Source organism: Scyliorhinus canicula, chromosome 6, assembly GCF_902713615.1.
Source record: "Scyliorhinus canicula chromosome 6, sScyCan1.1, whole genome shotgun sequence".
NCBI classification, from domain to species: domain Eukaryota; kingdom Metazoa; phylum Chordata; class Chondrichthyes; order Carcharhiniformes; family Scyliorhinidae; genus Scyliorhinus; species Scyliorhinus canicula.
The window spans coordinates 208,845,759-208,961,541 of NC_052151.1; the positions used below are offsets into that span (position 1 = coordinate 208,845,759).

At 47.0% G+C, this 115,783-nt stretch overlaps 1 protein-coding gene across 2 annotated transcripts; it reads left to right on the plus strand.

Annotated features, from left to right (window-relative positions):
- The first annotated feature begins 235 nt into the window (after window positions 1–235).
- Window positions 236–89,616, plus strand: LOC119967846 (NACHT, LRR and PYD domains-containing protein 3-like). 2 transcript variants are annotated; one of them, XM_038800889.1, is made up of 13 exons: window positions 236–313; window positions 15,655–15,729; window positions 16,433–16,599; window positions 37,934–38,105; window positions 38,202–38,267; window positions 51,556–53,329; window positions 65,904–65,990; window positions 74,685–74,855; window positions 75,038–75,208; window positions 82,325–82,495; window positions 83,685–83,855; window positions 88,131–88,298; window positions 88,468–89,616. In XM_038800889.1, exons 2-13 carry the CDS (start codon window positions 15,687–15,689, stop codon window positions 88,562–88,564), a joined length of 3,258 nt encoding a protein of 1,085 aa, XP_038656817.1. In that variant the 5' UTR covers window positions 236–313; window positions 15,655–15,686; the 3' UTR covers window positions 88,565–89,616. The 2 variants fall into 2 exon arrangements, with proteins under 2 accessions (XP_038656817.1, XP_038656818.1); XM_038800890.1 differs by lacking the exon at window positions 83,685–83,855.
- The last annotated feature ends 26,167 nt before the right edge of the window (window positions 89,617–115,783 follow it).

Below are 115,783 nucleotides of genomic sequence, written 5' to 3' on the forward strand. Positions count from 1 at the left end.
GTGGTGGGGGTTTGACAACAACATGGGGTCCGGGGCCGGCACGAGGACAGCGGGGTTGGCGGTTGGAGCCTCGCCCCCAGCGCTGACGGTCTGAATGAACCAATAAACACAGAGGCGCGCGATCCTAACCGCCCTCCCGCATTTCAGTTTCAAACAACGGTAACGGCTCCCGCGCGCGGCCGCGGGCTAGTGAGCATGCGCAAACTGCTTTGGCCGGCCATCTTGTGCCGGCAGCGGTTACTGCGCCGGCGCAGTGTTGCAGCCGGCCGCCAATCCGGGGATTGTGGATGGAGCGAGTTGCTGTGTAAAAGCGGTAAGGAAGCAATGACAGCTGCAGCCTAATAGAGTATTCACACAGATTGGGACAGTATATTCTGCAGCATTTTATACAATTGATACACTGCATTTCAATAGTTTCATGGCGATAATAATCGGGTTCTGTAGATGAGGGAAAATGGCGAATGTTTGTTCAAATGCGGAAATCAAACACAAAAGTGGGATCGGGTCCAGGAAATTCAAGGCGCGCTTTCCAAATAAAAACACTGAGCAGAGAGGGAGAGAAGTTAATCTTTCCCAGAGCAGTGGAGGCTCAATCATTTTTAAGACGAGTGAGATTCTTGACTGAAAACAAGGTTCAGTAAGAAGTCTGACAACATCAGGTTAAAGTCCAACAGGTTTGTTTGGATTCGCTCTCCTTCAGAGCGCAGCTCCTTCCTCAGGTGAATGAAGAGGTCACCACTCCCACCGCAACCGAGGAAGGAGCAGTGCTCCGAAAGCTACTGATTCCAAACAAACCTGTTGGACTTTAACCTGGTGTTGTCAGACTTCTTACAGTGTCCACCCCAGTCCAACGCCGGAATGTCCACATCATGAAAACAAGGTTGAAAGTTTCTGGGAGGGATGGGAGTACAAAGTAAAATAAAGTTTGGGCTAATCAGCCTTGGTCTTGTCAATAAAGCAGCAGGCTGCAGGGGTCAGGTGGCTCACTTCCATCACTACTTTGTATGTTTGTATTTCGCACATGGGTGGGGGTAAAGTAGAAATCAGACAACCAAAATCATGATGGAGCCAGTGAGATCAGACAGTGTGTAACCCGGGGAGGATGGAGCCAGTGAGATCAGACAGTGTGTAACCCGGGGAGGATGGAGCCAGTGAGATCAGACAGTGTGTAACCCGGGGAGGATGGAGCCAGTGAGATCAGACAGTGTGTAACCCGGGGAGGATGGAGCCAGTGAGATCAGACAGTGTGTAACCCGGGGAGGATGGAGCCAGTGAGATCAGACAGTGTGTAACCTGGGGAGGATGGAGCCAGTGAGATCAGACAGTGTGTAACCCGGGGAGGATGGAGCCAGTGAGATCAGACAGTGTGTAACCCGGGGAGGATGTAGCCAGTGAGATCAGACAGTGTGTAACCCGGGGAGGATGGAGTCAGTGAGATCAGACAGTGTGTAACCCGGAGAGGAGGGAGCCAGTGAGATCAGACAGTGTGTAACCCGGGAAGGATGGAGTCAGTGAGATCAGACAGTGTGTAACCCGGGAAGGATTGAGTCAGTGAGATCAGACAGTGTGTAACCCGGGGAGGATGGAGTCAGTGAGATCAGACAGTGTGTAACCCGGGGAGGATGGAGCCAGTGAGATCAGACGGTGTATAACCCGGGGAGGATGGAGCCAGTGAGACCAGACAGTGTGTAACCCGGGGAGGATGGAGTCAGTGAGATCAAACAGTGTGTAACCCGGGGAGGATGGAGTCAGTGAGATCAGACAGTGTGTAACCCGGGGAGGATGGAGTCAGTGAGATCAGACAGTGTGTAACCCGGGGAGGATGGAAACATTGAGATCACTGAGGTAGAGATTGATTGTTAGGATTACTCAATAAGTCAATTTTGGTATTCTGTAACCAAAGTGTAGAAGCTAAATTAGATTATTGATTGCTGCGTTTAAATTTATCCATGTTTCCTGGAGTGGGATCTGGCACTTTTATTGTTCACTTTTATTGGTTGTCCCGTGAGCATAATGAGTCGACTTGAGCCGCTATACTTCTGCTGATGATGATGATGTTACCAAGATGGTGTAATGGAGATAACTGAAAGGGACACCCCAGATTCCTAATCTTGTTGATGAGAATGTTCACCTCATATTTCTGCTGTGTTCTTGCCAGTGGCGTCATTGTGGAGTATGGTGTTGGAGGTCGTTTATCTGCTGCTCTCGTGTAATTTTTACACCTATCTATACATCCTACATTCTGGTTAACCTTTCTCACAACCACACTCGATCTACTTTATGTTTCTGTAGTGAAAGGAGCACTGGGCAACCCAGGCATCCTTCCCACCCACTCCTCTAACCACCGTCTGTCCGACCTGTGACGGAGGTCATGCATTGACCCCCTCAGACACCTGTGAACACATTTATTTTTGTGTGAAGTTAAGTCATTCTCAACTCTGATCCATGGAGTAAAAAGATGTTAATTAGTTTTGACAGACTTCAATATTGCCAATTCAGAGTGTTCTTTTAGCTTGTCTCTTCCTAGTGCTTCCAGAGCCTGTGCTGCTCTTTCATGTTCCCAGATCCAAATATTCTTCTTTCCTTTGGTGATTGAACAGCCGTGTCAACCTTTAGTCTCTGCGCCACGATGAGCAACACCCAAAGTACTGAAAGCTCCAGGATCAGCACTGCTCTTTTCTGAAAGAAATACTCTGTCCTGCAGTTTGACACTCTTCCTGCCATCAGCTCCTCATCCCTGGCAGTGGACAGGTCAACCCCCATTGGTTCGGGCCTCACCACTCAAGCTGCTGATGCTGTTAATCACAGTGATTCCACATACCCTCATGATATGTTCTGAAATTAGCGTCAGTCCTCTGGTTTTGAGGCCTGTTGTTTAAATGGCTGTACAGATCTTGAAGGGCTCGGTAATTGCAGCAGAGCTTTGTCAGTATCAGAAACCTGGAATAGGATTAGAGTGGTTTCAACCAGTGCTCTGAGGGTACAGTATACTCCGACCATCCCTTCATGCACTGGTACCTGCAGTGTGAATGGACGCAGAACGAAACATTGCTGTATCTCCCAAAATACTTCCCTTCGTCCTCAGTGGGCGTTGGAACTCCGGCAGGGATGGTGGGGAGTGAGGAATTGGGTGTTGTTTGATTGATCAGAGCCCACTAATGGGAATAGAATCCTCCTGCAAATTTTTACTCCTGTCATCTCAATTGGTGACAATACCATTCCTGATCGCTCTTTTGTATTCCATCCTATTCATGTTCCCTTTCTGTAAAGGCCCACCTGCTTTTTTTGTCTCCCCGGCCAATATTTCCCCCCCCCCCCCCCCCCCCCCCCCCCCAGCCACATAACAAACTTTCAAATTCCCAATTAGCCTTCTATACTCCATTTGTTACAATGCTTCTGCACCTATCGATCTGTTCTATCATCTCCACCCTTGTCTCCAGTGAAATCCTTACTGTCTTACACTTTGAAATGACCCGGTCTCTAATCATGCACATTGGAAAGTTTTTGACAGACAAATGGTTCAGCCTGAATCACCAGATTTGATGTAATCATGCTAACCACTGCCAAGTCCTGCTTTTATGTCTCAAACCTGCTCCAGGAGCATTCCAGAATTCTAAAATAACTCCGTTTTTTCTTATCAGCCACAAGCTCTCTTTTGAACACTTCTTCATTTAATTTTCCAGCCTCAACAGCTCAAACAAGATGAGCAGTGAGCTTTTTGGTCATGGAGATTGTTTAGCTGCCTTTGCCTTTCCTTCTTGCTCACCAAGCCAAACCTTTCAACATCCTTCCCTTCCCCCACCCATCTCTTCCCAACCACATTATCCTCAAATAAGGATCTTGTTTATTTACATCTTCCCGCAAGTCTACTTTGAGTTACCTTGTTGATTACACCAACTCCAGCTCTTTGGGCCCTAGTCCCACTAAATACCTTTGCACCAAACCTCCCTTCTTAGGTTCCATGTTATCTAATATCATTAACTCTGTCATCTCAAGCACTGGATTATTCCCTGAAAATATTCCATCATAAACCCCTCATTAATAAACTCACAATTGAACCTTCCATAACTACAAACTGCTGTTAAATCTCCAATCTACCCTCCTCGCCTGTCTTTTTCATCATGGAATCACAGAATTGATACGGTGTAGAAGGAAACCATTCGGGCCATCGTGTCAGCGCCGACTCTCCGAATGAGCATTATGACGCCGCACCTCTGCATGTTATTTCTGTTCAAATAATCATCTGATGTCCTCTTCAGTGTCTCACTGGAACCTGCCTCCACCATCCTTTCAGACAATGTATTCCAGATCTTTTCACATCACATTTGCTTCTTTTGAAAATCACTTCAAATTTGTTCCATCTCGTTCTTGTTCCTTTTTCGAGCAGGAACAGTTGCTCCCTATTTACTCTGTCCAGCATCCTCTTGATTTTGAATATCCCTACCAAATTTCCGCTTAACCTTCTTCTCTCCAAGAAAATCGTCCCAACCTACCTCTTAGCTGAAGTTTCTCATTGCTGAAACCATCCATCTATACCTCTTCTGCGCTCTGTCCAATGCGTTCACATCCTTCCTGTAGGGTGGAGCCCAGACCTGTACAAAATACTCTAGCTGGGGTCCAACTAGTGTCTTGTATAAATTCAGCATCATCTCCTTGCTCTTGTACTCTGCTCTATAATAAACCCAGGATACAATATGCTTTATTAGCTGCTCTTTCCACCTGTTCTGACACCTTCAATGATCTATGGATATATACGGGCAGGTCCCTCTGCTCCTGCAGCCCCTTCAGAATTGTACCCCAACTTTATATTGTCTCCATGTTCTTCCTACCTCACACTTATTTTTTAAAAAAGTATTTTTATTCACGTTTTTAACATTTAAAAAAACATCACATCACAAAATAAACCCAGCACAAAACCCCCCTCGCTCCCCCCCCTTTCCGGCCAATCAATCCCCCCCAGTTGACGGTAACTAACTCCCCGAAATGCAGAATAAACTAACGGCATCTCTTGTGGATGCCCTTTTAGGGCAAACTTCACATCCTCAAATGCAAGAATTCCATTAGATCCCCCCACCACGCTGAGGCTCAAAGTGTAGAAGCTGAACTCCACCCCACTAGAACCCACCTGCGAGCTAAACCATCTGCCCCTGCTCCCGTCTGTAACTCCGGCAGGCCTGACACCCCAAATATGGCCCCGATCACCACCAACCCCCAAACCATCCTTTCCCAACTGCAACATCAAGCATAAGTAAAAACAAAAACTCAAGAAAAAGAGAAGAGAGATACACACAAAAGAAGAGAAAGATCAACACCATAAAAGTCAAAACTCATCTCAGTCCCTGTCCTTCAGCTTTCACAAACGCCTTTGTCTCTTCCATCGTCTCAAAGTAGAAGTCCTCAGAGATCAGGCAGCACGGAGTCATAGTGGTTAGCACCGTTGCCTCATGGCGCTGAGGTCCCAGGTCCGATCCCGACTCTGGGTCACTGTCCGTGTGGAGTTTGCACATTATCCCCGTGTTTGCGTGGGTTTCGCCCCCACAACCCAAAGATGTGCAGGGCAGGTGGAGCGACCACGCTAAATTGCCCCTTAATTAGAAAAAATGAATCAGGTGCTCTAAATTTTAAAAAAAAAGTCCTTAGAGTTGTGAGTCACCCTCAGCTTCGCCGGGTAGATCAACCGAAACCTCATGTTACTCTTGTATGATACTGCCTTCGCCCGGCCAAAGGCCGCCCCCCCTCCTCGCCAACTCCGCTGTAAGATCCTAGTATGTCCAAATACCAACGCCTTCTCAGCTCAGCTTCACCCATCTCAGCACCTTCACCTGATAGCTGTGGAAGCATACTATCACAGCCCTCTGTGGCTCATTTGTCTTCGATTTCTGCTGAAGCGACCAGTTGGCCCTGAGGGGTGTCCTCCTCTTCCCCCAGAAACATAGCGAACATCTCTCAAAGTATTCCGCCGGCCTCCATTCATCCATCCCCCTCAGGCAATCTAATGACCCTTAAATTCTGCCTTCGTGACCTGTTCTCCAGGTCCTCCACTTTTGGTTCAGCCCTAGATTGCTCTCCACCACCCTCCGCAGTGCCTCGCCCATCGAGGTGAACTGATCGCTATGCCTTCTACACCTCCTTCAACATCTTTCCTTGCTCCCGCACCTCCATCGATGTCTTTGCCAAAGCCTCCTTCATCGGGGCAAGAGTCTCCTCCACCCACTCCTTGAGCGAGATCATCATCTCTTTTCGATGCATATCAAAATGCTGGAGAACAGACGCTCAAAGCCCCCGCCATGACTCCGGCCAGCTTATCTACTGTAAAGGGCATGTGGCCCCACCCGACGGGCATGCACCCACCATCTTTCCTCCTCCTGGACTCAGTTGAAGTCACTGCTCACCCCCTTCTTTCCCTGATTCTTCTTCTGGAACTTTGACATCCTTCAGACTTTCCAACACCTACGATCCAAGATTGTTCCTGCAAACTGGGTACAAAGGGTCAACAACCAGACGCTCTAGCAGGAGCCACCCACTGTGCGACCTTCACCTACATGTCGCCACCAGAAGCCTCTCATAGTTCATGAGGGTAATGTTGCTGATGTGGTGTACACATCAAAAAGCATTCAATACAGTGCCATACAACAGACTTGTAAGAGTTACAGCTCATGGAATAAAAGGGAGAGTAGTAACATGGATTCAAAACTGGTTGAGTAACAGGAAGCAGAGAGTGATGTTCAATGGATATTTTTTGGACTGGACGGAAGTTTGCAGGGGTGTTCCCCAGGGGTCTGCACACTTCAACAACTATGTCCTTTTGACGTTCTACACTGGCCTCCATTTACAATACAGCCAAGTTTTGTATTATCTGTAAACTTTGAAATTGCCCCCTGCACGTCAAAATCTAGATCATTAATGTACATCAGGAAAAGCAAGGGTCTATATTGACCCCTGATTGGAATCCCTACAGATGCTGCCAGACTTTTTTTTAAATACAATTTTAGAGTACCCAATTCATTTTTTCCAATTAAGGGGCAATTTAGCGTGGCCAATCCACCTACCCTGCACATCTTTGGGTTGTGGGGGCGAAACCCACGCAGACACGGGGAGAATGTGTAAACTCCACATGGACAGTGACCCAGAGCCAGGATTGAACCTGGGACCTCAGCGTCGTGAGGCTGCAGCCAGATGCTGCCAGACTTGCTGAAATTTTCCAGCATTTTCCCTTTCGTTTCAGATTCCAGCATCCGCAGTAATTTGCTTTTATCCAGTGTAGATGATACACATGGCTGCAACTGTGTGTCAGTGATGGAGGGAGTGAATGTTTGTGAAAGGGGTACCAATCAAGCTTTGTCCTGGATGCTGTTACTGTTAAACGTCTTGGGTGTTGTTGGAGCTGCACTCATTCAGTTAAGTGGCGAGTATTCCATCACACTCCTGATTTATGCCTTGTAGATGGTGGACAGGCATTTGGGGAGTCAGGAGGAGAGTTATTTGCCACACAATTGCTAGCCTTTCAACTGTTCTGGTAACCATCTACACGAAGCACTGCAGGAACAAGGCTTCAGCAGCACCTTCCAAACCCACAACCGCTATCATCTAGAAGGACAAAGGCAGCAGGTTCCTGGGACACACAACCACCTGGATGTTTCCCTCAGAGTCACTCACCATTCTGACTTGGAAATATATCACGGTTCCTTCACTGTCGTTGGATCAAAATTCTGCAACTCTCTCCCGAACAGCACAGTGTGTTACACCTCAGGGACAACAGCAGTTCAAGAAGGCAGCTCACCACCACCTGAAGGGCAAATAGGGATGGCCAATAAATGCTGGCTAAGCCGGCGACCCCACCCCCCGCAGTCTCTAAATGAACAACAAAAAAAGGCCAGTTAGCCTAACAACCATCATTGGGAAGATGCTAGAATCCATTGCTGAAGAGGTAGTAGCAGGACACTTCAAAACTTATACTACATTCAAACAGTTAACATGGTTTTGTGAAAGGGAAATTTGTGTTTTCTGCGAGCTGATGGGATAGTGATAATGTCACTGTGGTGGCACAGTGGTCAGCACTGCTGCCTCACAAAACCAGGTGGGGTTGTGGGGATAGGGCAGGGGAGTGTGCTCTTTTAGAGAGTCGGTACAGAATTGCCTCCTATTCTCCTATGGATTCTCTTAACCCAGAAACCCAGGATGAAGCCCTTGAGATCCACATTGGTATCCCACCATGACATATATTAAAAATTGATTAAAAATCCCCGGCCAGCGACGCTCAGCAGGGCGGTTAAAAGGAACCAGTAGTTTTATATCTAGCTTTTCAAATCTCTTTTGATGTGGTACCACATAAAAGATTACTGCACAAGATAGAATGATTTACGCGTGCTAATAGAGAATTGGCTAACAGGAAACTGAGTTGGGATGAGTGGATCATTTTCAGTCTGACCATCTGTAACACATGGGTGTCGCAGTGATCAGTGCTGGGACCTCAATTATTTATAATCTATATCAATGACTTGGATGAAGGGACTGACTGTATTGCAGCCATATTTGCAGATGGCACAAAGAGAGGTTGGAAAGAAAGTTGAGAGGAGGATGGAAAGGGCCAGATTTACGTTGAAAGGACTCTGAAACTATTTTTAAATTGCAGGAGGGTTCCAATTCCAATATTCCTGCCCCCAGCACCCCCACTTTTCAGTGTTGTAGGCGAGGGTGCATATGGTAGCTTGAATCTTTATTTCAGATTTGGCAGGCTCCATAGTTGGGGTACGGTAAGCATCTCTTCAGCCCAATTTTCTGTGGACCTGGGCCAGCTTCTCCATTGCTTGTGCTTCACAGCCCCTCCAAGAAGTCATGATTCAGGAATATTTTGAAAAATAAGTTCAAAAGGCCTTACCCATGCTAACTTGTATCTTTCCACCCACCCCTCATACCCTCCATGGTATTTCAGGCCCCCAACCCACCACATTGGCTTCTCACTCCATGCTACCTCGTGGTACCTTCAAGCCCATTCACCGAGTGTACACTCTGTACAGAACCAGTGAACCATACTGTAACAATAACATGCTTAGAACACTCATTCATACCTTTGTTTCTAAAACACTGCTGTTACAACCTTATGACTTTCTGTGTTGACATGAACCTACCTATGCACCAATTAGCATATGCCCACTTGAAACTTATCATCATTCTCCTCACAATACGTTTTGTGTCATCTGCAGACTTTGAAAGTGTGCCCTGTACACTCGAGCCAAAACCTTTAATATACTTTCAAGCGCAGTGGTCTCAGTAGTGACCCTGGGAAAACCCACTGGATATCCTTTTGTCCAGAAAGCAACAGTTAATTACTTCCCTCTTTCCTGTGATTCAGTCAATTTTCTATTTATCACTGTCCTTTTTTACCCCAAGGAATTCAATTTGCTGACAAGCCTGCTATGTGGCACTTTGTTAAAAACATCTTCTGATTAGATATCACATCACTACAAGAGCAAATATAAATTGATCAGAGGGAGCCAGTATAGCTTTATTAAGGTATGTCATGTGTGCCTAATCCAATAGATATCTTTGAGGAAATCACGAAAAAGTTTGACAAATGAGTAATTTACTTGGATTTCAGGAAGACTTTTGAGAATGTTCCTCATAAAACATAATGGCTAAAATGACAGTTTAAGAAATTGGAGGCAGCCTTTTGACTTGGGCGAGGATTCTGAAGCATGGTCGGGGGAGGTTTTCCCACAGCTGATGCAGTGAGCCATTGGCTGCTGGGAGGGTCTTTGATTCCACTGACGTCTATAGTCTTTCAAGTGGTTTAGGTCAGGTGGATTGGCCGTGCTAAAATTACCCCTTAGTGCAGGTTAGGTGGGGTCGTAGGGTGGTGTGGGGCAGGAGAGTGGGCCCAGGTAGGGGGCTCTTTCAGAGGGTTGATGCAGAATCGATGGGCCAAATGGCCGCCTTCCGCACTATCGGGATTCTATGCTTTTTGCCTGGCTTGCCAGCCCTTTGCGAAGGAAGCCACAACAAAGGGTCAACAGACTGGATGACCCTCCGGGCAGGAAGAGCTGGAAAATCCTGTCCTTGGATTTGAAATAGTAATGGAATTAAGAGACAGAATAGGGGAGGAGAGAGATATTCACGGCATGCTCCCAAATTGCAGAATTCTATCTTGTGTTACACTGATTCAGATGATCGGGGAATGATCTGATGAATGCATTTGAAATGCTGGAATGATAGTGATAACTATTCCTTTTGATGGAAAACTAAGAGCATGGTGACATTACCCTGAAGTAGTGCCTGGCCATTTAGGAGGGAAATTGGAAAATCACAATTCTTTTTACATAAAGGATTGAAGACATCTTGAAATGCCTGTTCCCAAAAACCTGAGGAATTTCCAGTATTTTGTTTTTATTTCACATTTCAAGAGTGTTTTTCAAGAGAATGAAATACTTTGAATTGTAGCCATTGTCAAGATGTAATAATTGTAGCAGTTTGTTTGCAGACAGCAGGTTTCCGCAGTGTAATACTTGTACGGTCATCTGTTTTTGTGATGTTGGTAAGATACAGGTTGGCCAGGAACACCAGGGATAACTCCCCTGTTGTTCTTTGAAATAGTGACGTGCGATTCTTTATGTCCTCATGAGAGGGTAGACATCATGGGAGATTTAATGTCTCTCTTAAAAGACGTTAAACTATTGACTCTGTTTTAAAATTTTATGCCAGCAGATGCATAAACCCACCATTTATCCTCCAAATCCACTCACCAGTAAAGATGAACTTGTCCTTTTTTAAGTTATGATACAAAACAGCAGTAGATTGAAACAAGGGAAAAGGCGGAAGGAAGAGTTCAGCTGAAGATAAATATTTGGGGGATGATTGGGCTGTCGCTCAAGGTTGTGCCTCTGGCCAAGGGAATCCTGGTGACGCACAGTGAGGAAACAAAAGAGTAAAAAATAATGGGTGGGATTCTCCATTGCAGGTCTCCCTGCTATGGCTGCTAGCGAGGACAGAGAATTTAGCCATACCGCCCTAATGGTGGGATTCTGTACTCTTGCCACTTGTCAATACGATTTCCCATTGAAGCCACACCACATCGCCGGGAAACCGGGACCACAGAATCTCGCTACCAGGGCACGGTTGGAGAATCTCTCCTCGTATCACAATCCATGCCTTGTATCTCAGATCAGATTATGGTTTGATGTTTATTGCAGTTTAATACTCACTCTGAAAACAAGGAATATCCATCCTTTTTATATATACTACACAATAGTGTAGGGCGGCACAGTAGCACAGTGGTTAGCACAATTGCTTCACAGCTCCAGGGTCCCAGGTTTGATTCCTGGCTTGGGTCGCTGTCTGCGGAGTTTGCACATTCTCCCAGTGTGTGCGTGGGTTTCCTCCGGTTTCATCCCACAGTCCAAAGATGTGCAGGTTAGGTGGATTGGCCATGCTAAATTGCCCTTGGGTTAGGTGAGGTTATTGTTTTACAGGGATAAGGTAGAGGTGTGGACTTAAGTGGGGTGCTCTTTCCAAGAACTGGTGCAGACTCGATGGACCGAATGGCCTCATTCTGCACTGTAAATTCTATGATTCTATGACTACTGCACAGGAGTAACCTTTACTTAATAATGTGAAGTACCTGCAGCAAATTTAAAATGGTGCATCTAACTGTGGCCAGTCAGTTGGTAAGCGCAGCAATTGATATTTAGGTGTAGTTTATTTGAGCACCGAATGGTTAATATGCTTATGAGATAGCCTTTCCCTCAACTCACTGACGAGACACTGTCTGTTGGCTCTGAGCTCAAAGTGCAAATATTAGGAAACTGACAGGAATTTTAGTACAAAATGTCCGGAGGGAAAGGCAACAATTAATCTGCAACAGGGTGTCAGTTTCACTGAACTTCCCCTGAACAAAATGAGACAAAATTCAAGTTATACCTAACTTTGTTCACAATTAATTAGTTGTGAGTTGTTAGACTAGTTAGATTTGATTTGACCAGAAAGGACACTCCCTGTTCTGAAGCAAGTCAGGAATGCTGGTTTTAGCACAGTGGGCTAAACAGCTGGCTTGTAATGCAGATCAAGGCCAACCGCACAAGTTCAATTCCTGTACCGGCCTCCCGAACAGGTGCCGGAATGTGGCGACTTGGGGCTTTTCATAGTAACTGCATTGACGCCTACTTGTGACAATAAGCGATTATTATTATTATGTTTTACTTGAAATCCACCCTGAGGGCTGGCAGCTTTCACAGAGGGCGGAGCTCAGAATATTACAGAACAACAAACATAAAATTCACAATATGACTTGTCAAACGAGGAACTGAAGTTGATTGGTTATTTCAGTACAAAAAGGATATAACTTCTGAAATCTACACTGATATCAAGGGACAGAAGATCCCAGCTTTGATTTAAGGAAAGGTTAGTGTAGTTGCAAAACCCTTTCCTCTACTTTTTAAAAATAGAGTACCCAATTTTTTTTTTCCAATTAAGGGACAATTTGGTGTGGCCAATCCACCTACCCTGCATATCATAGAATTTACAGTGCAGAAGGAGGCCATTCGGCCCATCGAGTCAGCACTGGCTCTTGGAAAGAGCACCCTACCCAAGCCCACACCTCCACCCTATCCCCATAACCCAGTAACCCCACCCAAAGGGCAATTTTGGTCACTAAGGGCAATTTATCATGGCCAATCCGCCTAACCTGCACATCTTTGGACTGTGGGAGGAAACCAGAGCACCCGGAGGAAACCCACGCAGACACGGGGAGAATGTGCAAACTCCGCACAGACAGCGACCCAAGCCAGGAATCGAACCTGGGACCCTGGAGCCGTGAAGCAATTGTGCTAACCACTATGCTACTGTGCTGCCCTTTGGGTTGTGGGGGTATCTTTGGGTTGTGGGGGTGAAACCCATGCTGACACGGGGAGAATGAAAACTCCACACGGACAGTGACCCGGGGCAAGGATTGAATTGTCCCTCAGTGTACCCGAACAGGCCCCGGAAATTGCCGACTTGGGGATTTTCACAGTAACCTCATTGCAGTGTTAATGTAAGCCTACTTGTGACAATAATAAAGATAATTATTATGTCATGTAACAAGCACCTATCCTTCTGTTGAACTCTGTTCGTGGTTTCTTTCCTCCTCTCCCTAAACTCATCTGTCATGCAAGTCCCTAGTCATAATTCCCCATGTAACGAGTGTATCTACGTCCCTTCATTCAGGTTTCATCTTTTGTCTGTTTTGAGTTATGTCCTTTTTCAATGTTTGAAATGCTGTGGATTTTGTGTTTAAAACATTAGATAACTGACTTTTACAAGAGTTGGATTCCCCAGCCGTTGGGCTTCCCTGTTCCTGTCACCAGTACATCCCTGCCCACAGGGTTCCTGGTGGGATGGGGTGGCTGCAATGGTAAATTCCATTGGCAAGTGGCAGGAAGTTAGAATTCTGAGCAGCGGGCCATCAAGAAACACACGGCTGGGACACCAGAGAATCCAGCCCAAGTTCTCAGACTTGATTATGAATTAATGCCATTGAGAAATGACTGAGCTTAGAATGAACCACTTTCCCATGGCGGGGGGATGAAAGAATACAAGTATGAGCACACAGTGAGACACATGCACAAGTGGAGAATTTTGATGCTAAATCAATTGTCAAATCTACCCAATTATACTTTTTATGCCATTTTAAAATTTTATGAAGAGATTCTATAAATCAGTACTGTCCAGTACCTTATTGTTTAAAATTGCAAGATTTATAATAGTTACATAATTTATGACATTCTATATTTGTGTTAATAATAGCTGTCATGTGAGAGTATCTTTAAGAAATGGGTGTTTATCGAATAGCTGTAGCGGGTATACCTTTAAGAAATGGGTGTTTATTAGATAGCTGCAGTGATGTCAGAGAGTGGGTGAAGCTAGGCTGTCTGTCTGTTTTTACTTTTGCTTTGGGCTTGCAGCCACAGGGTGTGTTTTAGTTTTGTTTTGAGAGCTGGATAGCTAGTCCTAGCAAGAAGGTGTATTGGTCTCTCTGAAATCTAAAGACTATCTCCAGATTCTTTCGTGATTTAAAAATAATACCTGTTTCTGTAGCGAAGTTAAACCTGATGTCTTTCTGTAAAAAGGTTTTTTTTTGTCTTTTGGATGTTGCAACGAAAGATTAAGAGTTACTTATAGAGTACTGTATGCTTTGGGGGATTTATTGGTGTTGATAGTTGTTAAGATGTTTGCTGTGGGTTTATAAAGTGTTAACTGGTTTCATAAATAAACATTGTTTTAATTTAAAAGTACTGTCAATTTCTGTTGCATCACGCCTATAAAGTAGGCCCGTGTGTTCACCGTAACTACAATCTATTAAAAGTTGTGGGTCAGGTGAACTCCATGATACACTTTGGGGTTCTCTAAATCCTGGCCAATAACAAAGCTGAACAGTGGTAAATGTCCTGAGCTCCTGTAATGTTCTTTGGCCAGGAGCTGATGTGAATTGCGCTTTCACATAGCCGTTCGTCAGTCCAGAAGTAAAACACTCGAACATGTCAGTAACGAATATTTGTTTATTCACGGCCGGGACAAATCTCTAAGTAGTCGGGGAACCACCTTCGAGAAGTGCCAAAGTCCCAGAGTACGGACTGTCCCTTTATACAATCACAGCTTAGAGGTGGTCCCCTTAAATTCCTAGATACACCAATGATTTGGCAAGGATCCAGAACATGTACTTATATAGAGTTGTTTTTCCTGAGGTAGGGTGGTGACTATGACATCACTAATACTGCTGCTGCTAACGGTTTTCTTATCCTATCCGTCCATCAGGTCCAACTTCCTTATCTCCTTCCCTCTCGTGCTCCTGAGTCAGCTCTTTCACATTCCAATGCCCATTGTCTCAGTTAACAAGGTTGTACACACTCATCTTTGCTGTCTCTGCACTAACAAGTACAGAGAGCTGTTCTCATTTCATTCCCTCAACCCTTTAACATCCTTTTCACAGATATATTTCAGAACTGTAATATTTCGTACAGACAGCAAGGTTAAAACAAGACAATAAATGTAATCCACTTCCACACTGACACCTTGAGAAATATGGCAACCTATTCAAATGGAACTAAGCAGGATACTTCACCATGGACACAAGGACAGTGTCATTGCCTATAGATTCACCTGGGATGACACCCAGCCATATATTGTGTCTGTAAATCAATATTACAGTCATCATATAATGACATCAGAGCTAATTTCAAAATAAATCAACAAATTAAAAATATTAAACACAATCTGTGAATGAAAATAAGAACACGTCATCAGATTGTTTTAATTTCTCAATGATCATCCAATTCACATTTCACCGCAGAATATTCTCCTCCTCGAAAATATGTCTGGTTTTGGCCCGGGTTGCATGAGTAAATCTTACCCCACACTTTCCTGGTACAGAGTTTCTGCCAATTGGAGCATATCTGAAACCAGGTTGTGGAGATCAGCAGGACTCACTGAATTTTACTGGGCAGCTGTTTCTGTCACAGCGATTGTGGAGGGTTGATGGTAACATTCAGAAAATGCTCAATCCCACAGCTAACAGTTGTTGTACTGATCCAGGGGGAGGGACTAACATCATGTTTATCGAGGAAATTATCCTCCTCAAACTGATATTTCGGACTAATCTTCCTGTTAATATTATATTTTTTACAGGGCATCCTAATCTCGGAACAACTGTCACTACCATGGCTGAAGATGCAAACGTAGGAGGGGATCCAACATCGACAGGTAGTTTAATAAAATTCTTTAAAATATGATTTATTTCCTGATTTTGTAATATTATGAGCAAGGGAAGAGATTTTGAAATCATAAAAAATGAAATCAATTGGCAAATAAAACAAATGCCACCCACTGAGGATTAATTGTAATGCTTTACTCTCGGAGTACACAATGTCAAGGTTTCGCCCATAACTCTATTTATCCAAGGTGAAAGCATTGTATGCTTTCAGGGAGGAGTTAAATTTAGCTGTTGGGGCTAAATGGGGTCAAAGGATATGGGGAAAAGTGGGAACAGGTTACTGAGTTGGATGGTCAGCCATGATCACGTGAATGGCAAAGCAGGCTTGAAGGGCCGAATGGCCTACACCTGCTCCTATTTTCTATGGGCTGAATTCTGCGCTATCAGAATGCTCCATTTTGCCAGCAGCCCTGGGGTTTCCCAGCAGCGTGGGGATGCCCCACAATGGGAAACCCCATCGACCAGCCACTGAAACGGAGAATCCCGACGCCGAGCTGAACCAGCCAAACTACCAGCCCATAAAATGAAGCCTTGTTAAGATGAAATCAGAAAGATTGGTGGAACGTTGCAGGTTTGTCTATGGATTATCAGAGAGTGTTCGATAATGTGACTCCCTGATGTTATTTGGGGAAGAGTATTGGAGCAGACTGGATAGAAAATAAATCATGTTTCATTTTCTTTATTTTATCACAGATCAAAACTTTCCAAATAATGAATTCTTGACAAAGTGCAATGAGTACCAGCTGTTCCAGTCGACAAAATTGTACCGGGACAGACTAGAACAGGCAATTGAACAGGTGGTGGATGAAATCAGCTTGTTGTTAACAAAGGAGAAGCATTTAAGTAAACATGAGCATCAGGTAAGTTGGTGGGGCAGAGAATGGGTTTTAATTATTTACCTTGTGGTTGGTTTTCCTGGAAACCCACTGATGGGAAACTCTTCCCTGCTCCAGCAAAATGTCCCGCAGTTATTTGATGCTCAAAGGAACATTAATTTGTTTGAGCCAAGTTTGCTGTTCCCATTTGGAGGGAGATTCCTGCCTCTGAATACTCCTGACCAATCAGTTAGTTGACTATGACAGTTCCTCTGGTTCCAGGAGCAGGAGAAGAGGCAATCAGAAATGTGGTATCATTCCTTCCCCCCCCCCCCCGAGGTCCTTGCAGGCTAAACTGTTGAGCGTCCCCCATTTCTCAGTTGGAGGCAGTGACGTCGTGATATTGTCATTAGACCAGTAATCCAGAGACCCAGGTTAATGCTGTTGGGCGAGGGGTCAATTCCACCGTAGCAGATGGTGAAATTTGAATTCGATAAAAATGTGGAATTGAAAGTTTCATGACCATGAAGCCATTGCCGATTGTTGCATAAACCCATCTGGTTCACTATGTCCTCCAGGGAAGGAAATCTGCCGTCCTTGCTTGGTCTGGCCTACCAACCAGGCCCACCCAGCGATGTGGTTGACTCATGACTAAACCCCTCTGAAATGGCCTAGAAGGCCACTCAGTTCAAGGGCAATTGGGGATGGGCAACAAATGCTGGCCCAGGCAGCGATGCCCACATCCCAAGAACGAATTAAAAAAATTCACGTCTCTCCCTCCCCCATCCAGTGTACTTCCTCACACAAAATCAAAAAATTGAAGCCAGGGTGAGAAGTGGCAAATATTTGGCTATTTAACTGCCTCAATTGGCATGAGGGAGGGTGGGCTTCCTGCCTCATGTTAAATCTCCAGGCGCTGGTCGGCAGGAAAGTCACCAACATTATTTTGAAGTTCCCCCTCCCAGCTGCCAGCAAACCTGTTAATAGGCGACTGTAAAATTCTGTCTTTTGAAATGAAGCACCCTTAGGGAGCAGTGGCCACAATATGATAGAATTTATCCTGCAGTTTGAGAGGGAGAAGCTGGAATCAGATGTAACGATATTACAATTAAAGAAGGGTAACTACAAAGACATGAGGGAGGAGCTGGCCAGAGTTGATTGGAAAAGGAGTCTAGCAGGGAGGACAGTGGAACAGAAGTGGCAGGAGTTTTTGGGGGTTATTCGGGATGCACAGCAGAAATTCATCCCAAGGAGGAGGAAACATGCGAAGGGGAGGACGAGGCATCCATGGTTGACGACCGAAGTCATGGACAGCATAAAAGCAAAAGAAAAAGCATACAAAGTGGCGAGGATTAGTGAGAAGCCAGAGGATTGGGAAGCCTTTAAAAGCGAGCAGAGGACAACTAAAAAAGCAATAAATGGAGAGAAGATGAAATATGAGTGCAAGTTAGTTAGTAATATAAAAGAAGAGAGGAGGAGTTTTTTGTTTCAATATATAAAAGGTAAGAGAGAGGGGAAACTAGACATTGGACCACTGGAAAATGTAGTTGGAGAAGTAATAATAGGAAACAAAGAAATGGCAGAGGAACCGAATAGTTACTTTGCATCAGTCTTCACGGTGGATGACACCAGTGGGATGTCAGAACTCCAGGAGAATCAGGAGGCAAAGGTGAATGCAATGGCCATCACTAAGGAGAAGGTTCTGGGGAAACTGAAAGGTCTGAAGGTGATTAAGTCACTTGGACTGGATGGACTACACCCAAGGGTTCTAAAGAGATAGCTGAGGAGATTGTGGACGCATTAGTGGTGATCTTTCAGGAATCATTGGAGGCAGGAAGGGTCCCAGAGGACTAGAAAGTGGCTAACAAAACTGTTTAAGAAGGGAGGGAGGCAGAAGACGGGAAATTATAGACTGGCTAGCCTGACCTAGGCCATTGGTAAGATTTACGAGTCCATTATTAAAGTTGATATTGCGAAGCACGTGGAAGTGCATGGTAAAATAGGACTGAGTCAGCACGGCTTTGTCAAAGGGAGGTTGTGTCTGACAAATCTGTTAGAGTTCTTTGAGGAGATAAGAAGGAAGTTAGACAAAGGAGAACCAGTGGATGTGATTTATTTAAATTTCCAGAAGGCCTTGACAAAGAACCACATAGGAGATTGTTTAATAAGTTAAGAGCCCATGGTGTTATGGGTAAGATCCTGGCATGGATAGAGGATTGGCTGACGAGCAGAGAGTGGGAATAAAGGGGTATTTTTAGGATGGCAGCTGGTGACTAGTGGTGTGCCTCGGGGGTCTGTGCTGGGACCACAACTTTTCACAATATACATTAATGATCTGGAAGAAGGCACTGTTGATATATTTGCAGATGATATAAAGATCTGTAGAGGAACAGGTAGTATTGAGGAAGCAAGGGGGCTGCAGAAGGATTTGGACAAGCTAGGAGAGTGGGCAATGAAGTGGCAGATGAAATACAACATTGAAAAGTGTGAGGTTATGCACTTTGGAAGGAGGAATTTAAGCATAGACTATTTTCTAAATGGGGAAATGCTTAGGAAATCAGAAGCACAAAGGGTCTTGGGAGTCCTTGTTCGCGATTCTCTTGAGGTTAACGTGCAGGTTCAGTCGGCGGTTAGGAAGGCAAATGCAATGTTAGCATTCATGTCAAGAGGGCTAAAATACAAGACCAAGGATGTACTTCTGAGGCTGTACAAGGCTCTGGTCAGACCCCATTTGGAGTATTGTGAGCAGTTTTGGGCCCCGTATCTAAGGAAAGATGTGCTGACCTTGGCAAGAGGAGGTTCACAAGAATGATCCCTGGAATGAACAGCTTGTCATATGAGGAATAGTTGAGGACTCTGGGTCTGTACTCATTGGAGTTTAGAAGGATGAGAGGGGATCTTATTGAAACTTGCAGGATACTGCGAGGCCAAGATAGAGTGGACATGGTGAAGCTGTTTCCACTTGTAGGAAAAACTAGAAGCAGAGGACACAATTTCAGACTAAAGAGCCGATCCTTTAAAACAGACGAGGAGGAATTTCTTCAGCCAGAGGGTGGTGAATCTGTGGAACTCTTTTCCACAGAAGGCTGTGGAGGCCAATTGACGGAGTGTCTTTAAGACAGAGATAGATAGGCTCTTGATTAATAAGGGGATCAGGGGTTATGAGGGGAAGGCAGGAGAATGGGGATGAGAAATATATCAGCCATGATTGAATGGCGGAGCAGACTCAATGGGTCGAGTGGCCTAATTCTGGTTCTACGTCTTATGGTCTTGTTACCAGTGGCTATATTAATGTTTGTGCAAAGGAAAGGGGAATGATTTGGGTATAACTCCAGTGTGGACTAAAAACAACCAGAAACAGTTCTAGTAGGACTGGGAAAAGGAGAAACCAGAGGCAGCAGGTAGAGATTTTGGGGAAAGTCAGAGTTAATCAATTTGCAAAGCAGATAAAGGGAGTTACTGAATGGATAGATAACAATAGTCAAATGGTCATCTGTAGAAGTGAAAAGCATTTGTGGAAACTGAGCAAAACAGAAAATGGATAAACTCAAGCCAACCAGAAACAAACTGAGAAAATTGAAAACCTTTGTATTTTTTCCCAATTAAGGGGCAATATGGTGTGGCCAATCAACCTGCCCTGCACATCTTTGGGTTGTGGGAGTGAGACCCGCCCTTAGAAAATTGAAAACCTAATGCTATGCAGTATTTATACATTTTACGGCAAGAGTTGTTGTGTTCTACTAAGGGCGGTACAGTGGTTAGCACTGCTTCTTCACAGTGCCAGGGACCCGGGTTTGATTCCGACTTTGGATAACTTTGTGTCGAGTTCTCCCAGTGTCTGCGTTGATTTCCTCCGGATGCTCCGGTTTCCCCTCACAGTCCAAAGATGTGCGGGTTAGGTGGATTGGCCATGCTAAATTGCCCGTAGTGTCCTAATAAAAAAAGTAAGGTTAAGGGGGGGTTGTTGGGTTACAGGTATAGGGTGGATACGTGGGTTTGAGTAGGGTGATCATGGCTCGGCACAACATTGAGGGCCGAAGGGCCTGTTCTGTGCTGTACTGTTCTAAATGTGCAGATTAGGTGATTGGCCATGCTAAATTGCCCCTAAGTGCTCAATGGTTAGAGAAGGTTACAAGGATAGGACAGGGGAGTGGGCCTCGGAGGGTTTTTTTTTGGAGGGTCGGTGCTGACTTGATGGGCTGAATGGCCTCCCTCTGCACTGTAGAAATTCTATTCTAAGGGTTTGGTCTTGAACTGAGATTTTGATCGTATATCCCTAAAAATCACAGATAATGTAGTCTTCCACCTCTGTAATATTGTCTCCCTTATCTTAGTCTATCAGCTGATGAAACACTTTTCTGTGCCTTTGCCACCTTTAGTTTTGATTATTTTAGTAATCTCATTACTGACTATCCTTCACCCATCATAAACTTCACCACATCCAACCTGTTCTGCTACCTGTACCCTATCCCACTGGACTGCTGGTTCCACCTCAACGACCTGTGTTCGTTCAAACTTAGTGTCGCATGGTCTTCAGGTGACTCCAATTTAAAGTTTTTTCCTCCAGTTTAATTCCATTTTAGGACCTTATTCTCAACCATTGTTTTGTGGCTCGCTTGTGCCTCCCCACTCCCCCTGCTCTATTGGTTGCTGGCTTAAAACAGGTCCTGGAACAATTTGGTGAATAGTTTCCACATTTTCTGAAGCCCTCTTCCGACCCACGGATGGTGAATTTTATTTTATCCTGTTGGAGGAATTCCGACAGGTCGGACAGCCAGTTTGCAGCTTTGGATGATGCTGCTGATCGCCAGCTGAGTAGGGTTATTTGGCGGGCAATTAGGGATGCAAAGGATAGGGGGTCGGTCCCCCTCCCCATGACCCCTTCCCCTTAAGAGTTCTGGTTCTTCTGAGACCCCAAAGACCGCCACTTTGAGCATGGCTCCACCCTCACTCCCACAACCTTGAACATTGCCTCAAAAAAGGTTGTCCAGAACCCAACAAGTCTGGGGAAGGCCTAGAGCATGTGGGTTTGGATGACCGGGCCTCCCTGGCACCGTCACATTTGTCCTCCACCTCTGGGGAGAACCTGTTCATTCGGGTTCTGGTTAGGTGTGCCATCTTTACCTGCATTAGACGGCAGTTATATTTTTATGGTTTAATAGAAATAACATTGTTAAAGACATGATGGGTATTTGTATACCTATAAATGGAGATAGCTGGGACATTGGAGTGACATTGATAGTTAACTAAGATAATCAATGCACTCCACTCCCCGTGTCTGCGTGGGTCTCAACCCCACAACCCAAACATGTGCAGGGTAGGTGGATTGGCCACGCTGAATTGCCCCTTAATTGGAAAAAATGAATTGGGTACTCGACATTTTTTGTTTTAAAAATGAAGGGAGAAAGGCAATCATCAAGGCTGAGGTTTTGTAGAAAATTCAGAGAGTCCTCAGAAATGCATTTTAATCCAGAATATATGGCCTATTACAAAAGAGAAGACCTGAATTAGGGAATAGGTAGTGATGGAAAAGAGCAATTTTTGCACTAGGAAGGATCAAAGGTGAAGATGATGCCAATCGGCCAGAAGGAATTGTACTGGTCGCCAGAAGTTTTAGTCCAGAGGTGCATATTCTAGTTGCAGACTCATTCAGTTTGCTGTATTCAACCCTGAGTGTACATCCACAGTATGTGAAATGGATTGGTTAAAGAGCTGCATGGATTCTCTAAATATTAAAGATCAAAGTGTGATTTCACAATATGAAAGTTCTAAACTGTTCAGGGACAATAACACATTATGATCACTAAAGAGAGTGATGATTCCATGTAACATTGCTGGAATACAGCTGTATCAGTGCAGCTATAGTATCCAGTGAAATACCCTTACTATTGAGGAAGTAGTCTATGGAAAAAGATTGAAATGAAATTAGATATGGAGTACAATAAGGCAATCATTTTTGGAAAATCTGTAGACTTAGACAGTATACAGTTGGAGCATTAGACAGTATACAATAATGCTCCAATTGTATCTCCTTAACAAGAACTAACACCCTTAGGGAGCAGTGGCCACAAGGCAACTTGTTTAAAAACTACATCAGCAGTTTGTCCAAGCATCTCATCATCAGTTAAACATTTTATTAGGGGATGCAGGTGTAACGGATGATGACTATAGTAAACTTAGAAAATGTAGGAGGAAATTATCATGGCCTGTACTGATTCTGCCAGTAGCAAGACACATTAATAACATTGTAAAAATAGACTTAAAGGCATGAGACCAAGACAAAACCATTTTCTCTTGTATTTTGTGGCATAGCAACTCGATTAAGCATGTCAGAGTAATATATAGTGTAAGGACTCTTCCTGTTGATTCCTTTATTTCCCATTCCTTTCACTTCGTTGTTATCATTTTTGATTCATGGATATTTAATGGACATATATCTTTAAGTTGAGGAGAGGAAATGAGAAACTCAAAAACTTCAAACTAGTACACTATACGGTGAAGTTTTAGATTTTGAACAGAACTCAGACTTTCTGGCACCTGAGAGATTGGAGAGATTCGGTTTGATTGGTTGGCTGATGGCCAATGAATTGGCCAAATACCATATTTTGCCTGGCAACAGACAACGATTGGGTTCAGCTAGGTGGGGTTTTCAGACTGAGGGAGAAAAGTCCCTAGACGCTGCGAGAAGAAGCTGTGAGTTGCTCTTTTGCTCTCGCTCTTTGTTTTGGAATCTGATGAGAAGTGTTGCAATCCTGATGAATCTGCAGTGAAAACCATTACAGACTGAAAGCAAGAACATCCAACTGAAGGCCTAGACTAAGAAGAAAGATGTACTGGAAGATGTCCATCTGAAACAGACTTTTACCCTTTCGCTTTTAGTGATATTTTCTTTACCCCCTCTTTCCTCTCTGTCTGTCTTGTGAGTGCGTAGAGGGTGGGGCAAGTTAAAGAAGGTGGGTTAGGAATTAGATAATAGTTAATCAGTTGTATTTGCTGCCTATTTAGATATTGTTAAATTGTGTTTAAATTTACAAGCCTTGTGACTGTAGTTACTGGGCAGTCAAAGACAAAGACTTTGGGTATTTTCTAAGAATGAATAGTTAATTTCAATTTGACTCTGGGTCAAGTGAATTTGGAATTGATTGCACACTAGTCCTGGGTGTTGTAACAATAGTTAAGAGAAATGGTAATTGTGGACAGAATAATGGAAAAATGGATAGGAACTGGATTGGGAGCACCAGCAAAGCTCTTAATGGCAATGGGGCATTTGTCAATAATAATTAAAAAGCATGTGTAAAAGTATGAACAGCGCAATACTGAACACAACAGCAGAAAGTTCCTTTCGCAATGTGATTTATGGAAGAAATCATTCCGCAATTGATGCGATGCATCACAAAATCTTAGAAACATAGAAAATAGGTGCAGGAGGAACCTATTCGGCCCTTTGGCCTGCTCCACCATTCATGATGACCATGGCTGTTCATTAAACTCAGTAACCTGTTTTCCTCCTCTCCCCACCCCCTCCCAATGTCCTTTGATCCCTTTATCCCCAAGAGCTATGTTCTTGGAAACATTCATTGTTTTGGCCCCAACTGCTTTGTGCGGTTAGCTGACGACCATCCGAGTTATTAACTGATATGATACTGGTATGGCGAGTCCATGTGAAGAATTCATTTAAATTGGTTGAGATTTATAATTCCTAACGATTGGTTTATGGGGGAAATCAAAAATAAATCTTTGCTGATGTGGGATCATTCCCTGGTCTTTGTAGGAACTACAACTGGTTAAAAGATTTTCTTAGCTTTTGAATGTCCTACATGAAGGGAGAAAGGCCTGGCTCTGGGTCACTGTCTGTGTGGAGTTTGCACATTCTCCCCATGCTTGCGTGGGTTTCGTCCCCACAACCCAAAGATGTGCAGGGTGGGTGGATTGGCCACACTAAATTGCCCCTTAATTGGAAAAAATGAATTGGGTACTCGACATTTTTTGTTTTAAAAATGAAGGGAGAAAGGCAATCATCAAGGCTGAGGTTTTGTAGAAAATTCAGAGAGTCCTCAGAAATGCATTTTAATCCAGAATATATGGCCGATTACAAAAGAGAAGACCTGAATTAGGGAATAGGTAGTGATGGAAAAGAGCAATTTTTGCAACACTGGAACCAAAGTGTTAGGGTACATTCCTCAAGCCTAGTTGGATTATTGACTATATTATTACAGATTCTGATCAGGGCATAGAAAGTGAAGAGACTCCGTACACTTCACATTGGTGTGTGTTGGAGAATTATGAGAAGCAGTTTACGCAGATAAATGGATGACTGAATATTAACAAAAAGACACCAGGAAACTACCCAAAATTGGTGCTCGAGTAGAGAGTAACATATATGCCAGAAAGTCCAGAAATGAAAGGAGTAGAGGTTGTAGTTTGACTTTAGAAGGACTTTAGAACATGCTAGGAATGCCATGAGACATGGAAGCCCTTATAATTGAGACGATTGACCAATTAGAAGATAATTTGATAAAGATGCCACACATGATTGATACACTGAATTGGCAGACAGTGTACAGCCAGCCACGGTTCATGGCACCGTGGCTGGCTCTGCTGCACAGCAGGGCAGGAAGAAAAATGGCAGGGCTATAGTGATAGGGGACTCGATCGTAAGGGGAATAGACAGGCGGTTCTGTGGACGTAATCGAGACTCCAGGATGGTATGTTGCCTCCCTGGTGCAAGGGTCAAGGATGTCTCGGAGCGGCTGCAGGACATTCTAGGGGGGGAGGGTGAACAGCCAGCTGTCGTGGTGCACATAGGCACCAACGATATAGGTAAAAAACGGGATGAGGTCCTACAAGCGGAATTCAGGGAGTTAGGAGTTAAACTAAAAAGTAGGACCTCAAAGGTAATAATCTCAGGATTGCTACCAGTGCCACGAGCTAGTCAGAGTAGGAATGTCAGGATAGATAGGATGAATGTGTGGCTCGAGAGATGGTGCAAGAGGGAGGGATTCAAATTCCTGGGGCATTGGGACCGGTTCTGGGGGAGGTGGGACCAGTACAAACCGGACGGTCTGCACTTGGGCAGGACTGGAACCGATGTCCTAGGGGGGGTGTTTTCTAGAGCTGTTGGGGAGGGTTTAAACTAATGTGGCAGGGGGATGGGAACCAATGCTGGAAGTTGGAAGGTAGTAAAACAGGGACAGAAACAAAAGGAAGTAAGGGGAAAAGGGCAAGGCAGAGAAGACATAGTCAGAAATCCATAAGGGCGACAGTACAAGGTACAGTGACTGAGGGGAGCACAGTGAATAGGCCCAGTAATAACAAAAGGAATAAAACTGGAGATGTTAAGATTCAAAACAGAGGTAAAAAAACCAACATAAGTGTACTTTACCTGAATGCTCGTAGTATTCGGAATAAAGTAAATGAGTTGGTGGCACAAATCATCGTGAAGGACTATGATTTAGTGGCCATTACTGAAACATGGTTAAAGGATGGTCACGACTGGGAGTTAAATATCCGAGGGTATCAAACTATTCGGAAGGACAGAGTGGATGGTAAGGGAGGTGGTGTTGCTCTGTTATTTAAGGATGACATCCGGGCAATAGTAAGGGATGACATCGGTGCTATGGAGGATAAGGTTGAATCCATTTGGGTGGAAATCAGGAATAGTAAGGCGGAAAAGTCACTGATAGGAGTAGTCTATCGGCCACCAAATAGTAACGAGATGGTGGGGCAGGCAATAAACAAAGAAATAACTGATGCATGTAGAAATGGTACAGCAGTTATCATGGGGGATTTTAATCTACATGTCGATTGGTTTAACCAGGTCGGTCAGGGCAACCGTGAGGAGGAGTTTATAGAATGTATCCGCGATAGTTTCCTAGAACAGTATGTGATGGAACCTACGAGGGAACAAGCGGTCCTGGATCTTGTCCTGTGTAATGAGACAGGATTGATTCATGATCTCATAGTTAGGGATCCTCTCGGAAGGAGCGATCACAATATGGTGGAATTTAAAATACAGATGGAGGGTGAGAAAGTAAAATCAAATACTAGTGTTTTGTGTTTAAACAAGGGAGATTACAAGGGGATGAGAGAAGAACTAGCTAAGGTAGACTGGGAGCTAAGACTTTATGGTGGAACAGTTGAGGAACAGTGGAGAACCTTCCAAGCGATTTTTCACAGTGCTCAGCAAAGGTTTATACCAACAAAAAGGAAGGACGGAAGAAAGAGGGAAAATCGACCGTGGATATCTAAGGAAATAAGGGAGAGTATCAAATTGAAGGAAAAAGCATATAAAGTGGCAAAGATTGCTGGGAGATTAGAGGACTGGGAAATCTTTAGGGGGCAACAGAAAGCTACTAAAAAAGCTATAAAGAAGAGTAAGATAGAGTATGAGAGTAAACTTGCTCAGAATATAAAAACAGACAGTAAAAGGTTTTACAAATATATAAGACAAAAAAGAGTGGCTAAGGTAAATATTGGTCCTTTAGAGGATGAGAAGGGAGTTTTAATAATGGGAAATGAGGAAATGGCTGAGGAACTGAACAGGTTTTTTGGGTCGGTCTTCACAGTGGAAGACACAAATAACATGCCAGTGACTGATAGAAATGAGGCTATGACAGGTGAGGACCTTGAGACGATTGTTATCACTAAGGAGGGAGTGATGGGCAAGCTAATGGGGCTAAAGGTAGACAAGTCTCCTGGCCCTGATGGAATGCATCCCAGAGTGCTAAAAGAGATGGCTAGGGAAATTGCAGATGCACTAGTGATAATTTACCGAAATTCACTAGACTCTGGGGTGGTCCCGGTGGATTGGAAATTAGCAAACGTGACACCACTGTTTAAAAAAGGAGGTAGGCAGAAAGCAGGAAATTATAGGCCAGTGAGTTTAACTTCGGTAATAGGGAAGATGCTGGAATCTATCATCAAGGAAGAAATTGCGAGGCATCTGGATAGAAATTGTCCCATTGGGCAGACGCAGCATGGGTTCGTAAAAGGCAGGTCGTGCCTAACTAATTTAGTGGAATTTTTTGAGGACATTACCAGTGCAGTAGATAACGGGGAGCCGATGGATGTGGTATATCTGGATTTCCAGAAAGCCTTTGACAAGGTGCCACACAAAAGGTTGCTGCATAAGATAAAGATGCATGGCATTAAGGGTAAAGTAGTAGCATGGATAGAGGATTGGTTAATTAATAGAAAGCAAAGAGTTGGGATAAATGGGTGTTTCTCTGGTTGGCAATCAGTAGCTAGTGGTGTCCCTCAGGGATCCGTGTTGGGCCCACAATTGTTCACAATTTACATTGATGATTTGGAGTTGGGGACCAAGGGCAATGTGTCCAAGTTTGCAGATGACACTAAGATGAGTGGTAAAGCGAAAAGTGCAGAGGATACTGGAAGTCTGCAGAGGGATTTGGATAGGTTAAGTGAATGGGCTCGGGTCTGGCAGATGGAATACAATGTTGACAAATGTGAGGTTATCCATTTTGGTAGGAATAACAGCAAACGGGATTATTATTTAAACGATAAAATATTAAAGCATGCCGCTGTTCAGAGAGACTTGGGTGTGCTAGTGCATGAGTCACAGAAGGTTGGTTTACAAGTGCAACAGGTGATTAAGAAGGCAAATGGAATTTTGTCCTTCATTGCTAGAGGGATGGAGTTTAAGACTAGGGAGGTTATGTTGCAATTGTATAAGGTGTTAGTGCGGCCACACCTGAGTATTGTGTTCAGTTTTGGTCTCCTTACTTGAGAAAGGACGTACTGGCGCTGGAGGGTGTGCAGAGGAGATTCACTAGGTTAATCCCAGAGCTGAAGGGGTTGGATTATGAGGAGAGGTTGAGTAGACTGGGACTGTACTCGTTGGAATTTAGAAGGATGAGGGGGGATCTTATAGAAACATTTAAAATTATGAAGGGAATAGATAGGATAGATGCGGGCAGGTTGTTTCCACTGGCGGGTGACAGCAGAACTAGGGGGCATAGCCTCAAAATAAGGGGAAGTAGATTTAGAACTGAGTTTAGGAGGAACTTCTTCACCCAAAGGGTTGTGAATCTATGGAATTCCTTGCCCAGTGAAGCAGTTGAGGCTCCTTCATTTCATGTTTTTAAGGTAAAGATAGATAGTTTTTTGAAGAATAAAGGGATTAAGGGTTATGGTGTTCGGGCCGGAAAGTGGAGCTGAGTCCACAAAAGATCAGCCATGATCTCATTGAATGGCGGAGCAGGCTCGAGGGGCCAGATGGCCTACTCCTGCTCCTATTTCTTATGTTCTTATGTTCTTATCTCACAAGGGGATAAGGACAGAAAAGGTACTTCCTGATGGCACATACAAGGCTAAAGCTAGACCAGCACCAAGGGGTTTCGAAGAAAGACTTGGTGATCAAGGTGTCAGGGTGAAATTTCACTTTCCCACCACAGGTGGGAATGATCTGTTGAGCTGCTTGCAGAAAAATACTTTTCACTGTACCTCTGTACACGTGACAATAAACAAATCCAATCCAGGAAAAGTGAGTTTGAAGATTTTCTTCAATGTTTTGGTAACATATTCCTGGAAATGTTATGCGACTGACATAAAAGCTGCATTTTTGCAGGGTGAGAAGTATTTTCAAAACTACCTCGGGAATCTGGTGAAACAGAAGGAAAAGTGGGGAAATTGCATGTGTGTTATGGGCTCAATGACCCTTCAAGGGTATGATATTTCTCAGTTGGTTCATCCTGTTGAGAACAGGTTTTTTCACCTAAAGCCAGATACAGGCAGTTCTATTGGTATCAAGGAGAAACCTGCAGGAATCTTTATAATGCATGTTGATGATTATCTGTGGGGAGGACCTGCGGAATTTGAGCAATGGGTGATTGATAAAACAAAGGAGGAATGTAAGGTTGGAAGTTGGCCTTTGAGGGCCTTTAAATATATAGAGTGAGACATTTGTTAGCTTCCAGCTACTGTTGAGTAAAGATTCAAGAATTCTGCTCCATTTTACAAAGACCTTCATTCTCATTGAACACAGCTCTGTACAAAACTCAATCACCACATGACATGCCCACAAAGATCACCTGCAGCCTCTTTACATATCAGTTTCAATTATAGGATACTTAACATCAATGAAATATCTAATTGGAATGACTATTAACCCATTCCTTAACAACATTAAGCAGAATAAGTCGGGAGAGATCTTAAATCAACAAGTTTTATTTGGAAAACCTCAATTACATCCCAATAGATCAGGTAGGTCCTCACAAAAAATAGGATAGACCAATTAAGAAGTTTTGAGTGGACAGTTACACTAGTTCTTCACTCTGGCTACAGCTATTGCTAGTTGTTTAATATTCATTTACTATATGCGGGTGTCGCTGGCTAGGCAGCATTTTTTTGCGCGCACAATTTTAGAGCCTTGGGTAATCCAGAGATATGAGGTTTATCACTTTTAGCAGTACTTCAAAAGCCAGTCTTCCAGGTGCATATTCTAGGAGAGCGGGGTTTATCCTGGAGGGAAGGAATAATAAATTTGTCCTTTAGCCTTGGAAGTGAAGAAAATAAAAAAGGTATTTAAAAGCACCTTAACTGCTGAAACACGGGTATTAGTAGAAGCAATAAACATGGGGGTTTACTTACCTGAGACTGAAAGAAATACTATACAAGGGGAAATATGAGGAAAGTTTGCCCTTGGAATGCTACATGGAAACCCGTTCTCTTTGGGACAGTGTTTTGTTCACACTGGAAAAAGGTTATGAATTGACTTTGTGGCATAAAAGAAATGTTGCAGAGATGAGAGAATTCCAAATAAAATAGGTGGATGGAAGTCACCAATTGTCAGACTGTTTTATACAGAGAGGTACTTGCTCAAGAAATTATTTGATCTATGGGAGGAGAGGATGCCTTGTGTTACAATGAGGAAATTAAAAACCAGTATTTTGTTCGATTGTTTTGTAATTATTTATATGTGGTAAAGAAAGGGAAAACATTTAAAGAAGGGGAGAAATGTGGGTTTTATTAATCGGCATTGGGATTTGTTAAAGCGGTACGGTGGCACAGTAGTTAGCACAGCTGCCTCACAGCACCAGAGACCCAGGTTCGATTCCAGAATTGGGTGACTGGTGGAATTTGCACATCCTCCCCATGTCTGTGTGGGTTTCCTCTGAGTGCTTTGGTTTCCCTCCACAATCCAAAGGTGTCTAGGTTAGGTGGGTTGACCATGCTAAATTGCCCCTTAGTAGGTGGGAGGGGTAGACCTGTGGAGATTCACGCGCCCAGGAGAAAGGGAATTATCGTTTTTCTCCACTTAAAGTGTACTCGCAGAGTGATTACTTTCTTATGAGTTGAACTCTGCTGGCTGGGGTTAGGGCGGCCAAATATTCAGCGGTAGTGATCTCGGAACATGCCCTGCATTGGGTGGACCCGGAGCTGGGAGTCGGTCCGGGGCACCGCAAGTGGGTGGTAGTTAGATGTAAGGTTGTTGTGAAACTTGGAGGTCTGTGTGAGGAATTCTAGGGCTATAAAGGAATGCATTGAAAGTGGTGATCAGGGCAGAGATTATGGCAGATAAGGCACATACGGACGTGGAAGCTAGGGCGGAGAGCAGAAATTGGTGGAAAGTGTGGATCGAGGTAAGCAAGGGATCCGACCCCGGAATTGTTGGTGTGCAGGAAGGAACTGCAAATGCACTTCGACTTGATGCCAATGGACAGGGCGGTACCACCTTCTCTTCGGGATCTGTGAGCAGGAGAAATTCAGAGAGCAGTTGGGAAGGAAGTGATATATAAAAACTTGCCTTGGGGATTATGAGGCCTTCACTTCGGGAGCAGCTAGGAAAGTAAGTGATAGTCTGTGTGTTAAGACTGGGGTAAGAAAACTGAAAAATGACATCATGGGAGGGTTGTGACTTGATTGGCTAATAAGCTGTAGTAGATTTGGAAATCCATTTAAATTACTGGTTATAAATTGCGTTCAGGCTGAGGTAATAAGGAGAGAGGTATTAAAGTTTCAAAAGAAATTTTAAGAAACAGATTAGAAACAAATTAAAATAGAAATGGGAGGTTCAAGTGATGTGTTGTTCCTGCATGATGTGGGAGCTGGTAGACTCTACTGTGGTTCCTAGTGTCCACGTCTGTAGTAAGTGTTGGTTGTTCGAGGAACTCCGGCTCGGAATTATGAGCTGGATTCTGAGCTTCGGTGACTGCACCATATCAGGGAGGGGGAGAGTTACCTGGACGCTGTGATTCAGGAGGCAGTCACACCCTTTAGAGTAACTACCTTGAATTCGGCTAGTGACCAGGGAAAGGAGTGTGTAGGTGCGAGTGAGGCAAGTAGAGGGATCCAGGAGGTAGGGTTTCAGAAGCCTCAGCCCATGAGCTTGTCCAACAGGTTCTAGATTCTTGCTCCCTGTGTGGACGGGAACAGGGACTGCAGGGAGGATGAGTAAACTACCCACAGCCCTCTGGTACAGGGAGCCGTTCAAGTCGGGGGAGAGAAAAGAGATGCAGTCGTAATTGGGGTTAGTATAGATAGGTACATTAAAACTGTTCTTTGTGACCAGCATTAAGAATCGCAAAGGTTGTGTTGTCTGCCTGGTGCTAAGGTTCGGGATATCTCATCTGGGCTGCAGAGGAACTTGGAGTGGGAGGATAAAGATCCAGTTGTTGTGGTCCACGCAGATACTAATGACAGGTCGAACAAGGCCAGAGGTTCTGCTAAGGGAGTATAAACAGCTAGCAGCTAAATTAAGAAGCAGAACCTAAAAGGTAATGATCTCGGGATTACTACCTGAGCCATGAGTTTATTGGCACAGGGTCAATAGATTAAGGAGGGAAATACGTGGCTCAAACATTGGCGTGGGAGGAATAGGTTTGAATTAATGGGACATTGGCATCAGTACTGGGGCGGTCTTCATCTGAATCAAGCTGGGACCAGAGTCCTGGCGAATCGCAAAATTAGGGCGGTAGATAGGGCTTTAAACTTAATAGTGATGGGGAGGGTTCAGTTGTATGGTGAATTAGAAAAACAAAGTTAAAGAAGGTGAAGTGCAGGTTAATGACGAGAACTTTAAGCTAGTTAAAGGAGCCGAGGGCTCAAGAGGTTAGTAAAGATTTTCGACCACGAAATGGAACAGAGATCGAAGGTGGCAGGAATCTAACTTCAGGCAGAGCAAAAAAGGTGACAAATATGAGGAGGTAAGTAGTCACTGCAGGACTGGCGGTGTTGTGCCTAAATGCAAGCAGTATATAGAACAAGTTAAATGAGCTTGTTGCGCACATTGAAATTGTACAATGTTGTGGGCAGCCCAGAGAGGTAGCTGCAAGGTGTTCAGGACTGGCATCAATATCCAAGGATATGTGTTGTATCGAAAGGCGAAGCAGATGGGAAAAGGGGGTGGGGTTTCATTGATAGTAAGGAATGAAATGAAATCATAGCCTAATGCGATTACAGGATCAGAAGGCATAGAATCTGTTGAGGAATCGCAAAGGTAAAAAGACCCTGATAGGAGCTACGTGAAGGTCCCCTAGTAGTAGTCAGGATGTGGGGCAGAAAATAAATCAGGAGATAGAAAGGGCACATAAGAAAGGCAATGTTACAATAATCATGGGGGACTTCAATATGCAGGAGAACTGGGAAAATCAGGTTGGTGGTGCATCCCAAGAAAAGGAATTTGTAGATTGTCGAAGGGATGAATTTTGGAGCAGCTTGTGACAGAGCCCACTAGGGAACAGGCAATTTCGCAGCATAGCGAGGCTGCAGGTCGTGAGTGGGTGCAGGGGCCCTCCGAAGCGGAGGGTGAGGCTCTTGAGGTTGCATTGGAAGTCTAGGCCTAATAAGAGTGGCGCGTTTAAGTTAGCTGGTAATATATAAAAAGATAAGAGAGAGGCAAGAATAGTCATTGGATCACTGGAAAATGAGGCCAGAGAAGTAGTAATAGAAAACAAAGAAATAGCAGAGGAACTGAAAGGCTGGACTGAATGGACTACACCCCAGGATTCTAAAGGAGATAACTGAGGAGATTGTGAAGGCATTGGTGGTGATGTTTCAGGAATCACTGCAGGCAGGTAGGGTCCTAGAGGATTGGAAAATGGCTAATGTAGCACCCCTGTTTAAGAAGGGAGGGAGGCAGAAGATGGGAAATTATAGACTGGTTAGCATGACTTTGATCAATGGTAAGATTTTAGAGTCCATTATTAAAGATGAGATTGCGGAGTACTTGGAAGTGCATGATAAAATAAGACTGAGTCAGCACGGCTTCATCAAGGGGAGGCCATGTCTGACAAATCTGTTAGAATTTTTTGAGGAGGTTACAAGGAAGTTGGACAAAGGAGAACCAGTGGATGTGATCTATTTAGATTTCCAGTAGGTCTTTGACAAGATGCTGCACAGGAGGCTGTTCAAGAAGTTAAGAGCCCATGCTTTTAAGGGTAAGATCTTGGCATGGATAGAGGTTTGGCTGACTTGCCAAATGTGAACGGTGTTAGGGAGGCCCAACCAATCACACTCTCATGTTCTGGAGATGCCCCAGACTCCACACGGACAGTGACCCAGAGCCGGGATCGAACCTGGGACCTCAGCGCCGTGAGGCGGTTGTGCTAACCACTAGGCCACCGTGCTGCCCATGTGGTCACTGTTCCCCAAGGTTTCCTTCACCTCAAGTTCCCTAACCAAGTCTGCCTCATCACATATCACTAAATCCAGACACTAACAATCCGAGGCGCTAGTTACTCGAAGTTCAAACTCTACGTTTTGCCCGAGCTCTGCGCTGCGAATTCCCCCCCCCCCCCCTCCTCTCTTTGCCAATCTCACTAAGGACTGTAAACCCGTAGCCACTCGTAGCAGGCGGTATAGCCTGCAGGATAGGGTATTTGTCAGAGCAGAGGTCCGAAGGCTACTCAGTGAGGGGGTTATAGAGGCCAGCAATAGTCCCTGGAGAGCTCAGGTGGTGGTCGTTAAGACCGGGGAAAAATTCCGTATGGTGGTCGACTACAGTCAGACTATAAATAGATTTGCGCTCCTCGACGCGTATCCCCTCCCCAGGATTGCAGACATGGTAAACCAGATCGCCCAGTACCGGCTCTTTTCCACGGTGGATCTGAAGTCTGCATACCACCAGCTCCCAATCCACCCGGAGGACCGCCACTACACGGCATTCGAGGCCGATGGCCGCCTCTTCCATTTCCTCCGGGTTCCTTTCGGCGTCACCAATGGGGTCTCGGTGTTCCAACGAGCAATGGACCAAATGGTGGACCAGTATGGGCTGCGTGCCACGTTTCCGTACTTGGACAATGTCACCATCTGCGGCTATGACCAGCAGGACCACGACGCCAACCTCCACCGTTTTCTCCAGACGGCACAGAAACTGAACCTCACGCACAACAAGGAGAAATGCGTTTTCCGCACATCCAGACTAGCCATCCTCGGCTATGTCGTGGAAAACAGAGTCCTGGGCCCCGACCCGGACCGTATGCACCCCCTCTTAGAATTCCCTCCCCCTCATTGTCCCAAGGCCCTCAAACGGTGCTTGGGATTTTTTTCCTACTACGCCCAGTGGGTCCCTCAATATGCGGACAAAACCCAGCCACTCTTTAGGACCACACAATTTCCCCTGTCAGCCGAGGCACGCCAGGCCTTCGACGGCATCAAGGAGGACATCGCCAAAGCGGCCATGCGGGCGGTGGATGAATCCACCCCATTTCAGGTAGAGAGCGACGCCTCAGAGGTAGCTCTTGCAGCCACGTTAAATCAGGCAGGGAGACCAGTTGCAATTTTCTCCTGTACCCTCTCCGCTTCAGAACTCCGACACTCCTCAGTCCAGAAAGAAGCACAAGCCATTGTGGAGGCTATCCGTCACTGGAGGCACTACCTCGCAGGTAGGAGATTCACCCTCATCACCGACCAAAGATCGGTTGCCTTCATGTTCGACAACTCGCAAAGGGGCAAAATAAAAAACGATAAAATTCTGAGGTGGAGGATCAAACTCTCCACCTACAATTACGATATCAAATATTGACCCGGGAAGCTCAACGAGCCTCCGGATGCCCTATCCCGCGGGACATGCGCCAGCGTACAGATCGACCGATTAAAAGTCATCCACAATGACCTCTGAAACCCTGGGGTCACCCGGCTCGCCCACTACATCAGGGCCCGAAACCTGCCTTTCTCCAACGAGGAGGTAAAAGCGGTCACCAGGGACTGCCCGATCTGTGCGGAGTACAAACCGCACTTCTGTAGACCAGACAGGGCCCACCTGGTCAAGGCTTCTAGGCCCTTTGAACGCCTGGCGATTGATTTCAAAGGGCCACTCCCCTCAACTAACAAGAACGTTTACTTCTTAAATGTCGTAGACGAGTTCTCCCGTTTCCCATTCGCTATCCCGTGCGCCGACATGACCTCCCAAACAGTCATTAGGGCCCTGCATAGCATCTTCACCCTGTTTGGTTTCCCCAGTTACGTACACAGCGACCGGGGTTCGTCCTTCATGCGCGACAAGCTGCGTCAGTACCTGCTCGAAAAGGGCATTGCCTCGAGCAGGACTACCAGCTACAACCCCAGGGGGAACGGGCAGGTGGAGAGGGAGAATGCAAACCCTACTGACCCTCCGGTCTAGAAAGCTCCAAGTCTCCCAGTGGCAGGAAGTCCTCCCAGACGCGCTCCACGCTATTAGGTCCCTTTTGTGTACGGCGACCAACCAGACCCCTCACGAGAGGCTCTTCATTTTTTCCATGGGCACTACCACGGGGGTCTCGCTTCCGGCATGGCTGAGGACGCCGGGCCCCGTACTCCTGAGGAAACACGTCAGAGCGCACAAAACCGACCCCCTTGTTGAGAAGGTGCGCGTGCTCCACTCCAACCCCAGTACGCATTTATCGAGTTCCCTGACGGCCGTCAGGACACTGTATCCCTCCGGGATCTGGCACCTGCCGGATCCAGCGTCCCCCCCTACCCCCACAAAAGGATCTCCCACCCTACACCCCATGCTGCCGCTCCTGAGCCCACGAGCTCGCTCCACCAGTTCCGCGCCGGCCAGCGCCCCCAGTCCCCGGTCGAGCCAGGAGAGTATGAAGCTCGGATACAACCCTCCCTGGAGTCCCCCATCGTACCCCAGCACACCACACCCATCCAGCCACCGCAAGAGGTTGCAACCCCGGTACTCCGCAGATCTCAGCGGACAATTGGACCAGGAAAAAGATTGACTTTATAGACTAGACCACCACCCCTGCCGGACTTGATTTTTTTGAAGGGGGTGAATGTGGTGAATGTAATATATGTTAATATATATGTTAATTCACACTATTGTTGTAAGCGCAGTAGCGCTGTCCTACCACTAGGGGGAGTAGCACTGGGAGCACTTAGGAACTTGTACTGACTCCTCCCCCTTGTACGACTCCTCCCCCTAGTGCAGCTGTATAAGTACCGGTGTCCAGAGTCAGCCTGGGTCACTACGAGTTCATCGACAGGTAACAGGCTGGCTCTGAAGTAAGTCAATTAAAGCCTAGATTCACATCGGAAACACGTGTCTGGTGAATTGATGGTTCCATCGGTTCTTACTCTCGTTTTACCTGTCTCACGTCCAGCGGGGAACATGCCTCTTCTGACAGTCGCCCGTACTAAGTCACTAAACTCTCTCCAGTAAAGAAACCAGCTGGTCGTAGTTTTTTTCTTCACCAATTGATGTGTGTCCGATTTAACAGTCTACGTCTAGTTGCACATGTTTGAAGGTGATAGATCCTAGGACCCAACCTCGAGTAGCTCTTGCAGTAATGGCCTCTGGCTGAGGTGGCTGATCTCCGAATTGACGACCATGTTCCTTTGCACAAGGAATGAGTCCAACAAGTGAAGAGTTTTCCTGAAGAACGGCCATTAAGTCTGAAGGGCAAAACAGGCTCTCTTTTCTGATTGGCCTACTTCTAATTTCCATCATAAGTTTGTAGAATTTTGGCTCATGTTCAGAGTGGATCAGGTTCTGGTCTAATGACTGCTGTCTGTGCTCCAAAGAAGTGGAAAATTCCATCCTTCCTTTCTCATTATCAGTGTTTATCTTTCACTCTTAAGGGGCCTCACGGTAGCATGGTGGTTAGCATCAATGCTTCACAGCTCCAGGGTCCCAGGTTCGATTCCCGGCTGGGTCACTGTCTGTGTGGAGTCTGCATGTCCTCCCCGTGTGTGCGTGGGTTTCCTCCGGGTGCTCCGGTTTCCTCCCACAGTCCAAAGATGTGCGGGTTAGGTGGATTGGCCATGTTAAATTGCCCGTAGTGTAAGGTTAATGGGGGGATTTGTTGGGTTACGGGTAACGTGAGTTTAAGTGGGGTGATCATTGCTCGGCACAACATCGAGGGCCGAAGGGCCTGTTCTGTGCTGTACTGTTCTATATTCTACTTCTCGGTATATTGATTATTATTCTTTACAGAAAATCATTGAGCTCGTGGAGAAGGGAAACCGGACAGACAGTTCCAAACTTCTCCTAAAACTGGTGATGGAGAAAGGATCTCGGGCCCGAAGGGTGATGTGGGAATCCTTTGTGAAAATGCGTCATGCGGTCCCAAAGCTGGATAAAATACTGAAAGAAATACAGCAACTCGGTAAGGTAAAATCAGTGAATTCAATTTCAGATTCAATCTCTGCAGATATTATAATAAACAGCTCATCTTTCTTAAAATCTTAACTTATTTCAACAGGTTCTAATCAATTTGACTTTCTGAACCTTGTCCGAGGTACATCCGAAGTCCCTAGTATACTGGAAGGTAAGAGATGATATGGAAATTTCATCCTGTTTAATTTCACTTTGAGGAATCAGAATTTTTGACTGTAACTATTTGAGTTTCCAAATCTGGGAGTTGGATGCAGATGCTGGAAGTACAATTCAAAATTCTTTAGATTCATCTTCATTCCTCGACTATTCTGCATCGATTAAACTTCCAATTTATAAGAATGTCATTTCACCAAATCAAACTGCTGATTGTCATTACGAATGTATTTAATACAGAGGCTCCTGATACACTGTGAAACCCTGTACACACCTGGCAGGATCCTGATACACTGTGAAACCCTGTACACACCTGGCAGGGTCCTGATACACTGTGAAACCCTGTACACACCTGGCAGGATCCTGATATACTGTGAAACCCTGTACACACCTGGCAGGGTCCTGATACAATGTGAAACCCTGTACACACCTGGCAGGATCCTGATACACTTGAAACCCTGGACACACCTGGCAGGATCCTGATACACTGAAACCCTGTACACACCTGGCAGGACCCTGATACACTGTGAAACCCTGTACACACCTGGCAGGGTCCTGATACACTGTGAAACCTTGTACACACCTGTCAGGATCCTGATACACTGTGAAACCCTGTACACACCTGGCAGGATCCTGATACACTGTGAAACCTTGTACACACCTGTCAGGATCCTGATACAGTGTGAAACCCCTTACACACCTGGCAGGGTCCTGATGCACTGTGAAACCCTGTACACACCTGGCAGGATCCTGGTACACTGTGAAACCCTGTACACACCTGGCAGGATCCTGATACACTGTGAAACCCTGTACACACCTGGCAGGATCCTGATACATTGTGAAACCCTGTACACACCTGGCAGGATCCTGATACACTGTGAAACCCTGTACACACCTGGCAGGATCCTGATACACTGTGAAACCTTGTACACACCTGGCAGGATCCTGATACACTGTGAAACCCCGTACACAGCTGGCAGGGTCCTGATACACTGTGAAACCCTGTACACACCTGGCAGGATCCTGATACACTGAAACCCTGTACACACCTGGCAGGATCCTGATACACTGTGAAACTCCGTACACACCTGGCAGGATCCTGATACACTGTGAAACCCTGTACACACCTGGCTGGATCCTGATAACCTGTGAAACCCTGTACACACCTGGCAGCATTCTGATACACTGTGACACCCTGTACACACCTGGCAGGATCCTGATACACTGTGACACCCTGTACACACCTGGCAGGATCCTGATACACTGTGACACCCTGTACACACCTGGCAGGATCCTGATACACTGTGAAACCCTGTACACACCTGGCAGGATCCTGATACACTGTGAAACCCTGTAGACACCTGGCAGGATCCTGATACACTGTGAAACCCTGTACACACCTGGCAGGATCCTGATACACTGTGAAACCCCGTACACTCCTGGCAGGATCCTGATACACTGAAACCCAGTACACACCTGGCAGGATCCTGATACACTGTGAAACCCTGTACACACCTGGCAGGGTCCAGATACACTGAAACCCTGTACACACCTGGCAGGATCCTGATACACTGCGAAACCCTGTACACACCTGGCAGGATCCTGATACACTGTGAAACCCTGTACACACCTGGCAGGATCCTGAGACACTGTGAAACCCTGTACACACCCGGCTGGATCCTGATAAACTGTGAAACCCTGTACACACCTGGCAGCATTCTGATACACTGAAACCCTGTACACACCTGGCAGGATCCTGATACACTGTGAAACCCTGTACACACCTGGCAGGGTCCTGATACACTGTGAAACCTTGTACACACCTGTCAGGATCCTGATACACTGTGAAACCCTGTACACACCTGGCAGGATCCTGATACACTGTGAAACCTTGTACACACCTTACAGGATCCTGCTACATTGTGAAACCCTGTACACACCTGGCAGGATCCTGATACACTGTGAAACCCTGTACACACCTGGCAGGATCCTGATACACTGTGAAACCCTGTACACACCTGGCAGGATCCTGATACACTGTGAAACCCTGTACACACCTGGCAGGATCCTGATACACTGTGAAACCCCGTACACAGCTGGCAGGGTCCTGATACACTGTGAAACCCTGTACACACCTGGCAGGATCCTGATACACTGTGAAACCCCGTACACTCCTGGCAGGATCCTGATACACTGAAACCCAGTACACACCTGGCAGGATCCTGATACACTGTGAAACCCTGTACACACCTGGCAGGGTCCAGATACACTGAAACCCTGTACACACCTGGCAGGATCCTGATACACTGTGAAACCCTGTACACACCTGGCAGGATCCTGATACACTGTGAAACCCTGTACACACCTGGCAGGATCCTGAGACACTGTGAAACCCTGTACACACCCGGCTGGATCCTGATAAACTGTGAAACCCTGTACACACCTGGCAGCATTCTGATACACTGAAACCCTGTACACACCTGGCAGGATCCTGATACACTGTGAAACCCTGTACACACCTGGCAGGGTCCTGATACACTGTGAAACCTTGTACACACCTGTCAGGATCCTGATACACTGTGAAACCCTGTACACACCTGGCAGGATCCTGATACACTGTGAAACCTTGTACACACCTTACAGGATCCTGCTACATTGTGAAACCCTGTACACACCTGGCAGGATCCTGATACACTGTGAAACCCTGTACACACCTGGCAGGATCCTGATACACTGTGAAACCCTGTACACACCTGGCAGGATCCTGATACACTGTGAAACCCTGTACACACCTGGCAGGATCCTGATACACTGTGAAACCCCGTACACAGCTGGCAGGGTCCTGATACACTGTGAAACCCTGTACACACCTGGCAGGATCCTGATACACTGAAACCCTGTACACACCTGGCAGGATCCTGATACACTGTGAAACTCCGTACACACCTGGCAGGATCCTGATACACTGTGAAACCCTGTACACACCTGCCTGGATCCTGATAAACTGTGAAACCCTGTACACACCTGGCAGCATTCTGATACACTGTGAAACCCTGTACACACCTGGCAGGATCCTGATACACTGAAACCCCGTATACACCTGGCAGGATCCTGATACACTGTGAAACCCTGTACACACCTGGCAGGATCCTGATACACTGTGAAACCCTGTACACACCTGGCAGGATCCTGATACACTGTGAAACCCTGTACACACCTGGCAGGATCCTGATACACTGTGAAACCCTGTACACACCCGGCAGGGTCCTGATACACTGTAAAACCCCGTACACACCTGGCAGGATCCTGATACACTGTGAAACCCCGTACACACCTGGCAGGACCCTGATACACTGAAACCCTGTACACACCTGGCAGGATCCTGATACACTGAAACCCTGTACACACCTGGCAGGATCGTGATACACTGAAACCCCGTACACACCTGGCAGGATCCTGATACACTGTGAAACCCTGTACACACCTGGCAGGATCCTGATACACTGTGAAACCCTGTACACACCTGGCAGGACCCTGATACACTGTGAAACCCTGTACACACCTGGCAGGATCCTGATACACTGTGAAACCCTGTACACACCTGGCAGGACCCTGATACACTGAAACCCCGTACACACCTGGCAGGATCCTGATACACTGTGTAACCCTGTACACACCTGGCAGGATCCTGATACACTGTGAAACCCCGTACACACCTGGCAGGATCCTGATACATTGTGAAACCCCGTACACACCTGGCAGGATCCTGATACACTGTGTAACCCTGTACACACCTGGCAGGATCCTGATACGCTGTGAAACCCTGGACACACCTGGCAGGATCCAGATACACTGTGACACCCTGTACACACCTGGCAGGATCCTGATACACTGTGACACCCTGTACACACCTGGCAGGATCCTGATACACTGTGACACCCTGTACACACCTGGCAGGATCCTGATACACTGTGACACCCTGTACACACCTGGCAGGATCCTGATACACTGTGAAACCCTGGACACACCTGGCAGGATCCTGATACACTGAAACCCAGTACACACCTGGCAGGATCCTGATACACTGTGAAACCCTGTACACACCTGGCAGGGTCCAGATACACTGTGAAACCCTGTACACACCTGGCAGGGTCCAGATACACTGAAACCCAGTACACACCTGGCAGGATCCTGATACACTGTGAAACCCTGTACATACCTGGCAGGATCCTGATACACTGAAACCCCGTACACACCTGGCAGGGTCCAGATACACTGTGAAACCCCGTACACACCCGGCAGGGTCCTGATACACTAAAACCCCGTACACACCTGGCAGGATCCTGATACACTGTGAAACCCCGTACACACCTGGCAGGATCCTGATACACTGTGAAACCCTGTACACACCTGGCAGGATCCTGATACACTGTGAAACCCTGTACACACCCGGCAGGGTCCTGATACACTAAAACCCCGTACACACCTGGCAGGATCCTGATACACTGTGAAACCCCGTACACACCTGGCAGGATCCTGATACACTGTGAAACCCCGTACACACCTGGCAGGATCCTGATACACTGTGAAAACCCGTACACACCTGGCAGGATCCTGATATACTGAAACCCTGTACACACCTGGCAGGATCCTGATACACTGAAACCCTGTACACACCTGGCAGGATCCTGATACACTGTGAAACCCTGTACACACCTGGCAGGACCCTGATACATTGTGAAACCCCGTACACACCTGGCAGGATCCTGATACACTGTGTAACCCTGTACACACCTGGCAGGATCCTGATACACTGTGTAACCCTGTACACACCTGGCAGGATCCTGATACACTGTGAAACCCTGTCCCCACCTGGCAGGATCCTGATACACTGTGAAACCCTGGACACACCTGGCAGGATCCTGATACACTGAAACCCCGTACACACCTGGCAGGATCCTGATACACTGTGACACCCTGTACACACCTGGCAGGATCCTGATACACTGTGAAACCCTGTACACACCCGGCAGGATCCTGATACACTGTGAAACCCAGTACACACCTGGCAGGATCCTGATACACTGTGAAACCCTGTACACACCTGGCAGGATCCTGATACACTGTGAAACCCTGTACACACCCGGCAGGGTCCTGATACACTAAAACCCCGTACACACCTGGCAGGATCCTGATACACTGTGAAACCCTGTACACACCTGGCAGGATCCTGATACACTGAAACCCCGTACACACCTGGCAGGATCCTGATACACTGTGAAACCCCGTACACACCTGGCAGGATCCTGATACACTGTGAAACCCCGTACACACCTGGCAGGATCCTGATACACTGTGAAAACCCGTACACACCTGGCAGGATCCTGATATACTGAAACCCTGTACACACCTGGCAGGATCCTGATACACTGAAACCCTGTACACACCTGGCAGGATCCTGATACACTGAAACCCTGTACACACCTGGCAGGATCCTGATACACTGAAACCCCGTACACACCTGGCAGGATCCTGATACACTGTGAAACCCTGTACACACCTGGCAGGACCCTGATACATTGTGAAACCCCGTACACACCTGGCAGGATCCTGATACACTGTGTAACCCTGTACACACCTGGCAGGATCCTGATACACTGTGTAACCCTGTACACACCTGGCAGGATCCTGATACACTGTGAAACCCTGTCCCCACCTGGCAGGATCCTGATACACTGTGAAACCCTGGACACACCTGGCAGGATCCAGATACACTGAAACCCCGTACACACCTGGCAGGATCCTGATACACTGTGACACCCTGTACACACCTGGCAGGATCCTGATACACTGTGAAACCCTGTACACACCCGGCAGGATCCTGATACACTGTGAAACCCAGTACACACCTGGCAGGATCCTGATACACTGTGACACCCTGTACACACCTGGCAGGATCCTGATACACTGTGAAACCCTGTACACACCTGGCAGGATCCTGATACACTGTGAAACCCTGTACACACCTGGCAGGATCCTGATACACTGTGAAACCCTGTACACTCCTGGCAGGATCCTGATACACTGAAACCCAGTACACACCTGGCAGGATCCTGATACACTGTGAAACCCTGTACACACCTGGCAGCATTCTGATACACTGTCAAACCCTGTACACACCTGGCAGGATCCTGATACACTGAAACCCTGTACACACCTGGCAGGATCCTGATACACTGTGAAACCCTGGACACACCTGGCAGGATCCTGATACACTGAAACCCCGTACACACCTGGCAGGATCCTGATACACTGTGACACCCTGTACACACCTGGCAGGATCCTGATACACTGTGAAACCCTGTACACACCCTGGCAGGATCCTGATACACTGTGAAACCCAGTACACACCTGGCAGGATCCTGATACACTGTGACACCCTGTACACACCTGGCAGGATCCTGATACACTGTGAAACCCTGTACACACCTGGCAGGATCCTGATACACTGTGAAACCCTGTACACACCTGGCAGGATCCTGATACACTGTGAAACCCTGTACACACCTGGCAGGATCCTGATACACTGTGAAACCCTGTACACTCCTGGCAGGATCCTGATACACTGAAACCCAGTACACACCTGGCAGGATCCTGATACACTGTGAAACCCTGTACACACCTGGCAGCATTCTGATACACTGTCAAACCCTGTACACACCTGGCAGGATCCTGATACACTGAAACCCTGTACACACCTGGCAGGATCCTGATACACTGTGAAACCCTGTACACACCTGGCAGGGTCCTGATACACTGTGAAACCTTGTACACACCTGTCAGGATCCTGATACACTGTGAAACCCTGTACACACCTGGCAGGATCCTGATACACTGTGAAACCTTGTACACACCTTACAGGATCCTGCTACATTGTGAAACCCTGTACACACCTGGCAGGATCCTGATACACTGTGAAACCCTGTACCCACCTGGCAGGATCCTGATACACTGTGAAACCCTGGACACACCTGGCAGGATCCTGATATACTGAAACCCCGTACACACCTGGCAGGATCCTGATACACTGTGACACCCTGTACACACCTGGCAGGATCCTGATACACTGTGAAACCCTGTACACACCCGGCAGGATCCTGATACACTGTGAAACCCAGTACACACCTGGCAGGATCCTGATACACTGTGACACCCTGTACACACCTGGCAGGATCCTGATACACTGTGAAACCCTGTACACACCTGGCAGGATCCTGATACACTGTGAAACCCTGTACACACCTGGCAGGATCCTGATACACTGTGAAACCCTGTACACACCTGGCAGGATCCTGATACACTGTGAAACCCTGTACACATCCTGGCAGGATCCTGATTACACTGTGTAACCCTGTCCCCACCTGGCAGGATCCTTAACACTGTGAAAACCCTGGACACACCTGGCAGGATCCTGATACACTGTGACAACCCTGTACACACCTGGCAGGATCCTGATACACTGTGACACCCCTGTACACACCTGGCAGGATCCTGATACACTGTGACACCCCTGTACACACCCGGCATGGATCCTGATAAACTGTGAAACCCCGTACACACCTGGCAGGATCCTGATACACTGGGAAACCCCGGACACACCTGGCAGGATCCTGATACACTGTGACACCCTGTACACACCTGGCAGGATCCTGATACACTGTGACACCCTGTACACACCTGGCAGGATCCTGATACACTGTGAAACCCTGTACACACCTGGCAGGATCCTGATACACTGTGAAACCCTGTACACACCTGGCAGGATCCTGATACACTGTGAAACCCTGTACACACCTGGCAGGATCCTGATACACTGAAACCCAGTACACACCTGGCAGGATCCTGATACACTGTGAAACCCTGTACACACCTGGCAGGGTCCAGATACACTGAAACCCTGTACACACTTGGCAGGATCCTGATACACTGTGAAACCCCGTACACACCTGGCAGGATCCTGATACACTGTGAAACCCTGTACACACCTGGCAGGATCCTGATACACTGTGAAACCCTGTACACACCCGGCAGGGTCCTGATACACTAAAACCCCGTACACACCTGGCAGGATCCTGATACACTGTGAAACCCCGTACACACCTGGCAGGATCCTGATACACTGAAACCCCGTACACACCTGGCAGGATCCTGATACACTGTGAAACCCCGTACACACCTGGCAGGATCCTGATACACTGAAACCCCGTACACACCTGGCAGGATCCTGATACACTGTGAAACCCCGTACACACCTGGCAGGATCCTGATATACTGAAACCCTGTACACACCTGGCAGGATCCTGATACACTGAAACCCTGTACACACCTGGCAGGATCCTGATACACTGAAACCCTGTACACACCTGGCAGGATCCTGATACACTGAAACCCTGTACACACCTGGCAGGATCCTGATACACTGAAACCCTGTACACACCTGGCAGGATCCTGATACACTGAAACCCCGTACACACCTGGCAGGATCCTGATACACTGTGAAACCCTGTACACACCTGGCAGGACCCTGATACACCTTGAAACCCTGTACACACCTGGCAGGACCCTGATACATTGTGAAATCCCGTACACACCTGGCAGGATCCTGATACACTGTGTAACCCTGTACACACCTGGCAGGATCCTGATACACTGTGTAACCCTGTACACACCTGGCAGGATCCTGATACACTGTGACACCCTGTACACACCTGGCAGGATCCTGATACACTGTGAAACCCTGTACACACCTGGCAGGATCCTGATACACTGTGAAACCCTGTACACACCTGGCAGGATCCTGATACACTGTGAAACCCTGTACACACCTGGCAGGATCCTGATACACTGTGAAACCCTGTACACACCTGGCAGGATCCTGATACACTATGAAACCCTGTACACACCTGGCAGGATCCTGATACACTGTGAAACCCTGTACACACCTGGCAGGATCCTGATACACTGTGAAACCCCGTACACACCTGGCAGGATCCTGATACACTGTGAAACCCTGTACACACCTGGCAGGATCCTGATACACTGTGAAACCCTGTACACACCTGGCAGGATCCTGATACACTGTGAAACCCTGTACACACCTGGCAGGATCCTGATACACTGTGAAACCCTGTACACACCTGGCAGGATCCTGATACACTGTGAAACCCTGTACACACCTGGCAGGATCCTGATACACTGTGAAACCCTGTACACACCTGGCAGGATCCTGATACACTGTGAAACCCTGTACACACCTGGCAGGATCCTGATACACTGAAACCCTGTACACACCTGGCAGGATCCTGATACACTGAAACCCTGTACACACCTGGCAGGATCCTGATACACTGAAACCCCGTACACACCTGGCAGGATCCTGATACACTGTGAAACCCTGTACACACCTGGCAGGATCCTGATACACTGTGAAACCCTGTACACACCTGGCAGGATCCCTGATACACTGTGAAACCCTGTACACACCTGGCAGGACCCTGATACATTGTGAAACCCCGTACACACCTGGCAGGATCCTGATACACTGTGTAACCCTGTACACACCTGGCAGGATCCTGATACACTGTGTAACCCTGTACACACCTGGCAGGATCCTGATACACTGTGAAACCCTGGACACACCTGGCAGGATCCTGATACACTGTGACACCCTGTACACACCTGGCAGGATCCTGATACACTGTGAAACCCTGTACACACCTGGCAGGATCCTGATACACTGTGAAACCCTGTACACACCTGGCAGGATCCTGATACACTGTGACACCCTGTACACACCTGGCTGGATCCTGATAAACTGTGAAACCCTGTACACACCTGGCAGGATCCTGATACACTGAAACCCTGTACACACCTGGCAGGATCCTGATACACTGTGAAACCCTGTACACACCTGGCAGGTTCCTGATACACTGTGAAACCCTGTACACACCTGGCAGGATCCTGATACACCTTGAAACCCTGTACACACCTGGCAGGATCCTGATACATTGTGAAACCCCGTACACACCTGGCAGGATCCTGATACACTGTATAACTCTGTACACACCTGGCAGGATCCTGATACACTGTGTAACCCTGTACACACCTGGCAGGATCCTGATACACTGTGAAACCCTGTACACACCTGGCAGGATCCTGATACACTGTGACACCCTGTACACACCTGGCAGGATCCTGATACACTGTGAAACCCTGTACACACCTGGCAGGATCCTGATACACTGTGAAACCCTGTACACACCTGGCAGGATCCTGATACACTGTGACACCCTGTACACACCTGGCAGGATCCTGATACACTGTGAAACCCTGTACACACCTGGCAGGGTCCAGATACACTGTGAAACCCTGTACACACCTGGCAGGATCCTGATACACTGTGAAACCCTTGTACACACCTGTCAGAATCCTGATACACTGTGAAACCTTGTACACACCTGTCAGGATCCTGATACACTGTGAAACCCTGTACACACCTGGCAGGATCCTGATACATTGTGAAACCCTGTACACACCTGGCAGGATCCTGATACACTGTGAAACCCTGTACACACCTGGCAGGATCCTGATACACTGAAACCTTGTACACACCTGTCAAAATCCTGATACACTGTGAAACCCCGTACACACCTGGCAGGATCCTGATATACTGAAACCCTGTACACACCTGGCAGGATCCTGATACACTGAAACCCTGTACACACCTGGCAGGATCCTGATACACTGAAACCCTGTACACACCTGGCAGGATCCTGATACACTGAAACCCCGTACACACCTGGCAGGATCCTGATACACTGTGAAACCCTGTACACACCTGGCAGGATCCTGATACACTGTGAAACCCTGTACACACCTGGCAGGACCCTGATACACTGTGAAACCCTGTGCACACCTGGCAGGATCCTGATACACTGTGAAACCCTGTACACACCTGGCAGGATCCTGATACATTGTGAAACCCTGTACACACCTGGCAGGATCCTGATACACTGTGAAACCCTGTACACACCTGGCAGGATCCTGATACACTGTGAAACCTTGTACACACCTGTCAAAATCCTGATACACTGTGAAACCTTGTACACACCTGGCAGGATCCTGATACACTGTGAAACCCTGTACACACCTGGCAGGATCCTGATACATTGTGAAACCCTCTACACACCTGGCAGGATCCTGATACACTGTGAAACCCTGTACACACCTGGCAGGATCCTGATACACTGTGAAACCTTGTACACTCCTGTCAAAATCCTGATACACTGTGAAACCCCGTACACACCTGGCAGGATCCTGATATACTGAAACCCTGTACACACCTGGCAGGATCCTGATACACTGAAACCCTGTACACACCTGGCAGGATCCTGATACACTGAAACCCTGTACACACCTGGCAGGATCCTGATACACTGAAACCCCGTACACACCTGGCAGGATCCTGATACACTGTGAAACCCTGTACACACCTGGCAGGATCCTGATACACTGTGAAACCCTGTACACACCTGGCAGGACCCTGATACACTGTGAAACCCTGTACACACCTGGCAGGACCCTGATACATTGTGAAACCCCGTACACACCTGGCAGGATCCTGATACACTGTGTAACCCTGTACACACCTGGCAGGATCCTGATACACTGTGTAACCCTGTACACACCTGGCAGGATCCTGATACACTGTGAAACCCTGTCCCCACCTGGCAGGATCCTGATACACTGTGAAACCCTGGACACACCTGGCAGGATCCTGATACACTGTGACACCCTGTACACACCTGGCAGGATCCTGATACACTGTGAAACCCTGTACACACCTGGCAGGATCCTGATACACTGTGAAACCCTGTACACACCTGGCAGGATCCTGATACACTGTGAAACCCTGTACACACCTGGGAGCATTCTGATGTGTGATACACCTGATAACTCAATTCCATAATTATCCGAAACATTTTCAATTTCCAGCACTACATTGTAGAAAAATCAGAACAAAATTATTCAATAGAATGGTTATACAGATTGGCATGAATGGATAAATGTTTTTACTTTAAATATTATATTGAATAAAGTGTGTAGTCATTTTATTTTTGATTTGAAGCAGCATTAAGTAAAGTAGAGTTATATGCATGAACCAACTGGAAAATCTGTTTAAAGAATTAGGGCAGCAGGGTAGCATGGTGGTTAGCATAAATGCTTCACAGCTCCAGGGTCCCAGGTTCGATTCCCGGCTGGGTCACTGTCTGTGTGGAGTCTGCACGTCCTCCCCCTGTGTGCGTGGGTTTCCTCCGGGTGCTCCGGTTTCCTCCCACAGTCCAAAGATGTGCGGGTTAGGTGGATTGGCCATGCTAAATTGCCCGTAGTGTCCTAATAAATGTAAGGTTAAGGGGGGGGTTGTTGGGTTACGGGTATAGGGTGGATATGTGGGTTTGAGTAGGGTGATCATGGCTCGGCACAACATTGAGGGCCGAAGGGCCTGTTCTGTGCTGTACTGTTCTATGTTCTATCTTCATAACTGGAGAATGTTTCGGGACAGAAAAAGACTTCTTGAATCATAGAAAACCTAGTCTAGAAGGAGGCTGTTCGGCCCGTCGAGTCTGCATCGACCCTGCGATAGAGCACTCCATTCAGGCCCACTCCCCCGCCCTGTCTCCGTAACCCCACCGAAGCTTTTGACACCATGGGGAAATTTAGTTGGCCAATCCACTTAACCTGCACATCTTCGGACCGTTGGAGGAAACCGGAGCACCCGAAGGAAACCCACGCAGACATTGGGAGAATGTGCAGACCCCACACTTGGTAACCCAAGGCCCGAATCGAACTGTAGTCCCTGGCACTGAGACAGCACTGCTAACCACTAAGCCTGTTCCTGTGATAGAGATGAACTCACTTAGTCCCACACCAGGTTATTTGTGGAAACATGTTCCACTGTTCTGAGACACCGCTTGCACTGTCCATTTTTTGTCTTGGTAACTAACACCCACCAATTGTGCTTTGGATGAAAAATATCCTGAATTTCCTTCTCAGTCCCACCACATAATTTCAGTTTATCCATTTGTAAATAATCACATTCATTGAGAGTCTCTTTCTTACATTAATTTCATGGCTTCCATTCCACATCTATAATGAATGAGATTGAGAGTTCTTTTTATTCCAATACAACTAACATTGAGAACCATTTCTGTCTGTCCTAATTGAAGGTGTTCAGCAGAAACACAAGGAGACACTCCGGGTACAAACTGAAACACTGACAGTCAACACTATCCTAATAAAGGAGAAAGTTAAGACTTTCCAGCTGGTTGATCGATACGCTGAGCTAACCATCATTTCTACTGTTCGAGATTGGACACTTGTAGAACATGAACTGCTGGCAAGAGGCCGAGACCATGAAGAGTGGAGAAAGAAACATCTCCGGCGAGAATTGGAAAAAATCCGAACTGATCAATTGTTCCAGAGCAGCTTTTCCTGGACGGGCTTCTTTTTGAAGAAAATAAAGAGTTTATTTTGGCAATCCAATTCCGGGAGTTCAGCAGCAGTGAGTGGAGTCCCGGGAATTGGAAAAACAACAATGGTACAAAAGATTGTTTATGACTGGGCCACTGGGAAAATATACCCAAACTTTCAATTTGTTTTCAGTTTTAAATTCCGGGATTTGAACACTATTGATTGTAGAATAAACCTGAGGAATCTGATACTGGATCAGTATCCTTACTTTGGGAATGTTCTGGGAGAGCTCTGGAAGAACCCAGAGGGATTGCTGTTTATATTCGATGGTTTGGATGAATTCAAGGACAGTATTGATTTTGCTGACAATCGGAGAAATACAGAACCTCAGTCCACGATCACAGATCCCGAATGCTGGTGTGAAGTGTCTGACATTGTGTACAGTTTAATACAGCACAAGCTGCTCCCAGGATGTTCAGTGCTAGTGACCAGCCGCCCCACTGCATTACATTTATTGGAAAAGGCTGAGATCAGTGTCAGGGCTGAAATCCTTGGATTTGTTGATGATGAACGGAAGGAATATTTCAATAAGTTTTTTGATGATCAGACAGTGGCAGCAGCTGTTTTCAAACATGTGGAGGAGAACGAGATCCTGTACACCATGTGCTACAACCCTTCCTACTGCTGGATCCTCGGTCTGTCACTGGGTCCCTTCTTTACACAAAGAGACAGGAAACAGCAGCAATTTCCCAAGACCATCACCCAACTATATTCCTACTATATTTACAACATTCTGAAAAACCATGGCCGAGAGATTGAAAGCCCCCGTGATGTGTTACTGAAGCTTGGTGAGATGGCCTTCACGGGAATCTCCGAGAAGAAGATTGTGTTCAGAAATGGAGATTTGATCAAGTACAATCTGCAACCTTCCCAGTTCCTGTCTGGGTTCCTGATGGAACTCTTGGAGAGAGATGATTCTGTCCAAAGTGTGGTTTACACATTCCCACACCTCACCATCCAAGAGTTTGTAGCTGCACTCACACAATTCCTGACTCCAGCTCCCAGGGACTTCCGGAAATGCCTCAATGAAGCCCACAGCAAGAAAGATGGGAGATTTGAGATATTTCTCCGTTTTGTTGCTGGTCTCTCCTCCCCACAGGCAGCTCGGCCTCTGAAAAAAGTTCTGGGTCTATTTGCTCAACAAACAACTCCTAAAGTGATTGACTGGGTGAAGGAGAAGGTTGAAGGACAGATTAGAAATACAAATATTAAACCGAATCAAACAGACCTCCTGAACACATTTCACTACCTGTTTGAGTCTCAGAATAAAACACTAGCTCAGAAGACAGTGGGATCTGTGGAAACACTTGCATTTAGTGGATTGACTCTGACGCCAATTGACTGTGTGATCCTGTCTCATGTCATTGGACTCTGTGATACAATAAAACACCTCGATGTGCAGAACTGTTACATTCGGTATGAAGGACTCCAGCGGCTAAAACCTGTATTGCACAAGTGTCGTGTGCTGAGGTGATGATTTATTTTTAACTGTTAACAAATTGTGGAAAAGTCGTGGGTTGAATTCTTGCTCTGGGTAAATGAAATATAGATAAGTTAAGCCAGAGACAAACAGATTTGGTAATAAAGTGATGAATAATGAGAGAATCAGTTTGTAACTCCGTTAGGAATGGAAAATCTAGGACTTCCAGTGACGGCATGTAGAGGGGAAATCGCACGTTGAGTGGCTCCCATTTGAGATACATTTTTAGGAGGTTTGAAGTCCAGTCCCGGGTAATTTTTGGAGGATTGAAGGAAGGGAGATAAAATTGCTAAAAGATGCCAAAAAGACTGCAAAAACCAGTTTTGAGGAAGGGAGGGAGCTAGGGCTCGCTGTCGAGTGAGAGGGCCAGCAAAGGTGCTGGCAAGATGGCGAAGGCTGGACCGCAAGGTGGGGCCACACTGCTTACAGTGGAGACGATTACTGAGGTGATGGCTGTGGAGCTGGAGAAGCAGTTTGTGAGGCACATGAAGGCATTGAGGAAAGAGATTACGGTCGCACTGAAATTGTTGGTGGAGGAGGCAATCGCCCCGGTGAGGGTAACTGTGGCAAAGACATCGGCCGAGGTGAGAGAGCAGGGTGAGAAGATGACGGAAGTGGAGGAGGCCATGTCGCAGCACAGTGATCAGCTCACCTCAATGGTCATCGGTCATTAAGGCCGGGGCCAAAATTACATGAGCCACTGTGATGATATGATCTGCATACTCGTCTGCCATTGGGCCAGAACGTCGGCTTACCATTGGCCCTGGTCGGTCATGTGCCTCTCGACCGATTGGCCGAGAGGCTGAGTTAACCACGCCTCTATCAACGAGGTATAAATGCTCAGAAGCCTGACGATCGTCCCTTTCCACTGTAGACGATCGCCAGGCTGTGTTCTAGTTAATTAAAGCCTGACATTGGTAAATCACTCGCCTCGCGTGCAATCGATGGTGCATCAATTTAATTAACTACAACTTTGAAGATGGAGTTCCGCATCAAGCCCGAATGCCTCCGCATCAGCCCGCAAACTCCGAACTCTACAGAACTTTTCAAACTCTGGCTGACTTGCCTCGAAGGGTTCCTGGCATCTACAACCACCCCCCCCCACCGGGGCACAGAAGCTGCACGTCCTCCACTCCAGCGTGGGTATTGCCGCTTACTCAATAATCGAAGACGAAACAGATTATGATGACGCTATACGGAAGCTAAAAGGACAATTCCTCAAACCGATCAACAGGGTATTCGCTTGACATCTGCTGGCCACCAGAAAGCAGGTCCCCGGTGAGTCTCTAGACCAATACGCCCGGGCCCTCTGTGCCCTGGGGAGAGGTTGCGCCTGTGAAGCGGTGTCCGCTACAGAGCACATGGAGCTACTCGTCAGAGACGCTTACGTGGCTGGGATGCTGTCTCCCGTGATCCGCCAGCGGATGCTGGAAAGAGACGAACTCAGTTTAACGGAGACACTGACTCTCTCCGCCTCCCTGGAGGTCGCAGATCTAAGCGCTCGCACCTATGACCCTGGCCAGGCCGCCTCCTGGCACGCTTCCCACCAGCTACCCACCGCTCCCGGCCTCCCTCAGGCTTGTGCCGCGGGGCGCCCCGATAAATCCGCGGGGCCCCGCTGCTACTTTTGTGGGTACGCTAAGCACCCTCGCTCGCGCTGCCCAGCCCGCTCCGCCCTCTGTAAGAGCTGCGGGAAGAAGGGCCACTACTCCACGGTCTGCCAGGCCAAATCGCTGGCTGCAGCGCTTCTGGAAGCTGCACAGCACTCTTTCCCCCCCCCCTCCCCCAGGCCTCTGCAAAGGGCCTGTGTGCCTCCCTCTCTCCCCCAGGGCCGCCCCAGCCGCTCCCGACTCGCGCCCCGCCGGCCGACATGCGCACCTCCCCGGCCCCTCCAGGCCTCTGCCTGCCCGCCGCGCACGTTTCTCCCCCCCGCCCCCGGGCCCCGGCGCCCGACCGGCTCGCCTCTCCGGGCCCCCCTGGTCCCTGCCTGCCCGCAGCGGCCCTGCTTCCCCCGCTCCCGGACCCCGGCTCCCCCCACCCCCGGGCCCCGGCGCCCGACCGGCTCGCCTCTCCGGGCCCCCCAGTCCCTGCCTGCCCGCAGCGCGACTCGGCTCCCCCCCGCCCCCGGCCCCCCGCACCCGGCCCGCGCGCCTTACCTCCGCCCACAGCTGATGCACCTAGCCGGCGTCCTGGAGCCGGCTTCCGCATCCCCACAGCTGATGCACCTAGCCGGCGTCCTGGAGCCGGCTTCCGCATCCCCGCAGCTGATGCACCTAGCCGGCGTCCTGGAGCCGGCTTGTGCATCCCCGCAGCTGATGCCGGTCACTCACCTCCTGGAGCCGGCCTGCGCGCCTCTCCGCTCACAGCGCCGGCAACGCTAGCTCCGCCTCCAGCGGCCACGAGGGCTTCCTGGGCGCCGCCATCTTGGGGCCCCGACCCCACGTGCGGGTCCTGGGCGCCGCCATCTTGGGGAACAGACCTCACCTGGGGATCCTGGCCACCGGCTTCCACATCTGCCACGCAAGGTCCCTCCAGCATGGAATCGGACAGCGCGACGGATTTTCTCCACGGCTCGCGGCCGTTCACCCCACATATGGATCCTGGCCACCGACTTCCACATCTGCCACGCAAGCTCCCTCCAGCATCGACTCGGACGGCGACGACGGGATTTCTCCACGGCTCGCGGCCGTTCAACTCGACCAGTCTCATCCACGCACGCTCGCCAAAACGACTACGCTGATCCACCTCAACGGCCACAAGACGGACTGCCTGCTGGACTCCGGGAGCACGGAAAGCTTCGTTCACCCTGACACGGTAAGATGCTGCGCGCTCCCTGTCCATCCTGTAGCACGCAAAATCGGTTTAGCCTCAGGTTCGCACTCCGTCCACATCACCGGGTGCTGCACCGCGGACCTCACGGTCCAAGGGAAGGTTTTTAAAAATTATAAATTCCTTGTCCTCCCTGACCTTTGCGCACCGGCACTCCTAGGACTGGACTTCCAGTGCAACCTGCAGAGCTTGACTTTTCAATTCGGCGGCCCTATACCCCCCCTCACTGTCTGCAGCTTCGCGTCCCTCAAAGTAGACCCTCCCTCCCTGTTTGCTAACCTCACCCCCGATTGCAAACCCGTCGCCACACGGAGCAGACGGTACAGCGCCCAGGACCGATCCTTCATCAGGTCCGAGGTCCAGAGGTTGCTGACGGAAGGGGTCATCGAGGCCAGCAACAGTCCCTGGCGAGCCCAAGTGCTGGTGGTCCGGACGGGGGAGAAAAACCGGATGGTCATCGATTATAGCCAAACCATCAATCGGTTTACGCAACTGGACGCGTATCCTCTCCCCGTATCTCTACCATGGTAAACGAGATCGCGAGATACAAGGTCTTCTCAACTGTGGACCTTAAGTCCGCTTACCACCAGCTCCCCATCCGCGCGAGTGACCGACTGTACACCGCGTTCGAGGCTGACGGGCGCCTCTACCACTTCCTTAGGGTTCCGTTTGGTGTCACGAATGGGGTCTCGGTCTTCCAACGGGAGATGGACCGAATGGTCGACAAGTACGGATTACAGGCTACCTTCCCGTACCTTGATAATGTCACCATCTGCGGCCACGACCAGCAGGACCATGACGCCAACCTCCAGAAATACCTCCAAACCGCAAAACTCCTTAACCTCACGTACAATAAGGATAAATGCGTGTTCAGCACCGACCGCCTAGCCATCCTCGGCTACGTAGTGCGTAACGGAGTGATAGGCCCCGATCCCGAACGCATGCGCCCCCTGATGGAACTCCCTCTCCCCAATACCCCCAAATCTCTCAAACGCTGCCTGGGGTTTTTCGCATACTACGCCCAATGGGTTCCCAACTACGCGGACAAGGCCCGTCCCCTCATGCAAACCACGACCTTCCCGCCGTCGACGGAGGCCTGTCAGGCCTTTAGCCGCATCAAAGCGGACATCGCAAAGGCCACGATGCGCGCCATCGACGAGGCCCTCCCCTTCCAGGTCGAGAGCGACGCATCTGAAGTAGCTCTGGCGGCCATCCTGAACCAAGCGGGCAGACCCGTGGCCTTCTTCTCCCGAACTCTCCAGGCTTCCGAACTCCACCACCCCGCTGTGGAAAAGGAAGCCCAGGCCATAGTCGAAGCCGTGCGACATTGGAGGCACTATTTGGCCGGCAGGAGGTTTACCCTCCTCACAGACCAACGGTCAGTAGCCTTCATGTTTGATAATGCACAAAGGGGCAAGATCAAAAATGACAAGATTTTACGGTGGCGGATCGAGTTGTCCACGTACAATTATGATATCTTGTATCGTCCTGGGAAGCTCAATGAGCCTCCTGATGCCCTGTCCCGCGGTACCTGCGCCAGCGCGCAGATAGACCGCCTCCGCTCCCTCCACGCGGACCTCTGCCATCCAGGGGTGACCCGCCTATACCACTTCATTAAGGCCCGCAACCTGCCCTACTCTATCGAGGAAGTCAGGACAGTAACCCGTGACTGCCACATCTGCGCCGAGTGCAAACCGCACTTCTACCGCCCCGAGCGCGCACACCTGATCAAAGCATCCCGCCCCTTTGAACGTCTCAGCATTGACTTCAAGGGGCCCCTTCCCTCTAACAACCGCAACATTTACTTCCTGGCGGTTGTCGACGAACACTCCCGCTTCCCCTTTGCCATTCCCTGTCCCGACATGACCACATCAACCGTCATTAAGGCCCTACTCTCCATCTTCTCGCTGTTTGGCTACCCCGAGTACATTCACAGCGACCGGGGGTCCTCATTTATGAGCGACAAGCTGCGTCAATTCCTGCTCGACAGGGGCATCGCCTCTAGCAGGACGACCAGCTATAACCCTCGGGGTAACGGACAGGTCGAGCGGGAGAATGGTACCATCTGGAAGACCATACTACTGGCCCTCCGGTCCAGAGATCTCCCTATTTCCCGATGGCAAGAGGTGCTCCCCGATGCACTGCACTCTATCCGCTCACTCCTCTGTACTGCAACTAATCAGACACCTCATGAGCGTCTTCTTGTTTTCCCCAGGAAGTCGTCCTCCGGATCCCCTCTCCCGACGTGGCTGGTCACCCCCGGGCCCATCTTGCTCCGGAAGCATGTGCGGGTGCACAAGTCCGACCCGTTGGTGGAGCATGTCCAGTTACTCCACGCTAACCCGCAGTACGCGTATGTGGAGTACCCCGACGGTTGGCAGGACACGGTCTCCCTCCGGGACCTGGCACCCGCCGGCGTGCAGCCCCCCCCCACCACAGACCCCCCCTCTTTCACCCCAGCACCCCACTCAGCTTCCCCATCCCTCATTCATGGCGTCTCCGCGGCCAGCTCAGGTGACGGAGACTACTCGAGGTCTATCGCTCCCGGACTCCAGGACATCAGCAGGACCATCAGCCGATCCGACGACACCTCCTCCACTACGGCGCTCGGCCAGGACGTCAAGGACCACCAAACGACTGATCGAATCCCTCTAGAGTTCTACAGCCCCATGGACTTTCCTTTTTGTAAATATTGTTATGTCTGGGCCAGTGGCAAGCCCCCAAATTCGATAAGGGTACGGAGAGAAAATTATTCTCCCGACGGCTACTCATATCATCAGTTCTTCCCCCCCCCCCCCCCCCCCCCCCCACCCCCCCCCCCCCCCCCCCCCCCCCCCCCGCCTTCCTTCTCCGTAAGGGGTGAATGTGATGATATGATCTGCATACTCGTCTGCCATTGGGCCAGAACGTCGGCTTACCATTGGCCCTGGTCGGTCATGTGCCTCTCGACCGATTGGCCGAGAGGCTGAGTTAACCACGCCTCTATCAACGAGGTATAAATGCTCAGAAGCCTGACGATCGTCCCTTTCCACTGTAGACGATCGCCAGGCTGTGTTCTAGTTAATTAAAGCCTGACATTGGTAAATCACTCGCCTCGCGTGCAATCGATGGTGCATCAGCCACCAAGAGCAGTAATTATCTGCTTCTATAGGTACCACACGAATAATAGGGTGTTAAACTGGGAGAAGCAGAAGCGGGAGCTTCAGTGGGCTGGTGCTGGAGTTCGGATATACCAGGAGTTGGCAAAGAAGTGAGCGGCATTCAGTCGAGTAAAGACGGCACTGTACAACAGTGGGGTGCGATTTGGTATGGTATACTCAGCAAAGTTGTGAGTGACTTACAACACCAAAGGGTTTTATTTTGAGACGGAGGAGGCTGAGGTGTTCGTGAAGGCAGAAGGTTTGGGACAGAAATGAGGTGTGGAGCTGGAAGAGAGATCATGGACTGTGATTGGGGAGCTGGAGAATGTTATAACTTTCTTTTCACCGACCTGTATTGTAACTTACTTGACTTCACATTGTTATAGACTTTAAGTTTGGTTTGATTGACATTCTTTGTTGCGATGGTTATATGTTATTTTATTGAGTTGTATGGGTTGGGTTGTTTTTTTCTTGGACTGGGTGGGAGGGGAGGGGACGGAATGCCTTGGAGGGGGGGCCCCTGCACTAGCTAAATAAAGACGGCTAGTGAATGGAAGTGAGGTGGGGAGGGGCTGCGGATATTGGAGCCTGGTTAGCAGGCTTCGATGGGCCTAAGAGGTGTGAAAGTTGGGGGCGGGGTCCATACAGGGTGAGGTTTTTTTCGAGAGGAAGTACAGGGGGGGATTCTGGGATGTTAACAATGGATAGGGGTGTGTCAGGCTCTTGGGGCAGGGCTCGGTGGTCTGATGATGGTGGATAAGAAAGGGGGAGTGAGAGACCCCCGGTTAGGATAATCACATGGGATGCGAGGAGGTTGGGAGGTCCAGTCAAGAGGTCATCTTAAAAATTTGAAGGCTGATGCAGCAATGCTGCGGGAGACTCAGTTGAGGGTGAAGGATCAAGTGAGACTTAAAAAGGGCTGGGTTAGCTAGGTGTTTAATTCTGGATTTGACGGAAGGGCTCGAGGGTAGCAGTAATGGTCAGTAAATGGGAACGGTTCCAGATGGAGAAGGGTGTTGCAGATCAGGGGGGTAAGTATGTGATTGTGACAGGAGCTCTGGAGGGGTTAGTGGTGCTGGTAAGTGCGTATAGTCCCAATTGGGATGATGTAGGATTCGGGAAGAAGGTGTTTGGGGCCATCCCCAACTTAGATTTACACAAACCGATAGTAGGGGGTGAGTGGAACTTGGTGAAGGAGCCAAGGTTGGACAGTTCACGGCCGTGCTCGCTGGTCCTGTCGGGGAAGGGGGGGGGGGGGTGTCGGCCAGGCTAATACAGTAGTCCCCCTTTATAACGCGGGTGTTGGGGTCCAAGACAGCCACCCGCGTTGTATCCAAGCCGCGGATATCCATGATGGGCGTTTTAAATTTATTTAAAAATCTATGCTAGCGCTTCCCATTGTGAGTCTACGGGGGGGCGGGGGGAGAGGTCAGACCCCCGTAGACTCACAATGGGAAGCGCTAGCATAGATTTTTAAATAAATTTAAAACCCCCATCGCGGATCCAAATAAAATTTCAGCGGCCGGCTCACTTTGATCCGGAGAGGGAAGCTGCTCTCAGTGAAACAATCAGCCGGCCGCTGTAATTGACACTGCCCGCTGCTCTCTCCCTCCAATCCAACGTTTAAGTTTTAATGTTTCTGATTGGAGGGAGAGAGCAGCCGGCAGTGTCAATTTCTTTTTTTTTCCTCCGGCTTGCCCACTCTCCCCCCCACATCCTCCAACTAGACCCCTCTCCTCCCCAACACCCTCCGGCTCGCCCCCTCTCCCCCCACATCCTCCGGCTCGCCCCCTCTCCCCCCACACCCTCCGGCTCGCCCCCGCTCCCCCCACACCCTCCGGCTCGCCCCCTCTCCATCCCAACACCCTCCGGCTCGCCCCCTCTCCCCCCACACCCTCCGGCTCGCCCCCTCTCCCCCCACACCCTCCGGCTCGCCCCCTCTCCCTCCCAACACCCTCCGGCTCGCCCCCTCTCCCCCCACACCCTCCGGCTCGCCCCCTCTCCCTCCCAACACCCTCCGGCTCTCCCCCCACACCCTCCGGCTCGCCCCCTCCCCACACCCTCCGGCTCGCCCCCTCCCCCCCCACTCCTCCTCCCCCCCCCCCTCTCCTCCCCCATCCCCCAACACCCGCAGGGCCCCCCTCTCTCCCCCAACACCCGCAGGGCCCCCCTCTCTCCCCCACACCCCCAGGGGGGTCTCCCCCACACCCACATTGACACTGTCGGCTGCTCTCTCCCTCCAATCCAACTTTTAAGTTTTAATGTTTCTGATTGGAGGGAGAGAGCAGCCGGCAGTGTCAATTTCAGCGGCCGGCTCACTTTGATCCGGAGAGGGAAGCTGCTCTCTCAGTGAAACAATCAGCCGGCCGCTGAAATTGACACAACTGACAGTTGGGGTCCATAAGCCCCCCCGCGGTATATCGCGAACCGCGGTATTGCGGAGCGCGGTATAACGGGGGACTACTGTAGTGGAAAGGGAGGGTGGACCCTTGGAGGTTTCTGCACTCGAGGGAACGGGAGTACTCGTTTTTCTTAGCGGTCCATAAGGTATACTCGCATAACGGCTTTTTTGTGGTGGGGAAGGCTTTGCTGGCTGGGGTTAAGGAGTTGGAGTACTCGGCAATTGCAATATCAGATCATGCTCCACATTGGGTGGATTTGGTACTGGAGAAGGGGGTAGTACAGAGGCCTGGGTGGAAATTAGATGTGGGACTGTTGGGGGACCGAGGCTCCAGGGATAAAATTGAGAAAGTAATTGAGGAATATGTAGGTTTAACTGCACAAGGAAGATGTCTAAGGCTGTTGTCTGGGAGGCTCTACAAAGGCGGTGGTGAGGGGTGAGGTGATCTCATTTAAGGCCAGGGTTGAAAAAAGGAGAGGTTGCAACGTCAGAGGGTAATAGATGAAATACTGGAGGTAGATAGGAGATATACAGAAGATGGGGCCCAGCGAAGTTGGAAAAGAGGAAGAAACTACAGGCGAGCTTTGACCGACTATCTACCAGGAAGATGGAGCACCAATTAAGATGAGCAAGGGGAGTTTGTTTACGAGCATGGAGAGAAGGCGGGCGTATGTTAGCGGGTCAGCTTCGGAGGGAGGCGGCGGCAAGGGAAATTGTTCAGGTGCGGGACAGGGCAGGGAAGCTGGTGGTGCCTCCGAATCAGATCAATAAGGTGTTCGAGGAATTTTAAGAGAGGTTGCATAGGTCGGAGCCACCTGGGGAAGACCGGGAGATGCAGGAATTTCTAGATGGGCTGGAGTACCCGAGGTTAGGGGAGGGCTACATTGGAGGAGGCGATAGTGGAACAGGAGATAAAAGATGCGATTGGGAGGATGCAGTCGGGGAAGGTGGCAGGGCCGGATGGGTTTCCGGTGGAGCATTATTAAAAAATTCAAGGATAAGCTGTTACCGTTGATGGTGGGGATGTTTGTGGAGGAAATAGCGAATGGGGTGTTACCACAAACTTTAGGGCAGGTAACAATTTCCCTGTTGCTTGAGAAGGATAAGGAACCGACGGAGTGTGGGTCCCAAAGGCCCATATCACTTTTAAATGTGGAAGCAAAGGTGTTGGCGAAGGGATTGGTAGGTAGGCTGGAAGGTGATAGGTGAGGATCAGATGGGGTTTGTGAGAGGGAGGCTTTTTTCGAACATTGAACATGTTATGGCGCCGGCGGAGGGGAGGGAAACAGGTGGTTGTGACATTGGACGCGGAGAAAGTGTTTGACCGAGTTATTTGATGGCGGTTCTGGAGCGGTTTGGGACTGAATAAGGAGCCACGGGCGAGTGTCCGCACAAATAACGTCAGTTCTGGATATTTTTCTCTCCACCGTGGGACTAGGCAGGGATGGCCTATGCCCCTCTGTTGTTTGCACTCGCGATTGAGCCGTTGGCCACCGTGTTAAGTTTGGCGGTATGGAAAGGAATAGTGCGGGGGGGGGGAGAGAGCAAGAGCATAGGGTGTCCTCGGATGCAGATGATTTTCTGTTATACGTGTTGGGACCAAGTATGTCAATAGGAGGAATATTAGAGTTGCTTCGGGTATTTGGGTCTTTCTCGGGGTACAAATTAAATCTAGACAAGAGTAAGGATTTTGTGGTGGCTTGGCCTGGGGTGGGGACAGGGATGGGGGGCTGCCATTCCATAGGGCAGGGACTCACCTTAGATATCTGGGGGTGCAGGCTGCTCGGGATTGGAAGGGGGGGGACTCCATCAGTGCAACATTTTTACTTTGGTGGGGAGGGCGAAAGCTGATCTGGCAAGGTGGGATGGTCTCCCTCTGTCACTGGCGCGTCGGGTACAAGCAATTAAAATGAACGTGTTGCTGCGATGTTTGTTTATTTTTCAATGCCTGCCGATTTTCCTGCCAAAGGCAATTTTTAGAGAGATTGAAGGAATCATTACCTTGTTCGTATTGATGGGGAGGGGAAAGGTGGCTAGAGTTAGAAAGGTGCTGCTACAGAGGGGAAGGCAGGCAGGGAGTTCCGAACCTGATGTATTATTACTGGGTGGCAAACATGTGTGTGGGCCTGGGTCAGAGGGGTGGATTCCCAGTGGGTCAGAATGGAGAAGAGTTTGTGTAGGGATTCGGGATTGAAGGAAGTGACAGCACTGCTCCCGATGGCTTCGTGGAAATACTCAGCGAGTCTGGTAGTAATAGCATTGTTGAGAATTTGGAGGCAGTTTTGCCAGCATTTCAGGTTGGTCAAGGGAAATGCCAATTCGGGGGAATCACAGATTTGAGCCAGGGAAGTAGGATGGGAATTTTCAGAGATGGGAGGAGAGGGGAGTTAGGGCGCTAAAGGATTTGTTTCTAGGGCATCGGTTTGCCGGATTGAAGATGCTGGGAGCGAAGTACAGGCTGGAGCAGGGGGAAATGTTTAGATACGTGCAGGTTCAAGACTTTGCCAAGAAGGAGATACAGAGCTTCCCAGTGGTACCGGCCTCCACATTGCTGGAGGAGGTGCTGACGACTGGGGGACTGGAGAAGGGGGTAGTGTCGGCGGTTTATGGAGTTATTTTGGAAGAGGAGAAGGCACCTCTGGAAGGGATCAAAGCAAAGTGGGAGGAAGAGTTGAGAGAGGGTGTGGAGGAGGGGGCTCTGGTGCTCAGGAGAGTGAATGCCTCCAACTCATGCGCGAGGTTGGGGCTGATGCAGCTGAAGGTGGTATATAGAGTATACCTCATGAAGGCGAGGATCAGCCGGCTCATTGAGGGGGTAGAAGTTGTGTGTGAAGATTGCGAGAGGGGCCTCCGCAAAGCACGTTCATATGTTTTAGTCCTGTCGAAAGCTGGAGGATTATTGGAAGGAGGTTTTTAGGGTAATCTCTATAGTGGTTAGGGGCAGCACGGTAGCATGGTGGTTAGCATAAATGCTTCACAGCTCCAGGGTCCCAGGTTCGATTCCCGGCTGGGTCACTGTCTGTGCGGAGTCTGCACGTCCTCCCCGTGTGTGCGTGGGTTTCCTCCGGGTGCTCCGGTTTCCTCCCACAGTCCAAAGATGTGCGGGTTAGGTGGATTGGCCATGCTAAAATTGCCCGTAGTGTCCTAAAAAGTAAGGTTGGGGGGGGGGGGGGTTGTTGTTGGGTTACAGGTATAGGGTGGATACGTGGGTTTGAGTGGGGTGATCATTGCTCGGCACAACATTGAGGGCCGAAGGGCCTGTTCTGTGCTGTACTGTTCTATGTTCTATGATCTTGGATTTCTGCTACTGATCTTCATTTGACTTACAGGGATTGCTCCAATTGGTGAAAGGGACAATGTAAAGACTCACCGACAAAACCTGGACCACCTCCTCGACCTGACAGAGGAAGGGGATCTGACAGAATATGAGCAGATTATATCGAGCTACGTCTCCATTGCTCAGGGTAGGCCACAGCTCCTTTTCCTGAAGATCTCTCAAACTTCATGGAGATCATTGATTTTATTAATTCATGCGATGTGGGTTTCAAAGACTAGATCATAATTTATTGTCCCAAATTGTGAATTGAGACGGTGGTGGATGACATCGCACATTAGGAAGGGCTGGGGGGAGGGGGACTATTGGTGCTTCCTGATTCCTTTTTTATTTGATGTTTGTGTTGACATGTGGGTTGTTTGGGGGTTGGTGAGAGGGTGGGATTGTTGCTGATAAGGGGATTGATATTGTATTTGTTACCGTTGATTGTTGGTGGGTGTAAATTTTGAAGAAAATGTTAAAAAGGAGAATAAAACATTTTAAAAAAAGAATGGAAAATCTAAAATGAATTTTTGTGGTCAGTTCAGTCTATTGCAAGAAATTGAGATTTATGAAGTAGCAGGAATTAGATAAAATTCCTCATCTGCTCAAGATCGAGGGGATGGATTTTGATCCTTTGAAATTTAAACTGGACCGAGGTATAAATGAAGGATTCTTACAGACCACACTTTATTTAAAAAAGGCAATTTCTGACAGTCTCTGAATATATGGGATGTTGAATAGAGTGAGATTCATTATCACTGACAGGAAAATCTGCACATTTATTTTTTGACGTCTTTTCAAAACATTTGATAACAGACGAAAGAGAGAATTTTTAACCAGGGGTTGATTCAATTTGGTTCTAACTCTTTTGTGTTCAGATTAAGGATGAATGAGCTGGGAGATTCAGGAGTGAAACTGCTGTGTGAGGTGCTGAGGAAAATGGACTGTAAAATACAGCAACTGGGGTAAGTAACAGATTGTGAGAGATTGTGTTTATTAGGATCTTGATGCTTGCCATGATACACGGTAACAGTATATTATTAGTGTTACTATAATACTGTTAACAGATATTTGTTGGGTACATACAAAATAGGAGCAGAAATCAGCCATTCGGCTCCCCCATTCAATAGGATCATGTGTGATCTGTTTTGAGTTCCGTATTCCCATTTTGTCTCTTGACAACCTTGATTCTCTTGCACAGCAAGAATCTATTTACATTTACCTTAAAAAATATTCAGTGATCCCACTTCCACCGCCTTCTGAGGCAGAGAGTTCCAAAGTCTCACTGGGGAAAAAATCTCATCTCTGTCCTGTAAGGGTGACTCCTAATTTTAAAACAGTGCACTCTAGTTCTGGACTCGCCTCCAAGTGGAAACATCCTTCCAATATCCACCTTGTCAACACTGGTCAGAATCTTGTATACTTCAATCACTCCTCATGCTTCTAAACTCGAGTGCACACAAACCCAGCCTGTCCAGCCTCTCCTCATAAGACAATCTGCTCATTTCAGGTATCAATGTAAACTGCCACTGAACCATTTCCAATGCATTTACATCCTTCCTTAAACAAGGAGACCCAATAATTCTCACAGTATTCAAGATGCGGTCTCACCAATGCCCTGTATAACCTGGTGTTGCAAGACTTCTTACTGTATAACCTAAGCATAACTACTTTTGTAATCACTTCCTCTTTTAATAAAATATGGTATTCCATTGGTCTTCTTGATTACAAGCTACACCTACATACTATTGTTTTGTGACCCACGGACGAGAACACCTAAATCCCTCTGCACTTTGGCATTCTGCAATCGGACTCAATTTAAGTAATGCTCTGCTTTTTTTTATCTTCCTGTGATACTTCACACTATCTCTACATTATACTCCATCTGCCAGATTTGTGCCCGCTCCATCTGCAAACTCTGTATGCCTTATTCACAACATAACCCTCCCACCTATTTTCGTGTCCTCTGCAAATTGAGCTACCTTGCCTTCGCTCCGCTCACCCAAGTCATTGATGAAGGTTGTAAAAAGTTGAGACCCCAGCACAGATCATTATGAGATTCCACTCGTCAAATCAGACATAGCACCATTTATGCATACTGTCTGTTTTCTGCCAGCGAGCCAATCTTCAATCCAGGCTAATATACCCTCTACGCCTAGAGCTTTTATTTTTTGCAATAACTTTTGATGTAGCACCTTATCGAATGCTTTCTGGAAATTTAAGTACAGTACATCTACAGGCTCCCCTCTATCCGCAGCAGATGTGGCTTCAAAGAAATTCTAGTAATTTGGTTACACATGCAGTGGGATTTTCTAGCTGTTGCTGGCAGTGGGATTCACTTGCCCGGCCGGCAATGCACCCGCCAACTGGTTTCCTGGTGCCTTAGGGTGGCTTCAATGGGAAATACCATTGACAAATAGCGGGAGTTGTGAATTCCATCATCAGCGAACAGTATGCAAAATTCTCCATCCTGACGAGCAGCAAGGTGGACTCCCGATGGAGATTCCCGGCTAGGATTTCCCTTTCAAATAAAACCATGCTGACTCTTCCCAATTACCATGAGCTTGTCTAAGTGCTTTGCTAAAACATTTTTAACAATCAATTCTAACACCTTCCCCATGACAGATGTCCAGCTAACTGGCCTATAATTTAAAAAAAAATTATTTCTTTATTCTCCTCCTTTTTCGCATTTTCTCCCAAATTTACACCCACCAACAATGAACAATAATCAGTAACAAATATGTCATTCTCGCCATCAATAACAACGATCCCATCCTCCCACCAAACCCCAAATATTCACCCCCATGTTCACATAAACAACTGACAAAAAATAAATCAGGAATCCCCCATAGCCCCCATTAACATCCATCACCCCTCTCCCCCAATTAATGTTCAATGTTATCCAATTCTTGAAAGTGCAGAATGAATAATGCCCATGAATTGTAGAACCCCTCTGTCCTTCCCCTCAGTTCAAACTTAACCTTCTCAAGAGTCAAGAATTCCAACAGATCCCTCCCCCCGCCACGCCAGGGCACAGGGTGGAGAGGCTGCTCTCCAACCCATCAGGATCTGTCTTCGGGCAATCAACGAGGCGAAGGCTACAACATCTGCCTCCGCACCCGTTTCCAACCCTGGCCGGTCCGACACCCCGAATATGGCCTCCCGGGGGCCCGGGTACAATTTCACGTGCACCACTTTAGAAATTACCCTACAAACCTCCTTCCAGTCATCCTCTAGCTTTGGACAGAACCAAAACATATGAACGTAATTAGCGGGTTTCCCCCCTCCGCAACATTCACACACATCTTCAACTCCTTCAAAGAATCAGCTCATCCTCACGCTCGTGAGGTGTGCTCTGTACATCACCTTCAGCTGTATCAGCCCCAACCTTGCGCACGAGGTGGGGCATTCACTCTCCGGAGCACCTCACACCAGAACCCCTCCTCCATATCCTCTCTCAACTCTTCCTCCCACTTTGCTTTGATTCCCTCCAGTGCTGTCTTCTCTTCCAAAATAGCTCCGTAGACCTCTGGTGCTATCCCCTTCTCCAGTCTCCCTGTCGTCAGCACCTCCAGCAATGTGGAGGCCGGCTCCTCCGGGAAGCTCTGTATTTCCTTTCTGGCAAAATCTCGAACCTGCATGTATCTCAACGTTTCCCCCTGCTCCAGCCCATACTTCTCTTCCAGCTCCTTCAATCCTGCGAACCGACCCCAAAGAAACAAATCTTTTAGTGTCTTAATCCCCTTCTCCTCCCATTTCCAAAACTTTCCATCCCACCTCCCTGGCTCAAATCTGTGGTTCCCCGAATCGGCATTTCCCTTGACCCTGCCCCCAACCCGGTGTTGGTGAAACCGCCTCCAAATTCTCAATGAAGCTATTATTACCAGACTCGCTGAGTACTTCCCGGGCTATCGCGAGCGGCGCTGTTGCTAGTGCTTTCAATTCTGACCCCCTGCACAAACTCTCCTCCATTCTGACGCACAGGGAATCAACCCCTCTTACCCAGCTCCGCACCTTCTCCACATTCGCTGCCCAGTAGTAATACATCAGGCTGGCCTATAATTAGCTGTTTTCTACTTCCCTTCTTGAACAGAGGGGCTTTTTTGCTACTTTGCAATCTGATAGAACTTTCCAGAATCTAGCGAATTATTGGAAATTAACACCAACGCATCTTCTACTCTCATTATCCACTTTTAAGACCCGAAGGTGAAGCCCATCAGGACTTGGAGACTTGTCAGCCAGAAGCTCCATTAGTTTGCTCACAACTGGAAACATAGAAAATAGGAGGAAGTCAGGTAATTCTGCCCTTTGAGCCTGCTCTGCTATTAATTCTGATCATGGCTGATCATCCAACTCAATAGCCTGACCCCGTCTTCTCTCTCTCTGTCTCTCTCCCCTCCCACTCCCCAAATCCTTGATCCAACCTCTCCTCAAGTGCTGCATCTAATAGCTTCTTGAAAATAGAGTTTTGGCCTCAACTGTTTTCTGTGGTCGCAAATTCCACAAACCAACCACTCTCTGGGTGAAGGAATTTCTCCTCATCTGAGTCCTGGATGGTCTGCCCTGTATCCTCAGACTATGATGCCTAACTCTGGACACCCTCTCCATCGGGAAGATGCTTCTTGCATCTACCTGTCTAGTCCTGTTAGAATGTGAAAGGTGTCTATGACAGTCCCCTCATTCTTCTAAACTCCAGCATACAATCCTAACCGTCTCATTTCTTCTCATACATCATTCCTGCCATCCCAGGAATAAGTTTGGTAAACCTTTTCTGCACTCTCTGTAGCAAGAACATCCTTTTTGACCTAAATTGCATACAATATTCCAGATGTGGTCTCACCAGGTCCTATATAATTTCAGCAAGACATCCATGCTCCTGTACTCGAATCCTCTTGCAATGAAGGCCAGCATACAATTTACCTTCTTTCTTAGGAACATAGGAATTCGGAGCAGAAGTAGACAATTGAGCCTGCTCCGCCATTCAATCAGATAATGGCTGATCTCTTCCTGGTCTTGGGTCCACCTTTCTTCCTGTTCCCCATATTCCTTTAACCCTTTTTAAAAATCACACAAACCTGCCTCCCATCCATTGACTCTATCTACACCACCCACTGCCTGGGAAAAGCGGGCAGCGTAATCAAAAGACCCCTCCCACCCGGCTTATTCACTCTTCCAACTTCTTCCATCGGGCAGGAGATACAAAAGTCTGAGAACACGCACAAATAGACTCGACCAGCTTCTTCCCCGCTGTTACCAGACTCCTAAACGACCCTCTTATGGACTGACCTGACTAATACTACACTCATGTATTCTTCACCCGATGCCGGTGTCTTGGGCGGAATTCTCCCCAAGGCCCGACGCCGTCGTGAAACCCGGAGAGGTTCACGACGGCGTTGGAGGCCTCTCCTGGCCCCCTATTCTCCCCCCGGCGGGGGGCTAGGAGGGCCGTGCCGGGAAACCCGGCCGCAGGGCCTTGTCGCTGGCATCAAGGCCCGGCGCGCCGAGAATGACGCAGCCGACGCGCCTAATGACGTCAGCCGCGCATGCGCAGGTTGGCCGGCTCCAACCCGCGCATGCCCGGTTGCTGTCTTCCCCTCCGCCGCCCCACAAGATGTGGCAGCTTGATCTTGCGGGGCGGCGGAGGGGAAAGAGTGCGTCCCAATGAGACTCCGGCCCGACGATCGGTGGGCACCGATCGCGGGCCTATCCCCTCACGAGCACGGTCGTGGTGCTCAGTCCCCTCTAGGCCCCCCACAAGCCCCAAACGGGCATCTCACGCTGTGTTCACGACGGCAGCGACTAGATGTGGTTGCCGCCGTTGTGAAACGGTCGCGAACGGCAGGCCGCTCGGCCCATCCGGGTCGGAGAATCGCGGGCCGCCGTGAAGAATGGCGGCCCGCGATTCTCGGGACACGCCATTTTGGGGGGGGTGGGAGAATCGCGGGAGATGCGAGAGCGGACCTCCCGCGATTCTCCCACCGGCGTGAGGAGCGGAGAATTCCGCCCCTTATGTATTTACATTGAGGACCTTGTGTTGCCCTATTATGTACTTTTTATTTTCCTTTCTTTTCATGAACTAAATGATCTGTTTGAGCTGCTTGCAGAAAAATACTGCACCTCGGTTCATGTAAACAAATCCAATCCAATCTATCTCTCTCTTGAAACCATTTAATGATTCGGACTCATCGCAAGATGGGACAGCGAGTTCCACAAATTCACCACCCTCTGCGCACAATTGTGCCTCCTCATCTCAGTTTTGAATCTACCGCCTCTCAACCTATATCTGTGACCTCTCGTTCTAGATTGGCCCACAAGGGGGAACATTTGGTCTATATTTACATTATCAATCCCTTTTAGTATTTTATACACCTCGAGCAGATCCCCTCTCATCCTTCTAAACTCTAGCGAGTATAAGCCCAAACTGTTTAATCTCTTATACGTCAACCCCTTCATCCCCGGAATCAATCTGGTGATCCTCCTCTGAACTGCTTCCAATACCACCACATCCTTCCTGAAATAAGAGAGCAAAACTGGACACAATACTCCAGAAGTGGTCTCACCAACACCGTATACAATTGCAACAACACTTCTCTACTTTTATACTCCAGTCGTTTTGCAATGAACGCTAACATTCCATTTGCCTTTCTTATTACATTTTGTACCTGCATACCGACTTTCTGCGATTCAAGAACAAAGACACCCAGATCCCTCTACCCTCAGACACATTTTGAATCTGCTTTCCATTTAGATAATAATTTGCCTGATTATTTTTTCAGCCAAAATGGATATCCTCACACTTATCCACATTAAATTCCATCTGCCAAATTTTGGCCCAATCTCCTGGCTATCTATATCCGTCTGTGAAATCTGTATCTTATCTTCACTGCCTGCCTTCCCACCTATTTTAGCATCCTCTGCAAATTTTGCTTTGTTACACTCTGTCCCTGCTTGCAGATCATTTATATAGATTGTAAACAGTTGAGGTCCAAGGACTGACCCCTGCAGCACCCCGTTAGTTATACTTCGCCAGCCAGAGAAGGAGCCATTTTACCAGACCCTCTGCTTTCTGTCAGTCAGCCAATCCTCAATCCAATCTAGTATTCTACCCCAGTCCTCTTCTGGATCAATCTTTTATGTGGCACCTTGTCAAAAGCCTTCTGGCCTGCTGCTGCACCTGAATGCTTACCTTCAGCGACTGGTGTATGAGGGCACTCGGGTCTCGTTGCACATTCCCCTCTCCTAATTTATGGCCATTTAGATAATTTGCCTTCCTGCTACCAAAATGAATAACCTCATATTTATCCAAATTACACTGTTTCTGCCATTCATTTGCCCACTTACTCAACTTGTTTAAATCACACTGAAAGATCTCTGCATTCTCCTCACATTTCATCCTCCCACCCAGGGAGTGTCATGTGCAAATTTGGAGATATTACATTTCTTTCCCTCATCTAAATCGTTGATATATAATGTGAATAACTGGACTTCCAGCACCAATCCCTGCGGTATCCCACTTATCACTGCTTGCCATTTGTAAAAAGACATTTTCATTCCCAATCTCCCAGTCTTTGTTTCCTGTCTGCCAACCAGTTTTCTGTCAATCTCAATATACTACCCTTAATACCACGACACGCTAATCTCTTACGTGGGACTTGTCGAAAGCCTTCTGAAAATCCATCTAAACCACATCCACTTCTATGGCTCCCCTTCATCAACTGTATTAGTTAAATCCTCGAAGAATTCCAGTAGATTTGTCAAGCATAATTTCCCTTTCATAAATCCATGCTGTCCGATCCTACCACCGTTTTCCAAGTGCTCTGCTGTAAAATCTTTGCTAATGGTTCTAGAATGTTCCCACTACCGATATTAGGCTGACTGGTCTATGAGTCCCTGCTTTCTCTCTATCTCCCATTTTAAATAGTGGGGCTACACTAGCTACTCTCCAATCTGTAGGAACTGTTCCAGAGTCTATAGAATCTTGGAAGATGACCACCAATGCATTAACTATTTCTCGGGCTCTTCCTTAAGTAGATATAGATTATCAGGCCTTCAATCCCATCAATTCTGCCAATACCATTTCTCTACTAATACTGATATCCTTCAGTTCCTCCCTCTCACTAAACCCTGTATTCCCCAACATTTCTGGTGTGTTATTTGAGTCCTCCTTCGTGAAGACAGAACCAAGATAGGCATTTAATTGGTCAGCCATTTCTTTGTTCCCCATTATAAATTCCCCTGTTTCTGACTGCAAGGGACCTACATTTGTCTTCAACAATCTTTTTCTCTTCACATACCTATGGGAACTCTAAGACTAGCATTTTAAACTTACATAAGGGCATGAAAGCCGAGCAAGGTGAACTGAACAAGGATATTAGGCTATGGGATAGATCAATAGAGAAATAGTGGAAGACATTTAAAGGGATATTTATATCTCCAGTTTTTATGTTCCCTGCAAGCTTGCTTTCATACTCTATTTTCCCCTTCTTAATCAACCTCTCGGTCCTCTTTTGCTGAATTCTAAACTGCTCCCAATCCTCAGGTCTGTTGTTTCCTTGACCAATTTGGATGCTTCTTCCTTGGATATAATATTGTTTCTAATTTCTCATGTAATCCATTGTTTGGCCACCTTTGGCCACTGCTTCCCCAGTGATTATAACTTCACCAAATTCCTCTCTCCCCTTCACCTCCCAATTTACAGATATTACAGGAATGTTTCTTGTATCCTCAATGGTGAATACAGAAACAAAATATCCGTTTATCTCTTCCACCATTTGCTTATTACCTACTATTAACTCCCCATTCTCACTCTCCAGAAGACCAACACTCACTTTTTACTTGCTCTTTTTCTGTTTAAATACCTGTAGAAACTCGCGCTTTCTGTTTTTACATTTTTAGCTTGCTTTCTCTTGCTAATTTCTTTCTCCTGATTAACCTTTTAGTAATTCTCTGCCCCTCCTTATATTCTCCCCAATCACCTGACCTGCCACTCATCTTTACGCAGTTGTACGTTTTTTTCCTTAAGGTTAATGCTGTCCTTAACATTTTTAGTTAAATATGGATGATGGCTCTTCCCTTTGGAGGAGATAATATATCCCTTTAAATCTCTTAAATGCTTCTCTATTGATCTATCCCCTAGCCTAGTATCCCAGTTCACTTTACCTTGCTCGGTTTTCATTACCATATAGTTGCCCTTATTTAAGTTTAAAAGACTGTCCTAGATCCACTCTCCTGCCTTTCAAACTGGATGTAAAGTTCACTCCTGTTGTGGTCGCTGTCACCTGGGAGTGCTTTAACTCTGCAGTCAGTAATTAATCTTGTCACGTTACACAATGCCAAATCTAAAATAACCTGCTGTCTGGTTGGTTCCAGACGTGTTGCACTAAGAAACTATCTTGAAATCATTCTGACAACTCCTCAGCCACGTTACTATTGCCAAACTGGTTTTTCCAGTTTACATGTAAGTCATCCATCCATGATTATTGCCGTTCCTTTATCACAAACACACACTATTTGTTGTATATTTTGCCTTGCATTGTGGTTACTGTTAGGGAGCCTGTAGACCACTCCCAACTCGTGACTTTTTTCCCTTTCTGTTAGCCTGATTGATATTATTTCTTCTCCACCAACCCATCCCGAACCATCCATCTCTCTGTCTTCAGGCTGGAGGAAAACAGATTGTCAGATTCTTGTGCTGAGGATCTCGCCTTCGCTGTCAGTACTAACTGGTCACTGAAGGATCTGAACCTGAGTAATAATAAACTGGGAGATTCTGCAGTGAGACTATTGTCTGTGGCTCTAAGGAATCCGGAACGCAAAATCCAGAAACTGGGGTAGGTAACGACCTGTGTGAGATTGTGATAATGAATCCAGAAACTGGGGTAGGTAACGACCTGTGTGAGATTGTGTTTACAATAACACAATGCCTGACGCTGTACATTAACATTACAATCAATAAGAGCATTGGTAATAAGCACTGGGATTCATCCAGATTCATATTGTCTCTGATTTCCAGACTGGCTGACGCCTGTCTCACAGGTTCTTGTGCAGAGGTTCTCGTCTCCGTTCTCAATACAAACCAGTCACTGACGGATCTCAACCTGAGTGGTAATAAACTGGGAGATTCAGGAGTGAAACTATTGTGTGAGGCTCTGAGGAAACCGGACTGTAAAATACAGAAACTGGGGTAAGTACCAGATTGTGTAAGATTATGTTTATACATAGAACAGTGCAGCACAGTACAGGCCCTTCGGCCCACAATGTTGTGCCGATAATTTATTCTAATCTGAGATCAACCTAACCTACACCCCTTCAATTTACTGCTGTCCATGTGCCTGTCCAAGAGTAGCTTAAATCTCCCCAATGACTGACTCCACCACCTCCGCTGGCAGTGCATTTCATGCACCCACCACTGTGTGTAAAGAACCTCCCTCTGACATCTCCCCATACCTTCCTCCAGTCACCTTAAAATTATGTCCCCTTGTGACAGCCATTTCCGCCCTGCGGAGAAGTATCTGGCTATCCAATCTATCCATGCCTCTCATCACCTTGTACACTTCTATCAAGTCACCTCTCTGCCTTCTTCGCTCAAGTGAGAAAAGTCCTAGCCCCCTCAACCTTTCTTCATAAGACATGCCCTCCAGTCCAGGCAGCATCCTGGTAAATCTCCTCTGCACCCTCCTATGCATCCACATCCTTCCTATAATGAGGCAACCAGAACTGGACACAATAGTCCAATAGTGGTCTAACCACGGTTTTATAAAGCGGCAGCAAAACCTCACGGCTCTTAAACTCAATCGCCCAGTTAATGAAAGCCAACACATCATACACCTTAACAACCCTATCAATCTGGGTGTAAACTTTGATGGATCTATGTACGTGGACCCCAAGATCCCATTGTTTCTCCACACTTCTAAGAATCCTGCCTTTAACCCTGTATTCAGCATTCAAATTTGACCTTCTAAAATGAATCACTTCACATTTATATAAGTTGAACTCCATCTGCCACTTCTCAGCCCAGTTCTACATCCTGTCAATGTCCTGTTGTAACCTGCAACAGCCCTTGACACTTTCTACAACTCCACCAACCTTCGTGTCATCGGCAAACTTACAAATCCACCCTTCCACTTCCTCATCCAAATCATTTATAAAAACCACAAAGAGCAGAGGTCCCAGAACAGATCCCTGCGGGACACCACTGGTCACCGACCTCCAGGAAGAATATTTTCCATCCACTGCCACTCGCTGTCTTCTTTCGGCCAGCCAACTCTGTATCCAGACAGCCAAATTTCCCTGTATCCCATGCCCCCTAACTTTCTGAATGAGCCTACCATGGGAAACTAATCAAATGCCTACTGATGTCCATATACACCACATCCACTGGTGTAGTAACTGTTATAATAACTGGATGTCTGACATTATGTTGTTAATAAGACCATAAGACATAGGAGGAGAATTAGGCCACTCGGCCCATTGAGTCTGCTCCGCCATTCAATCATGGCTGATACTTTTCGCATCCCTATTCTCCTGCCTTCTCCCCATAGCCCCATATCCCCTTATTAATCAAGAACCTATCCATCTCTGTCTCAAAACACTCAGTGAATTGACCTCCACAGCCTTCTGTGGAAAAGAGTTCCACAGATTCACCACCCTCTGGCTGAAGAAATTCCTCCTCATCTCTGTTTTGGAGGATCGTCCTTTTAATCTGAGATTGTTTCCTCTGGTTCTAGTTTTTCCTACAAGTGGAAATATCCTCTCCATGTCCACTCTATCCAGGCCTTGCAGTGTCCTGTAAGTTTCAATAAGATCCGCCCTCATCCTTCTAAAGTCCAACGAATAGAGATCCAGAGTCCTTAACCATTTCTCATATGACAAGCTCTTCATTCCAGGGATTGTTCTTGTGAACCTCCTCTGGACCCTTTCCAAGGCCAGCATATCCTTCCTTGGATACCGGCCCAAAACTGCTCACAGTACTCCAAATGGGGTCTGACCAGAGCCTTATACAGCTTCAGGAGTACATCCCTGGTCTTGTATTCTCGCCCTCTTGACATGAATGCTAACAATGCATTTGCCTTCCTAACTGCCAACTGAACCTTAAGAGAATCGTGAACAAGGACTCCCAAGTAACTTTGTGATTCTGACTTCCTAAGCATTTCCCCATTTAGAAAATAGTCTTATGTCTTCATTCCTCACACTTGTCCACATGGATGAAAGTGGAATAGTGTAGGTCAGATAGGCTTCAGATGGTTTCACAGGTCGGCGCAACATCAAGGGCCGAAGGGCCCGTACTGCGCTGTAATGTTCTATGTATTCCATCTGCCATTTCATTGCCCACTCTCCAAGCTATTCAAGTCTTTCTGCAGCCCACCTGCTTCCTCAATACTACCTGCCCCTCTACAGATCTTTGTACAATCTACAAACTGAGCAACAGTGCCTTCAATTCCTTCTTCCAGATCATTAAAGTATATTGTGAAAAGTTGTGGTACCAGCACCGCCCCCGGAGCACACCACAAGTCACCGGCTGCCATCCTGAAAAAGATCCCTTTATCCTCGCCATCTGCCTTCAGCCAGTCAGCCAATCCTCTATCCATGCCAGGATATTCCCCTCAGCATCATTGGCTTTTAACTTATTTAACAGTTTCCGAGGCGGCATCTTGTCAAAGGCCTTCTGGAAATCCAAATAAATCACGTCCACTGATTCTCCTTTGTCTAACTTCCTTGTTAACTACTCAAAGAACTCTAACAGATTTGTCAGACATGACCTCCCTTTGACAAAGCCGTGCCGACTCAGTCCAATTTTATCATGCACTTCCAATCTCCGCAATCTCATCTTTAATAACAGACTCTAAAATCTTACCAATTACCAAAGTCAGGCTAACCAGCCAATAATTTCCCATCTTCTGCCTCTCTCCCTTCTTAAACAGCAGTGTTACATTAGCCACTTTCCAGTCCTCTGGGACCTTCCCTGCCTCCAGTGATTCCTGAAAGATCACCACCAATGCCCCAACAATCTCCTCAGCTATCTGTTTTAGAATCCTGGGGTATAGTCCATCCAGTCCAGATGACTTATCCACCTTCAGACCTTTCAGTTTCCCAGAACCTTCTCCTCAGTGATGGCCATTGCACTCGACCCTGCTCCCTGATTCTCCTGGAGCTCTGGCATCCCACTGGTGTCTTCCACCGTGAAGACTGATGCAAAGTAACTATTCAGTTCCTCTGCCAATTCTTTGTTTCCTATTGTTACTTCTCCAGCCACATTTTCCAGTGGTCCAATGTCTATTTTTGCCTCTATCTTACCTTGTATATATTGAAAAAAAACTCTTCCTATCTTCTTTTATATTACTAGCTAGCTTGCATTTATATTTCACCTTCTCCCTTATTGCTTTTTTAGTTGTCCTCTGCTCGCTTTTAAAGGCTTCCCAATCCGCTGGCTTCCCACTAATTCTCGCCATTTTGTATGCTTTTTCTTTTATGCTGTACTTGACTGCGGTCGTCAGCCATGGATGCCTTGTCCTCCCCTTACATGTTTCGTCCTCCTTGGGATGAATTTCTGTTTTGCCTCTCGCATAACCCCAAAAACTCTTGCCATTGCTGTTCCACTGTCTTCCCTGCTAGGCTCCTTTTCCAAATAAACTCTGACCAGCTCCTTCCTCATGTCTTTGTAGTTACCCTTATTTAATTGTAATACTGTTACATCTGATTGCAGCTTCTCCCTCTCAAACTGCAGGGTAAATTCTATCATATTGCGGTCACTGCTCCCTCAGGGTTTCTTCACCTTAAGTTCCCTAATTAAGTCTGCCTCATGACACATCACCAAATTCAGAATTGCCTGTTCCCTAGTGGGCTCTGTCACAAGCTGCTCCAATAAAACATCTCTTAGACATTCCATAAATTCCATTTCTTGGGATCCACTACCAACCTGATTTGCCCAGATCATCTGCATACTGAAGTTCCCCATGATTATTGTAATATTGCCTTTTTTTCGTATCTCCTGATTTATTTTCTGCCCCACATCCTGACTACTGCGCGGGGGCCTGTACATAACTCTCATCAAGGTCCTTTTTACCTTTGCGATTCCTCAACTTTATCCACAGAGATTCTATGCCTTCTGATTCTATATCGCTCCTTGCTATTGACTTCATTCCTTACTAACAATGCAACCCCGCCCCGTTTGCCCATCTGCCTGTCCTTTCGATAGGACACATATCCTTGTACATTTAGATCCCAGCCCTGATCCCCTGGCAGCCACGTCTCTGTGATGCTCGGAACATCGTACCAGCTGATTTCAATTGCGCAACAAGCTCAATTACCTTGTTCCGTATACTATGCGCATTAAGGTACAATATCCTCAGTCCTTCATTGACCACCTCCCTTCTCAACTTGTCACCTTTTTTGCTCTGCCTGAGGGTGGTGATGTTCTCTTATTTTTGTTCTCTATTTCCCCTTCTGGTTCCCATCCCCCTGCCATACTAGTTTAAATCCTCCCGAGTGACACTAGCAAACCTCCTAGCCAGGATATTGGTGCAACTCCAGTTTAGATGCAACCCGTCCTTCTTGTACAGGTCCCACCTACCCCGGAAGAGATCGCAATGGTCCAGAAGTCTGAAACCCTCCCTCCTACACCACCAGTTTAGCCACGTGTTCAGCCGCACTATCCTCCTATTTGTAGCCTCACTGGCATGTGGCACAGGGAGTAATCCTGAGATTATAACCTTAGACATCCTGCTTCTTAGCTTACTGCCTAACTCCCTGAACTCCTTCTGCAGTATCTCATCACTCTTCCTGCCTATGTCGTCAGTACCTCTGGCTGTTCACCCTCCCCCTTCAGGGGAGGGTGTTCGTTCAGAGGCATCCTTGACCCTGGCACCAGGGAGGCAACATACGTCCACAGAAGCGCCTATCTGTGCCCCTTATTATAGAGTCCCCTATAACTATCGCTCTTCTGTACTTTGCGCTCCTCTGCTGAGCAACAGAGCCAGTTGTAGTGCCACTGTTCTGGCTGCTGTTGTTTTCCTCTGATAGGCTATTCCCCCCCCCCCCCCCCACCCCAACTGTATCCAAAACGTTATACCTTTTTGAGAGGGGGGAACAGCCACAGTGGATTCCTGCACTGACTGCCTGCCCTTTCTAGCAGTCACCCATCTGTCTGCATGCACCTTGGGTGTGACCACGTCTCTATAAACCCTATCTATGACGCTTTCCGCCGCCACCTGCATTTTCCTAAGTGCATACAACTGTTGCTCCAACCAAACCACGCGGTCTGTGAGGAGCTGCCATTGGTTACACTTCCTGCAGACGTAGTCGACCAGAACGCTGGAAGCATCACAGATCTGCCACATTTCACAGTTGGAGCACTGCACCCCGCTGAGTTACATTTATGCACTAGTTAATTACTTCAAAATAAATAACAAATTGTTATTAGATTAAGTCACAATTAACTATATGGCCCTTGCGCTAGATTGTTACTGTAAAATTAAATGCTAAATAGTAATCTCTGCCCTCAAGCTTAGTCACTCCTCTACCTAGTTAATTAAATAATTTTTTCAATGCTATTTTTTTCCCCAAAGTTAACATTCTCTACAAGCCAATCAGGTCACAGCTTTACTGTGATGTCACTTCAGTGTTTTCCTCCCACAATTTGAAAAGGTTTTTATATCACTTACCTTCCCGGGATGCTCTCTGGATCTCTCCCTGCAGATTACTAGTTACAAAGCCAGAAGAAAGAAAACAAAACAATAGGGAAAAGCACCTTATCCTACTCTGTACTGCATTACTACACTGTTCCAAATTACCAAATTTCAATCCTCACTCGGGCTTTTTCACTCGGGCTGTCTCTACTTCACAAGCGCAAATCTTAATCATTGTTAATAATATTTATAAATTCTACATTATTATCAGAGTGCCATTAATAAACCTGTAGTAGATTGGTATTGCAGAATTTGAGTAGTGCTGAAAAAGACATGCTGATGTCGCTTTCCGTCTTGCACTCATCAGAAAGATAAGAATGCCACATTTCCAAGGGACTATAATTATACTGCATGATAAACAAGGTGCTGATAGGTTGACAAGTGGATTCTGGCAGACACATTGACATGGAGAACACACCAGGAACAGTTAGCCCAAAATGTTTGTTTAAATTTAATGAGGACAAGTTGACTTTTGTTGACATATTCCATAGAGAATGTACCAAGGGTCAGTGACCCCAAACTTTTGATTAATTGGAAAGGTTGAACGCATGGACAAATTCCTATTGTCTCCAGAGAACTGGGCTCTGCCTACGAATGTATGTAGCTTCTAGCAAGCATGTGAGTCTGATTCATCTTAAATTTGTTGCTGTTAAATTTGTTATTGCCAAGACTTGCATAACAACCAATTTAAAATTATTAGTCTGGTTTGCAATGTGGTTTACTTATGTTTGCCCGAAGCTCCTTATCTTCATAGGCATGACCCAGTCCAGTTCTCAGTTGGCAAAATAAATTTGTCTCGCCAATTTTGTCTTTTCAGTTGAACAGAAGCTTGGGGTGACTGTTCTTTTGTGCATTTTCCATGGCAACACCTTGACCGATTAGAGCGACTTACCATCCGATCAACATTCTGTTCCTCATGCAGTATAAATTGTACGCTTTGAAATTTGGGGCGAGATTTCCCCAGCCATTCACTGGCAGTGGGATTCTCTAATCCCACCGGCAGCCCACCCCCACCAATGGATTTCCCAGCAGTGTAGGGTGGCTTCAATAGGAAATCTCGATCACAAGCAGCGGGAGTAGAGAATCCTGCCACCAGCGAACGGCACACCAAATTCTCTGTTTTCGCGAGCAGCAGTAGCAGGGTGGACTCGCAATGGAGAATCCCGGCCTTTGTATTCTTGCGTCTGTCCTGATGAGTGTAAGACAAAAAGCTTTGACAGCATGCCTCTTTTTCAGCAATATATATATTTTTTTAATTTAGATTACCCAATTATTTTTTCCAATTAAGGGGCAATTCAGTGTAGCCAATCCACCTACTCTGCACATTTTTGGGTTGTGGGGGCGACCGTGCTCCCATTTTTCAGCAGTATTAATAAACACTACATTATCACAAATATTGCAATGATGTGAATAAAGACTGTACATTCTTATTAGTGTTTATCAATATTATTACTGATAAGTATCAGTAATAGTGTTCACCTGAGGAAGGAGCTGCGCTCCGAAAGCTCGTGTTTGAAACAAACCTGTTGGACTTTAACCTGGTGTTGTAAGACTTTCTATTAGTAAGCACTGGGATTTCTCCTTATTTAAATTATCTCTGTGTTTCTGATCTCCAGGCTGAGTGCAGTGAGTCTCACAGCCTCTTGTGCTGAGGATCTAGCTTCCACTCTCCATGCAAACTCAGTCCTGTCGGTTCTAAATCTGAGTTATAATAAAATAGGAGATTCAGGAATGAAACTATTATCGAAAGCCCTGAGGAATCCAGACTGTAAAATACAGAGACTGCAGTAAGTGGCATAATGTGTGAGATTGTGTATATATAATAACGGAATGTGTGACACTGAAAATTATTATTAACGTCGGTAAGAGTGCTAATGATAAGTATGGTGTTTTGTTCGTATTGTTACAATCCTCTGGCTGGATCCTGGGTTATGGGGAAGATCTGGTTAGGGTCCGATCAGATTTTCACTAAAGTAGTTGAAGACAGGGTTTTCCAGCTCTTGCTGCCAGCGGGAACTTCTGTTCCGCCGAAGGTGATGACCTGCGACGGATACTCTGACAGCCGGACAGGCAAACCACACAAAACACCGTTGGCTATTGCGGAACTGGAAGATCCCACCGGTGGCCTGCCGATCCATCTTTGCCACCGGAAAACATGCCGCAGAGGGGAAGCCGGAAAATTCCACCGAGGATTTGAGATTTAAGACACATGCAAAGGGAATAAATTCACAAGTTTCTATGGGTTTGGAACAAACAAATATAAACTTACTATACAAGTTCAGAAGATAAAACAATTCCCAACATCTATCTTATAATCTGGGTAAGTATGAGTTACATTTCAATAACAGGAAAATTGGTCAAATGCAGCACACTACACAATAAATGACAGGTACAACCAAAAATGTATTCCAGGGATTTCTCAACAACCCATCCAGATGTTAGACATACTGTGAGCCAATCAATCTCACTGAAACACCATCTATCTCACAATGTTTTCAACTTCACCTTCGAAAATCCCGCCTTAGAATAATCTCCAAAAGTCACTCCCATTCGGAGAGCTTCAACAGCAACCCACCTCACAAGGCTTCAAGCTCACTTTACGAGATTGTGTTCCCTCAATTGCCAAGTACACTCTGGTATTAACTTACAAATACAATTTCACATTGTCTGACGTTCCCAAGCAGCACACAACTGCTCCAAACGGTTCTTCTGCCTCAATGGTCCACAGCACAATGTCACCAACCTTCAGCTTCATTCGAACAGCTTCCAGCCTCCTCTCCAGTCACCTTAAAGTCTACTAACTACAGCTCTTCTTGTGCTTAAATGGGACTTCCATCTTTGTCCCTTACACTGCGACATTTCTTGGCTGACGGATTGACTCACCCAAACTATACATCAGTAAGCTTTTTATTGCTAAGTACATCATTTTAGTATCTCTCTCCATTTTATATATATATTTATTTCTCTTGTCCACAGGCTGTGTGATACTGGTTTCTCAGCTTCTAGTATCCAGGATCTTGCCTCTGCTCTCATTACAAACCGGTCACTGATAGAGTTGGACCTGGGTCATAATAAATTGTGTGACGCAGGAGTGAAGCACCTGTCTGAAGCTCTGAAGGATCAGGACTGGAAAATACAGAAACTGCGGTGAGCATCTTACTGTGCGGAACCTTGCCGTGGGGAACCTTGCTGTGCGGAATCTTGCTGTGCGGAATCTTGCCGTGCGGAACCTTGCCGTGCGGAACCTTGCCGTGCGGAACCTTGCCGTGCGGAACCTTGCCGTGCGGAACCTTGCCGTGCGGAACCTTGCCGTGCGGAACCTTGCCGTGCGGAACCTTGCCGTGCGGAACCTTGCCGTGCGGAACCTTGCCGTGCGGAACCTTGCCGTGCGGAACCTTGCCGTGCGGAACCTTGCCGTGCGGAACCTTGCCGTGCGGAACCTTGCCGTGCGGAACCTTGCCGTGCGGAACCTTGCCGTGCGGAACCTTGCCGTGCGGAACCTTGCCGTGCGGAACCTTGCCGTGCGGAACCTTGCCGTGCGGAACCTTGCCGTGCGGAACCTTGCCGTGCGGAACCTTGCCGTGCGGAACCTTGCCGTGGGGAATTTTGCCGTGCGGAATCTCGCGGTGCGGAATCTCGCGGTGCGGAATCTGGCGGTGCGGAATCTGGCGGTGCGGAATCTGGCTGTGCGGAATCTGGCTGTGCGGAATCTGGCTGTGCGGAATCTGGCTGTGCGGAATCTGGCTGTGCGGAATCTGGCTGTGCGGAATCTGGCTGTGCGGAATCTGGCTGTGCGGAATCTGGCTGTGCGGAATCTGGCTGTGCGGAATCTGGCTGTGCGGAATCTGGCTGTGCGGAATCTGGCTGTGCGGAATCTGGCTGTGCGGAATCTGGCTGTGCGGAATCTGGCTGTGCGGAATCTGGCTGTGCGGAATCTGGCTGTGCGGAATCTGGCTGTGCGGAATCTGGCTGTGTGGAATCTGGCTGTGTGGAATCTGGCTGTGTGGAATCTGGCTGTGTGGAATCTGGCTGTGCGGAATCTGGCTGTGCGGAATCTGGCTGTGCGGAATCTGGCTGTGCGGAATCTGGCTGTGCGGAATCTGGCTGTGCGGAATCTGGCTGTGCGGAATCTGGCTGTGCGGAATCTGGCTGTGCGGAATCTGGCTGTGCGGAATCTGGCTGCGCGGAATCTGGCTGCGCGGAATCTGGCTGCGCGGAATCTGGCTGCGCGGAATCTGGCTGCGCGGAATCTGGCTGCGCGGAATCTGGCTGCGCGGAATCTGGCTGCGCGGAATCTGGCTGCGCGGAATCCTGCTTTCAATAACTGTGGCACTGTACACCCAGATCCCTCTGCCACCCACATCCCTCTGCCACCAAGTTCTACAATCCTTCTCCATGTAAATAGTACAATGATGTTTTATTCTTCCTGTCAAACTGAACAAATTCACACTTACCCACGTTACATTCCATCTGCTAAATTTCTGTCCACTCACTTTAAAGCGATGCCCATGTGTGCGTCGGGTGGATGTAAATGATACTGTGGCACTCGAGAGCAGGAGAGTTTGTTCCTGTGGCCTGGCCAACGTTTCTGCCAAAGTCAGCATCACTTCAACAAAAAAGATGTAGTGAGACTGTCTTCCAATTAAATATTTAAGGACTCCCCTAAACATCCAAGAGATTGTTTTGTAAAACACGTTGGTCTCCATGGTAATATGTAATGTTGAGAAGACAACACAAACTGATAATATAGCACCTTTAACATCTTGACACTTCTGAAGATGTTTCAGAATAAGATCAATGTGATACTGAACCACAGAAAGAGATATTACATCAGATGACCAAAAGCTTGGTGTAAGAGGTCAGTTTTAAAGAAGGTTTTAAAGAAGGAAAGTGAGATGGAGAGCTGTAAGGAGGCTACAGAGCAAGTGCTGGAAAATGGGAGTGGACTAGGTCGGTGCTTGATGACCAATGCAGATGCTATGGGCCGAAGGGCCTTTCTCTGTGCTGTAAATCTCTGAGGGTGAATCTTGGAGCCAAGGCGACTGAAGACATGGGGCCATAACGTCTGGCTCCCCATGTCACATTTGGTAAGTAAACAAATGAAGTGCTGGGGAATCTCTCTCTCAGGCTCCCAGGTAAGGGTTAACCCAGCAATGGCCCACATGGACTAACTTTCACTGGATAATTGCTCTGGGCTGGGAACCATCTGAGGAAATGATTTAAGTTGCCAGTTTCGGATGGTTCTCCAGTTTTAAACTCAGAGTTTTTCTGGAAGAGTGAGAAGGAAAACTTTGAACGTCAGAGTAATTATTTTAAAGACCCAAACCGAGGTCCACATTGCACACACCACCCCCACCTCCGCTGATGTCCGAACCCCCAACCCACCCACATCCCATTCACTGACCGTTGAAACTTACCTTCTCCCTCTCCTGGTCCATTTAAACTCGCCTGCTTTACAGCAGCTTGTGCTGTTAAAGGGAGTGGGTGTCTTCCTTCCACTTGCTGATGGAGCCCCAGAGCTGCTTCACTGTTCCTTTCTTACCTGGCCTGAGTGAGGAAGGTGAGGCGAGTCGGGGTTTGGAAATACAGCAAAGGTAACCCAGTGATCTCCACTCTGAGGAAGCCACGGGTCTACAAAGCCACCAATGGTGCAGCAATTAACCATTGTGGGTGGGTCAGAATCAGAGGAGTGCAGATATCCCAGAGGGTACATGTCCTGGACAGGATTACAGAGAAAGAGGAAAGGCAATGATGGGGTTTGAAAATGAGTGAGAATTTTAAAGTCAAGAGGTTGTTTGACCAGGAGTCAAGTTCCCTGGATGAGGGTGTTATCTTGTGAGGAGAGATTTGGAGCGTTGGGCCTGTATTCATTAGAGTTCTGAAAAGTGAAAGGTCAATCTTATTGAAACATGTATAGGATCCTGGTGGACTGAGGTGAATGCTAAAGGATTTTCTCCTTGTGGGTGACATTTGAACGAGGACACAGTTTAAAAATAAAGGTGCTCCCATTTCAGATGGAAATGAGTATTTTTACTCTGAGATTGTGCATCTTGAATTTTCTTTCCCAGAGAGCCGTGGAGACAGGGTCATTGAATATTTTAAGGCTGAGTTAGATTGTTTCTTAATTGACAAGTGAGTTGAAGGATGTAGAAGGTGGACAGGAAAGTCGACTTGAGGCCACACTCAGACCCGTCATGATCCTATTGAATGGTGGAGCAGGCTCAAGGGACTTGAGAGATTCCTGAGAGTCAGTGTCAATCAGCAAGTACAGGGGTAAAAGGGAAATGGGACTTGCTGTGATTTAAGGCACAGCAGTAGAGTTCAGAATTACCTACAGTTTAGAGGGTAGAATGTGGGAGACTAAAAAGGAGTGCATGGGAATGATTGAGCCTTGAGATAATTAAAGCATGAGCAAGGATTTCAATAGCAGATAAGCTGGTTTATGTTGTGGAGATTAAAATAAACAGCTCCGCATGGCAAAATTATGATGACAGAAGCTCATATCTGGATCAAATGTGATACTCGGCTTGCAAAATCTCAGACATTTTCCAGAGAGAGGGATAGAGTCGGTAGCTCGGGAAAAGGGTTTGGAGCACGAATTGAAAAATGAAATGGTTTAAGACTTCCTCAATACTTAATTCGATGAAATTTCTGCTCATTCAGTCCTGAATTACGGGCGGCATGGTAGCACAATGGTTAGCACAGGTGATTCACAGCTCCATGGTCCCAGGTTCAATTACTGGCTTGGGTCACTCTCTGTGCGGAGTCTGCACATTCTCCCCGTGTCTGCGTGGGTTTCCTTCGGGTGCTCCGCTTTCCTCCCACAGTCCAAAGATCTGCAGGTTAGATTAATTGGCCATTCTAAATTGCCCTTAGTGTCGAAAAAGGTTAGGTGGGGTAACTGGGTTATGGGGATAGGGTTGAGGTGTGGGCTTGGGTAGGGTGCTCTTTCCAAGGGTCGGTGCAGACTCGATGGGTGGAATGGCCTCCTTCTGCAATGTAAATTCTATGGTTCTATGAATGTGAAATAAGCAGTCTGATCATTTAGCAACAGATTTGGTGAGATAGAGCTGAGTCAAGACAGCTTATATGTGAAAACATACGCTGTGATCATAAAACAAGAGGAGGAATATGCTATTCGACCCCTCGAATCTGCTTCGCCAATCAGTAATATCATGATTGATGTGACTGTGGCCTTTAAACTGCGTTTTCCTGCCTGCTGCCACTCCCCCATTCCCATGAACCCTTAACTCCCTTCAGATCGTGGAAGATGCACAATAATTATAAATCTGCCTGCCTGTCTTTTCGTGTCAGTGTTCATGTTACTTATCAAAACTACATTATTAGTTAGACTTATAGTGATGTCAATTAGAAGTTTGGGATTTACCTCCATTCCCATTATTTCTTGTTTCTGATCCGCAGACTGGATGATACCCGTCTCACAGACTCGTGTATCAAAGATCTCGTCTCTGCTCTTGGTACAAACCGATCAGTGACAGAGCTGAACCTGGAGTCAAACTCCTTCACAGACCAATCCATCCCTAAGCTGCAAAAACTCATCAGAAACTGTAGCAGTCTGGAGCGAATCGAGTGAGTGGCTTTTATTAAATGACTAAATTAATAATTAAAATATTAATGGGATTCAAACACTTCTTTGTAAAATATTTGTCTGTAGTTGTTATTAAGATATACCAGTCTCCCTGTTATTTTTACTGTGGTTAAATCTGTTGAATCCTGTTCAATTTAAAATCTCTTACAGGCTGTGGAAGAATCGGTTCAGTTCAACTGGAGAAAATCGATTGAAGTCACTCCAGGGTACAAGACGAGGACTGAGTGTGGAGTTGACATCATGTTAATTCACAGACATCCCCGCTCTGATTCTCTGAACATTTTTCTCTGATTCCCTGTTCCTCCCCTTTAACCGGCCGGGCTCCAGGCTGAAATCCTATTGGCCGTTTCCCAGTTTCCTGCTGGAGCTGAGTGTCATCTCCCATTGTGACATCAGAGGCCCAGCAACAGGGTCACCAGACTCCGCCTCCCGACCCCACCAGACTCCGCCTCCTGGCCCCACCAGACTCCGCCTCCCGACTCCACAGCGCTGCTAACGCTAACCCTGCACACTCGTATTCTCTTATATTTGTCATTCTTTACTGCCAGAAGATACCGAATACTCGTCTGAAATAGCAGAGGTGGAAGTTGTTCAGCCGCTTTTCTTGGCTAGTATAAATGGTCTATGCTTCGCTCCTGTAAAGGAAGATGCTGGCAATATAAGCCTTGTACATGTACAGCTTTGTATTTTCAGTTAGTTGCTGTTGGTCCACACTCGACTTCTCAGCTTTGTCTTGATACCTGCAGTCTTGACAAACCTGGGGTTGATTTCAGCATCTAAGGCTAAATTGTTGGTAGTTATTGATCGAAGGTATGTGAAGTTTTGACATTCTCCAGAGTTATTGATGGAAAGTGGAGCCCTGTCCCATAACTTAGATCTTCCTGAGGATTCATTTCAACCCAAATCACTTACGTACAAACACACAATAGAAGCAGGAGCCTGCCCCACCATTTAATAAGATCATGGCTGATCTGACTGGAACTTCAACCTCACATTCTTGCCTTCTCCTGATAACCTTTCACCCTCTTGATAATCAAGAATTTATCTAGTTCTGCCTTAAAAATATTCAAAGACTCTGCTTCCACTGCCTTTTGATGAAGGGAGTTCCAGACACTCTCAACCCTCTGAGGGAAACTATTTCCCCTCTTCTCTGTCTTAAATAAGCAACCCGTTAATTTTTAACAGTGACCCTTAGTTCTAGATTCTCTGACAAGAGGAAACCTCCTCTCCACATTCACTCTGTCAATACCCCCAAGGATCTTAAAGGTTTCGATCATTTCACTGCCCACTCTTCTAAACTCTAGTGGATACAAACCAATCTCTCCAACCTTTCCTCCTAAGACAACCTGCCCATTCCTGGTATTGGTCCAGTAAACCTTGGGACTGCTTCTAACACATTTACATCTTTCCCTAAATAAGGAGACCAATCCTGTGCACACTACTCCAGATGTGGTGTCCCCAGCCCTGTACATCTGAAGGTAACTTCCCTCCTTTTGTAGTCAATTCCCCTCATAATAAATGACCCAACTCCTTAGCTGAACCTTGACCACACACATTGGGCTCTGATCAGCATCACAGTCAGTGCTCTGATTGCTACAGGTAATAATGACACTGTTGAGGGTGAATCCCCAGCTTATCTCCTCTACAGCAAACCCGTCTCCCATGTCTCCACCACATTCGCCCCAACAACAAGTGCATAGAACGTGTGTACCACTTTGTCACTAAGGTTGTGACAATTTGATTAACTGCCTCTGTTGTGTCACCCGCCTCCCAGCCCACCAGATCAAACTTATTTTAATGTTCCAACCCACTCTAAATCTGAACTTTCCAACATCACTCCTGTTAAAAATGACCAAAGGTAAGACTTCATTTTTAAATCATAGCAAGACGAAAAGAGGACAAAAGAACGGGAAGAAGAAACGGTCAAAGGTCATGCAAATGAATAATATAAAACTGACCAAAATATAAATAGCATTAGGGGCACCACCCAGATACCCCCCCTTATTGTTAAAAATAAAATCCTTTCTCATTTTGTGTATATTTATATTTATACCATGTGTAACAAAATCCAATTAAAGCATTTTTGAAAGAAAAAGATAAAGCTAGAAAATACTTGCTCACATTTGATTTGTGTTCGTTCTCACATATTTTGTGAAAAAAAAGGGGCTTCAACATGTGAGAATGCTTAAGAGATCACTAGGGGTTCTGCAGATCAAATTTTGGGAATCCCTGAGTTTGCCAAACTTGTATCCATGCTAATATTCTACCCCCAACAGCATAGACTTATTAAATAGCCTTTTGTGTGGTATTTTATCGAATACAGTTTGGAAATGCAAATATATTATATTTAGATTTAGATTTAGAACAGTACAGCACAGAACAGGCCCTTCGGCCCTCGATGTTGTGCCGAGCAATGATCACCCCACTAAAACTCACGTAGCCACCCTATACCCGTAACCCAACAACTCCCCCTTAACCTTACTTTTTAGGACACTACGGGCAATTTAGCATGGCCAATCCACCTAACCCGCACATCTTTGGACTGTGGGAGGAAACCGGAGCACCCGGAGAAAAACCCACGCACACACGGGGAGGACGTGCAGACTCCGCACAGATAGTGACCCAGCCGGGAACCGAACCTGGGACCCTGGAGCTGTGAAGCATTGATGCTAACCACTATGCTACCGTGCTGCCCCATCTACTGGTTTCCCTTGATCTATCCTGTTCATTACCACCTCAAAGAATTCTCAGAAACTTTTTGGGCATGAATTCCTCTTCATGAAGTCATGCTGTCTCTGCTTGATTATATTATGTATTTCTAAATGTTCTGCTATTACATCCTTCATAATGAACTCAAACATTTTCCCAATGACTGATGTTAAGCTAGCTGGCCTATCGTTACCTGTTTTTTTGCCTCCCTTTTCCCATGAGAGCCACCTCCTGGTGGATCCTGGATTCTGGTATTCCCACTAAAGTGCTAATTACCCAATTTTTCAGCTTAATCTCTTGTTTCCTTACAGTATAGATCGCTGCTTCTTCAGGTGTTGACCTCTCCTTTAAATCTTCCATCATCAGCTCTGTCTTAAAAACAATAATTCTCAACCTCCCCTTTCAAACCATTAACAAATATCCAAACTTTCTTTCCTCTTTAAAGTGATTAAATGTGCTGTTGCTTCTCAAATTCATTTTCCAGCAAGTTCATCTCTGAAACCCTCCAATCATGTTTCCATCCTTGGCACATTCTCTCCAACGCCTCTCCACTGTTGTCCAACTGGGTGGGAGTGCTCTCGCACAGTTCCATTCTTAATTATCTAATCATAACCAGAGAAGCACTCACGATACCTTCCCTTCCGGCTCCTGGTGTTCCATCAGGATCTATCCTTGACTTTTTCCTATTTCTGATCTGCATGCTGCCCCTTAGCAACATCATCCAAAGACACTGCATTAGTTTTCACATGTAAACTGAGACCAGTGAGCTCTACCACTGCATCTCTTGACTCTTTTACTCCCTCGATACCACCCATTTGAGTCCAGCACTTCCTTGGTATTGCATCTCCAACAGTGCTGCTGTCCCTTAGTACTTCCACTCTGACTGCTCTCTCAGTAATTACCCCCCAACAGTGCATGTCTTACTCGGTACTGTCCCTCAGTGCTGCATTTCCCCAGTGCGGCTCCGAAAACAATTCAACACTCCCTCAACCCACCCTCCATCAGCGCAGTATTCCTTCAGTATTGATTGTCTGACAGTCCATACAAAGAATCCATCAAGAAATAGGCCATTCGGCCCATTGAGCCTGCTCCACTATTTAGTAAGATCATGGCTGATCTGATTGTAACCTCAAATCTGCATCCTGCCTACCCACGGTAATAGTAATAATAATCTTTTTTTAGTGCCACAAGTAGGCTTACAATGAACTTACTGTGAAAATCCCCCTCGCTGGGCAGCACGGTGGCTCAGTGGATAGCACAGCAGTCTCGCGGCGCCGAGGTCCCAGGTTCGATCCCGGCTCTGGGTCACTGTCCGTGTGGAGTTTGTACATTCTCCCCGTGTCTGCGTGGGTTTCGCCCCCACAACCCAAAGATGTGCAGGTTAGGTGGATTGGCCACGCTAAATTGCCCCTTAATTGGAAAAAATTAATTGGGTACTCTAAATTTATTTAAAAAAACAAAGGAAAAATCCCCCTCGCCACCACACTCCGGCACCTGTTCGGGTACACGGGGAGAATTCAGAATGTCCAAATTACCAAACAATCACGTCTTTTGGGACTTGTGGGAGGAAACCTGAGCACCCGGAGGAAACCCACGCAGACATAGGGAGAATGTACAGACTTCTCCCAGACGATTTACCCAAGCCGGGAATCGAATCCGTGTCTCTGGCGCCACGAAGCAACAGGGCTAACCATTGTGCTACCGTGCTGCTTGTTCACAAAGAACCCACCCACCCACCCCTGCCTTACAAAATTTTTGAAGGACCGGATTCCACCTCCTGTTCAGTGAGAGTTACAAAGATTCCTGAGAGAAAACATTTCACTTCAATTTCAATGGGAAACCTAAGTGACCCCACTTCTAAATTCTCCCATCTTCTCCACCTTCACGCTGCCAAGACCCCTCAGGATGTATGTTTTTATCAAGTCACCTCTTGATCTTCAAAATCCAACGGATACAAACCTCGGCTTTTCTCTCAAGACAACCTGTCCATTCCAAGCATTTGTCTGGTAAACCTCTGAAATGCTTCCAACGCATTTACATCCTTCCTTAAATAAAGTGAACACATTACACCGTACTCCCAATGTGGTCTCACTAGTGCTCCGTATAACTGATGCATAACCTTCAAAACCATAATCCTAGCCAAGCTCATATCAAAGCTCCAAAACCTAGGATTTGGCTCCTCTGCAACTGGCTCCTCGACTTTCTGACCCACTGACCACAATCAGTAAGAATAAACAACAACACCTCCTCCACAATAGTCCTCAATACCGGAGCCCCGCAAGGCTGCGTACTTAACCCCCTACTCTACTCCCTGTACACACACGACTGCATGCAAAATTTGGTTCCAACTCCATCTACAAGTTTGCTGACAATACGAGCATAGTGGGCCGGATCTCGAATAACCCGAGTCAGAATAGAGGAGGGAGATGGAGAACCCAGTGGACTGGTGCAGCGACAACAATCTCTCCCTCAATGCCAGTAAAACTAAAGAGCTGTTTATTGACTTTAAGAAGCAAAGTACTGTACACACCCCTGTCAGCATCAACGGGGCCAAGGTGGAGATGGTTAGCAGCTTCAAATTCCTGGGGATGCACATCTCCAAAAATCTGTCCTGGTCCACCCATGTTGACGCTACCACCAAGAAAGCACAATAGCGCCTATACTTCCTCAGGAAACTAAGGAAATTCAGCATGTCCACATTAACTCTTACCAACCTTTACAGATGCACCATAGAAAGCATCCTTCTGGCTGCATCACAGTTTGGTATGGCAACTGCTCGGCCCAGGACCGCAAGAAACTTCAGAGAGTTGTGAACACAGCCCAGTCTATCACACGAACCTGCCTCCCATCCATTGACTCCATCTACAGCTCCCGCTGCCTGGGGAAAGCGGGCAGCATAATCCAAGACCTCTCCCACCCGGCTTACTCACTCATCCAACTTCTTCCATTGGGCACGAGATACAAAAGTCCGAGAACACGCACAAACAGATGCAAAAACAGCTTCTTCCCAGCTGTTACCAGATTCCAAACGACCTTTTTATGGACTGACCTGATTAACATTGCACCCCTGTATGCTTCACCCAATGACGGTGTCTATGTATTTACGTTGTGAACCTTGTGTTGCCCTATTATGCATTTTATTTTATTTTCATGTACTTAATGATCTCAATTTCACAGGCCTGGGGGTAAAGGTGAAGGAGAATTTGGAACGTGGGACAGTCTCCCATTGCCGTTCGTTGGTTGGGTACAGGCAGTCAAAATGAATATTTTGCCGCAGTTTCTGTTTTTGGTCTAGTGTCGACTGGTATTTTTTGCTAAAGGCATTCTTTTAAGCCTTCACGTGCTGGGGATAATCAGCTATAAATTGCTCACCAGTGAGTGACCCAGAAGCCTGTCTACTACACAATCCCACTGAAGTGTATCTGCACTGGTGGAGCATGAGAGAGAAAGCTGTTACGCCTTTCAATTGTGATGTCTGAGAACTCCCCCTCTGAACTGCTCGGTCTGGTTTCCAGGGAGCACAAGGATGGCCCGGGCTGCTCTCCTGATTGCATTACAAGGTAAGGGAGATGGCATTCGTACATCATGCGGATAAATGATGGGAGATGTTTACTCGTGATGTTTGAGGAATGAATGTTTTTCCCTAGCTTTCTTGCTTTTGCTTACTGCTCCCACTTCTCCATCAGTGCAGGTGAAGCGCTGCTCCTCCCCAGCCAGCTCATAGGCTCTTTTCTCATGGGGAGTGAGGATACGGAGCTCCCGCATGACTTTGGGTGGCTGTGCCCGCACACAGGTTATGCTCTTGCGGGGACACAGCTGGGGAGTGTCGGTGGGAGTACCGCCAGTTCAGATTATTCAGGGATGGCATGTGGGGGACTGGATTGGGAACAGGAATGTGAGCAGCAGAGTTGAGACTGGGTAGCACAGTAGCACAATGGTTGGCACAGTTACTTCACAGCTCCAGGGTCCCAGGTTCTATTCCTGGCTTGGGTCACAGTCTGTGCAGAGTCTGCATGTTCTCCCCATGTCTGCGTGGGTTTCCTCCGGGTGCTCCGGTTTCCTCCCACAGTCCAAAGATGTGCAGGTTAGGTGGGTTGGCCACACTAAATTGCCCTTAGTGTCCAAAAAGGTTAGGAGGGGTTACTGAGTTACGGGAATAGGGTGGAAGTGTGGGCTAAAGTAGGGTGTTCTTTCCAAGGGTCGGTGCAGACTCGATGGGCCAAATGGCCTCCTTCTGCACTGTAAATTCTATGTTCTATGTGAGAGGCACAAAGGTGGTTGGGGAGAGGACCTTGTGACAAGTGGGCGACCCACAAGGTGGCTGGGTAAGAGATCACCTTGGAGGTGTGAGGGGTGCATTGACTGACTGGGTGTGACAGACGTACCATGGCCTCGCGAAAAAGGTCATTAATTTCTTCCGCCTCTGAGGCTCCATTTCCTTCTGTAAAGAGATGGCACTCACTGCAGATGCTGTACTCTCCCAGGCAGGGATGGTGACCATGTTAGTGGGTTGCACCCTGGAGTGCAGGCACAGGACATCACACCTGTGCTGCACTCCATCCAGGAGTGTGGTCAGAGCTCTCTCCGAGAAACAGGATGCTGGATTTTGTGTTGCCATCCCCTCTCATGGATCTGTGCAGTGCTGGGGAGATGTTTAAATGGAGCTCCACACTGATTGCACAGATTACGTTTACTTGAGGCGAGTGCACCAGCTGGGGGTGGGGGGGCACGAAGAGTGTGGCATAAATAACGGGCAGGGGGACAGGTGAAGTGTGGCATGATTAACGTGGGGGGCGGGGTAACCTTTTCTTTAAGAGCCTCAAAATTCGGTGATAAATTTATCGGCGGGATTCACACTGTTTTTGTCGCCGGAACAGACGCTTTGCTATTTTGTGTAAGGTTCCACGCAGTGGATGGGATTTTGTACTGCTACTGGTAGCGGGCGGCAATGGAGTCAGTGGGGTGGGTACAAAATATTACGGGAGGTAAGAAAAGGGGAATTGCGACGGTAAGATTTCCTGCAGCAAATGTCCCCAGCCACTGAAATGAGGAATGTTGAAGGGGGGGGGACCGGTTTGAATTCATTATTATATCCAGAATGGGCCGTCCCGCTCTAACCTCCTCAATGCTCGATAATCTGCACCCAGCATCCCGGCATCAAGCCGGCAGGATTTACAACAGCTTTTTAAAAACAGGGACTCGGGGCTTCATTTCCAAAGGGGAAATCAGAGGTTGTCACGACCCCCACGGGGAAACAATCATTGGAACTCATGGAGTACGAGCTCCCCAGGTAGGAGGCGGAGGCCACCCCCCTGGGGCTGATTATAAGCAATGTATAAAAGCAGGCCCAGATCGGGGCCTGGTGAGATAAATCCTCCCAGTCGAGATTGCACTGGGAGTGAGATGTTGCATTGTACCGACTATTGGAAATATGTGAAAATAAATCTGTTTTCATTAATATCAACTTCCTCTCAGTTATTATAGAGATAAACAGGCAGAGAGCTCCGCCAGCAGTTCCGTGGAGAGACCTACTGAGAGCACAAAGGCACCAGCAGGGTGAAGAAAGTGTGGTTTAATATGTGACACACATGGTTTTATCCTTACATCAGTATTCACTATCTACAATTACCTAAACTCTCCTCACCTTCCTAAACCCACCACTACATCTCGTGTCTTCCAGGAGAGGTGTGGCTTAGGCGGTGCTATGTCTTTTCGTCCGACGTCATTTCGTCCAACGACACTTCGTCCACGTCTTTTGGTCCAACGTCTTTTTGTCCGCCCGTCTTTTGGTCCAACGTCACTTCGTCCAATTATCCAATGTTACTGCTCAAGGATCCTCTCCACCTATTTTGCCTCTTGAGGTTGAGTTCTGCATTTGTGCTGCTTGATCTCCAGACATTATTAAGATAAGCTGCAGGATATTCACCCATGTATGCTCCAGCGTGATGAGAGCCATTGTATCTGATGGAATATTTGATCATTTCAGACCTGTAATGTCAGAACCCACTGCCAACCAGAGGTTTTAATCACTCGACGAAAATCGAGTTTAAATCTGCTTCTTTCAGAACTGCACTCATTGTCTAAATCCAATTAGACTCCCACTTATATCTGTGTCTGTCGGAATTGTAGAATATCAAATCATCTTGTCCTCTCCCCATTATTCTCTCTCGGGTACAGTTCTGGAAATCTAACTTTTAGGGAATTTCGGGAATTTACAATTTACATCAATTTTAAGTAATTTCGGGATATTCTACAATATATCCGAAGAGCTTTAAACCTGAAAAAGACTCGGCATCAGATAAACAAAGAATGGAGACATTTCGAGAATGTGGGGCATACATTGCAGGTATTATTAACTTTTAGGGAATTTCGGGAATTTACAATTTACATCAATTTTAAGTAATTTCGTAAGGGGACTTAATGGCCCAGTGAGTAAGGGGACTTAATGGCCCAGTGAGTAAGGGGACTTAATGGCCCAGTGAAGAGATCTAGAGTCCTCACCCACCTTAGAAACATGAGGGCCGACATAGTCTTCCTCCAAGAGACGCACTTGAGGGAGCAGGACCAACTGCGGGTAAGAAAGGGCTGGGTGGGACAAACCTATCATTCCTGTTATGGGGCAAGGGCCAGGGGGGTGGCGATCCTGATTGGCAAGAGGACAATGTTTAGGGCGACAAAGACGGTTACGGACCCAGGGGGACGGTATGTCATGGTCAGCGGGGCCCTGGATGGGGCGCCGGTAGTCCTAGTTAACGTGTATGCGCCCAACTGGGACGACACGAGCTTCATCCAAAAGACCATGGCAGAAATCCCGGACATAGCGACGCACCGACTAATCATGGGGGGGGACTTCAACTGTGTACAGGACCCAACGACGGACAGATCAAACCCCAGAACGGGGAAAACCTCAAACATGGCAAGGGAACTCAGTCACTATATGGAGCAGATGGGAGCAGTAGACCCCTGGAGATTCGCCCACCCGGGGGAGAAAGAATTCTCTTTCTTCTCCCCAGTACACAACGTGTACACCAGAATTGACTTCTTTGTGGTGGGGAAAACGGTGCTTCCAGAGATAGACAAGGTGGAATACTCCGCAATTGTGATATCAGACCACGCCCCACACTACATGGATGTGCGGCTAGAGACGGGAAGGGCCCAGCGCCCCAAATGGAGGTTGGACGGTGCCTTACTAGCTGACAAGGCCTTCAGCGAAAGGATAGCGCGGGCCATAGCGGAGTACACTGAGATCAACCAAAACGGGGAGGTCTCACCCTCCACGTTCTGGGAAGCGCTTAAGGCCGTACTAAGAGGGGAAATCATAGCCTACAAAGCGCAAAGAGATAGGGAGGAAAGGGTGGCTAGGCAGAAGCTGGTCGACTCCATACTGGAGGTAGACCATAAATACTCCGAGGCCCCGACCGTAGAACTCCTGGCGGAGAGGAAAGAATTACAAAGGAACTTTGACCTGCTCTCCACCAGGAAAGCAGTACACCAACTCCGCCAGGCACGCGGGGCCCTATACGAACACGGAGACAAAGCCAGCCGCCTGTTGGCCCACCAGCTGAGAAAGCAGGCAGCCAGCAGAGAAATTGCGCAAATCAGAGATACCAGAGGCACGTTGGAAACAGAACCAGAGAGGATTAACAAAACCTTCAAGGCCTTCTACCAAGAGCTGTACACCTCAGAGCCCCCAACGGGGAAGGCTGGGATGAACCGGTTTCTTGACGGACTGGACATACCAGTTGTGGGAGAGGGCAGAAAACGGGATCTGGAAGCACCACTAGCACTGGGAGAGATCATGGACAGCATTAGCTCCATGCAGGCGGGGAAGGCGCCGGGACCGGACGGATTCCCGGCGGACTTCTACAAAAAATTTGCGACAGCGCTGGCCCCGCACCTGCGGGAGATGTTCACAGACTCGCTAGCTAGGGGCACATTGCCACCCACGTTAGCACAGGCCTCAATCTCGCTGATACCTAAGAAAGACAAAGACCCAACGGAATGTGGGTCATACAGACCCATATCTCTGCTGAATGCAGACGCCAAAATACTGGCCAAAATCCTAGCCAAGAGGCTAGAAGACTGTGTACCTGAGGTGGTCACAGAGGACCAGACGGGCTTTGTCAAAGGTAGACAGCTTACCGCGAACATCAGTCGCCTGCTGAACGTGATAATGACCCCCTCCGGGGAGAGAACACAAGAGGTGATCGTCTCCCTGGACGCAGAAAAGGCCTTCGACAGAGTCGAGTGGAAATACCTCATAGAGGTACTGGAGCGGTTCGGGCTTGGAACAGGGTTCACCGCTTGGGTAAAGCTCCTGTACAACGCTCCCATGGCGAGTGTACAGACCAACAATACCAACTCCCAATACTTCCAGCTGCACAGGGGCACCAGACAAGGATGCCCACTGTCCCCGCTGCTGTTCGCACTAGCAATTGAACCGCTAGCAATCGCGCTCAGGGCAGCAAAAAATTGGAGGGGGATCCGAAGGGGAGGTAGAGAGCACAGAGTCTCACTCTATGCGGATGATCTGCTCCTCTATATCTCGGACCCACAAAGCAGCATGGACGGAATCATCGCGCTCCTGAAAGAGTTTGGAGCCTTCTCGGGCTACAAACTCAACATGAGCAAAAGTGAGATCTTCCCAGTACACCCGCAAGGGGGGGGGGGGGGGGGGGGGGGGGGGCAGCACTAAAGGGGCTGCCGTTCAATCAAGCCCGACATAAATTCCGCTACCTGGGGATCCAAATAGCCCAAGACTGGAAAGGGATCCACAAATGGAACCTCACCAGCCTGACGGAGGAAGTTAAAAAGGACCTGCAAAGATGGAACACACTCCCGCTCTCCCTCGCGGGGAGAGTTCAGACGATCAAAATGAACGTACTGCCCAGGTTCCTCTTCCTGTTTAGATCCATTCCGATCTACATCCCCAAGGCCTTTTTCAAAGCGCTGGACAAACTCATCATGGCGTTCGTATGGGGGGGTAAAAATGCTAGGATCCCAAAGAAGGTCTTACAAAAAACAAAAACCAGGGGAGGGCTAGCCCTCCCGAATCTACAATTCTACCACTGGGCAGCAACAGCCGAGCGAGTAAGGGGATGGATCCAGGAGCCAGAGGCTGAGTGGGTGCGTGCGGAGGAGGCCTCCTGCATGGGAACCTCCCTCCGGGCCCTCGCCACGGCAGCACTCCCATCCCCACCCAAAAAACACTCCAGCAGCCCAGTGGTGACAGCCACCCTCCAATCCTGGAACCAACTGCGGCAGCAACTTGGCCTGACCAAAATGTCGAACAGGGCTCCCATCTGCAACAACCATAGGTTCACACCAGCACTGACTGACGCCACCTTCAAAAGGTGGAGGCAGGACGGGGGGACACTGACAGTCAGGGACCTATACACGGACGACAGGATCGCAACACTGGACGAACTGACAGAGAAGTTTCAGCTAGCTGGGGGGAACGAGCTACGGTACTTGCAGCTCAAAAACTTCCTACGAAAGGAGACAAGGACGTACCCACAACCGCCACGACAGACACTACTGGAAGACCTACTGGACGCAAGTATCCTAGAGAAAGGGAACTGTAGTGACATGTATGACCGACTGGTAGATAGGGACGACACCGTACTGGACGCAACAAGAAGGAAATGGGAGGACGACCTGGGGATGGAGATAGGGTGGGGACTCTGGAGCGAAGCACTGCATAGGGTCAACTCCACCTCCACGTGCGCAAGGCTCAGCCTGACGCAACTAAAAGTGGTACATAGAGCCCACTTAACAAGAACCCGTATGAGTAGGTTCTTCCCGGAGGTGGAAGACAGATGTGAACGGTGCCAAAGAGGCCCGGCCAACCACGCCCACATGTTCTGGTCTTGCCCCAGACTCGTGGAGTACTGGACAGCCTTCTTCGAGGTTATGTCCAAAGTGGTGGGAGTGAGGGTGGAGCCATGCCCGATAGTGGCGGTCTTCGGGGTTTCAGAACAGCCAGATCTATTCCTGGGGAGGAGGGCGGACGCCCTTGCCTTTGCCTCCCTGATCGCCCGCCGTAGAATCCTGTTTGGCTCAGGTCAGCAGCACCGCCCAGAGCTGCGGACTGGCTGTCCGACCTCTCGGAATCTCTCCAAATGGAGAAAATCAAATTTGCCATCCGAGGGTCGGACGACGGCTTCCACAGAACGTGGGAGCCATTCATGCAACTGTTCCGGGACCTATTTGTGGCCAATGTACAAGAGGAAGAATAGTCGGGGGAAGGTAGCGGGAGGGGGGGGGGGGGGTACAGGTTCGGTACGGGGGTTCGATGGCTAGCTAAGGCCCAAAACCAAACTAAATAAACATGTTGAGGGGGGGGGGGGGGGGGGGGCGGGCGCAGTTACTACTACGAAGATGCTTACCTGTAAATATGTATGTTAATTTTTGCGTGTTTGTTTGTTGTTTTTTTTTTTTTGTTCTTTTTCTCTCCTAACAATTTGTAATTTGTTCAATATAAAATATGAAAACTGAATAAAAACATTTATAAAAAAAATTTTAAGTAATTTCGGGAATTTTAAGTAATTAGTAAACTTTTAGATTTTTTAACTGCATTTTTAGATTTTTTAACTTTTTAACTGCATTTTTCAACTTGCATTTTACTTGCATTTTATCAATTACTTGCATTTTAGCAATTAAATTCACTTGCTGTATTGTACTTGCATTTTATCAATTAAATGGTTTTATACAGAGTTAATTTGTAATTGGATAATTGGACGAAGTGACGTTGGACCAAAAGACGGGCGGACAAAAAGACGTTGGACCAAAAGACGTGGACGAAGTGTCGTTGGACGAAGTGACGTCGGATGAAAAGACGCGACACGGGCGTAGGCATCTGTCTGCCACACCCTATTGTCTGTATTGGCGGGCATCCTGTGCAGCGCTATTAGCCAGAGGGCCCTGGTGAGATTTTGAAATGCTGTGCTATGGCAGTCTCACCCTCCTCGATGTGTGAGGTTACAGCTGGAATGGTCAGAGAAGGAAAGGAGACAGATGGGCTAGGTACTCCCAGATCCTGCCTGGTGGTAGGCCCCAGGCTATGGACTAGTCTTTCCTCCTCTCAATGGATGCTCAAAGGGCCTGACTTCCTCTTTGGGATGGAGGGGCAGCTGGAGTGAGGGACTGAACCCTCAACTCGGGCAGGCACTCGTGGATGCCAATGAGTGACTGCACATAGGGTTCACACTCTCCACCATGGAGCTCATGCTCTACACTAGTGCAGGGCAGAGGACCTGCAGTAAAGCCCCCACTGCTGCCGCCACCCTCGCAGTGTTGATCTGGGTGCCTTGGAGTGCCGCCACAACCTCCTCAGACAGAAGGGTAGGAATCCTTCCAGTTAGCCTTGCAATCTGAGGAATAATGTGGACACCATTCTCAATGTTCCCCACTCTGCCTTTGGACCTCCAGTAACTGCGGGGCGGCTGAGCCCAGAGACACATCACCTGACTGGGACTCACCAGAGTCCTGCCGTCCAGCTGTCCTCTGGGATTCCTGGGACATCCTTACCCCTGCCTGCTGTGGATCAGAGAGTTTGAGATTCTCACAAACTTGTCCCCCAAAGACTCTACTACTAAAGTCCACCAGGGTGTGTGTCTCTGCACTGGTGGAGGGTGAGGCCGAAAACTGTGACACATCTTCAAGGTGCAGGTTTGAGAATTGGTCGGAGCTGTTGTCCTGGCTGCCCTCTACCGCCCATCCCGAAGATGGCTCTTTCTGCAAGACAAGGGAGATGGCAGAAATGCATGGAGGCAGCGTAAGGATACTCAAGATGGAACTCACGTGAGATCCGCAATGTTGACGATTGGGGGTTCTGGGTCCTCGTTTTTATTTCTCCTGCTCATTTAACCCCTCCCCCCTCAACACAGGAGCAGTCCTGTCCCACCCCTCCAATCAGGATGATTCTCTCCTCAAATTCTGCTAGGAGTTTCAACTTGGCCATTCGCCTGACCAACTGTGCTCACTCACCCCTGGCAATTGTGGGTGAGCTTTTCCTGCAAAGGAACAGATGGGGAGAATGCAAGCTGGCTGTGCGGCACGTTTGTGTGAGTGTATGTGTGTGTGTGATTCTCCACCTGCCCTGTGCTGACCTCCTGTACAGGGAGTTGGAAGTGAACGGCCCTGCCACTGCCATGCTGGGTTGGTGACCTTGCTTGCAAGTTCCTCACCGCCTGAGGGTAAAGGATTTGGACGCTCGCCTCCATCGCATCCAGCATTCTGGTCAGTTCTCAGTCTGAAAACTTTAGCCTGGCCTTTCTGGCTGCCAACCTCCGCTTTGCACTTAGAACAAGATTTTGGGAGACGTTTAAGTGGAACACGCCAGTCAGCCTGAAGGTGAGCCAGGCCAATCCGATTACATCCTCCGCTGAGGCGATGTGAAACCCGATAAAACATTTCTCCTGTCTAAGTGGCTAAAGATACAACGGGAAAACCGGTCATTACCGCTGGTGTGCAATATCCCAATTTTCCCACCCGACTTGACAATTTGCCAAAATATCGTTAAATTACGGCCCTGAACAAACCAATGCGTTGTGTACGTGAGGCACAGCATCCTAACTTTCATCTTCAATTCACTCATAAATTAGCCTTTTTGATGTCTGTATAATATTATGATCCGAGACTAGACCCCAACAGTGGCTCGGATACTGGACAGAAACTTCAATGTTTTATTTTCGGTTTGGAAGACTGCAAGGGAAGGATACCTTGCTCCAGGAGTGATCACAGGAAGAAATAGGGATATGATATATTAAAATAAACTTTATTACCAACACAGTATTAAAATATCTTTAACATAATACCTGAAAATAGCTTCCAATTACCCCTTAAACAAAGCTACTCAGTACAGTGAATACAATACCCTTAACTGCTATCTTTATTCCCACTCAAACAACAAGGCAAAAACAAAACATCTTAGCTCCCAATCCACTTTTACTACAAATGCACGCAGGAATATTTGCTTTCCAGAGATGTTCTTTGAAAAAGAGACACCTTTCGACACTGCTTTAAAGATAAGATCTTACTCCTGTCAGAACCATGCAGAAAATCTGGTTATATTTCTTCAGCAGCTGTTTCAGCGAGTTTATCCAATCACACTGCTCTTCTGTCTGCAGATATATTTTCTAACTGAATTGCAAAGAGCAAACTGTTTGACTTCTGTTCACATATTCATCTAAATTACAACTGAACCTGCTTTTTCTGCAAAATGCTTGATAACTTAGCTCCACCCAGCAACAATATTATCTTACCAAGCTGAAATCGATTTTGATTCCACAGGGAATCACCATAATTAAATCAACGTTCCATTCGGCCAAGCTTTTTACAACACTTTAATTGCGCCCCTGGCTCCCAACCTTTCAAATTAAGATTATTTGAAAACAAGACTGCAGCAGTGATGCAGACATTAACCCAAGCATTTAAATTCTTATTTCAGCAAATACATAATATACATCTGAAATTGCTACATCCATCACACCCCCTGAACAAAAATGAGCCAGAAGTATAAGATAGCTTCATTTTTCCAGTCTTTTAACTCTAAACATTTCTCATTACTAAACACAAACACACTACAAGATATATATAGCAGTTTAGCACACTGGGCTAAATCGCTGGCTTCGAAAGCAGACCAAGGCAAGCCAGCAGCACGGTTCAATTCCTGTATCAGCTTCCCCGAAGAGGCACCGGAATGTGGCAACTAGGGGCTTTTCACAGTAACTTCATTGAAGCTTGCTTGTGACAAAAAGCAATTTTCATTTAATTTCATTTTCATATTACATTTAAACACGCAAACTTAAACAGAAGTATCATCCATTTCAGCATTTCTTTTCCACCTTTGAACTATCTAGTTTTCTCACACTTCAAAGCCGTGAGAAAGCATCAACAATCACGTTTTCTATTCCTGCTACATGAATAATTTTTAAGTTAAATGGTTGTAACAATAAACTCCATCTAAACAGTGTTGCATTTCGATCCTTAACCTTTTCCAAAAACTGGAATGGATCATGGTCTGTATAGATAATTGTCTCCGATGAATAAAAGTGAAAATGCTGCAATGCCAGTACCAAACTCAATGTCTTCCTTTCCATGGTCGAATATTTCTTTCCACGAATATTTATTTTCAGAGAAAAATAACCAACAGGCACTTTGATTTGTTTGTAATCTTCCTGCAATAGTATAGCACCAACACCCACATCACTCACATATTTTACCGCCTTAAATTGCTTGGCATAATTAGGTATCCTCAACACTGGTGTGGCAGCTAGCACAATTTTCAGATTATAGAATGCCTCCTGACATTCTGATCTCCACTGAAATTTGCTGGGTTTTTTCAGACGATCAGTCAACGGAGCAACCACACTGCTAAATTTTGGCACGGATTTCTGGTAGAAACCACTGATGCCCAGAAATCTCAGGACTTAAAACAATACCTGTCCGAGAATCAATATTTAAATAAGAAATGGGAAGCAACAGAGGGAAAAGATTCAGAGAATCAGTGAATTTCACTGAATCTCAGTAAATCTATCCCAGCTCCACATTACAGTTCAGGGAAAACCATCATTGTCAGCAAAAAAGAACAAACCTGAGTCACATTTTAAATGGAAGATAAGTGGAGGTTGGAAATGTTTTTATTTGAATTACACCTGCCTGTATTTTTGGAGCAGATTCTCAATAAAACAAATCAAATACAGCTCAGAGCTTAGGATTTCTGATGTGAGAGATTTTTACAAATCAACCAACGACAATGATTGGGAATTGAACCCGTGTCAACTGCTTGGAAGGCAGCTACTAATTACAATACCACCATCGCTTACAAGCGCATCATTGATAAAGCAAATAACCCAGGGTAGTTACCTAGAAGGTTATCATTAAAAATAAAACAAATTTGATGCTGAGTCACAGAAGGAGATATTAGGTCAGGTGACAATAGCTTAGTCAAAGGGGTAGATTTTAAGAAGCATCTTCAAGAGCAGAGTGAGCTAGAGAAGTGGACAAGTTTATAATCTTTATTATTGAGACACCTAGGCTTACATTAACACTGCAATGAAGTTACTGTGAGAAGACCCTAGTCGCCACATTCAGGCACCTGTTCGGGTACACTGAGGGAGAATTCAGAATATCCAAATTACCTAACAAGCACGTCTTTCGGGACTTGTGGGAGGAAACCGGAACACCCAAATGCTTAGGGAGGGATTCCAGAATTTTAGACCAGGTCAGCTGAAAGCACGGATGCCAATGCTGTAGAGATTAAAATCGGGCATGTACAAGATGGCAGAATAGCAGAAAGCTGGAAGATTTGTTCGGCTGGAAGAATTTACAGAAAAAGGAAAGGACAAAGTCATGGAAGGAATTTTAAAATTGAAGCTTTGCCAGGCCAGGTGCCAGTGTAGGTCAGCATCACAAAGATGAGGGTTGATTGTAACAAAAAACAATAGAATATAATGTTGCAGCACAGAATGAGGCCATTCTGTTAATCTTGCCTGTGCTCCGCTTTCCTTTCTCCATTTTCCTGTAACATCACAGAAACATTGAAATCCGTTCTGAAAGTTATTATTGAATCTGCTTCCTCCAACTTTTCAGGAAGTGAATTCCAGAAAAAAACAATCCGCTGCTTCAGAGAAACTCTTCTCATTTCCCCCTCTGGTTATTTTGTCAATTTTCTTTCCTCTGTGATATAATCAACTATTTCCTGATAGATGATAGGTAAAAAGGCTATTTTGATGTAAATGTTAAGACCCAGTTTTAATACCCATTTGAAAATGAGGATTTCAGCAGTCATAACCTCAGGCCATAATAAAATACATAACTTCAACAGAGACACAAAAAAGCCTGACACATGGAGAAACTAATTGAAGATAAAAACAACATTTTCATTAAGCAAGATGAAAAAGCTATTGCTCTAATAAACAGATTTTCAAAGTCAGTTTGACATTAAGAAATAAGCTGTACCAGTAATCAAGATCAAGGTCGAAGTAATATGAAGGCACGATTGTCCAGAATATGGACAAAGCAAAGTCAGCAGAAAACCAGGAGAAACCAGTCTTAATAATAGCACAGAATCGCATTCCATAACACACACAAATATTCAAACATGAAACTTTCAGAACTTATGTTGCATATTGAGGATTGACAGTTAACCATCGAATCAAATGTATTTGATTCTCACCCAAACCAATTAGGACGAGATAGAGGTGTAGACAGATGGCTTTAGGCTGATAAAATTCTCCTTAAACGTGGTCCGTACAGCCATCTTTATTCCAGGATCATTCTATACTTTGATCTAACTATTCGCTATCACTATTTTCATATTTTCACTTTTCCACTCTAACTCTTGAAGTAAATGCAAGCTGTTTTGCCGTAAGCAAGAAACCATTTCTGTATTATTTTGAAAGTTAAATTGTTTTATAAATTACTTCTCTTTAAGTACTTTTGCTAGCCGGACTTTATTGAGAATAGATTTAAGTTTCTCTCAATTTTAATCAAATAGAGGCAATAGAGATTCTGGTTTGCATCCGAGACGTTTAACTCCAATTTCTGCTGAGTTTTACCATAAGACCATAAGACCATAAGGCACAGGAGTGGAAGTAAGGCCATTCGGCCCATCGAGTCCACTCCACCATTCAATCATGGTTGATTTCAACTCCATTTACCCGCTCTCTCCCCATAGCCCTTAATTCCTCGAGAAATCAAGAATTTATCAATTTCTGTCTTAAAGACACTCAATGTCCCGGCCTCCACCGCCCTCTGTGGCAATGAATTCCACAGACCTACCACTCTCTGGCTGAAGAAATTTCTCCTCATCTCTGTTCTAAAGTGACTCCCTTTTATTCTAAGGCTGTGCCCCCCCGTCCTAGTCTCCCCTGCTAATGGAAACAACTTCCCTACGTCCATCCTATCCAAGCCATTCATTATCTTGTAAGTTTCTATTAGATCTCCCCTCAATCTCCTAAACTCCAATGAATATAATCCCACGATCCTCAGACGTTCATCGTATGTTAAGCCTACCATTCCTGGGATCATCCGTGTGAATCTCCGCTGGACCCGCTCCAGTGCCAGTATGTCCTTCCTGAGGTGTGGGGCTCAAAATTGCTCACAGTATTCTAAATGGGGCCTAACTAGTGCTTTATAAAGCCTCAGAAGTACATCCCTGCTTTTATATTCCAAGCCTCTTGAGATAAATGACAACATTACATTTGCTTTCTCAATTACGGACTCAACCTGCAAGTTTACCTTTAGAGAATCCTGGACTAGGACTCCCAAGTCCCTTTGCACTTTAGCATTATGAATTTTGTCACCGTTTAGAAAATAGTCCATGCCTCTATTCTTTTTTCCAAAGTGCAAGACCTCGCACTTGCCCACGTTGAATTTCATCAGCCACTTCTTGGACCATTCTCCTAAACTGTCTAAATCTTTCTGCAGCCTCCCCACCTCCTCAATACTACCTGCCCCTCCACCTATCTTTGTATCATCGGCAAACTTGGCCAGAATGCCCCCAGTCCCGTCATCTAGATCGTTAATATATAAAGAGAACAGCTGTGGCCCCAACACTGAACCCTGCGGGACACCACTTGTCATCGGTTGCCATTCCGAAAAAGAACCTTTTATCCCAAGTCTCTGCCTTCTGTCTGACAGCCAATGGTCAATCCATGTTAGTACCTTGCCTCGAATACCATGGGCCTTTATTTTACTCAGCAGTCTCCCGTGAGGCACCTTGTCAAAGGCCTTTTGGAAGTCAAGATAGATAACATCCATTGGCTCTCCTTGGTCTAACCTATTTGTTATCTCTTCAAAGAACTCTAACAGGTTTGTCAGGCACAACCTCCCCTTACTAAATCCATGCTGACTTGTCCTAATCCGACCCTGCACTTCCAAGAATTTAGAAATCTCATCCTTAACGATGGATTCTAGAATTTTGCCAACAACCGAGGTTAGGCTAATTGGCCTATAATTTTCCATCTTTTTTCTTGTTCCCTTCTTGAACAGGGGGGTTACAACAGCGATTTTCCAATCCTCTGGGACTTTCCCTGATTCCAGTGACTTTTGAAAGATCATAACTAACACCTCCACTATTTCTTCAGCTATCTCCTTTAGAACTCTAGGATGTAGCCCATCTGGGCCCAGAGATTTATCAATTTTCAGACCTTTTAGTTTCTCTAGCACCTTCTCCTTTGTGATGGCAACCATATTCAACTCTGCCCCCGACTTTCCTGAATTGTTGGGATATTACTCATGTCTTCTACTGTGAACACTGACGCAAAGTACTTATTAAGTTCCTCAGCTATTTCCTTGTCTCCCATCACTAGATTACCAGCGTCATTTTGGAGAGGCCCAATGTCTACTTTTGCCTCCCGTTCGTTTTTAATGTATTTAAAGAAACTTTTACTATCATTCCTAATGTTACTGGCTAGCCTACCTTCATATTTGATCCTCTCCTTCCTTATTTCTCTCTTTGTTATCCTCTGTATGTTTTTGTAGCCTTCCCAATCTTCTGACTTCCCACTACTCTTTGCCACATTATAGGCTCTCTCTTTTGCCTTGATGCATTCCCTGACTTCCTTTGTCAGCCATGGCTGCCTAATCCTCCCTCTGATAACCTTTCTTTTCTTTGGGATGAACCTCTGCACTGTGTCCTCAATTACTCCCAGAAACTCCTGCCATTGCTGTTCTACTGTCTTTCCCACTAGGCTCTGCTTCCAGTCGATTTTCGTCAGTTCCTCCCTCATGCGCCTGTAATTACCTTTATTTAACTGTAAAACCTTTACATCTGATTCTACCTTCCTTCTTTCAAATTGCAGACTGAATTCTACCATATTATGATCACTGCTTCCTAAGTGTTCCCTTACTTTAAGATCTTTTATCAATTCTGGCTCATTACATAACACTAAGTCCAGAATAGCCTGTTCCCTCGTGGGCTCCATCACAAGCTGTTCCAAAAAGCCATCCTGTAAACATTCAATGAATTCCCTTTCTTTGGGTCAACTGGCAACATTATTTACCCAGTCCACCTGCAGATTGAAGTCCCCCATGATCACTGTGACCTTGCCTTTCTGACATGCCCTTTCTATTTCGTGGTGCATTTTGTGCCCCTGGTCCTGACCACTGTCAGGAGGCCTGTACATAACTCCCGTTATGGTTTTTTTGCCTTTGTGGTTCCTCAACTCTACCCACACAGACTCCACATCGTCTGACCCTATCACTAGATTACCAGCGTCATTTTGGAGAGGCCCTCTCCAGTTTTAGTGTCGCAAGACTTCACTAATTCCGCATGGTAGATCTCATCACTCTGGTTGCCACCTCTTCTCAGAATGGAAAGATTATTCTCATTTATTTCAACATGTCTTCAGTATTTTGAACAGTCCATTAAACTTCCCCTTAACTTCCTCTGCTGGAAGGAGAACACTCTTTGCCCATTACTGTCATCCCACATCTCTATTCTAGTAAATTTCCTCTGCACTGTCGCTAGCACCTTGTCACCTTTTTTGAGAGTCAATCCTGAGGTAGCTCTGCACTGTCAGTGAATCAGTATTGAGGGGGTGGCAACACTGGAGCGTCAGTACTGACTGACAAAGGATTGTATGGAGGTGTTCTGTACTGTTGACTGGTCAGTATGGGGGGGGGGCGGGGGGTAACAGTCAGATGGGAACACTAAGGGAGTCATGCACTGTCAGAGGGTTAGTATTGAGAGAGTGCTGTTCTATCAGTGGATTAGTACCGACGGAGTGCTAGTGAGATACTTGATGCATTGGTTTTCATTTCCCAAAACTCATTAGTTTTGGCAAAGATCCCATTAGATTGGAAGTTAACAAATGTAACTCCATTATTTAGAGAGAGAGGGAGACAGAAAGTGGGAAAATACAGGTCAGTTAACTTAACATTTCATAGAGAAAATATTGGAAACTATTATCAAAGTAGTTATAGCAGGGCACGTCAATGTGCTCAAGATAATTGGGCAGACTCAACCTGGTTTTGTGAAAGGGAAATCATATTTAACCAAATTATTGGAAATGTTTGAGGAAGTAACATATGGCTGTCAATAAACGGGAACCAGTAGAAATACTAGACTTAGATTTCCAAAAGGCATTTGATAACGTGTCACATCAAAGGTTATTGTCGAAAATAAAGGCATATGTTATAGATAGGTAACATATTTATGGGCAGCACGGTAGCATGGTGGTTAGCATAAATGCTTGGGTTACGGGTATAGGGTGGGTTTAAGTAGGGTGATCATGGCTCGGCACAACATCGAGGGCCGAAGGGCCTGTTCTGTGCTGTACTGTTCTATATTGCCCATATTGGCATGGATAGAAGCAGCAGAGAGTCGGCATAAATGGCTGTTCTGCGGTTTGACATGATTTACCAAGTGGTGTGTCACTGGGATCAATGCTGGGACCCGAGCTGTTCACAATGAATATAAATGATTTGGATAAAGGGGGTGGACGGGATGGTTGCCAAATCTGTGATGACACAAAGATAGGTAGGAAAATAAATTATGAAGAGGACATAAGGGGTTACAGAGACAGATAGGTTAAGCGAATGGGAAAATATCTGAAAATGGAGTATAATGTGGGAAAATGTGAAATTGTTTTGTTAAGCAGGAATAATGAATGGAAGCATATTATCTGAATGGTGAGAGATTGCAGAGCTCTGAGATGTAGAGGGATCTGGTTGCCTTAGTGTATTAATTGAAAAAGGCTAGTATGCAGGTCCAGTTAGTAGTTTGTTCCTTCTTGTAAGAGAGAACGAATACAAAAGTAGGATTTGGATTTTGTTTATTGTCACATGTACCGAGGTACAGTGAAAAGTATTTTTCTGCGAGCATCTCAACAGATCATTAATAATAATAATCACTTATTGTTACAAGTAGGCTTCAATGAAGTTCCTGTGAAAAGTCCCTAGTCGCCACATTCTGGCACCTGTTCGGGGAGGCCAGTACAGAAATTGAACCCGCGCTGCTGGCCTTTTTCTGCATTACAAGCTAGCTGTTTAGCCCACTGTGCTAAACGAGTCCCTAAAGGACATGAAAAGAAAATACATAATAGGGCAACACAAGGTACACGATGTAACTACATAAACACCGGCATCGGGTGAAGCATACAGGGGTGTAGTGGTTAATCAGATCAGTCCATAAGAGGGTTGTTTAGGAGTCTGGTAACAGCGGGGAAGATGTTTTTGAGTCTGTTCGTGCGTGTTCTCAGACTTTTGTATTTCCTGACCGATGGAAGAAGTTGGTTGAGTAAGCCGGGTGGGAGGGGTCTTTGATTATGCTGCCCGCTTTCTCCAGGCAGCGGGAGGTACAGATGGAGTCAATGGATGGGAGGCAGGTTCGTGTGATGGACTGGGGTGTGTTCACGACTTTGAAGTTTTTTACGGCCTTGGGTCGAGCAATTGCCATACCAGGCTGATGCAGCCAGATAGGATGCTCTCTATGGTGCATCTGTAAAAGTTGGTAAGAGTTAATGTGGACATGCCGAATTTCCTTAGTTTCCTGAGGAGGTATAGGCGTTTTTGTGCTTTCTTGGTGGTAGCATTGACATGGGTGGACCAGGACAAATTTTTGGAGATGTGTACCCCTAGGAATTTGAAGCTGCTATCCATCTCCACCTCGGCCCCATTGATGCTGACAGAGGCATGTACAGTACTTTGCTTCCTTAAGTCAATGACCAGCTCTTTAGTTTTGCTGGCATTGAGAAATAGATTGTTGTCGATGCACCACTCCACTAGGTTCTCTATCTCATCTTGTATTCTGACTCATCGTTATTCGAGAAACGGACCACAATGCTTCTATCGTCAGCAAACCTGTAGATGGAGATGGAACCAAATTGTGCCACTCAGTCGGATGTGTACAGGGAATATAGTAGGGGGCTAAGTACTCAGCCTTGCGGGGCCCGGGTATTGAGGACTATTGTGGAGGAGGTGTTACTGTTTATTCTTACTGATTGTGGTCTGTGGGTCAGAAAGTCGAGGCTCCAGTTGCAGAGTGAAGAGCCAAGTCCAAGGTTTTGGAGCTTTGATATGAGCTTGGCTGGGATTATGGTGTTGAAGGTTATGCTTGTTATACAGAGCACGAGTGAGACCACATCGGGAGTACTGAGTATAGTGTGTTCACTTTATTCAAGGAAGGATGTAAATGCGTTGGAAGCATTCAGAGGTTTACCAGACAAGTGCTTGGAATGGACAGGTTGTCTTGTGAGAAAAGGTTGTACAGCTGAGGTTTGTATCCATTGGATTCTGAAGATCAAGAGGTGACTTGATAAAAACATACATCCTGAGGGGTCTTGGCAGCGTGAATGTGGGGAGGATGGGAGAATTTAGAACTGGGGTCACTTAGGTTTCCCATTTAAATTGAAGTTGAGGTGAAATGTTTTCTCTCAGGAATCTTTGTAACTCTCACTGAACAGGCAGTGGAATCAGGGCCTTCAAATATTTCGTAAGGCAGGGGTGGGTGGGTTCTTTGTGAACAAGCGGCACGGTAGCACAATGGTAGCACCCTGTTGCTTCATAGCTTCAGAAACACAGGTTTGATTCCCAGCTTGGGTCACGGTCTGTGCTGAGTCTGCACGTTCTCCCTATGTCTGTGTGGGTTTCCTCCGCGTGATCCGGTTTCCTCCCACACGTCCCAAAAGACGTTAGGTGAATTGGATATTCTGAATTCTCTCTCTGTGTACCCGAACAGGTGCCGGAGTGTATCAACTACCAGCCTCCCCGAACAGGCGCCGGAATGTGGCGACTAGGGGCTTTTCACAGTAACTTCATTTGAAGCCTACTTGTGACAATAAGCGATTTTCATTTCATTTCAACTAGCGATTTTCATAGCAACATCATTGCAGTGTTGATGTAAGCCAACTTGTGATGCTATAAAAGATTATTATTATCGTGGGTAGGCAAGATGCAGATTTGAGGTTACAATCAGATCAGCCATGATTTACTAAATGGTGGAGCAGGCTCAATGGGCCGAGTGGCCTATTTCTTGCTGGATTCTTTGTATGGACTGTCAAGATAATCAAATACTGAGGGAATACTACGCTGATGGAGGGTGGGTTGAGGGAGGGTTGAATTGTCTTCGGAGTCACACTAAGGACACACAGCACTGTCCGAGGGACAGTACCGAGTAAGACATGCACTGTTGGGGGGTAACTACTGAGAGGGCAGTCAGAGCGGAAGTACTAAGGGACAGCAACACTGTTGGAGGTGCAATACCAAGGAAGTGCTGGACTCAAATGGGTGGTATTGAGGGAGTAAAGGAGTCAATAGAGGCAGTGGTAGAGCTCACTGGTCTCAGAGTACATGTGAAAACTAATGCAGTGTCTTTGGATGATGTTGCTAAGGAGCAGCATGTAGGTGAGAAATAGGAAAAGGTCGAGGATAGATCCTGATGGAACACCAGGAGCCGGAAGGGAAGGTATCGTGAGTGCTTCTCTGGTTATGATCAGATAATTAAGAATGGAACCGTGCGAGAGCACTCCCACCCAGTTGGACAAGAGAGGAGAGGCATTGGAGAGAATGTGCCAAGGATGGAAACGTGATTGGAGGGTTCCAGAGATGAACTTCCTGGAAAGATGGAATTTCAGACACAACAGCACATTTAATCACTTTAAAGAGGAAAGAAAGTTTGGATATTGGTTAATAGTTTGAAAGAGGAGGTTGAGAATTATTGTTTTTAGGACAGAGTTGATGATGGAAGATTTAAAGGAGGTCAACCCCTGAAGAGGCAGCGATCTATACTGTTAGGAAACATGGGGATTAAGCTGAACAATTGGGAATTTGCACTTTAGTGGGAACAGGGATCGAGGGAACCAGGAAGTGGATCTCATGGAAAAAGGGAGGCAAAAATCAGGTAATGATAGGCCAGCTAGCTTAACATCTGTCATTGGGAAAATGTATGAGTTCATTATGAAGAATGTAATAGCAGAACATTTATAAATACATAATATAATTAAGCAGAGACAGCATGACTTCATGAATAGGAAACCATGCCTGAAAAGTTTCTGAGAATTCTTTGAGGTGGTAATGAACAGGACAGATCAAGGGGAACCAGTAGATGTAATATACTTGCATTTCCAAACTGCATTCAATAAGGTACTGCACAAAAGGCTATTTAATAAGTCTATGCTGTTGGGGTAGAATATTAGCATGGAACTCAGGGTTTCCCAAACTTTGATCTGCAGAACCCCTAGTGACCTCTAAAGTGCACCGGGGAGCCTCAATCATTCTCATCTGTTGAAGCCCCTTTTTTCCCCACAGAATATGTGCGAACGAACACAAATCAATGTCAGCAAGTATTTTCTAGCTTCATTCTTTTTTTTAAAAATGCTTTAATTGGGTTTTGTTACACATAGTATAAATACAAATATACACAAAATGACCAAGAGTTGTTTTTTTTTTTACAAAGGATGGGAAGGGGGGGGGGGGCATCTGGGTGGTGCCCCTAATGCTATTTACATTTCAGTCAGTTTTATATTATTCATTTACATAACCTTTGACCATTCCTTCTTCCCGCTCTTTTGTCCTCTTTTTGTCTTGCTGTATTTGTTGTGGCTGTTGTCTTCCCCTGTGTTGTCTACCCAGTTTGTGTTCCCCTCTCTTTTCTCCCTTCTGGTTCTCCTTTATTGCTTTTTCCCCGGCCCCTCCCTTCTTCCCTGCTACCCCCTATTTCTCTCGCTGAGTTTGGCTACACTTTCATGTTTGCCCGCGTCTTCCCCTCCCCCATCTCTCCTGTTATGTTGTGGCTACTCTTCCTAGCTCC

Excerpts from the sequence above, each read along its gene's own strand:
- LOC119967846 (XM_038800889.1), top strand. The coding sequence starts at position 15,687 with ATGGCTGAAGATGCAAACGTAGGAGGGGATCCAACATCGACAG. Across the intron at positions 53,330-65,903 it reads CACAAGTGTCGTGTGCTGAG|ATTAAGGATGAATGAGCTGG; the intron begins GTGATGATTTAT and ends TTTTGTGTTCAG. Across the intron at positions 88,299-88,467 it reads AGCAGTCTGGAGCGAATCGA|GCTGTGGAAGAATCGGTTCA; the intron begins GTGAGTGGCTTT and ends AATCTCTTACAG.